A 144,179-nucleotide genomic window follows, 5' to 3' on the forward strand; every position below is an offset into this window, starting at 1 on the left:
CGCTCCAGGGTTGTCCACCTTTGAGTAGCACACGAGCAGCAGCTTATGGTTTTTTCAGTGAATATATATATATGCAAAAAAAGAGAGTTGCCCTCATGAAGATGCCACACACATCGGGGTTAAAACACAAATCACGGTAGGCAGCAGAGTAGTCAGAAGGCTGCAGGCGTTTCGTTGGCCATACGCGTTTCGAGCTGCATTCAGCTCTAAAGAGACATTATAGTTAGGAATTAGCATTTAAAAAACCTTTGAAATTCACTGCAAAACCTTATAGTTAGGAATTAGCATTTAAAAAACCATTGAAATTCACTGAAAAAACATAGGTTTCATGAGTGTTATAGTTAGCTGGACATTTCCCTCATACAAAACAAGAGAAATTCCTCATTACAGTTAGTTGTGCTAACTTTTAAGTGCACTAATAGTTATACCTATTTTTTTGTACTGAATTTCTACAGTTTTTTAACTGTTTATTTATAAATATTTTATTTATTAAACAACATTATATATTTTTCTGAAATTGCAAATAAAAAATTAAAATAAATGTAAAACTGTAATATTTTACTTTTAAAAAACATGTTATTATATTTATATAATTTTCTTTTAAAAAGTATTTTTTCAAATTTTTTTGGGGAGTTGTGCACCCAAAGCGTACGTACCGCAGTGGGTCCGTGTATTCTTGCTGCCATTTTGGAAAAGTAGTGAAGGATCCGCATATGGTGAGCGACGAGTGCGTGTTTTTTTTTCAGTTACATTAACTGAAGGGGTGGTTGAGGGTCTAAGGGATGGTTTTACGACCTTACAATGCTACTATCCCTAAGTACAGTGAAAACAACAACAGGTAGCAAGGGGTCAACAACTATTTTTCAGTTACGTCATATACGTACAATGTTACGTGGTGTGCGCGACCAGTATGCGACCAGTCCGTGACTCCTGCTCCTGTGCATTCGTGACACATGCGTTTTACGGTACGTGATGCTTGCGCGGTGGCGGGCCCCCCACGTGACATCATATACACGCTGGGGCGCGCTGGGTGCACGACTCCAGTGAAATTTTTTATGTTCTAAAATGATATGTACGTGTCTTTAATGTACATATTAGGGCAGAAGATTATCTAAGGTATTCATAAAAATAATATATTTCTACTTCTAGGTATATTATTTTTAAATACATATTCGCGAAGTCGCGTCTGGTGCGCGCTTCGTGAGCACACGGTGCGCGGATCCCATGTGACCTCATAAAAAAAGATTTGATTGGTTCATAACATTTCCCACTGTAACTATTGAAGGACCCCACCCGTTTTAATTAATCGAGCCACCGGCCATGAAACTAATCATGGGGCTACTGAATGCCTCTCTGCAAGAAGCAGTAATTCCCCCTGAGTGGAAACACGCCATGATTCTTCCCTTGTTGAAGAAAGCGAGTGCTGATCCAACACAGCCGTCGAACTTTTAGCCCCATTTCTCTGCTTCCTATTTTTTCAACAACTTTGGAAAAACACAGAATCAGAATCAGAATATTTTATTGTTGAATTAATAAAAATCCTTACAATTAAAAAAGGAACGATTAGCCAATATACAGGTGACAAATTACGTTAAAATACAGAAACAAGAATTATTGTCAAAATTAAAAAGAGTTAAAACTACGTCGGGTCCCCTCACTAACAACGTAGGAGAATGGCCTCAGACAATGTATTAAATGTTAATGCACGGACCTGTAGCTGCTTTCCAATCTCAATCATAAATTTGAGACCCCTACAAGTCAGGATTGGTGATGAACCTCCCAGCCAAATTATAACGGCCTGGCGACATGTTCTTATGTTCAATTTGATTAGTATGTCCTGTAAAAAATGTCTTCTAGCTACCATAAGGATTGGGCACACACAAAGTAAGTGAATTAATGATTCATTTTGATAACCGCAGAGTCTACATGTTGGGCAGTCATCTTGGGATTTCCAGGAGGGTCTTAAGTCCTTGGACTCATGAAGGCCAATGTGGAGGTCAATGAGGATCTTTTTTAAGTATTGGCTAAAATGTGTGGCCAAGTATGCCTGGGGTTGTTGGAATGAATAGGAAGAAATAACTGTCCAGGCGTGGCGTCGATGGGTCAATGTTTGTTTGTCTTCCAGTAATGACTTCAATTTTGCATTTGAGTTGGCGATTTTGCAAAAACATTCTTCAAGCAATCCGAGTTCCGAAAGGCAAATGTGCAGGTGAATGGCCCAGGGCTGGGTAGAGTCAATATTGATTGCTTGCAAACAGAGGTTATTTAGTGAGTGAGGATCAGCGGCACAAAGTTTGTGGCAAAATTTGACGAACCTTGATTTAGACCTAAAGATTTGATTCTGAAGGCCAAATTCTAATCGCACCTGTGCTGGCGAGGCGCATTTCAGTAGTTTAAAAACTACTTTGTAAATTTTGTTTTTAAGGTGTTTAGTAAACCGGCCTCCCCTCCAAGCCAGGTGACCAGACCGTACGATAGAGCTGCTAAGATCTGGGCGGCCATTACTTTCAGAGGATGAGTGTAATTTGGGCCGCCCAGTTTTTGTAGGAGTCGCCTGTATCCATAGATTAACGTCTGGGGTTTGGCTTTTAGCACCGCAGGATGTTCTTTTTTTGAATTGTTTTTGCCTAAGGTGATCCCCAGATACCGATTGTGAGGCTGTATCCCTATGGCAAGATGGTTAAATGTCCAACTATATTTAATGGGCTTTCGCTCTATGAGACGTATTACTTTTGTCTTTTCTCTATTTAGTTCAAGATGTTCTTCGTCCAGATAGAGATGTAGAGTGTTTATCAGCCTTTGCAGCCGAGTTGGGGATCCGCTTAAGAGCACAATGTCATCGGCAAACTGGATGGTTGGCATTGGGGTGTTACCGAGCTTCGGAGCATGGCTTACGATTTGACCAAGTCGTTTTCCTAGGTCGGCAAGGTAAAGATTGAATAAACATGGAGCCAGGACACAGCCCTGTTTTAGTCCGTCCTCAGTTGGAATTTTGGACGTGAGGCTTGAACCCTGTCCTTGTTTGACCCTAGCCCAAGTATTTGTATAGAGGAGCATGAGAGCGTTGAGGACATTTTTTGACAGCCCCCACTAGTTAAGTTTTTCCCAAAGTCTCCCCCTACTGACTCGGTCAAAAGCCGCTCTGATGTCAATGAAGCAGCCATATAACCGATTGTTGTTAATTTTGGCTCTTTTCATCACGAGTGCTAGGGCTGTGAGATTTGTTGTAGTCCCTGTCCCTTTTCTGAAGCCCGTCTGATAACTTGGCATTAGGTGGTTGGTGTCTGCCCATTCCTGGATCTCCTCCAAAATACAAGAAGCGTATAGTTTGGCTTCCACATCAATAAGAGATATTAGCCGATAGTTCTGTGGAGATCTCCTGTCTCCCTTCTTAAAAATTGGGTGGATGATGTTACCTTTCCATGAAGGGGGCTGCTGGTTACTGGCAAAGACTTGATTAAACAGGGCGGAGCGATGGAGAGCCCAAAAGTCAGCGTTGTGTTTATAAACTGCATTGGGGATGCCATTAGGCCCTGGTGCGCCTTCGGTTTTAAGATGGTTAATGAGCCTTTTGACTTTGTCACAGGAGAATAGGTCCGGCTGAGTCCCCTGATTATTGAGCCTTCTTATGTCAGGGTGGCTTAGTGAGTTATCTGACGGTCCTTTCGCGAAACTTGATATCGTTGTTGTGTTGGGACGATACTGATTTACGGGGTAACAAAGTTCCCTTTTAAGTAGAGGCTTTTTACTTGGTCTTCCCAGCTTTGTTTGCTAATGCCGGGATCATGAGATATTGTGTCTGCGTTGTTTAATATATTAATAATGCCCCAGAAGTCCCTCGTGTTTCGCTTTTTACTGGCTACTAACAGTTTTGCCCATGTCTCTTCCTTGTGATTTGTCTTGGCTTTCCACACCATTTTGCGATAATTATTTCTCATTTTCCTAACAAGAAGGTGATTTGACGTGGAGCCCTGGATGATGTTCCTTGATGCCTTCCGCTGCGCCTGGGCTATTTTTCTCTTTTCCTCCCTTAGTTTGTTGGTAAACCAGGGTTCCCGTAGAACTAGTGGGCCTCGGTGCGGTGCGGGGTGAACCGAGTTTTTAAGAGACAAATTTTCTAACAGATTTATCCAGGTTGAAACCAAATCTTCGTTTAGGTAATTTTCGTGTTGAGAAAAGAAGTTACTTGCGGTTTCGAAGATGGCTTTCGTTCCACTGCCACTCCATCGCAGTTTTCATAAATTAAACTTCTCTGGCTGCTCAGAAAGAACAGTTAACTGGCACCCCTATGTTGATCCGAATAATTTGATGAAAGTGATCGCTTTCAGTTCGTGTTGTAATTTCATAGCCTGTTACTGAGTCGAGCAAGTTGTTACTGATAAAAGTAAAGTCGATGGTTGACGATGACTTGCCACTCATGTACGTCGGTGGTGCTGAAGATGCGCCTGTTATTGTGGGATTTAGAATCGTTAATCCCAGCAATGACAGTTGCTTTAGGGTTGATGGCTTAGGCTCTACCCAAAATTTTTGTCTTAATGTAAGTGTGTTTAGGTCTTCATGAGTTAAGTTAAGATTAAAGTCGCCTGATAGTATCAGCAAACTTTGAGAGTTTGTTTTCTGAAGTGTTTTTATGAGTTTGATAAGGACGGCCAGTTTCCCTTTTTTTTTTGATTGCTCAGGGTGGATGTAAATGTTTATTAGCAGCAGTTGCAGTCCGGGTTTTATAGAGATCTTGGTTACCTGAACCCAGCGAAGTTCCACGTTCTGTGTTTCCGGCTCCCAATTAAGTCTCTGCGAGATGTATGTGGATAGCCCTCCACACTGGTGCCCGAACTTGGACGTTCTCTCGGCCAGGATATGGTATTCGGTGAAGCCGGGAATGGCAGGGGATACCAGGTTCCAGGTCTCTTGTGGTAAAAGAATGTCGTGTTTATGAAAGAACAGTTGTGTCTCACTGTCTTGATCCATACTACTAAACCCATGGATATTCCAACTGCAAATGCCTATATTAGACGTTTTAACCCTCTTCTTAAGAGCGAAGTTGGACCGTACACGCAGGGGTGGCTGTTCGTGTTTTTTAGGAATACTTTTGATTGAGAATTTGCGGGATCCTTGACCAGTCCTGTGTAGGGGACCCACCAGTACAAGATTGCATTAGATGTGTATCGAGTCCGCCGACCTCTAGGGCTACTGAAGCCGAACGAGCACCCTGAAGACATGAAATTTGCTTACAGTTGATTGAGTCCTCCATGTTTATGTTCTGTAAGCTTTTTGCAAGCGGAGAGGGATATCTCGGGCGCGTGTGTTGCGTGAGGGTAATACCCCAATGTTCGAATGGTCCTCTATTTTCAAAGATCTTTGCTACTGTCTCCATAGAAGCCCAGGTGGTGATGGAGACTTCGGTGTTGGTGTTCTCGGTTTTTGGACCGAACTCGACTGAAACTAGATCTTGTGTAGATATTCCTCTAAGCTCGGGAACAAGACTAAATAGTCTTAACAGGTTTCCTCTGTTTAGGATGTCGTGCAAGCCCTTTGTCTCATATTCCGGAGAAAATGTCAAAATTGGTTCTAATTCTGCGGTAGAAATTACTAATGGGTCTTGTGAGCGGGGGACTAAAGAGTTGAGCTTGTTTGCCGAGCAATTTTTTGTTGTTGTTTGGGTCATGTTCCCTGTAGTGCCCTTGACTCTAGTGCCCCTTACGGGAGAAGGAGTGATTCGTAACATATGGTTATCTTTAGATTGGATAACGGGTTTAGGCCGGACTGTGCAATTGCGGTTTTGCCCAGTTTTTGTAATTGTAATCGGGGAATTGGTCCTTTGTGAGTCATTGGTTCCTGTTTTGTGTTGAATTGTACCCACTGGGACCAATGGTATTTGTTTAATGCAATGTCGATCAATCCCAGTTTTAATTATTTTTATAGGGGTCAGGTCATGTACTGCCTGAACGTATATTTGGTCGCTAATTCGTTGCGTCCTGCGCAATGTTGTGGGTGCGCTTGTGCTCGTTAAAAGTTGTAAAGATGGGAGTTTTTTTCTGAGCAGGTCGTCCCAGATTGAAGTTGGATTTCCTTGTGGAGGTGACTGCCCTGCTTTTGGGGTAGAGCGAGGACTTTTCGTCGTTGATGTTGGTTTCTGGTGGGGAGATCGAGGCTGGTTTTGAATTTGTGCAAGGAACCAATGGCTTCTGGGACTTACTCGGACCTTCAGGTGATACCTGGTCTGAACCGCCGGGTTGTATCCACAGTTTTGAGTTTTCGGACGACGCTTTTGCCTGAGGGAGGTGATGACCTTCCACCCACTTGGTGGCAGTATTTAAGGGGATGTTTGCTGATCCTATGTCTTTTGACAGATCAATCAGGGGTTTTACGAAGAAGTTGTCGATGGTGATCTTTTGGTTACTTTTTGGTTTGGACCTAGCTTTCCTCGCTCTTTTCCTTTGCTTTTTCATCAGGTTGTCATGGAGCGGAGGATCGGGATATTCCATTCCTTTGAGTGGACGAACAGTCGAGTTTGGAGAAACTTTGTACTGGACCTTTGAGTGATGTAACAAGGCAGGATCCCTGTCCCCTTCTGGGCTCTTATGTACCGAGAGGTGAGTGATTGAAATGCTTGATTTTCCCATGTTATTATTAACTCCTGGTGGGTCTAATTTTGTTTTCTGGTTGTTGCCTTTTTTAACTGCTCCCAGAATATCTTTCAGTATTGCGGGGAGTGACGCCAGCTTCTCGATGATGCTCCCACATCCGCAGCTAGACACAGGGCTTGTCGAACCTATGTTGATTTGGGCCTGTTTTAGATGGGGAGTTTCCGTGGTTTCTTTGTTTGTCAGAAGAGTAATAATTGTGTCTGTTTTGGAGCTAAGTTGGGCGATGTGCTCTGCAATGACATTAATCAAGTCGATTTGGACCTCCATCTTATCTGATTGAAAGTTGAGAGCCTTTATGGCCTGGTCCAAGGTGCTAATCAGGGTGGACCCCCAGGAACCGGAGGGCGCTTGACTGCAGTAACTCTTTGTTTGCTCTACCTGTTGTGAGGTTGTGTTAGTTGAAGAGATTGATATATGCGACCGCGTTGATTTTTTGTTGTTGATTACTGTTGTTTCCGGAGCTGTCGTCAATTAAGATCCTATGGTTTGTGGTGGGAGCGACTGCTTTTTGGGGCGTGGACGCCACTGGGCTCCGGTTTTGCTCCACTACCATTTGGTCATAGTCCAGATTTAAATCTGGATTTAGTTCTTGCAAGGATACAACTTGGAACCGGGAGCAGTGACGCTGTGTCCGAAGTGGGTGGATGATGGCCGGACGGGGAGGCAAACTGGTCGTCCAGCCTCGTAAACCTCTTGATTGACTGCGCTTTTGGTTTACCTGGTCCCTGGTCAGTTTGGGAATTATTACGATCGGAAATATGAATATTTGCCCCCATGTTCGATTTGTTATTGGAGACATTGAAAAGTAATTCCAGTGAATCCTGACCAGGAGATATAGGTGAGGGTAGGACCAGGTTTTGCCTGGTCTTAATTGTTTTGATTTTTTCCAATGGGGAACTGGAGTTATGAATCTTGCCTAAACCAGTTCTGTTTTTTTTTTTTTGTGGGTTTGAGCGATTGCTCAGTTATTGACGCCGGTAGATGTTGAGTGAAAGATTCTAGAATTTGAATGTGATCCATCAGCAATTTGACGCAATATGAGGTTCCTGAGAGGCTATGATTTGTCGTCTTGTCTGGTTGAATGGGATTTGGAATGTTCCTTGATTCCCTTGTTGATGCCAACAGAGCTGAGACGGGGTCTTTTAAAAAGAAAAATGTGTTTTGTTGAGAGCCTGGTAAGCAGCCCGGGCTGTTGAGGGGCTGGAGGAGATTTTCTGCCTCGGTGGTCCCCTCACCGTCACCCCACCTTGCTGCCAGGCAACTAGGGACGTGATTACTTGCGCTTGCTTAGGGGCGTCTGACTTTTTAAGCTTTTTGCTGCGTGGTGCTCTATATGTTGACGCCTGACGTTTGGTTCCTGAGCGCATTTTTGTCCTGCACAGTGTGATGAAGTTGGGGCTGGCGTGAGAGCTGGGTGGTGGTGGGTAGATGGCTGCTAGGTTGCTAGGTTGAATGGGGGAGGCGAGAAGTGGAACTCCGGGGGGACAGTTCTTACAGTTCTTGCAGACGAGCGGAGCGCTCGGGAAGTGCCTCCAACCAAATCGGACCTAGTCGGATTGGCCTGGGCTGCCACCCGGGCTCTACCTTGGCAGCTGCCTCTAACGGCGGCCGCGCTCGTACTATGGTCCTGAGCCCCACCCTGTACTCGGCCTGCGTCTCTCCCTTAGGTCCCCCTGAATCCCGGGGCTGTGAGGCAGAGGCAACCAGAATGGAAGGGTGGGCTAAGGTCTCTGCTTGCTCGTTACTTGCCTGCCCACAGCTGGACACCGGACACCGGACGCCAGACACCGGACACGAGTCACAAAACGCAGTACTCCGCCCTCCACGTCCTCCTCGCTCCTCGGGCAAACCGCTCCTCACTGCTCCTTTGCGGCTCCAAGCAAGCAAGCGAGCAGGCAGGTCTGTACGTGATGAAGGTTGCGCTGGAGCTAATGCCAGCCTTTTACCGTACGGCCACTCGACTCGGCTTGCCGGCTTCTCGACCTCGGGGTAATGTTGAGGCTGTGGTCGATTGGCGGGTGGGCAGGGTCCCCCCAATTCTAGGGACCCGCTCGCTACTCACTGCACGCCGCCTCCGGCGCTGCTTCTGCTCTCTGCTCTACTGCTCTGCTGCCGCGAAGTGTCAAAAACACTTTGGAAAAACACATGAACCAACAACTGAATCAGTTCATTGAGTCCCATGAGCTTTTACATCCTTCTCAGGCAGGATTTTGGAAAGGTTTTTCGACTGAAACCACGCTCCTAGGAGTGACTGAGCTGCTGCGCAGTCAGTTGGATGCAGGCGACACTGTGGCACTCATATTATTGGATTTGAGTGCTGCTTTTGACACTGTCTCTCATACTGTATTACTGCAAGCATTACGATCTATTGGTGTGGCTGGGCCTGCCCTTGGATGGCTGGTGGACTTCCTGGATACCCACACATATCAGGTTTTTTCTTCGGCTGCAAAGTCTAAAATCCACATTTCCCCTTAAGGGGGTTCAACAGGGCTCTATTCTTAGCCCCCTATTATTTAATATATCTGTGAAACCTCTGGGTGACATTGCTACCGAATCAGGGTTGGCAATTTTTTTATATGCTGACGACACTCGAATAATATTTTCTCTTTCTGCTAAAGGAGTGTCTAAACCCTCATCCCTTCGTGCAGGGCTCTGGATGCAAGCCAATTTACTAAAACTCAACGGGGACAAGACCGAGGTGCTTATACTGGGGAAGAACAAAGAAGTTTGGGGCCCTCAACATTGGCCATCTGAACTTGGCCCCCTCCCTCAGCCCGTTCAACAAGCACGTAACTTTTGTTTTATGTTGGATGATTGACTCTCGATGAAACATCAAGCCGTTATGGTGGCTGCGACCTGCTTTGTCATCCTTAAATGGCTCAGGAAGATTTTATGGATGTTGCCAGTCTCCACCCAAAGAACTGTTGTCCGAGCTCTTGTCAACTCTCGCTTGGAATATGGCAACGTCCTTTTCCTGGGAGCCAATAAGTATGTCATACACAAGCTGCAGGTTGTACAAAATGCTGCAGCCCGCCTACTTTGCCATATTCTGAAATCTGACTCTATTGCTCTCCCTCTATGAGAACTTCATTGGCTTAAGGTTAAAAGCCGTATTAAATTGAAGGCCTTAACCTACATGTTTAAAATTAAAACCGGCAAGACCCCTGAATATTTAAATACCATTGTCCATCAATATGTTCTAGCTCGTTTTCTTCATTCATCCACTCAATCGCCGTTCACGGTGCCTAGGCATGGACTGTCTGCCTGGGTCCTACTTTGTGGAATTCTCTTCCCTTATCACTTAAACAAGAGACTACCTTTACTCATTTTCGTAGGGCATTGAAGACTTGGCTTTTTAATCAATAAAGTTGCCCCTTTTCGGTCCTTCAGGCGGCGCGGGAAACCCTTGGGTAGCTGTGCGCCTTATAAATTAAAAAATAATATTAATAATAATTTTAATTATTCTGTTTGGCGCCGTTGATGAGAGACATCTATTCTTCTTCCAGAGCTGGTTTTGGATATTTTCGGGGTGTTTTTAAAAAATTGCATTGGAGAAATGGCATCTGGTTCGCAAGCTCCTCATCATTCTTCAGATGAAGATATCTTGGAGGAAGATCCACCCAAGCAGAGGCTTGAATCAGTGGTATGGAAATGTTCACCTTTCCTGCCGGAGGAAAAAAAGGTAAACGTAAGAAAAGTCACATGCTTGCTGTGTGACAGGGTCCTGTCGCGAGGCAGTGACAACAAATGCTCCTGTGGAACAGCGAGTATGTATAAACATCTGCGAACCATTCACCCGAAGAATCTGGCACGAGAATAAATGAGAGGTGCAAGAAAAAATCCACCACCAGGCATTGCTAGCACCTCCGGAGTGTCCACTTCAGCACCAACAGTAGACATTTGCCAAAAAATGTGCTTTTCTGCAGCAGCACTGCACTAAGTGCAAAACCATCAAATGCTATGGTGAACAGTCAGTGGATGCTACTTGTGCAGCTCAATGGAACCACAAATGCAATTATTTTTTCTTTTTTTTTGGAATGATGTTGAATTCCAAAAGCTAACTGTTTACTTATTTCCTTTTTTTGTAAAAAAAACACCAAACATTACAAAATTGTTAAAAAAAGACAAAAAAATAGAAAACAAAAAACAGAAGAAAGAAACAGTTCAGAACTACCTTATCTGGTTTAAAAAAAACTATAATTGTATGGTAATGTCTGAAAGTTTGGTTGAATGTAAGTGTATAGCATGATTGACTGAAAGAATGCATTAGTACTGTATGGTGAATTTATAGGGGCAGATCTATGAGGATGTGCTGCAGCGTGACACTGCAAGCCCATTAGCTGCAACGCCACGCTTCAGCACTTCTGAAGCACAGGAATGTGACATATTAACATGAATATGTTGCAATTCTGTGCTCCCTCTGCACTAGCACACAAACTGCAGCCATGCAGTGACGCAGGCACCCTTGCACCATGGTGCAAGGATATCTGTGTCGTGGGGAGATTGTTTTTGGGCAGGAAGGGACTACTTTCTGCACAAAAACAATCACTAAAGGCATTTTGCGCCTTCAATGTGTGCTGTGGAATGCAGCATGCATTGAAAGAGGAAAAAACAAGGAGAAATTAAAATATTTCTCCTTGTTGTGCCTCGCTAGACCACCTCTAGGGTGGCACACTATTCACACGTATCTACAGATTTACACTTTCTCGTAGCTCTTGAGATGTTTTATTCCATGGGTGTTGTGTGGGAACAGACACAGTAACACCCATGGAACGGACCCTTCAACGCAAAGTGCTGCGTTTGAATGGGTCGTATTTTCAAGGAGAGGAAAAGCCACGCAGGGTGGCTTGTCCTCTCCTTGTAAATATGGAGGAGTCCCCAGCGCCATTTGTACGTTACAAAGAGTGACGTACTGGTGGCGCAGGGGACTTGTAAATCTGCCCCATAAGTGCTTAGGTATTGGCAGAGTGATACAATAAGAACATAGTGCTGGATGGCTGATTGAAGAACTGCATGAGACTGACAGGAGGTATCCTAGGCTGCAGGAGTACTACTTCAATATTTAGTGGAGTGTACCAATAGTATGTATCTGCTTAGAGGTTTGTAGGGATTGTGCACAGAATATTGTACATGTACTTGTGTTGGTGCCTAGGTCATTCTATAAGAACATCAACAGTAACTAGAATGATGACAGTGCTGCAAACAGAGTGCTCAGTTAATTTATAAGTGCTTAGGTATTGTCTCAATGCCTGAGCCATTCTGCAGGTGCATAGACAGTGACTGGGTTCCTAGAGTGCTAGTAGTTGACAACAGGATAAGTTTATAAAACCAGAGACCCAAGTCAGCAGAGTTACTCTAGAGCCAGAGAACCAGGTCAGCAGAGCTGCTGTAGAGCCAGAGAACCAGGTCAGCAGAGTTGCTTTGGAACCATAGAAGTAGGATCAGCAGAGCTGCTGTAAAGCCAGAGAAACCAGGTCAGCGGAGGAGCTTTAGAGCCAGATAACCAGGTCAGCAGAGCCGTTGTAGAGCCAGAGAACCAGGTCAGCAGAGCTGCTTTAGAGCCTAAGAAGCAGGTCAACAGAGCTGCTCTAAAACCAGAGACCCACGTTAGCAGAGCTGCTCTAAAGCCAGAGACCCAAGTCAGCAGAGTTACTCTAGAGCCAGAGAACCAGGTCAGCAGAGCTGCTGTAGAGCCAGAGAAACCAGGTCAGCAGAGCTGCTTTAGAGGGAGAGAACCAGGTCAGCAGAACTGCTTTAGAGCCGGAGAACCAGGTCATCAGAGCTCGTTAGAGGAAGAGAACCAGGTCAGCAGAGCTGATTTAGAGCCAGAGAACCAGGTCAGCAGAGCTGCTCTAGAGCCAGAGAACCAGGTCAGCAGAGCTGCTTTAGAGCCATAGAACCAGATCAGCAGAGCTACTTTAGAGCCAGAGAACCAGGTCAGCACAGCTCCTCTAGAGGCAGATAACCAGGTCAGCAGAGCTGCTCTAGAGCAAGAGAACCAGGTCAGCAGAGCTGCTGTAGAGCCAGAGAAACCAGGTCAGTAGAGCTGCTTTAGAGGGAGAGAACCAGGTCAGCAGAGCTGCTCTAGAGGGAGAGAACCAGGTCAGCAGAGCTGCTCTAGAGCCAGAGAACCATGTCAGCAGAACTGCTTTAGATCCATATAACCGGGTCGGCAGAGCTGCTTTAGAGCCAGAGAACCAGGTCAGCAGAGCTGTTGTAGAGCCAGAGAACCAGATCAGCAGAGCAGCTCTATAGCCTACGAACTAGGTCAGCAGAGCTGCTCTATAGCCAGAGACCAGGTCAGCAGACCTGCAGTAGAGCCAGAGAAACCAGGTCAGCAGAGCTGCTTTAGAGCCAGAGAACCAGGTCAGCAGAGCTGCTTTAGAGCCAGAGAACCAGGTCAGCAGAGCTGCTCTAGCTGACATTGACTGACTGACACTGACTAAAACTGATTGACTGACACTGACTGACTGACACTGATTGACTGACACTGACTGACTAACACTGACTGACTGACACTGACTGACTGACATTGACTGACTGACTGACACTGACTGATACTGATTGACTGACACTGACTGACTGACACTGACTGATACTGACTGACTGACACTGACTGACTAACACTGACTGACACTGATTGACTGACACTGACTGACAGACTGACACTGACTGACTGACACTGGTTGACTGACACTGACTGACTGACACTGATTAACTGATACTGACTGACTGACTGACACTGACTGATGCTGATTGACTGACACTGACTGACTGACACTGACTGACACTGATTGACTGAAACTGACTGACTGACAATGACTGACTACTCTCTGCTACTCACTCTCTACCACTCTCTACTACTCTCTCTCTACAACTCACTCTCCACTACTCACTCTCTACTACTTACTCTCTACTACTTTACTGCTCTCTACTACTCACTCTCTATGTATCTACTACTCTCTACTACTCACTCTCTACTACTACTCTCTACTACTATCTCTCTACTACTCACTCTCTACTACACTCTACTTTTCATTCTCTACTACTCACTCTCTACTGCTCACTCTCTACTACTCTCTCTCTACTACTCACTCTCTACTACTCACTCGCTCCTACTCTCTATTTCTCACTCTCTACTACTCACTCTCTACTACTCTCTACTACTCACTCTCTACTACTTTCTAACACTAACTCTCTACTACTATACTATTCACGCTCTACTACTCTCTACTACTCTCTCTCTACCACTCACTCTCTACTACTCACTCTACTACTCTCTACTACTCACTCTCTAAAACTCTCTCTTTACTACTCACTCTCTACGTTTCACTCTCTACGTTTCACTCTCTACTACTCACTCTCTACTACTCGCTCTCTACTACTCACTCTCCACTACTCACTCTCTACTACTCACTCTCTACTACTCTCAACTACTCATGCTCACTACTCACTCTCTACTACTCTACTACTCTCTACTACTCTCTCTACTAGTCACTCTCTACTACTCTCTACTACTCACTCTACTACTCTCTACTACTCACTCTCTACTACTCTACTACTCACTCTCTACTACTCTCCACTACACACTCTCAACTACTCACTTTACTACTCTCTACTACTCACACTCTACTACTCTCTCTTATACTCATTCTCTACTACTCTCTACTACTCACTCTCCACTACTCACTCTCTACTACTCTCTCTCTACTACTCTCTAATACTCACTCTACCACTCACTCTCAACTACTCTACAACTCTCTACTACTCACTCTACTACTCACTCTCTACTACTCTCTCTACTACTCACTCTCTACTACACACTCTCTACTACTTGCTCTCTACTACTCTCTACTACTCACTCTTTACTACTCTCTACTACTCCACTATTCTCTACTACTCACTCTCTACTACTCAATGCCTCTCTACTACTCTCCCTCTACCACTCACTCCCTACTACTCTCTACTACTTTCTCTCTACTACTCTCTACTACTCACTCTTTACTACTCTCTACTACTCCACTATTCTCTACTACTCACTCTCTACTACTCAATGCCTCTCTACTACTCTCCCTCTACCACTCACTCCCTACTACTCTCTACTACTTTCTCTCTACTACTCTCTACTACTCACTCTCTATTACTCTCTCTCTACTACTCCCGTGCTACAACTCACTCTCTACTACTCTCTACTACTCACTCTCTACTACTCTCTACTACTCACTCTCTACTACTCTCTCCCTACTACTATCTACTACTCACTCTACTACTCACTCTCTACTACTTTCTTTCTGCTATTCACTCTCTACTACTCACTCTACTACTCTCTACTACTCACTCTCTACTACTCTCTACTACTCAGTCAGTCAGTCAAAAATACTTTATTCGTTTCATAGCAAAAATCATAAAAGTATACTACATTATACATCAAAGTCAAGACATTTTTTAAAAATTACAATAGATTAATTTACAATCCATTCACAACAATTACATATAAAAAACATGCGTTATAAATATTGATAAAAAGAGTAATACAAACACGAAAGACAGTTTTAAAAAAGCAAAGCGCTTACTCATAGTATGTCGCTATGTACAATGTATCCAGTTAATTTTCCTCCTCAATCTCATTGCTATTGTCAAAAAGTTCGCTATGTTGAAAATCTCCCAGGTGTTAGACAACAGCTGTAGATACAAAAGGGCAGGTTTAACTTGTCTAAAGCCCTTATCCATAATGAGAGGAATAATGACCTTTTTACGAATGGGGCACAGATGTTTGCAGAAAAAAATAAAGTGCAGAGTGTCTTTTATAGAGAATCCGTCACACGAACAAATCTCCAGTTCCAACTCCTTAGTCCAACCTGGGCGTTCTGTAAGAAGGAGGTGAAATTTGTTCAGTCTAAACTTAATCAATAAGTATCGATGGTTCATATTGTTGATGATTTTCAAATAGGGTTCTATACCACTGGTGGTTATTAACAGCTGGTGAGCCCTCACTGTCGGTTTACATAATTTCTTTTCTTCTCTTGCTAGATATACCAACTGCTTATGTGTGTCTTTAGCCCATTTCAGATCCCCCTTCTGTAACTTATTTGGGTGGTCAAACAATTCTGGGCGACCCAGTTTAATTGCTGGCTTTTTAACATAGTTCAACCAGGGGATGGACTTACCATACTCAAGGGCTAAACAATCCCTGAGGATCTCATGATTCAACTCTAATAAAGGGTTCAACCAAATTGAAATCCATTTCAATAGCGGGGCTAAAGCTATGCGATCGTCTAAGTATTCTACCCCACACTCTTGGTGAACAATGTATCCAGGTGTTGACTGGGGGACGCATAACATAGATTTCAAAAACTTGTCCTCAGCCACCTGCAAGGCCTTTACGTTTTTGAACCCCCACAGGTCAGCTCCATACATAGCTATTGAAGTACATTTGGCGTCATAAGTTTTCAATACTGCCTCAGTTGGCTTCACCCCCAATTTCCGTGCGAAATCTAGGACAGCCAAGATAGACCTGGCAAAGGCATTACGTTTGGCAACTAATTGGGGCAACCAGGTAGACTTATCGTCGAAAATAACCCCCAGGTAAGGGAATCTTGTGACCCTAGATAAAACATTCCCTTCACAGTTCATAGTCTTAATTCTTTTAGGTTTACTGCCCACAATCATTACATGCGATTTTGGAAAGTTCACACTTTGAACCAGCGCTTTCATAAAATTGGCAAATAAATTTAAAAGAGATTGCAACCCCACTGCTGTGCGTGCTATTAAGGCGGCATCATCGGCATAAAGTAATGCCGGAATGGAAAACTTGCCAGCCTTTGGTATATCTTTACACGCCTCAGTTAAAACAGAACCTAGGTCGTTAATGTAGAAGGTAAAAAGTAGAGGGGCTAGGATACACCCCTGCCTAACCCCGTTAATGATCCCAATCTTGCCCGTACTATTACCCAAGCGATCATACCTAACTGTGGCCGTAAGGTCCCTATGTAGATCAGCAAGAAAATACACAATGTTTTTTTTATCAATGCCATACTTAAGAAGCAGTCCCCAGAGCTTGGACCTATTCACTCGGTCAAAAGCAGAGGAAAGGTCCATAAACGCTAAATACAGCGTGCCCCTTTTGGCAATGGTGTATTTTCCAATTAATAATTGAAGGTTGAGGCATTGGTCTATAGTGCCTCGACCTTTCCTGAACCCATATTGTAGGCATGAGAGGGTGTCTGTGTCCTCCAGCCAAGATGTTACTTTGCCTAGGACCACTCGCCCTAACACTTTCACTGCAGAATCAATGAGAGAGATAGGGTGATAGCAACTGGGATCCCCTCTGTTTCCTTTCTTAAAAATGGGTATGATAACAGATTTAGACCAGGTGTCAGGTATACCTGCCATACAGACCCTATTAAAAACATTAGTGAAGACTATGGACCAGGTCTTGACATTAGATTTAAAGAGGTCGGCAGGCAGGCCATCGGGACCCGGAGCCTTATTACTCGTCATCTTCCCGATGGCGTCTGCCACCTCTAACTCGGTAACCGTTAAAGTATAGGGGTCTAAAATAGGGGTAGGTATAATCACCTCCCCAAGATGTTCCCCTTCATAGACTGACTTAAAATGGGAACACCACGCCTGTTCCTGAATACCACAGTCTAATTGGTCATTACAGGGGTCATGGAAAAAGGGTTTGTTTACGACGGCCCAGAATTTAGCACTATTCCTGAGCACGTCTACGGGGGTTAATTCTTCCCAGGCCGCCTCCCTAATCTCCCGTCTTCTGGTATCCAGTGCTTTGTTGTAACTTTTCCTTAATAGGGCCACAATAGCCTTGTTCACTGGTTTACAATTCAGGGCGGCTTTTAATTTTTGATTGGCTGATGAACAGTTTCGATCAAACCACCCCAGCTCAGCATGGTCCTTTGCTTTCCCTGTACGTCTAAGGTCTGCTGAGACCTGGATACAAATTGTTGAATAGGCCTCTAAAACCTCCTCGTTCCCTGCTTCCAAATTCAAACACGTGTCCATCTCAGAACCTACTTTCGTTACTAAATTGGTATGAAAGTCTCCCGGTATGACTCTACTCCATCTAAGTCTACGGACCTGATCTGTCGGACGAATAGCTAATATGTCCATTCTGTTTTGAGCTATCATGGGCTTTATGATCAGATCCGAAACACTGAGGACAACTGGGTTGTGTGTCACTAAAGTGTGACCACACCAGCAAATATCCATGTATCTTATCCCCCAGTGTTGAACTAATGAAGATATAGTCAATAACTGAGTATAACAACCATTCCCCTTAAAAGTAGGTATCTCCTCATCCATCATGGTTTGAAATATCAGACCATTATCTGCCAAAATTGTTTCAAGGAGGCCTCCCTGTACGGAGTGTTCAAAATGAGTGTCCCCTTGCTCTTCAGGGCCTAATATGTCTATTGACTGACACTTATCCGGACAACCATGAATATTGAAATCTCCCATAACTATGATGATACATTGATTTTTATTGACCTCCTTGTATTCTGCCAAAAATAGATTTAGTGTGGCCAAGTGATCGGTCGTGGTGTCATATGAGTTATAAAAATTGACAATTAAAATTGCTCCCACCCCACTCAAAAAGATTTGTACTGCCAAGCTATATCGTGAGCCAGTATCTAGTTGGGTGTGAGTACCGGGAATGGTAGCCGAGATTAGGATGACCACGCCACCCTTCGCCCTCCCCATATTAGATTGAACAGCAGGAATAAAGTAGCACGAATAACCATCCAAGCTCAGAATGTTAGCCGTGTCCCAAGTTTCCTGTAGTCCTATAATATCACCCACACTAATAAGTTCTCTCCAAGCTGGGTCATCTATTTTAAGACCGGCAACATTCCAGGTTACCAACTTTATGGATGTTCCCCGGGGCGCTTGAGGTCTTGCCGTTGTGACTGCGCTAGGAGTACTGACTGGAATAACAGAGGTAATAATGGTTTTTGAGTGTCCAGTCACTCGTTTTCTCCCAGATTTGAACAAATATCAAATCTGTTAAAGACTGGAACAGAAAAGTCGTTAGGGCCACTCCCTTTACTCTCTACTACTCACTCTCTACTACTCTCTAATGCTCTCTACTACTCTCTACTACTCACTCTACTACTCACTCTCTACTACTATCTACTACTCTCTACTACACACTCTCTACTACTCACTCTCTATTACTCACTTTCTACTGCTCACTCTCTACTACTCATTCTCTGCTACTCTCTCTACTACTTTCTACTACTCTCTACTACCCACTCTCTACTCTCTATTACTCATTATTTACTCTCTACCTCTCTCTCTACTACTCTCTACCTCTCTACCTCTCTACCTCTACACCGCTAGCCTCTCTACCTCTCTCTACACGGACACATGTGCACATATATATGCATATATATATATATATACATTTATACATATGTATGTGAGTATATATATATATATATTTTAATATTTTTTCCGGAATGCAACCTGGATAATAAAATTGGATTTTGACAAAATAGGAGGCTACTAATGCCAAAAATAGTACGATGTCAAGCCAAGGTTGAAATTTGCATACTAGTGCATTCTGGGAATTGTGGTCTAAAGGACAGGCCACGTGACCACTGGGATCTGAAATACCTAAATCAACTCCCCTGTGATCAAGGCGCAAGGCGCTGAAACGCGTAAGGACTTAAAGAGTTGTAGTAGCTGCCACGTAATTCAAATGCAATAAAGCTGTCAGCCTGAAAGGACGTCGAAGCTGTGGGCTCTTTTTTGCTCGTCTTTAAATTCAACAGGATTCTCCATTCCTGCTTTGAGCCTGCCCTGCAGAGTTGGGGGCCCCGGTAAAGTGGAGATTTGTGTATGCTATTAATCAGAGGGGCATGACTCGCTCTTCAACACAGCAGTCGAAAATATGGACTTCCGTGACTATTTGCTGGGCTGAAGTGAAAGGGAGGAAGGAGGTTTTTCCTCTATCCAGCAGTCTTCGTGTCTCTGTGTCAGGCAACTATTCACTACGTGGCAGCTAAGTGCACTGTGCTTTTAATATTTTTTCCGGAATGCAACATGGATAATAAAATTGGACTTTGACAAAATTGGAGGCTACTAATGCCAAAAATAGTACGATGTCAAGCCAAGGTTGAAATTTGCATACTAGTACATTCTGGGAATTGTGGTCTAAAGGACAGGCCACGTGACCACTGGGATCTGAAATACCTAAATCAACTCACCTGTGATCAAGGCGCAAGGCGCTGAAACGCGTAAGGACTTAAAGAGTTGTAGTAGCTGCCACGTAATTCAAATGCAATGAAGCTGTCAGCCTGAAAGGACGTCGAAGCTGTGGGCTCTTTTTTGCTCGTCTTTAAATTCAACAGGATTCTCCATTCCTGCTTTGAGCCTGCCCTGCAGAGTTGGGGGCCCCGGTAAAGTGGAGATTTGTGTATGCGATATATATATACATACATATATAAACATATATATAATCTGCATATATATATAAATACAATTATTTTAAACCTTACAAAATAATAGACCCTTTTGGAAAATTTGCACAATGCACTTTATTTTTCTGCTATTTTGCACAGAAAGTTTTGTACAGTGATCTACTAAGATCTTTGTATATAGGTGTATTGTAATTTTGCACATGTATAAATATTTATTTTAAGTATTTATTGTATTTATTGCGAAATTTTGCACAATCCATGGGATAAACTATTATGACGATGAAATAAGGTTTTAAATTAACATAAATGAAATGTAAATGTTGGTTTGTCAAACAGTCCGGTCTAGGCTGAAGTATTTTCTTTATTTCTATAGGCTTGGAACCATGTGACTAATCCGGCACTACTGGTGTATTTTGACCATGTCATGTGATCAAGGGCTTCAGGGCCTGAAACGCGTCATGGCGATCGTGAGGGTGCACAGAAAAGAATAAAGAGCGTTTAAATCATCCTAAATGGGTCCGTTTTGTTATTTGGCCTGCAGTCGTGTTTGCTGAATTTCGGAGTTCCAGATATAATTTCCACACCGGCTGGCTTCTAGGTGTGACACGGATCCCTCCAGCGCTAAGGGTAAGCGGACAGGAAGCAAAGCTGACGGTGACCCGGAAGCATTCTACAGCCCCGTTAGGAGCAACCGCTTTTCACCCCCGGTGTTCCCGACTAAGCGAAAATAAGATTGGCGTCAATAACCCTCACGGCGGTGAAGGAGTTCCTGGCGTTAGAAATAATTCGCGGCTTGTGAGCGGATTCGCCGGTGCTGGGGAAGGAACACGTGAGAGAGCAGAACCATCGTGGTAAACGGACACAACTGCTCGAAAACGTGTATACGCAATATTTTTGAAATAGAACATTTATCTGTGCACTATCATGGACGCCGACGACGTGGTCAGAAAAAGAAACAGGGAAGAAGCGGCAGTAAGCTTGTTTGACGACAGCCCCGTAGCAGAGGTTCAACAGGCGGGGGAAAGCACAATATCTGGACCCGTGAACAGCCAAATCAAGGATCTGTTCAAACAATTGGAAAAGGCCATGAAAGTAGAACAAGCAAAGTGGTGGGAACAAAAATCGCTTACAAGATACTTGGAAGTAGGGAGAGTTCCTCGTGGCCTGAGGATTATGCTGGCCCCCAGCTTCGAAAACCCTGACCCAAAGATGCTTCATGACTGGGCACAGTGCAATTTGGATAATTCCAGTCGTCTAATGAGGATACTTGTGGGATACGCCGAGAGTGATGGTGCCAAACTTCAGATAAAAGTGAAAGAATTAAACAACCAAATAAAAGCACTGAATGAGGATGACTTGGAGAAAAAGTTAAGGGAGGCTATGATGACAAGACTCTCAAAAGAAGAAGATATCATCATGAAAAGGAAGGCCTTTAAATTTCAAAGGGACAAACTCGACTATCAAAATGGTTGAATTTATACTTTTTCGAGGAAATTTGATCCTCCAACGGTGAATAAAACGCCAAAACAACTTCTGGCAAATACAGGACAGAAAACGCCTTCGATTTCATTAACAGATGTGAGTACGATTCCCAGCAGTGATTCCGAGATTGAACAAGGATCGACTGCGGCGCAGGCGGGTTTTACAAAGCGGTCGTTGGGACAGGAGGTGGAGTGCCTTCAGAACGACCGCAAAAAAACATTAAGGTCCCATGTTTCCAAACCCAGCATAAACAAAGGAACAACGCCAAGCGCAACCGGCGAAGGAAACACAGGGCAGCCAAATCAAGGTGCAAAAAAGAAGTCCTACAGGAGATGGAATCGTCGGTAAATTCACAAGTAAGTGACAATATGACGATTGTGAATTTAACTAATACTCGTCTTAGTCCCAAAGAACAGCAAATCTTATCACTGGGGTTAACATTTTGTCCACCATGTATGTTTGATTATGCCAGAACCAGAATGGACTTTTTTAAGTTTGTAAGGAAGTTGAAACTTAGAAAACTATTTTTGATTAACAAACAAAAGGCACGCAAACGCCTAGAAATCAACATGGGGAAGGACAATAATTTATCAGTAAAGGAATATGAGCTGCAATGTGATCTACAAGATCTCCTTAATGAGGGAGACCTAGAGAACATCCAAGAAATAACAAGTACAGCGGTAACTAATACTCCAGGGAATACATTATTTAAACCTAAATCAACGTTTAACCCAGTGTTGGCACATGACAATATCGATGTGTTCAGTGACATGGTAACATCAGAGATGAAAAAATTAAACAAAAAAACTCTGTTGACGAATAAAGGTACGACAAAGCACAATAATTCTTTTGGTAGCCTGATGAAAAAACTCCAGGATGATGAAAAAACTGTGATTAGGCAATCGGACAAGGGGGGCAATATCGTCCTCTGGCCCCTGTCCCTGTATCTGGAGGAGGCACTAAAACAATTAGGCGATAGACTGTGCTACAACAGGTGTGATCGATCGGCATTTAAACATGCATGGGACAGGTTGAACTCAAAATTATACGCGTGGAGAGGACAAGGTCTTCTAAGTGGGGATGAGTTGAAATTTTTAAAGACTAATCATCCCATAACTCCAGTGTTTTACCTGATCCCCAAGATCCACAAGGACAGTGCCAAGCCACCTGGGAGGCCCATAATTTCAGCATGTGGGGGGACATTTGAAAAAGTGTCCAGGTACATTGATCACTTCCTCCAAGATTTTGTGAAATCCCTGCCATCATACATCAGAGACACCATGGACTTTTTGCAAAAAATCAAATCCGTGGTGTGGACTACAGAATATCTATTGGTCACACTGGATGTCACTGCCCTCTACACAAGTATCAACCATGTCGATGGAGTGAGGGCAGTGAAACATTTTCTCAGTAAAAGACCTATGTGTATGCTGGAACATAACATCATGTTGGTGGAGATGTTGGAAATGTGTCTCAATAACAACTATTTTCTCTTCCAAAACCAAATGTTCCAGCAATTGCTGGGAGTAGCAATGGGGGCCTGCTTCTCCCCCAGTTACTCATGTTTACACATGGGGCTGTGGGAGGAGCAGGTCCTAGGCAATGCCTTTAGTGAAATCATGTCTAGTAAAATAGTATCGTGGTACAGATTCATAGACGACTTGTTTATAATCTGGAAGGGGACAGTGGGTGAGGTGGAGCAGTTCATTAGCAATATCAATCAGAATGAATTGAATTTACACTTCACAGGTACCATCAGTGAAAGTAAAGTTAATTTTCTTGATGTAGAGGTTTATGTAGAGGAAGGGAGACTGCAGACGAAATTACACCGAAAAGAAACTGCAGGCAATACAATCCTCCATGCCTCTAGTCAGCACCCCAACCATCTAATCCGCAGCATCCCCTATGGGGAGATGCTGAGGATTAGAAGAATCTGTAGCACGGATACAGCCTGTTACACAGCACAGAAAGAAAGCAAGGCAAGGTTCCTACAGAGGGGCTACACAGAAAGTGTGGTGTCTAAAGCGATAGAAAGGGCTAACATGGCTGTAATATCCCCAATAACATCAATAGGGGTAGAACCCACAGTGTCAAAAAAAGCAGAGGGAGAACCAAGACTTATTTTTGGTTATAGTTGCCAGCATAGACAGATACAGAACATTGTTAAGAAAAACTGGCATATAATCACAGGGGATCCTGTGATTGGCAAAACAATGGCAGTCTTTCCGGCTATTACATACAGCCGTGCTAGATCCATGAATGATATGCTAGTCAGTAGTAGCCCGGAGATACCAACTAAAGGTAACTGGCTGGGCAAAAGCAGGGGTTTCCTCAAATGTGCAGTGTGCAAGGCGTGCACCATAGGAAAGAACAAAACATCATATAGTTCTCCGTTCAGTGAGACGGAAATTCCTATTTCCAAGAAAATAACCTGCAAGTCAGATTTTGTCATCTATGTCTTGGAATGCGTCTGTGGACTTTGCTACGTTGGTAGCACGAAATTGCAAGTCCACAAGCGCATATTGCAGCATATGAGGGCGGTAATCAATAAGGATGAAGCCTACCCTGTGGCTAGGCATGTCAATCTATGCCACAAGGGAGATGTAAACTGCCTGAGGTATTTTGCAATAGACATGGTGCTGCCGTTACGCCGGGGTGGAAATAGAGAAGCACGATTAAGAGTTTTGGAAACCCGGTACATCCTTGAACTTGACACCAAGACACCGTCTGGCCTTAATGCGACTGAAGATTTATATACTTGCTTACATCTGGAATAACAACATAAGCGAGATATATAAATCAGACAGTAGAATTGTATAAGTGAATCAGGGGCATTGGAACGTCAAAACATGCTATGTCATCAAGTACTGCCAGATTTTAAAATAACAGTATAAAACACATAATTAGGGAACAATCACACTATTTTATTATTTCCTTTTGTGGTGCGTGGATAAAACAAGATAAAAATCTTAGCAATGTAGAAGCAGTGGTCCGGAATTATATTGACAATGCCCACTTGGGCAGAATTATTTTAAACCTTACAAAATAATAGACCCTTTTGGAAAATTTGCACAATGCACTTTATTTTTCTGCTATTTTGCACAGAAAGTTTTGTACAGTGATCTACTAAGATCTTTGTATATAGGTGTATTGTAATTTTGCACATGTATAAATATTTATTTTAAGTATTTATTGTATTTATTGCGAAATTTTGCACAATCCATGGGATAAACTATTATGACGATGAAATAAGGTTTTAAATTAACATAAATGAAATGTAAATGTTGGTTTGTCAAACAGTCCGGTCTAGGCTGAAGTATTTTCTTTATTTCTATAGGCTTGGAACCATGTGACTAATCCGGCACTACAAATCACTGGGTGTATTTTGACCATGTCATGTGATCAAGGGCTTCAGGGCCCGAAACGCGTCATGGCGATCGTGAGGGTGCACAGAAAAGAATAAAGAGCGTTTAAATCATCCTAAATGGGTCCGTTTCGTTATTTGGCCTGCAGTCGTGTTTGCTGAATTTCGGAGTTCCAGATATATATAAATACAAATATAAATGCATGCATACATATACTTATACATATATGCACACATATGCATGTTATGAACATGAAAGTTTGAAAAACACTAATAAAAGCAAAGCTAAAAAGCCACCTAATTACAAACAGAATTGCTTTAACAAACTAGGGCGAGACCTATTGCATTTTCAGTGCTTGTTTACTTTGGTTCCATCAAGAGGGCATTCAGATGTGTCACACATTTGCCATAAATTCTGAATGTAAGCACGCTAGTTGCTCATTAGATCACTGTAGTAAAGCTACTGCTCATCAGGGAAGTCTGCTGCTGGTATTGAAAGTACATGTTTCAGTCTGCATGTCAGAATTTGATTTTAATAAAATAGAAGAGGAGTTGAGAAGTCACGCAAAATGTGCCCTAATATTTCTTTCTGTAGCACTAATCATACTTTCCATGGAAAATGAACCCCCTCATTTTGTTCCTTTTTAAATTAAATGTTTTAAGAGTTACCACTTTATTCCAATCAAGATGGCTTCAGGTGTGCAATACTTTTGTCATAAGTAAGGCTGTTAGCACTCTAGTTTTTCTTTAGAACACTCTGGGAAGCTGCAGTAGAACACAAAGGAATCAACTGACAGTCGCTGCCCTTGTTGGATGTACATGTTTTACTGAGAATGTCAGACTTCATTCTTACATGACTGAGAAAGATAATGTGAATTTACAGAAAATATGCTCTCAGTTTAGCTTATAGATCACCTTCCAAACCTCTGTGGGAAAAGCATAAGAAAATAGTTTCCTCTCAAACATGATTCATGACATCCCAGCAGAATGCTTTTTCACATGGTAAAATCACCTTAGAACACACCACAATTCCTAAAAAGAGTATGATACCATCAACAAATGATTTATAATGTAACTAAAGTCTTAAAACCTTCTATTAACTGCAATGCTTTTTAATGAGGTGCTATCATGTATATTGGTCCCAAGATGGCTGCCGACACTTCTTGGATGAAGTGCTGACAGCCAATCAGATCTCACGATGAGATGTGTTGTTAGGCTCCACCCAGATATATATGTATTTTTTTGCTTGAATGTCTAAAAAACTACTTAACAGATTTACACCATTTAACCAAAAGGCATGAGTGTGAACCAAGGACTACCTCTTTGGCAAATTTGGTGTACGTCTGTTCAGCAGTTTGGGCTGTAGCTGCGATTAAAGGTTCCTATGGAAAATTGCATTGGGAAAACACGTTTTGGGTCCCCCCTTTTTTCTTGGCCCCCGCTTGACGAATCACCTCGAGACTTTCAGGATAGGAGCGGACCAGAGCTGGCCATAAGTTTTGAAAATTTTGCAAAGATGCATCGACCGGCGCCAAAGTTATTCCAAATAGAATGTTGCGGATTTCCTATGGAAACTAGGTCCTAACTATAACTACCTACTGGCGACCGCCCGTAGGTAATATATATCCTGTATGTGCATAAAACTTTTGAAAAGTTTTCCACAGCACTAAGGCCAATAAATGGACATATTTGAAAAATGAATGTTTCTTGGCTCAGTTTCAGTGATGGTAAACAAAAGGCTGCTCGCAACAACCTAAGCAGCCTAACCAAATATTTCAGTCGCCGGCTGATACACCCAATGATAGGATAGCAGACACCCTTTGGCAAATCATCTCCATTATTATAATATAATATATACAATATAATATACATACTACTAGTAGGTGTCGGCCTAGATCTTTAAGGCAAAGACGCTGCATGGAGTACAGTACTCACTCATGTCAATCATGAATCTCAGCCGTGATCACCCTAGACAAGAAGTTGCCAATCAATCAATGATGAAGTAGTGCGCGAGAGGCCTGCAGGGCAACGAGGTCAGTCAGAGCTCTCCTGACTGAGTGCTCCCGACTCGGTTCCCAACTCTCTCTCTCCACGACCACTCCCTTCCTTGTTTGCAATCAGCAATTGCCTGAATGCACAAAGAGGGGAGAGGGAGGGAGAGAGAGGCTGAGCTAGGGCAGCAATGACCAATCACTGCATGGCTTCACAATAAAGCCTTGCAGTGGCTGGTACTGATGCTCCCCATGCTCCTGTTGGACATTCCCAGTCACAGGCTCTGCCTTCTCTGCCTAGAGACACAAGGTGCCAATCTAGGGGCTGTAAAGCAGCGATTGGCCTGGGCAAGACAACTTGCCGCTCCTTGGGAAAGCAGGGGGCTGCGCCTTCGATCCTGCCCCCGGCTCCTTAAATTTTACTGGCAAGACTATAGATTGCACATGTCGGGCTGGCAAGGAACAATCATCCGGCCAACCCAACATGCGTGTTTTACAAATCTGTCACTGCTCTAGTCGGGCTAAGTATGACTTCCCTAACTCCCCCCCCTAAGCCGGCCGTAGGCAGACTAATTAAAGTGAGGTCTCTGGTGGGAACCGACCAGCCACTGAGACAACTGACTGCTGCAGGCGGAGATTTTCTGTAAAGTAATACTTTAAGCTGCATGGCACCTGGGGCAAAATAATCAGTGGGGCAATACCCATACACCCACACAAAGTAACAGCCCCTGTGTTTAACACTCAATAATGGTGATATATGTAAATCCAATTGCACCCAGTAAAATTCGTATGACCAGGTTTGTGGTATTGACACATGTATGCAAGGGGCTTCTTTCAAGCAAGTGAGATTGTAAATATCTAAGTGTTGCTGTGTGTTCTGATGTCCAACAAAAAAATTAGGGTTTAATAATGCATAAGGAGGTTTTATGCGCTGAGCAATTTCAGTTTTGTATGTTATGCCAAAATTAAAAAACCCCAACAGAGACTGCAATTTTTTAAGTATGTTAAGAGGTTGCAATTAAGCACTTTTCTTTAGAAAATGAGGTGCAAGATTCTTTCCCTCATTGGGAAGTTCATCTCTTAAGAAAGGACACTGGGAAACGCTATATTAGACTTTTTAAAGTTGAATGTGGAGCCAAGTACAGCAAATCCCAATATTATGCAATCTACTCTGGCTAAATGGGGTTTAATTTCTCTTCTATGAGGTAGATATCATCTATGTAGAACAAAGCATCAGGGTCAACGTCATGAAGGATTGACACAATTTGAGCAGCAAAACCTCCCAGGCTATTCTTATAGCCCATAGGAAGTCATGCATAACGCATTTTAAAACTTAGGGCGCTAAAGGAGGAGCAGTCTCTACTCTCAGGGGTAACTGAAAAAGCTGTTGGAAATGTTCAAAGTGGTTTTGTATTTTTTATGCATTACATTGTGAATGAGTGCCGTACAAAGTGCATTTTTGTACTGGAAATATGCGTGTATGACTGTTTAAATGTCTATATTCTAAGACAATGCAATAGGAATGATCTGGTTTCAGAACAGGAAAAAGAGGATTACTCATTTGAGAGACACATGGTTCAATTACTCGCTGGTACTACAGTTGGAAAATAATTTCTTTAGCATCCCGTTTAATAGGATATTGTGGTTGTACCTGTGGGGTAGGCTACATAGGAATGATAGGATAAGGGGAATCTTTATCTCAACCAACATGATTAAGATAAAGTGCAAGGGCCAATGCAAGGGCCCATTCCGATGTATAAGCTTGTTTGACTTTGTCAAGGACACTGTGTTATAAAAAATGAAGGTAGAATTTCATCCACTCCTTAGGGGGATGCACTTACAAATGGTGGGGGCCAATCGGCCTCTTCCAGTAAAATGTCGCAAGACGCAGGTAGTTTGTCCCAGAATATTGCTTTAATGGTGCTTTTAACGTCACCTTCAAAGTGAATGTCTAAGCGATATATTCTATCTTGAGGGGCTACGTGGGTGTGTGTGGAGTCAACTGTAACAAATGTTTCAGTTGCTTTCGCTACCAGAAACTGGTGGAGTGTCAGGAGTACTATCGTGACTTCTGCCACGCTGTCAAGGAGAATCACCCCCAAACTGCTGTTCAGGAGGAGGGTTCTCATCGTCTGTGGCATATTTAGCAGTTAAGACTCCAACTTTCTTTTTCTGAAAAGGAGCTTTATATGGAGAAGGCCTGTCCTTCTTTATTTTCATGTCAGCGCTAGCATTGTGCCTAGCTTTTTGGTTTTACATGCTTTTCTTGTCTAGGTTCCGATCCTCCTCCTCTGTTGTACTGCTGGTCAGACGATTCCTGAAAGGAATGTGGAGAACGTGTATCAGGAACCTGGTAACTGTCTGGAGTTTTAATTTTAGTATGATCACGAAAATCGTACCATCTCTCAGAGGACTCCGGGGGTGGAGAACCTCCACGCGGGTTTCCTCTCTGTTGCTGTTTAGATTTATCTCATGGTGTTTTAGCATACTCACAGGTTGGTCTGCCATACTTGTGGACTAGGCTTGCCAAGAGGTGGTACTGAAGGTCTGGTTTCCAAACTAGGACATCCTAAAGACGTGTATACAATAGCAACACTGACAGGCAACTCATGTTTGTGGTTGGCTACTGCAATCACGGTAAGTCGCTGGTATACGGCCAAAGATACTGCTTCACCTTTTACATTAAAAATAATAATTTCTGAGACTACGTGAAAATGACCCATAAGTTTCATTCCTAAATCGAGTGGAGGACCTGTCCAATGTTCATTCTTTATATGTTGAGGGCGTTCAGGAGAATGGCCATCGAGGGAGTGCCATGACAAAGAGTGTAACTGTTAACATTAATAGTATGTGGGGGGTAGCACTCTCAATGTTGAGAAATGTCCTCCGGGCTCCTCAAATGTCCTTATAAGAAGGTTTCTTGCAAAGTTAAATACAAAATAAACTGGAAAGTTCAAACGGCAGTGGTGCTCTGATTTTTAATCAAATTTTCTTCATGCATCTCGTTGTATTCACAAGTATACATTTCATGATGTCATCACGGTTTAATAAATGCACTCATACTATCCCAATGCATTTCGGCATTTAAATCATGCCTTCTTCTGGGGACATGTTCTGTTAACAAAAAGAGAAAGTGTACTCTAAGTATTGACTGAATGAGCAGAAGACTAATCACATATATCAAACGTCATGGTGAAGTGGTCGTACAGTTTAAGTTAGAAGTCGGTAAACGTGGTTCAACGTGATTTAAAACGGTTACGACACACCACAGAAGAGCTCAACAAAATCATGGAAGATATTAACGTACAACTAGCCAGACACACTGCTGAAGTCAGTGAACGTAAAATCAGAAAACTAAGGAGAGACACTATAGATTACAAAATGGGAGAGGTGTACACTTGGGCAGACATCTATGCTAAACGACGGCGACAGAACAAACCTTATACCGCCAACACTGAGACCTCATCCTCAGAAGAGGATACAACCAACCAACAAGGGAGAAGACCCAGGTTCACAACACAGAAACCAACATCTAATTTTCAAGGCACCTCAACAAACACTGAAACCGCCTCAACATCGGCCGAGCCTTTTTTAGAATTAGGTCAGGACCCACACGAAGATCCAGGAGGGCCAAAAGAAAAAACCAAAGAACCCCCCCAAACAAGAACAGTAACGAGCAAGAAAGACAAATCCAAAGTGAAGTAACTGACAATTTGGTTATTAACATCTCTGATTTCAACTTCAGCAAAATTCAAACAAGGATTTTACAAAAAGGCACGTCATTTATTCCCACGGCTCAGACCAACAGACTTGAGTTGGAAATTGCATTTTACAAACTCATGAGGAAATTACGCCTGAAGCACTTTTTTCAAAACATAATACAAACATCTGTAGATCTTCAGCCTGATCAACTCAGAGGCTTACGCCCCAAAAGCAACTTTCTAGCACCTGTCTCACACAAGACCCTTGACACGTATGAAACTCTTGTCAGGAATGACTTATCCAAACTCAACTGCAACGGTCGATTCAAAAACAAGAACTATACCATCAAAGAGATTGAAACCCTTAAATCCATTTGAACAACAATGAGATAACCTGCGTCAAGGCAGATAAAGGTGGAGCTATCGTTATCCTCAACACATCATATTACGAACAACAGGCATCCCTTCACCTCTCAGACACCAACACATACCAGAAGTTACAAAACAATCCTACCGTTCAGTTCAAGGAAAGACTTGACAACATACTCAACTCAGCCCTTGAAAAAGAAGTAATTTCTGATAAAACTACCAATTACTTAGTCACGAAATATCCTAAAAGTCCCAAATTCTTTTTGGTTCCCAAAATACATAAGAATCTTCAAACACCTCCATGCAGACCTATAGTCTCTACATGTGGCAGCATCCACGATCCTGTGGGAAAATTTCTAGACAAATACTTACAGCCCATTGTCATCACCTTACCCACTTTCATCAGAGACACCACAGACTTTCTCAAAAAACTCAGTCAAGTGCAAATAGAGGACTTTAGCCAGCTGTTATTGTGTACAGTAGATGTATCATCGTTATTCACCTCCATCCCCCACTCTATGGGCATAGAAGCCATTGAATATTGCTTGTTGAGAACTGAATTGGACAACGATTTAAAACTTTTCTTAATGGAACTTCTACAATTTACACTGTTCCACAGTTATTTTACATGGAAAGACAATTGGTACCAACAAATGACCGGAACGTCCATGGGCAATTCAGCAGCACCAGCATATGCTAATATTTTCATGCATAGATTTGAAGAAGACCACATCCTCAACAAGACAGAATGGACTGACCATTTAAAAATGTTTGTAAGATTCATTGATGACATTTTTCTAGTCTGGCATGGTCCACGTAACATCCTGCAGCAACAACTTTCTAAACTCAACACCATTGATCAACGGATCCAATTTACCTATGAGATCCAAACTGAATCCATAACATTCCTGGATGTTAAAGTCACCAACACCACCACAGAATTTAAGACCAGTTTATTCCGCAAGTCAACCGACAGGAATAACACACTACATTACTCAAGCTTTCACCCACAACCTTTGAAAAACCACTTACCATACAGCCAACTTATTAGGGCAAAAAGGATTACCTCGGACATTGATCAATTCGAGAAGGAAGTCCAAACTACCATACAGAGGTTTAAATCTCGAGGGTACCCAGACCCAGTCCTCGAGCAGGCCAAACAACGATGTGAGACCAAATCTAGAAATGACCTACTATCCAGCACAAGCATACCCAAAAGCGATTCAATCACCGTCGTGTCTAAATATTCCACAACCAGTAACAAATTCAAGCAGATCGTCAAGAAACATTGGGAGATCCTCAGGATAGAACCTGACTTCAATAAGATTTTTGACAATCAACCGATCTTTGCCTATACCAGAGCCAAAAATTTAGGAGAACTCCTTAAGACGCCCAAATCTACCATCACCCAGTTCAAACGAACAATTCCATGCAGAAATTGCAATCACTGCAATAGTGTTATTCAAGGAACTACTATTAACTACCCTATGAAGGGCAACAAAATCAAGGTTAGAGCCACAGCAACTTGCGATACCTCCAACGCTATCTATATGTTAAAATGTCCCTGTGGGAAGATTTACGTTGGACAGACCGAGAGGAAACTAAAAACACGACTCAATGAACATAAGTCCAACATCAGAACCAGACAACTCAAATCCACTGTGGCACAACATTTCCTAGAAGCCGGACATGGAATCAGCCAACTACGATACTGTGCCTTGGAAACTGTCATAAAAAAAGAAGGCAGAGATAACCACATCGAACTGCTTAGAAGAGAGAATTACTGGATTTTTACATTGTGCAGCATGAAACCGCATGGTCTAAATGATCGTGTGGAATATTTATGTTATCTATAACAGACTGTTTTTTCAGCCCGTAGCTCCCACAATGCGCTATGTGATTAGCTCAGCCACCTTAATCACCACATCGTATTGTACTAGTATTGATCATCTCATTGTTGCAAGCAACTCTGTTTCTAATTCGTACATAGTTGTCAATAGCATTGAAAATGTGGTTACGACGCATGTAGTTGCCTTTGTTTTACGTTATGAGCAATTATTATCTGATTGAACGTCAGCCATTCGATTCCATAACACTGTGTGGTTACCCTCATACACACTCCTATTCTCTTTCATTTTAGTAAGTAATATCACCGTGAGTAAGCACGTCATTCATTTTTACTTATTTCTTTGAGTCCTGTTTTCACGTTACGCTCGATAATTCACACTCTGTACCTTTAAGAAACGTGCTTTACGCGTCACCACAACTTCCTCTTAATACACTTCCGGGGTCTAGACTTCCAAAAGCCCGGTCGAGAAGCTTTGCACCCGCGAGTCGGAACTTGTATGCACGTTCACGGTAAGCCACGCACTTACTTCTCTACTCTTAAAAGTGCACTTTAACCAAAAGCACTGTGGTTATAATACTTTTTTCACCTTACCTTTCACTTAATTGCGGACTGCCGCTGCGCACCGCACCATCCTTCTCCGAGTCAGCCACGTATTGCAGCGCGGTAATTGTCAGTAATGGTTTTTTGTTGAAGTCAAAGGCATGCTTGAGCACCCCCTCCAACCACTAATCCACTCGTAACCGTTTTAAATCACGTTGAACCACGTTTACCGACTTCTAACTTAAACTGCACGACCACTTCACCATGACGTTTGATATATGTGATTAGTCTTCTGCTCATTCAGTCAATACTTAGAGTACACTTTCTCTTTTTGTTAACAGAACATGTCCCCAGATGAAGGCATGATTTAAATGTCGAAATGCATTGGGATAGTATGAGTGCATTTATTAAACCGTGATGACATCATGAAATGTATACTTGTGAATACAACGAGATGCATGAAGAAAATTTGATTAAAAATCAGAGCACCACTGCCGTTTGAACTTTCCAGTTTATTTTGTATTTAACTTTGCAAGAAACCTTCTTATAAGGACATTTGAGGAGCCCGGAGGACATTTCCCAACATTGAGAGTGCTACCCCCCACATTTCCCACGCCTCCTGTCAGAAGGCGATACTCTGGAGCACCTTACAAACAAATAAAAAACTAATCTAAATAGCTGTGCGCCCAGTAACAACCCTTTTGTAAACATTAATAGTATCCCATGTGTTGCAATCAGCTAGAGTGGGAACCAGTCAGGTGGGTAAGCACATAGTCAACATTCTGTGCTTGTCTTGTAGTCCTGTAAGGGAAAACATAGCTTCAAGTTGATCAATTATTCTTGGAAATCCAAAATGGTATTTTTTCACAATTAGTTGGTCTTTTGCCCATAACTGAATGAACAATTACAGGACTTATAACAGGCACTGCAGGCTGTAATGGAGTTAATCAGGCTCGGGAAACATATATATTATAATTATAGTGAGTTTATTATTGGCTCACATAAACCATTTTCTTCCTATCCTAGAACGTTCTCCCTTTTACCATTCCATATGACATCATATCATCACACAGGCAACTGGGCTTGCGTATGCAGGCCAAGTCTATCTGGACCAGCTAATAATGTACGCAAAATAAATTGAGTTAGACATATACATAAGACAAGAAGAACATTGTATAAACCTTGTGTCTGCATAGGATTTAGATTGGCTAGATCAAGGTGTGGTGTATACCCAGCTAATTCTGGCCAAGTAGCTCCCTCATTACTGAGAGGGCTCATACGAACTGGCCCAGGAACATGGGGAAGGGCACTTTTAAACCAAGTCTGGGGCTCCCAGACTGTCAGAGGAATTTCAGTAAGTGCATATGGTCTATATGCAGTAGAGGCTGGTGGTGTAGTGTATGTACGAAAAGTATTAGTGTTACCAACCAAACCTGGAAATGTGACCCAAGAATAAAAGACTTCAAAGCGGAACGTTGCGTCCACTTCAACTACAAAAACTCATGGAGCTCCTGCATTAGGGACTCCATGCTGTCTTAAAGTGAATAGACGGCTGGTCAGTAGTTAGCTGCAATGGCAAAGAGGTTGAGCCATAATTAATTTAAAGAGATTTAAAGTGTAGCACAAACAGGTCATAACCTTTTAATAGTCAAGCTTGGAAAACCAGCAGAACTAGGTGTTACTAAAAACTGTGGAGGATTAATCCCTAACACTATATAAGACTCTGATAAAAGGTGTGAGGGTATGATGAACAAGCACAAATACTTCTCAAGAGTCCTGCAAGCAAGTACCTGACCAAAACGTTGGCAGCGCCTTGTTGCAGAGATTCTGACAAGAACAGAACTATGCTTGAGGCCACAGAATATCAGCATGTAGGGACGGAGACACCATACCATCTCAGTATATATGAGCCAGAGTCCAACTAGCTATAGTGCCTCACTTGCCCATCTAACCTTCAAGAGAGACAAGTGATTTGGCACCCAGAACACAACACTCTTGAAACTTTCAGGGAACACTGTAAGAGGAAACACCCTTTTGCTCTCTCACAAGTTCTTGTCCAAAATAAGATAAATATGAGACATGAAGGAAGTTTATAATAATTATTTAAACTATCATGCTGTAATATGCAGTATTTGGCCAACAAGTAGACACCAAATGCACACCAAAAATATTGTTAGCATGGTTAAATAACCATCTATCATAAAAATCTCTACCATATTATAAGACAGATCACCCTAAACCTAGGGGTGGGCGGAATTTGCGTAGTCGCATTACGCAAATTCCACAAAACGGCAACAAAATCTCAGCGAGAACGCGTAAATATGCGCGCTCACAGAATTTCTTGTTCTGCCCGTTGAGGTGACAGGAGCATCTTGCCAGAATGAATCCTGCCCTGCGTATTAATCAGTTGCGGCTGAAAAATACACGACTGACTGAAAGGCCATTATTTACTAAAATGTTAACGCGGACGTTTTCACAACACAATGTGACACAAAACACAGTGCAAATTTTACTAATCATTTGAAGCACTACAGTGCATCGAGTCTCGCGAGATGCACGCTCAACTTTCAGTAAATAAAGTCCAAAGTCGCCAGCATGGCACAGGCGCAGATCGTGGCTATGCCTCAAAGGCTTATTATGGCCCTGATCATGTCCGTGTTACACTTATACAGAGAACACCAGCAAAGCGCCACTTCGGAGATTTGCGCTAACTGGCTCTTCCTGCGTGATACAAAGCGAGCCCGTCTTGCCACATCGGGCACATTGCTCTGTTACTCCTCCTTACCTTTTCACAGATTTCCCTCAGTACTGATGGAGCGGCTGTTTGGTTTATTTTTAGTTTAGGTGACACGTGTAAGACTGTTTTCCAGAAGCTTCATCCAAAGTTTTACTGACCTTGTCTTAGGGACAACCTAGTGGCCCTGCCTGTGCCACGCTGTTTCAAAGGGCCCTACGCGCCTGCACAGACACGGCTTAGACAGAAAGGGAGAGAGAGAAGAGTGAGGAGGAGAGAAAGAGAGCATGAGAGGAGGGAAACACTGTGTGTGTGTGAGAGAGAGAGGGTGAGAGAGTGAGGAGGAGAGAAAGAAAGCACGAGAGGAGGGAAACTGTGTGTGCGTGTGTGAGAGAGAGAGGGAACGAGAAGGAGAGAATGAGAGCACAAGAGAAGAGAGAAATACTGCGTGCGAGTGTGTGTTTGTGCATGTGAGAGAGGGGGATAGAGTGAGGAGGAGAGAAAGAGAGCATGTGAGAGGAGAAACACTGTGTGTGTGAGAGCGAGAGAGAGTGAGGAGGAGAAAAAGAGCAGAGAGAGGAGGGAAACTGTGTGTGTGTGTGTGTGTGTGTGAGAGAGAGGGAGGGAGAGTGTCAGTGAGGGGGCCCTAGCGTGACAGCATGTAAGTCTGAGCACACCATCAACGTCTTTTGAGTTGCTTCAGTGTTTTAAGTGCGCCTCTCTGAGGGCATCAATGTGCCTGTGTTCACATGCCCATGCACTGGATGATCGGGCCTATATGCATGTGTGAGTGCCCTACTGAGCGTCAGGGTACAGTCCTTAGAGATTCAGTGTGAAAGACTGAGTGTTCCAGTGTAAATGAGTCAGTGTGTTGGTGTGCGTGTTCCGGTGTGTCATTGTGCAGGTTTGGCTGTATGACTGTCCTTTTCTGAGAGTGCCAGGATGGTGTCCTGCATCATTTGTGTCCACGTCTGTCAGTGTACGCGTAAGAGGTCGGCTCATGTAGAACGTGAACTTTGGTGATATCTACTCCGGAAGCGCCTACCCCTTGTCACCACTCAGTGTCAATGTAAAACTTACAGATATAAATAAAGCAGGTGCCCAAGTTGAAACTCAAATTTAGTGTAAGTGCTTCCTGTTGAGGTTTCATTTTTGTGACAGGAGCATCGTGCCAGAATGAATTCCTGCCCTGCGTATAAATCCAAGAAGATGCCACCGTTTTGTGCAATACATCTACTGAGGAATTCCGTTTAACCACGGATAGCGGAATTCTCGGTAATTCCGTATTCCGCACGGAACGTGGAATTACCACAATTTCGCAAATTCTGCAAGGGGAACGGAATTTCTGCCCACCCCTACCTAAACCCCATCCCTCTGTCTACTGAAGCTAAATGATTAGACATCAAAGATATCTGGGATGAGTGGCAGACCCTGTACCTTAGCATGCATAGATGGATGTTCTACATTTCAGTTGATGCAGTAATCTTGTTTCAAGAATCGAGCTCAGTGTGTGTTTTTTTGACTCCTGTCCTCAGCTATATGACAGGACATGTGTGCTCACAAACAGCAGCTGCATTTTCTTTTTATGTCTAGGTACTGGTGTCTGACCAGACACAATAGCAAGGGCCATTGTTGTTTGACCTGTCTATGGTGTTCAGACTAAATCCCAGGAAAAGAACAGACCACAAAAACATATGCAGGTTCTGTGTGAAAGCAGGATTTGGCTCAAAAGCAAGTGTTTTTATGTAGTAACAAGTGCAAAAGAAGTGCGGCCTACAACATGCACAGGTAGGTTAACATAGGAACAACAGCAATGGGCCATGCAGGAAACGTATGATAGTGAGGGCATTAATTGATCAAAGCAATGTATAAGGGGAGACAGGCAACTTTGTTGGGATAGGATGTTATAGATATCTCCCAGTGCAAGTGAAATGATAAAGCCACAGAACACTCCTGGAATGTATATTTCAGGATGATAAAAAAAGATGCTATCTTTAGCAGGAGTAGTTGTTGCCAGAGCTCCCCATCAAGGCAAACCAGCTTTGGTGAGGACTCTAGATACTGATTTCCTACACACTTCCAAATGTGCCACATGTGTTTTTCAATGGGAAGTTACGTGAAATGTTCACATCCACAAAGACAATATGGAAGTCAATCTCCATCTTTGATGTACAATATCTAAGTCCTCACAGAGGACATCAGCCCCACATTGAGTTTCCTGTTGAATTTTATCGGACCTATTCATCTTACACTTGTTGGTAAATTATACATGTAATTCCACTCACACTTTTGAGTAACTTTACTGTTTTGGCCAATTAAGATGGTCCCAGTGTAAAGTTACACAAAAGTGTAGACTTACATGTTTCCAAGCTTTGAAACAGGGGTGAAGTAACATTTACAAGTGTAAGTTACTACTGCAAAAAAGAAAGAGTTGTAAGTGTAGCACCACACAATGCCAGCCACTGATACTGCAACACATTCCCATGGAAAATAATGGAGGTATGGGCTAAAAATAAAACCCCTAATGTTAAATCAATTTAGCATATTTAAAATAGCTAAAAATACAAATGCATTTACTATATTACATTTATGTAAATAAAACATCTTTATGATTTAAATATAAAGAAAGTACAACAAACTTTTTAAAAGTAAAAATGTATGTAACTTTAAATTTCAATAAATCATAATTAAATTCGTTTTAATTAATTCTACTTGCCATTTAAATATACATTAATGCTTTTGGTAACTTTAGGTGGGAATTGATATTTTACAACTAAGTTAACATTTCTGTAGCATTTTTCATTATTTCTAGATTTTAAATAAATGTATCTTTCTTTTAACAATTATATTTAACGTAAAATATTTTACTAACTTTTTCCAATTTAGTTAACTTTTTAACTTTTCTTTATACCTCACCATATGAAAATCTCTTCCCAGACTGCAGAGTTTCTCATTGGTAAAGTGTAGGGAAAAATAAAAACTTTATTTAACTTGAATGAATTTGTAAAATGTTTCATGTTAATCAATAATGTAAAATAATTGTATATATTTACTTTAAGTATAGCAGCTCACAGGACAAACAAAAGCTACAGCAATTAATTTTGAACTAAATCTTTCATTGATTTAAATATATTTAATTAAATTAAAATTAATTTACTGAAGTTTGAAACATAAAATACATTTCCACCTAATGTGAAAATGCTTTTTGATGCATTAATAATTATTGAAAGGGATGTATAGCAATAACAGTAATTTAATTATATTTTGATAAAAATAATGTTACATTAATTTATTGAAGTAAAAAAGAGCTCTTAAAATATTTTATAATTATATAATAACTAGGTATTATTTTTTGATTTTTTTACACATTCAAATATATTTATTTATATGTTTAACTATTTTAAATAAAGTAATTTCGCAATATTTCCTAAGGAGTTTTATAACCTTTATTAGCTATGCAGTCTGTGAATAGCAATGGGCTTACTCTTTTGTGGGGCTCTGCACATACCTCCTTAAACCCCTCCCTAACCTTGCTTAAATATCTTCTTGCTTGGGGCGTGGCTTTGCCGAGCTGCAGTATGGCCGCCTCCTAGAAGGGCTCTGCAGGCCAGGCTCATATATCCTAAGATATCGCCATCCTTAGTTCGGAATCCACCACTACAAAACAGAGGCAGTAACTCCAGAATGCTGTCTGCTAAATTTGAGAAACTTTGCCGGGGAGAAAGTGAGGCTGAGGTTGATTTATCGGACCCGACGTCCTGCGTCCTGGTACGAGTGGCAAGATGGCTGCCAAGTATCACCAAGCAGAGTAAAGCAGCTGGGCTTACCTGGGCCCCCCTCTGCTTCATAGCAGTTTAATGTGGTCCAGTGGGTGGCTTGTGGGAGCTAGAACACCAGCGGCTGCTAGCCTCTGGTCCCGTGGGGCGACTGAGCTGCTGTGTGCGGAGCGGTTGTACCTGCCCAGCCGCCTGGACCCAGAGGCTCAGAGGCTCCAGCGAGGACAGAGCGTGACGCCGGAGCTCCGGTGAAGGGGCCCCTGCCAGTCTGATTCCAGTAGGCAGTAACGGGAGCACTCAAGTCAACGATGTGAACTGGCTGTCGATCGACGGGACTCCAGACTGGACTGTAGCAGTGTGCATCAGTGTGGTGAGTATAGATGTGGGTCGGGGGCCTGCAGCCATGCACACTTTCTGCCGACTGGGCCTTGCCCCACTCGGTGCCTTGTTAGGGCTTTGTTTGGGCTGGTGGGGTGTGTGCTTGGGCTGGTGCTCTACCAGACACCAACCGGGCTCCCAGGCTGTGGTAGAGATGTGCGCAGAGGTCTTCCCATGAGAGTGTTGGGGCGGCAGGATGGCCTACGTTCCCCCCCAGTGCTGTGCAAATAAGGCAGGGACCTGGGGTTTGTGACCCATGGGCTGGTCCTTCTGCACCTGCTCGGGGACTCACCCGCGTATAAACTACCCTAGATGTGCTGGTGCTGGGTACTCTTCAACAGTAGGCCTTGAGCTATTTGACACTTCCGGCTGTGGAGTACCATCCACTGGGACATCGTGCTAGCACACCAACGACAAACGCCGTGGCTTCCTGGTCAAAGCAGTGACAGATTGAAACATACAGGACCACTGTGTGCCACAGAAGTGGCAATATCGGCAAGCCCACGTTGCCCTGCACTGCTTGTGCACCACCTGGCACTATGGGGAAGACTGACCCTAGACAATCTAAACTCCCATTCGAAAATAAGAGCCAAACCAGCATGCCTTACGCGGGCTCAGAGCCGGACACTGACCATGGCTCAAAGTCTCTGGGGAAAATCGAGAGGAAGACCTCTGCACAGTATTGCTTGATGTGTGCTCATGCTTTCAAACCAGAGACAATAAGAGTGATGTCCAACAAGCCTAAACAAGGTTGAAAAACGAGTTGACACTCATGAAGTCCGCCAAAATACCCTAAAGAACAGAATTTTAGACACCCAAGACTTCCAAGCTGAATCTAGGGAACAACTACTTATTAAGGAGAAGGTACTGCCCGTCATTAAAACAAATAACGAGGACTTAGAGGCGCGTTCGATGGGCAACAATCTCAGAATTATTGGTCTGCCAGAATCCACCGCCATCCCAAAAATGGAACCATACATAGAAAAACTACTACTAGAACTGTTTGGACCGGCACTTTTAACAGTCATGATACTTGAACGTGCCACCGCCCACTTGACCCCAGACCACCGGTGGGTATTGCACCACATCCCATAATTGCATGCCTTCTGAGACAGAGATGCGATTCTCAGAGCCGCCAGAGACCAAAGCCCAATAAAACACCAGGGAAACTCCCTCTCCTTTCCAGATTTCACCCCAATGGATGCAGAGAACCTGCACCGGCGAAACACATCCTACAAAACATCTGCATCCCGTATGTCATGCTTTACCTGGTCAAGCTAAAAATAACGCACAAAGGAAAATCGCATTTCTTCACCGACGTCAAGGCACCCCTGAAGTACACAAAGCATATCTGCACAAAAAAGTCACCTCATCGTCCCTCACAGCAAACTGAAGCAGAACAGAACCTGAGCAAAAATGACTGATTTGAATATTCTGTTTTCGTGAGTTGAATTGTTAAGCCGCGTGTGCAATTTTACATGGTATAACATTCCTGGTTGCTAGGACCGCTAAGTCAGGGGTTAGCCAATTCTTCGGGCTCCACATTGACACAACTTTCACATTTGGCAAATTCCTGGCAAACTTTCATTGCCTGGCCACCCTGCAATTAGGTGGGATCTATCCCGGCATCCCAAGCCCTACTGAGAGATCTCCCATGTGTTTTATTTTTTGTTTAATGGGGGGACTACAGGGTGGGGAGGGGAGACAGCCATTACAACGTGGGCATTACACCGCGCAACCATTAAGGCGCAGCCATCACAATGCAAGTCGACTTGCGATGGATGGCGCTATATACTAAGAAATAGTATGATTTACTATTCCAACACCTTCCCTAGTGTTACGTAGGCGGGAGTTGGAATAGTAAATCATACTATTCCTAAAGCCAGCGCCTACAGCGCAAGTAGTTGAACGATTCGCCTACAGAAAAACAATGGTCATTCTGTTGCTCCCAGCTTAGACACCTCTCCCCAAACTAAAAGTTGAGACTTATTCATTTTGAATTTATACACAGGGTGTATCGCACCCTCTTGCAATTACACAAATTAGGGCTATCCCCAGAGGCGAGATGCTGGAAGTGCAAGCAAGATAATGCAACCTTCCTGCATGTTGCGTGGGACTGCCCATTTATAGCCAGATTCTGAGAAGGGGCATATGCAACTATTCATGCGGTCACGGGGATATCACTGGAATTCACGCCGCTGATAGCTCTGCTGGGTTACGTAGAAGAGGCCCTGCCCAAGCAACGTCTAGTGATAGCTATGATGCTGCTACTTGCAAAATGAAGACTGGCCATACACTTGGGTGCCCCTTGAAACCCCACAATAGATACCTGGGTGAAGGACATCGCTTATTGTCAAGAACAACTGGCGCCATCCTGGGACCTTATGCTCATGTCATCACGCCCGAAAGACATTTGGAAACCATTCACGACCTGGCTCAGAGAGAAAGACGGGAAATCTCAGATAATTACCCGCCAGCCACAGATAAATAACCACCATTCAACCCGTTACATACCATCTTATGCACACAGCTCTCCTATGTGCTGGTTAACAAACTCTGTCATATTTCTGTGCCAAAAGTCCTAGACAATTGTTTGACTGTGTTACATGCAATGCCCGACAAAATACAGGATTTAAAGGTCAATCTCTAGTCATTGTATCCTACGTATTTGTTTTTTAGAAAAATATAATACACACTAAATTGAAGCTATAATAGTTTAGGTGATGTCTAGGTGAGTCTACCACTAATCTATGTAGAGTTACACTCCTGTAATGGAAACGTATGGTTCCATACTGCATATCTTTCTGTAACATTTATATGTCTGAATAAAAAATATTAATCTCTTCTTGCTTCTCGCTAGTCCCCTCCTCTTTAGTCATAAGTATTCCCAATTTGCCATCCACTCCCCTCTGTCGCTTCAATATATATATGTAAGTGTGTGAAGTCTCAGCAGTCGTGAATAGCTCTAAGCACAGAAGAAGATAGGAGTGATGGACCCTTCGCACATACGTTTGCGAATAGCATTTTGTGGTAGGTTAGTAGTATTATTAGAGTACTACAACATTTATTTTAAAATGCAGTACGTGACTAGGCCCCTATTTTTTTCATTAATACTATTTACTCTTGTACTTCTAGGTATGCAGGAATGTAGACATCCACATTTTTAAGCATATAATGTTGCGGGTTTTTCTCTACAACAGTTAACTAAATCGCTGGAAAGAAATGGGAAGACAATTACTGGAATTTTTTTCTCTCAGCTAAATGTAGGCTGTGATCATGCACACACGATTATTGTATATTCAGGGATGTTGATAAAACATATTGTTTTTAAGATATGCAACTTTCCTGTTCAGGACACCCACAGAGATAAGCAAAAGTCTATAGAACCCCCAGCAACGTCAGTAATGAAAGCTGGCTCCAGGGCTTTAAACACACCAAATCAGCATGGTCAGCGACTGGCTGCCGCCCCCCCCCCCCCCAATCCGGCATCCCAAACCCAGAAACGTGGACATGAGACTTCTTTACTTTTTGGAAGGCGGGGGCTAGTCCCCCGGCCGTATTTATTAAGATATGAAATTAAAAAAGGTTTTAATTGCATGGTCAACAATTATACAAAAATCAGCAGGACATTAGATACAAATATCGTCAACAAGTTTGAGAGGCTAACCTTAACAAAAATCTAATACATGTTGTTTCCTAACCGAATCTAACATCCTCATCTTGATTTCTGTACATTTCTGGCCATATGGCAAGGTCGCTAACCGGTGTCAGGTCCTACAAGCTGCGCCTCACCTAGAGCTGTGCGCATGCGCAGTCGTGCCCCGGGAATTGCCCGGTCTACGCCGTGAACTCCATTTACCCACTAAAGGAGGGCCCTTACTCTGCGCCATCCGGTGACGTCATGAGTATACGCGCGCGGGGTGGCTACCAGCCTAAGGAAAGCGTGACTACTCCGACCCGCGCCCCTTTGAAGCATCAATTACCTTGCCCCTGGAGTTCTAGGAGTGGCCCAAAGGCCCCTCCCCCTGGGCGGGAACCTCCATAGGATGATGCCCGCCCCCTCAGACCTTAAATATGTGCTCACCGGTCATGACCTTACCGCATGCCCCATACCTAATAAATACGACGACCTATGGGAAAAAATTCTAAAGGACAGCTACACTGGCTAATAAATAACAGCATCAACGTAAAGCTACAAAGGGAAAAAAGGCCTAAACACACTTGGCATCAAAGCAAAAGCACTTCACACACAGTTCGCTAAAAAGGGGAAAAATTCCTAAACCAAATCACATCATCAAAATATACCGACCCGATCAAGTTCAATTACGCATGTAAGACATGTTAACAGTATACTAGCAAAATTACACTCAAACCAGACATAGTGAAGCCACAAGTCTTTTGTTCCAGGGATGGTGGGTGGGAAAACAAAGAAGCCCCGAGCGCGGGGCACACCGTGCTGTGAGGGAGCGTCCAGGGACAAGGGGGTCTCCTGGGCGCTCCCCGCCTCTTTATTCCCAAGGGGCCAGGCGGGGGGGCAGCGCCCCCCGCCCCACCCCTCCAGTAGCCCGTCCCCCCTGACCCGGACCTTCTACACTGGTATCCGGGTCAGGGAGGTCGCCGGCCAATCGGTGGTGGGTCGCGCCCAAGGGCCCGCCCCCACCACCGAGAGGCACAAAAGGGGGAAACGGGGGGAAGCGGTCGCCGCGCCGCCATGCGGGCGGGGGGGCCGAGGGCCCCCCCTTTTCATTAGTTGCCTTAGAAATCGAACAACTTTGCTATTGTCATACACAGGCAGTACAAATGCTCTGCCAAGCTCATAATATAACATGCATTTGTGAAGCTCAAGTTCACTGCATCGTTGAGCTGAACAGCAGATGTTCATAGTTACCCAAACACCTGTGACGACACCCAGGGGTCCATGCTACTCTCTGTTTTCTTCAACCTCTACATGGTAAACAATGGTGTTCTACTCACAAATAACGGTACAAAAAAAGAGGGGTCCCAGCAAACACCTATTTAAAATCAGGACAAATTTCAAATTGCATATATACACGAATACACATAAGAGAATGTATAATCAACACAATGTTATTTAATCACATTGTGTTATGCATAGCTCATTAGATACACATTCAAATTCTCATCAAATGACAATAGTGCCCCTTGAAGTGAAAGGGATAACGTGCACTTGAAAGGTAAGGTTTGTGTAGAATTCTCGTGACTGGAACACAAGAAATTTCTTTAACATCACAACACTAATTTTTCTGGCGTCAAAAGAGCCAAATGTTGGAGGAACAACCAATGTTCTATGACCATTCTAGGCGAACCATGCCCACTTTCCTACAATCAATGTCCACAGTTTTAGTAGCACAGGCTGGTTATAACACAGAAAAAAGTCGATGTTTCGACCCCAATTAGTAGTAGGTATCGATGGGACCTTAGGGCGGGGTCTTCCTCAGGACGGTGTAGGTGAAGTGGGGGTGGTGGGAGGGGCCAGTTAACCTATGACAATTGAGAATCATGATCAATACCGGATTAGCGACAAATTAAATTGGATTATCAAGGAAAAAGACCAAGCGAAATTACCTTGGTGAGTTGGTAGTGTATTGGGCATAGTGGCTCCGAAAAAAGGCGGGGGGCGAAGTAATCTGTAAGACATCACAAAGGAGGGGGCATGGTGAACTCAGACATCTGTATCCTAACAAATCTCAGTACTCAAGAATGGGTAAGTATATCCCAAAGGGCCATCTGCTAATTTACAACTACTGTTGCATGCTCTGGATTGGCAAAGTCCAATGCATCTGACCGCTAGATCCGGGCTGCCCGTAGGTCAGTATCACTCTGCAGAAAAATTAAAAACATACACAGGAGGTGAACGAACACAAAATGAGCAAACCCATCTGTACTCACATTAAAAAGATTTCCGTTCAATCATGGGCATCGTAATACAGCCGCATCCGCAGTCCGTGATGTCTGAAAATACAAATAATTGTCATAAGGTAATGAACGTCCCGTCAATGTGGGTGAAGACACTCCCGCATTGTACTAATCTACTCTGTTGCCATTGCAGTCCCTAACCTGAAAGCGAAGATACATCCGACGTATAGAAAGGTTCTGTGTTAAGCTGCATGAGTCGGCAAAACGCAGTGAGGCGGTGATGTGAGATTAATAAGGACGCACTGTCTGCACGTGCGCGTATACTCCTGCGAGATGCGTGGGTGTGTCCACAGTAGAAAGACTTTGGCGGGTCCCGGGCACATACATGGTAACAGTAATGTGTTGTGGACTGCGACCATCATTAAAAGACTGAAAGACTAAAATGGGCCATAACTGGTTGTTTTACACCACACCCACACATGACAATCAGTTAACTTATGACGCGCATCTCTTCCTCAGGAGGATGAAGGTGTCATCTCGCACATTATTAAAAAACACGGTTCGTATAGATGGAAAATTGTTCCTGTCAGATTACATAAACTAGAGGGGTGTGCACAATAAAAAGACTTTAACGAGCCCCGGGCATAAGTATGGTAACAGAAGTGAGTGTGACCATCATTGAAAGATTAAAATGGGCCTTGACTGGCTAGTTTGCAAAACATGAGAGTCAATTTCCTCATGACGCGCATCTCTCCCACAGGAGGATGAAAGTGCCATCTTGCACATTATTCCAAGAATAGAGAATCATTCATGTGGGAGTTTAAAAACTAGGTAGAAAGTGTGCCCACCTTTCAAACATGAGGGTGAGGCATCCACTCTTGAGTTGTATAGCATCTAAAAAATTCTCATCAATAGGTACTATCTTAAAGTAAAGGTCTCACACATCATTACCTGAAACGGTTCATACTGATGGAAATAATTTGTATTGGATTACAACAACATGGAGGATGAAAGCACCATCTTGCACATTAGAGAATCATTCGTGTGGGTGTTCAAAAACTAGGTAGAAAGGGCACGCACCTCTCGAACATGAGGGTGAGGTGTCCACTCTTGAGTAGTATAGCATCAAAAATTCTCATCAATAGGTCATATCTTAAAGTAAAGGTCTCAAACATCATGAAACGGTTCCTACTGATGGAAAAACATGGTAGAAAGGGAGTGCACCTCTCGAACATGAGGGTGAGACGTCCACTCTCAACCTTGGTAAGGGACCCTAAAAAAGTAGTAACAGTTCTAGGGACAGAACCAGTATCATTATCTAAATAGTGCAGCGAGTTGCGCATGGCTGCTACCCATTTCATTGAGGCCATTTTTTATGGAGTCAAAAAAGGACATCCATTTTGCTTCTCGCATGTTCAAGATCATTTTTAAATCTCCACCTCTGGGTCCCTAGGACACTTTCTCAAGCACAGTCCATTTCAAGGTGTCTGGGATGTGGCCTGTTTTTATGCAATGTTCCACCAAAGGGGAGCCAGTTACTTCACACTGAATCCAGCTGCCATGATGTAAGATTCTAGCTTTTATTTTTTGCTGAGTCTGGCCTATATATAACAAATTGCACGGACATTGGATCACATAAATGACACTTGTGGTGTTACAATTTGTATAGGATTTCAACACAATTTTACGCTGGTTGTGTTCAAATTCCTTACATTGTATTTTAGTCGCGCAGGCTTTACAAGATCCACATCTGTGATGTCCTAGAATGGGTGGCATGTTCCACATGGAAAGCACAGTGGCGGTTTTGGGAGAGTCAAGGAAGGAATGGACTACCTGGTCTCTAATGTTCTTTGCTCTCCTGAATGAGTGTAAGGGAAGATCCTTCTGCTCAATGTCATCTGCTATGAGCGTCCAATGTTTATTAACAATCGTTTTGATGGCATTGCTCTTCGTAGAGAAGGTTGTCACACAGATCATCCTTTGACACACAGAGTCATTTCTGTTTTGTGGTTGTAGCAGATCTTCCCTAGGGCTATACCATGCCCGTTTGCGTGCCTGTTTGATCAATCTCGCAGGGTATCCTCTTTCCCGAAGGCGGTCCGCTACCACTTCCGACTCGTTCATATAGTTTGTTTTCGTGGAACAATTCCTGCGGATCCGCAAGAATTGTCCAAAGGGCAGATTGTCCCTCAACCCCCTTGGGTGGTGGCTGTCGTATTTCAGAAGAGAGTTTCGTTCAGCTGGTTTCCTGAACAAAGTTGTTTGTAATGCGCTGTTTTCATTGAAGATGGTTATATCTAGAAAGTCTATACGATTGGCATTAGATTGCACAGTAAATTGGATGTCTAGGTCTTGGTCATTCAGCCAGGTATGGAAATTGGTTAAATGGGCTTGAGTCCCCATCCAAATCAAAGGGACATCATCTATATAGCGGACCCATAAATTGACATTATTACTGAATGGGTTCTGATTGCTGAAGATGTGTTTACTCTCATAGTCATCCATACATATAATAGCCAGATCTGGGGCAAAAGAAGCCCCCATCGCGACTCCCTTTGTCTGCAGGAAGAAGTCATTTTGAAACACAAAAAAGTTTTTCATCATGGCTAGTCTGAGGAGGTCGATAATGAAATCCGTGGGGACAGGTACTGGTGCTGATCTCTGATTCAAGACCCGCTCTGCTACCTCCAATGCGCTTAGTTGCGGGATACTTGTGTACAGGGACACAATGTCCATGGTCACTAGAAGTTGGTTTTCAGGGTCAAAAGGGCGGGTATCCACTATATTGATAGTTTGCATAGTTTCCCGTAGGTATGCCTTGGTGTTCTCGGCAGTGGGCTTTAAAAAATGGTCGATATATTTACACAGGGGCTCCAATATAGACCCACAGCCAGATATAATCGGCCTGACGGGTGGATTGGTCATGCTTTTGTGAATCTTGGGTAGAGTATAGATGGTGGGAAGTCTAGGATGTTTTTGGTTCAAGAATTGAAATTCCTGATCTGTAAGGAAACCTTCATCTCTTCCTCTTTGGGTTATATGGAGAATCTCTTGGGCCAATGTCTTTGTGGGGTCCGTGGGTAATTTCTTGTAACTGACCCCATTTTGTATGTTTCAACATCCTGCACAACAATGGCTCCACCCATGTCCGCTGGCTTGATTACCAATTTCTTGTTGTTTTTGAGGGTAGTTAAGGCGGTCTTTTTTGTATTGCTGATATTGAATTTCGTATATTTGAATTCGCTCAATATTTTATCCACATCATGGGCTACCACGTTTTCAAATGCTAGTATCTTGCTAGTCATGGCATAGGATGATGGACAAAATATGTAGAGGGTACCCGCAAACCCGTTTCAAATGTTCTTTGCTGTGTTGTGGAGTTCTTGAAAAAATGTCATAGACGAATTTTTCTAAAAAAGCTGTAGAGTTCTGTTTTCAGAGCAAATTTGTTACGGGGAGCAGTGGGGAAATAGGATAGGCCTCTGCTCAGGACTTTCATCTCCTCCTCCTTCAGGGTATGTGTTGATATATTCACCACCGGGTTGGTTACCACTGGTAGACCTTCCGTCGGGTTGATATTTCCCCATGGCTTCCTGGTGAGAAGATGACCTGTTTCAAAACGCGACCTTGTCCTCCGTCCCAGTTCATGTTGGTCACTTGTTGACCACGTGGGGGTCCCCTCTGCCAATTGTTGCTGCGGCATCTCGGGGGTCTCCATTGGCCCTGACCTAAAAAAGGAGGAGGTTGCTGTGCTGGATATCCAAAATCTTCGTAATTGTAAGCAATTCTGGGACCTGGTTGATCGGTCTCACTCCCAGAGCTATATGAGGAATCCGAAAATGTTGGGAAATTCCTGCGTCCTCTGTAGCCTCCTCTATTTCGGTTGGTGAAGCAGCCCTGGTTGTCCTGCTTGCAATAGTCTACATGCAGGTGTGGATAAACCTGTTTTTTGTCAAATAGGCGCACGTCTCGTGCCAGCTTTTCTAGTTTCCTCGTCTGTATAGTTGTTTCGAAATCCTTCAATGTGGCTTCTAGGTTTGCAAGAGCGTCTTTCTCATTAGTGAGTGTGCTATCGCCTGCGATTTCAGCTTTAAGGGCAGCAATCTCCCGGGTAAGGACCTGGATCTGTTCGGCTGCAGTTTCTACTCCCAGCAACATCCAGTGCCGGGAGCAGTTGTTCGCAATGAAGCTAAAGCCTTCTTTAAACTTGGGGACATCCACAAAAATGGCTAGTTCAATCTTAATTTGTAGCCCCACAGGTATGATGTTCTCCTGTAGATATTTCATTAATAAATGACCATGCAAGCAAGTGCGGATAAGTTTCTTTTCTAAGCGTTCAAGCCAAGCAATCTTGTCATTTAGAGTAAAATCAATATTGGGTGTAGTTGCCGATAGAAAAGTATTGGATGAACTGGATCAGAGGCAAGATGGCGTCGGTGTGAGCGGTCACAAGAGCATCACCTCGCGAGCTCCGACCTGTGTCCGGTATCTTATATCTACACCCTGCCCCATCCTGGTATGGAATAAAGCAGAACAAAGCTGACTACTGACTGCCGAACAACGGGTGAGATGTACTATTATGTACGGAGGAAAAGAAAAGAAAAAACTCTTATAGACTTCTGCTGATACTCCACCAGTTGCGGTCTAATCTATCTCTCGTGGCATGGCAGAGTAAAGTAGACAAAGTTGATATATGCGAGTGCTAGTGCTAGTGTGCCTGTGTGCTAGGATTGCAAGACTCTCAAGCTGATAAAATGTCATAATTGCCATAATCTAACAGCTACACCGTACAGCTACATCTAACACCTACAAGTCTACAAATTACGAATCATAAAAGAAACGTCTCTGCCGAACTCTGCCAAAACTCTGTCAAAACTTTGCTGATATCTAATACCGACCCTCTCCCAATCTCATGTTTACCTGGTTATTGCCTGATGGTCGCACGATGGTCTAGCACTTGTCGATCTGTGCTGCAGGCATCCCGGTGTAGGTATCCACGAGGCACAGTGGGGGAAAAGTGGTGCACATATTTTTCTGGTATCTACCGGCAGCCAGTTATCAATGCCCGGCTCCCTGGCTCCCGGCTTCTCGTGCTCCGGCTGTCAGTCCCCAGCTCATCATCCTAGCGCCTCGCGCCACAATCGGGCTACAATCGGGTTTCGATCCGTGTTTGTATCTGTCTTTTTCATCCGTGTCACATCAGTGTCTGCGCCTATTGTCCTGGCTGCACTGCACCACGGCACGGCTCTGATTGCAGTCTTCTTGTCTCCACGTCCTTTGCATCGTGGGCGGCCTCCCTACCTGCCGCTCGCTCACAGCTCTCGCTCACAGCCCTGCCTGCCTGCTGCTCGGCCTCGGCTATTCGCCGCCCTCCGATCTCTGCTGTCGGCTCCATTGTTAGCCACGCTACTCTGTTGTCAAGGGAGACACAGAGGAAAGGCGGGCAGCCCTCAAGACTCGCAGCTCGCAGCTCGCAGCTCGCAGCTTGAAGCAGGGTGCACTAACGGAGAACCCGCTCAGTACAGCCTGCAGCATCCATGTCGTAGTATCCCAGAGAGGGCTCAAAGGAGGAACCAAAGCGGCCAAAAAGTGCAGGGTCAAGCTGCTTGTGGAAGATTATCAAGATACAGTGGGGAGAAAAGGACCCAGACTAGGAATGGCTAAACTAAAGATATTGACGGTCAATATTTCTTGCCTTAATGACCTGAAAAAAGACAGAGGATGGCAGTTTGTCTCAGGGCAATGGGTCCTAACATCATATGTATCCAAGAGACACATGTGGAAGGGTCGCAACAACAACTTTTAAAAAACATGGGACACAGGCTGATTATATCCACAACGCAGGCGACCAAGACAAGGGGGGTAGCCATTTTGGCAAGTGGAGGGGGGGCTTCAATTCACCAAGTCTACAGCCGATAAGTTAGGATGATGGGAAATCACAGAGTGTCAGTATGGTCAGGTAAAGAAAGCCACAATATGCTCCATATATGGTACAGTAACAAACGAACTGGAGTTACTGGGATTTATATCAAATGAATTGGTACACTCGCCACCCCCCTTTATTGTGTGTGGCGATTTTAACCTGAACTTACCCTCTGACTGGCAAATGGGGTCTTACGTCACATATAAAGGAAGGAAACCGAGAGTATTTAGAATACTCCAAGAATTATGCGCCACACATGGGCTAGGGGACTGCTGGCAAGCAAAACACCCCAACGATCCAGGCTATAAATTTTGTTCCCACCCACACGCTAAATTGGCTAGGCTAGACTATATGTTCGTCTCTCACACTATTATATCAAAATGCCTAATAGATAGACTACCCCGGGTCTTATCTGATCACAACCCACTGATGTTAACCATTGACATTGAAGGGCCGCAACATAGTCAGAGTTATTGGACATTTGAGAGAGCTTTACTCTTAAATAAAGAATATTGTCAATGTATAAATAAATGGATACCGGAGTTCCTTGAGGATAACATGGGTAGCGCACCTATCGAAATAATCTGGGATACTCTAAAGGCAGGAATAAGGGGCGAGACCCTAAGATTCTCACTTAATCTTAACTGCGAGACAAAACAAAAAATGAATACACTACAGGGAAAGCTGGTAGAAGCAGAGGAAGATCTTATGAGGGCAGTACAAGAGGGGCGGAACATCGAAGAGGCGTTGGGAATAGTGGCCATCACAAGAAACAAAGTAGCAGATATAATTACAAAAAAGGCAGTCGATAAAGCTACAGTGAATAGGGAAAGAATATATTAACTTAGTGAACGAGTGGGGCACCATCTGGCAGTATGAGTGAGACAACAAAATATGGCAAACACAATCAAAGAAATTAACGATCCCAAAAAAGGACTCATACAAGACCCTATAGAGATAAGAGCAGCGTTTCAAGATTACTACCAGGACCTATACAAGGAAACAAATAAAAATCAAAATAAGATCGAAGAGTACATAGAACAGTCTATTGTACCTCGAATTTTAGAGGAAGATCAAGAAAGTTTAGCTATAAATCCGCAATGGGGGGAAATTTTGTTATCAATTAATAGCTTAGCCACTGGAAAAGCAGCCGGGTTGGATGGGATACCAGCTAAATTTTACGCTAAATTCCATAAACCTCTGAAGGGAATCATAACATCCCTAATAACACATATATTTTTGGGTGGATAGCCACCAGGTTCATGGGCTAGTGCAAAAATTATAGTTTTTCCCCAAAAAAACAAAGACCCGGCAGAGCTTGGATCTTACCGCCCGATCACTTTAATAAATTGTGATTACAAAATCTATTCAAAGCTATTGGCAACTAGATTGGCGCAACTTATACACAAAATAGTCTCGCCACGCCAACATGGCTTCATTCCAGGACAAACCACCACTGACCATGTTCAGAGGGTCATCACGCTTTTTGATATAACGGAAGTGGCAGGAGACCCTATGGCCCTGATACTATTAGACGCTGAGAAGGCTTTCGATAGGGTCTCCTGGCAATACCTATGGACGGCTATGTCGGAGAGTGGGATCGGTGAACGATTTATTAAAGCCACCCGCATGTTATATACAAACACCGAAGCGGTGGTTATGATAAATGGAGAGATGTCTGGGAAAATCAGAGTAACCAGAGGGACAAGACAGGGATGCCCTTGCTCCCCCTTATTATTTGCAATCTTTATTAACCCTTTTATTCTTAGATTAGAATCCAATCCGGCAATTAAACCAATTAAAACCGTAAATGGTGATACTAAGACCTTAGCCACAGGAGATCCCAAGGAAGCAGTGAAAGCCATGGAAGAAGAAGCCAGACAATTTGGGGAGATATCAGGATACAAGCTAAACCAGGGCAAAACCCAGTTAGTTGTCAATAGCAAGGTCATATATCAAGAAAAACGGATAGTTGAAAATGCCACATACCTAGGAGTTAATATAACCTCCGACCTAGATAACGTGGTTAAAATTAACTTGGAACCTCTTATGAAACAATCAGAAAAAAACCTCCGTAGAATAGATAATTTGCACTTGACTCTAGTGGGCCGTTGCAACGCCATAAAAATTTTATATTTTCCCAAATTGTTATACTTTTTTAGGACCATATGTTTAGATTTCGTCGCACAAATATTCAAGGACATAGATGATTTATTTTCTCGGTTTATATGGAGCTACAATAGGCCACGTAGAGCACTTAGATACATTACACTTCCAAAAGATAGAGGTGGCCTTGCACTACCCAACCTCAAAGTTTACTGGTGGGGCACAATACTAAAGTATAGCAATGTATTGCTTAGCCCAAATAGGGACACCGAGCTAGAGGGGGTGATCCCAACACCACAGGAACTTATCTTAAGCAACAAAGCTAGTGAACATCTTAGGCGATTAACATATAATTGTTATTTTAAAAAGGTGCGGTTTAAAACTCTTAAGGGTGTATATTTGGCATGAAATAACGTACGAAAGCTCCTGGGTATCGGGAGATTCTCCTATTATACTGCTCTATCCGGGAATTACAACCTCCTAGAGACTTTCAACGATACATGCATGAAAAGGTGGCAAAGGGCAGGGATTACCTGGTGTGGCAATTTCGGTGTGGCAATTTCTACTCAAACACAGGATTTAATTCATTCGAGGAAATAAAGAGGGAATTTGGGCTAGACCAAAGAGACTTCTTTAAATTCTTACAAATCAGAGACTTCTTAATGAAAAAAGGGGTAGGCCCATCCAAATTGAAAAAAATCAGACAATTAAGATAATCAGCCAAAGCTTGACTGTTAAGATTGGAGTAATTTATTACAACCTGACGTCTGTACTACCAGACGTATATGGAAAAATTCACGGCAAAATGGCAAGACAAACTGGATGTGGCGGAGGAGACAAGTGAGAGATCCTTCAAAGCATCCCAATCATGGCTAATGTCGGCTAACTTACAAGCCCAATATTACAAAACCTATTTCCAGCTATATTATACCCCAAATAAAATTGCCAAGTGGGGCACGGGCAGAGGCACAGAATGCCCACGTTGTCGGCAGCATGAGGCAGACATCGTACACATATTTGCTACATGTGATTCTTTGGGTATAGTCCGTAGGGAAATATCCACCTTTCTGTTTGGAATCTTTAAATCAAGAATTGAAATTACAACAGCAGAATTAATATTTATTTCCACGGCAGTCTTTAGAATATGTTTGGCCGCATCTTGGCTAGATCACAATCCTCCCGCCTACCAACAATGGCGGACAAGACTCCTGGCCACATATAACCTAGAAATGGCTATCTATCGTAGGAAGGGCAGAAGGAAACAACTGATGGAGCTGTAAATCTGGGACCCCCTCACACGTTGGATACAGAATCTTGCTTCATATTTCAACTATGTCAAATCTGGTGAACATATATAGGAAATGTATAATATTTGTGTCAAAGTGTTCTAACAAAAATGTCATATCACTAACCATGTACAAACTTTTATGAGTTCATGCCTGGGGAGGAGGGGAATGGGGGGGAGACTATTTTATTGGGATCATATGTAAAACGTGGTTAAAAATATCTCAATAAAGACTTGTTTAAAAAAAAAAAGAAAAGTATTGGATGGGTTTTGTATCAGTTGGTTGATGTATTCATCCATGTATGAAAGAAGTTCGCTAGTTTATTTAATCCGACATGAACAATTTTCCATCTACACGAACCGTGTTTTGTAATACTGTGCAAGATGACACCTTCATCCTCCTGTGGGAGGGATGCGCGTCATAAGTTAACTGATTGTCATGTATGGGTGTGGGTTAAAACAACCAGTTATGGCCCGTTTTAGTCTTTCAGTCTTTTAATGATGGTCGCACTCCACAACACATTACTCTTACCATGTATGTTCCCGGGACCCGCCAAAGTCTTTCTACTGTGGACACACCCACGCATCTCGCGGGAGTATACGTGCACGCGTAGACAGTGCGTCCTTAATAATCTCACGTCACCACCTCACTGCATTTTGCCGACTCATGCAGCTTAACACAGAACCCTTCTATACGTCGGAGGTATCTTTGCTTTCAGGTAAGGGACTGCAACAGAGTAGATTAGTAAGATGTAGGAGTGCCTTTACCCACATTGACGGGACGTTCATTACTTTATGACAATTATTTGTATTTTCAGGCATCACGGACAGCTTACGCGGCGGTATTACGATGCCGATGATTGAACGGAAATCTTTTTAATGTGAGTACAGATGGGTTTGCTCATTTTGTGTTCGTTCAGCAGCAGTCCGTAATCGGATTGTAAAGTTGCCACCTCCTGTGTATGTTTTTAATTTTTCTGCAGAGTGATACTGAACTACGGGCAGCCCGTATCTAGCGGTCAGATGCATTCGACTTTGCCGATCCAGAGCATGCACCAGTAGTTGTAAGTTAGCAGATGGCCCTTTGGGGCATACTTACCCAATTCTTGAGTACTGAGATTTGTTAGGATACAGATGTCTGAGTTCTCCATGCACCCCCCTTTATGATGTCTTACAGATTACTTTGCCCTCCGCCTTTTTTTCAGAGCCACTTAGCCCAATACACTACCAACTTGCCAAGGTAATTTAGCTCGGTCTTTTTCCTTGATAATCCAATTTAATTTGTCGCTAATCCGGTATTGATCATGATTCTCAATTGTCTTAGGTTGACTGGCCCCTCCCACCACCCCCACTTCACCTACACCATCCTGAGGAAGACCCCGCCCTAAGGTCCCATTGATACCTACTACTAATTGGGGTCAAAAAGTCGACTTTTTCTTGTGTTATAACCAGCCTGTGCTTCTAAAACTGTGGACATTGATTGCAGGACAGTGGGCATGGTTCGCCTAGAATGGTCATAGAACATTGGTTGTTCCTCCAACATTTGGCTCTTTTGATGCCAGAAAAATTTGTGTTGTGATGTTAAAGAAATTTCTTTTGTTCCAGTCACGAGAATTCTGCAGAAACCTTACCTTTCACTTGCACGTTATCCCTTTCACTTCAAGGGGCACTATTGTCATTTGATGATAATTTGAATGTGTATCTAATGAGCTATGCATAACACAGTGTGATTAAATAACATTGTGTTGATTATACATTCTCTTATGTGTATTCGTGTATATATGCAATTTGAAATTTGTCCTGTTTTTAAATAAGTGTTTGCTGGTACCCCTCTTTTTTGTACCAAATTACACCCAGGTCCCAGTGACTGCCATGGGTATACCCTCTTACTGTAACATAACACACCTACTCACAAATAACAGCATCAGAATTCAGCAATGAGCCGACAATACACAACTCTACCTGATAGGCACCTCTACTTAAGGCGGCCAATGCCTCAAATACTGCCAGCACGTCACCCAGACCTGAATGTCCAGTGCTTACCTGCAGCTCAACCTACCTAATACACAATTCTTATTAGTTGACAAGAACAACAAGGAAGAAACAGTGCAAACCTGTCTCAATGGCATAATCCTTGGTTGGTTCCCAACCCAACTTTGACTGACTGACTAGTCACCAGAATTCACCCTGGACACCAAACTCACCATCAAGTAGCACACTGTAAAAAGAGCAAACCTGGCTTGGTGCCAGCACTCGCTTTTAAAGAGAGTGAAACCATTTCTTCCAGAAAGCGACATCAGAACTGGTACTCTATTATCTGGATGGAGGTAACACCCAGATCCATGGCCTTCCAGACTCCGCACTGGCATCCCTTAAGTGCACCCTACACACTGCAGCACCATCTCATGTAGGGCCTGTAGAAATGTCATCACATCACCCCCATCTGCATTGAACTCCATTGGCTCCAATTGTTGGTACATACCATCTTCAAAACTAGCTGCACCATTTACAATGCCATCATGACCAACACATATGCTTATCTTGAAAAAAAGCTAGTGTTCTCTAGTGGTTCTCTGTACATCCGCAGGCAGACACCTCAAGAACGAAGACTTAGAAGAGTAAAAAAAAGAAAAAAACAAGGCAGCCAGCCTTTTCCACCTATGAAGCCATAATCTGGAATAGTATCCCCATCTCCATCAGGGCCGCAATACTGCTTCTCCAATTTAGGAAATAGTTGAAATGCACCTCTTTAAAGAACACTCAATCACAAAGCATTAACATCCCACAAACCGGCTACCTCTCCCATTGACTTTATGCTTGACTTTGACCCTGAACAGCTTTCCACCGCCTTTCGACTAGGGGTTCATGTTCTGAAAATACCATATAGTTATATAAATAGATACATTCATATTTGATCAATTGCAGGTGGATGAAAGTATCGTTAATATTCAACCAGTGACCCCCAGTTTCTGAAAGGGATCAAAGAGCTGCCGCAGTTTCCACCTGTGCTCGACCGTGGCAGGCGTGAAATCAGGATGGGTGAAAAAAGTTATACCTTCAAATAATCGTTTGTTAGTGAGTCTAGCCAGATCGTATCGTGCTTGCCGGAGCAAAACGTTGCCAAAGAATAACAGCATGGCCTGAGGATGTTGCTGTGATACCTGGGTGCACTTATTAGGGATAAAGGAAACCTGTGAGATCTCTAAACTTTTTTGTCCCAGTCCCAGTCCTGTAGCTCTGGAAATGCCCCTTTGAGAAGCGTTATCATAAACTTTCTAGGCTTATCCTTTCCGACTCCTTCTGGAATCCCCAGGAAGTGCAGATTTTTACGCCTCTGCCGGTTTTCCTGTTCTTCTACCTTCCACATCAGGTCCTTGATGATTCCCTCGTGCTCATCATTTCATTTTTTTAGCATAGTGACATTCTCTTCAAGTAGTTCAGTTCTTACTTCCACTGAAGCCATGCGGTCAGCAATTTCTACACATGTCTTTCCTACCTTCCTGACTACTCCCTGCAGTTTCTTTGCAGCTAGGCGAGATCTATTGTTATCCGCGTTAGCTTCAGCTTGGAAGCTCCTGCTAGACTGTAGGATATCAGTTAGAGCTGGCTCATTGCTGTGTTCATAGTGTTCCTAGTGCTCGCCCTTTTTGGTGCTTTCCGTGATTGTTTGGTTGCCACCAGAAGTTGACGCAGGATTAGAGAACACAGTAAGAGGGGTTTCTTCATAATTCCACTTCAGATCTGTATTATCTTCTTTATCAGAAGAATCATAGTCTTTTTTATGTTGGCCCCTGCTCTGCTTTTTGTGTGCCTTTTTGGAGCGATGCCTATGTTTCAGAGGATCAGTGTTTGAGATACTGAACCACTTAGCTCCCTCCTCCTCGCTTGAAACCGAAATGTAAAATGTCAGAGATTTAAGACTCTTTGGTGAGGGAGAAGAATTTATCCTGATTGTCAGGAGTTTTCAACATGAATTCTTGTTGATCATAGCCACTGGCTTGCCCATTACTGGAAGAATTCAAAGGCTCATCTCGGGGGATTGCGCTGAGAGTTGTCTTGCTGGTATTGTTACTGGGGTTCCCAGTGTGCTCTGTCAAGCTCCCTTCTATCCGGCTTGAAGGAGCAGTGGCTACTGTAGACATTGCGCTATTAGGGGTTTGTGATTCACTTATGGCTTCTTGTGAAGTGGACTGCCGAGTTTCGCTCTGCCCCTTTTCACTCTGCTCCTTTTTCTCCTCAGACCCTCCAGGACATTTTGCAGTTGTAGTGGAGCCATTCATTGCCCTTATTGTGGAGCCAAAATTTGAGGTGATTAATGGTTGTAGGTTTCCAATATCTTTGGTAAGGCGTGAAGTGTTTTTTTTGTCGCCGATTTTGCAATGTTAATATCAGTACTTTTTTTATCCATGCTCTTGATCCTCTCGCCCTTCTCCTCCCTGCCTTTTGACTTACCTCTGGGGGCGTCTGGCTTTTTTTGCCATGTCAGTGCGAGCGCCGCGCTCACCTGAGAGGATGTGGGAGCATTCTTCACTTCGCCTCCACGCGCCCCCTTCCCGGTCATACTGCCTTGTCTGCTGCCAACGTTGAGACAAAGTAGCACTACGAGAGTGCTCTCTATAGCCGTTACTGCCTGCAAAAGTCTGTCGGTTTCTTCTGTAAGGCATGAAAAAGCGGTCGCTTCCCCCTGCGTCACTCTGGCTCCGCTGCGTTGGTGTGTCTGAAGGTGTCAGGCAAGGCGCACGCAGGGCAGTAAGGATCCAGGATGCCAGAGTCGTGCGAGCATCCTCTCGGCGATGGAGACGCTGCAGCTCAAGTCTCAAGGTACTGGTAAGAGAAACATATGGGGCACTGTGGGGGTCTGTCCGGAGCATTCTTTGCCATCCTTTTCCTCCGTGAGGTGCACACAGCCTGGTGCGTATGATCCGAGGGGTTTCTTTCTGCTCTCCACTTCAAAACCACAAGTATTTTTCACTCACAGGGGGATGCTCAGCGGAGCATCACAGCGGTGCTGTCAGTTAGAAGCCATCTTGCCTCCCCCTACCAACAGAATCCGGCTAGACTTAAAATTGTTTTTCAAGGGGCTACGTGAAGCTTTATCTCTGACATACAGGCCAAAAACTATCTAGAGGAAATTGCAGGAAACAAACAATGATAGCATTGGTTACTATGATAGTTGGGTCAGGGAAGGTGCACTGCGCTAAGAAATCAGATGTTATGTCTTTTTAGGGTGGGTGCTCTCAATCCTGTGCTCCTGCTACCCTGTTCTAGCCTTCTTTTTTTTTCTTTTTTTTCTCTTTCTTCTCCTTAATTCTCTCTTATGTCATTGTGTGCTGCATATGATTGTTGGTATTATGATTCATATTGCACGGGGGTTTGATATGTATATGCATATGTATATTTATAGCTACATTCACTACAAGCTCTTCAAGCAGATTAAATCACACGGAGGGGCTCAGCGGGCTCATGGGGTATAGGATGACAGATGTCAAACCCCTGGCCCAGCGGCGGCCAGGTAACCTTCAAGAAAGGTGGTGGGTGGGGGGGAAGAGGGAAGGGGAGCGGAAGGGTCAAACAGGTTACTAAAACAAGAGAGAGAAAGTACTTCAGGTAGTACAATAGGGCAAAGGGAAAATGGCAAGGGGAGTCTCTGTAAACTAAGCAAACTAGGTACACGAGGTGCTATTTCTAGGCCACCTATCTCAAAATTATGGGGGGTTAAAAGTGTTATCCCTAAACATCTGTGGATTAAACAACATTAAAAAAAGACAAATGGTAGCAATAGGATTACAAGCTTGGGAGCGAATATTGTGTGCCTCCAAGAAACGCACATAGAGGGATCTCAAAGCCATATGTTAAACAGATTAGGGTATAGGTTGGTGTGCGCTACTTCACAGGGGGCTCGGGTGCAGGGTGTTGCAATTTTAGCAAAGGGCAGTGGGTATGTTTTTAACCACTCTAAAACCGATAAATTTGGCCGATGGGCTATTACAGAATGCCAATATGGAAAGGGTCAGAAGCTAAAACTGTGCGCTATATATGGGAATAATAGTGATGACCCAGCCGTCTTTGACGAAATCTCCAATGAGCTTGCACATTGGCCTCTACCAGTAATGGTCTGTGGGGAATTTAACATTAATCTTCCGTCTGATTGGTCTTTGAAAAAGGACTGGCTGTACAAAGGCCGTAAACCAAAAGTATTTAAGTCTCTGAAAAATATGTGCTTCGTACACAGACCAGTGGATGGTTGGCAAACATCTAAAGCTAATGACCCTGGGTATACTTTTTTTTCTAACCCACACTCTACACACGTAAGAATAGATTATGTTTTAATGTCAAACTCACTCAAAACTAATTGTCAAATTGAGAAATTGCCTCGAATATTATCAGACCACAGTCCTCTATCTGCACCCTGGTCGTGGCACCCATAAATTCAGAACCAACACCCTGAACCTTTGAAAAGTCCCTGTTGATAGATGATAAATTCTGTACTCATATGAGAGAATGGATCCCCAACTTTTTTAGCCGACAATATCGGCAGTGCCTCAATTGATATAGTTTGGGACACCATGAAGGCATGGATACGTGGAGAGACGATGCACTACTCATTCCGGGCTAACAGGCTAGAGAGGGAGTTTATGCGGGGCTTAGAAGGCAATCTTAGGTTGGCAGAAGAAGAGCTGATTAGAGTTACAAGCGGGGGTAATGCGGCTGAAGAAATCACTGGATCCCAAAGTCAGGTAGCAATCGCTAAGGCGGCAATCACCAATATCTTTCCCGACAAATCAGTCAGAATAGCAACAGCACGAAAAGAACTGGTGTATGAAGTCAACGAACAATTGGGCCATCAGTTAGCCGTGGGAATGCGACAACAAACAACTTCCAATCTGATTAGGAAAATAAATGATCCAGCTGAGGGTCAACTAACCAATCCAGAACTTATTAGAGAGGCGTTTTGATGGTTCTATAGAGATCTGTAGACGGAAGAAGGAAGGGGGGGCTTAGCCGAAACTAAAAGATACTTTGACTGTGGCATTTTGGATAGGCTTGAAGAGGAAGATCAGACCATGTTGGAGGAACCAGATGAAATCCTAACCACCGTCAAAATCTTCTGAAGGGGAAAGCTACCGGATTGGATAGCATCCCTTCCGAGTTTTACTTAACATTCTTGAAGCAAATCAAAAACATACCCTATTGCCCCTATTATACACAAAGTGATTGCTAAAAACCAACATGGTTTTGTGCCAGGGAGATCAACCATTAATCACATTAAGAGAGTGATCACGCTTTTTGACTGTACGGAGGCTGCAGGTGACCCTATGGCATTGATCCTTCTGAATGCCAAGAAGGCTTTCAATAGGGTCTCCTGGCAGTTTGCTATGGAATTCTGGGGCATATTATCAACAAATAGCGATATTTATCGCTAAGTAAGGTTAGCGGCAATTTTTTTATTGCCGCACATCACAGGATTTTATTGCTGAGATAACGTGCTATTAGCAACATTTATCTCAAAAGCGATAAAATTCACGGCGATAGCGGCGAAATCCGTGAATATCGCTGAGAATACAGCGATATTCACGCATTATCGCTAACAGGGTCTTAGCCATTATATCCACCTCCCATTGAATATAATGGCTAAGAACTGATCTGAGCAGGTGTTAGTTTTTGGAGATATTAGCGCTTTGCGTGAATATTTCCATCGCTACATATGTGTTGGTAATAGGCGATAGCGATGTTAGCGACTGCCTTCAGTCGCTAACAGGTTTCGTACGCCCATTTTGCATGTCATTAGCGATAAATATCGCTGACATGCAAAGCGGGCCCCAAACCGCTCGCTATAGCCTACAAGCTGCCGCTAACTGCTATTAGCGACAGCTTGCTAATAGGGCGATAGTATTATTGCCGCTTAGCGGCCGTAAACAGCCGCGAAGGCGGCAAAAACTGTCCATCACCCCCCTTGAGAATATGCCCCCTATATCTAAGGTTGGATTCAAGGAAGGCTTCATTTGGGCAGTACAAAAACTGTATATTAACTCCAAAGCAGCCCATGCTCACCATTGCTATTTGCAATATACATTGACCCCTTCATCAGTAGTTTAGAAAGGAATCGAGAAATTACAGCTATTGTGTTACCAGAATATTTAACAAAAACACTGGCATACGCCGACAACATAGCTGTAGTATCTGCTGATCCTACTACAGCCATGTCCTCTATTGAGAGAGAAGCCAGCAATTTTGGTCTAGTCTCTGGCTACTCTCTCAACCAAGGGAAAACACAGATTTTTTTTAACAAAAAAAGCAGGATGAACGATCATCGGGTGGTGGACAAAGCTACGTACCTGGGAGTCGCCATCTCCTCTGATCTCGAGAATTTGGTAGACATTAACCTAAAACCAATTTTGTGCTCAATACAGAAAGATCTACGCCGTTTAGACAATCTTCATCTATCTATTTTAGGAAGCGCAAATGCAGTTAAAATGGTGTATTTCCCTAAAATGTTATATTTGTTCAGAGCAATCTGTCTCGAATTCACAAGTCACTGGTTTAAGTCAATTGAACGCACGTTCTCTAGCTTAATATGGGCATATTCGCAACCCCAGCGGGCCTATAAATTTCTCACTCTCCCCAAGAACAAAAGAAGTCTAGCTCTCCCTAATCTAAAAGCGTATTATTGGGCATCAGTGTTACTCTATAGCAGTGAGCTATTACAACATATGGGGAGGGAGGAAACGTGCAGGGGTGATACACCATCCATATTCCAACTCATTCTTGGCAATAAAAGCAGAGGGTATTTATAGAGACATCTGCATGACAGTTATCATAAAAACGTCAAGTTCAAAACACTCTATAGTGGGTTTAAGGTTTGAAAGGTGGTAAGGAAAATGTAAGGCTTAGGGCAAATCTCACACTATACCCCCCTAACGGATAACCCAATTCTCCCGGGAACCATCTTTAATGATAATTGCATAAGCAAATGGAACAAGGCAGGAATAACACAGCTAGGATGCCTCTTCACCCCATCCGGGATCAACTCTTTTGAAGATCTGAAAAGCGAATACCACTTGGATCGGCAGGACTTTTTTAAATATCTGCAAATCAGGGATTTTCTTATACACAAGCCAGGGGGAGGGTATTAGGTGGAAAAATAGCTTTAGTGGAGACAATCACTCACATTAGGAACCACACTATAGGTGGAGTCTATGTCTCTCTTATCACAATGTTCCCTGATGATTTAGAGAAAATCTCACAGAAGTGGCAGGACAAATTAGTAATATCAACTGAGGGATTTAAGTATGCTTATCAGCTATCTCAAACTATCCTAATCTCTACTAAACTCCAGGCCCAATTTTATAAAACCTGCTTCTTCTTATACTACACGCCAGATAAAATTGCCAAGTGAGGGAGTAGCAAGGGGGCGTGGTTTCGGCGCCGACCGGGATGGCTGCGTGAGCGAGTTGCTCCGCGCCGAGTCCCGCTTCTTATCCTGCTAGACTTGGCCCCGAAACCCCTGGCAGCATAAATCGAGCTCCGGAGGGGTCGCTGACCCAGAGGGGAGAGTCTGAAGCCCGTCGGGATCCTGGGTGACGCGCACGACCGGACCTGGCGGCCTGGCCGGACCGACTGGCGAGCAGAATCAAGATGGCGGCGCCGTCGGAACGGGAGCGCTAGAGGCCGAACACCGAGGAGCCACGAACGCGCTGGAGGCTCCTGGGAGGCGCTAGCAGGGCAGTGCACCGGGGCGAGGATCGTTGGAGCTGATCCGGAACGGCGGGGGTGAGCGGCGGCAGAGAATCGGTAGGAGCGGTGCCCCTCCCCCCTGCTCCCCGGTCCCTGGCTGGAGGGCCGGGCCTTGAACTAGGCGAGTGACGGCGCTGTTGGCCTGTGAAGCCAGCCCCTCGTTGGGACTGCTGCTGCTGGAGCTGGGCTGCCAGGGTTGGCACTGTTTGGAGGCCCGAGTGCCTGGCTGAGGACCGCTGCTGAGTGGAGGTGTGTAGCGGGCTGGCAGCGTGTTGGGGGTTCAGCCGCCCATGGTTCTTGAGTGCCCCGAGGTGCGGCCGGACCGAGCAGTGGACGGCAGATCTAACACCGGAGGCGGTCTGGCCCGGTGGGGGACAGTGGTGCACTGGGCTGATGGAACAGTGAATGGAGGCTGGCGAGTGCTGGGGCCCAAGTGATGTGATACTACTGAGAGCGGGAAGCTCAGTTTGCCCGGACATACAGACTCACAGAACTATTTCTGCCGGTCTTTGTAAGGGAGGCGCACTGGGCTTGCTCCCTCGACCGTTGCAGAATCTGGAGGCGCCGTGGACGTGGTGGAGGAGCTGCGCAGGGCACACCTGTGAAAAGGCGGTAGGCAGCTACACGTGGGAGGGGGCCTAATGGTACTGCGTGGATAAGCTGGATCTGGGGCGAGGTGAGCTGCCAATATCGTAATCTGCCATTGGGCGGTATCGGGTGGGGCCGGGGACAGAAACGGCTGGAGGAATTGCCACGGCAATCTGTATTCGGTGGAGGCTGCTCGAGTGGCGTGTTTCCCACAATCAACATGGCCGCGCTGGGAGCTGGCCTCGCCGCACCTCCTGTGCAGGGGGACGGGAATGCCATGGCCAAAGATGGCGGTGCCCCGGCCCCAGTGGAGGCCTCGCCACAGGAACAGCGGCTGAACCTACGCCTCGACGCTATTTTGGACGCGATTACTGCTACGAAAGAAGAGTTGCACCAGGACATTGTGCAGGTGGCGACGGGACTGGGCCTGCTGAGAGCGGACCACGCTAAGCTCTCTGATAGAGTGAAATCGAACGACCAACTGCTTCAGGAGCTGAAACCGGCGGTGGTCACCGTGGAACATAAACTGACTGACATTATTGGGCGACTGGCGCTCCTGGAGCGTCGAGCGGAGGATGCGGAAGGACGTAATCGGAGGAACAACGTGAGGGTGGTGGGGCTTCCAGAGAAAATTGAGAAAGGTGATACGGTGTCCTATATGGAGGACTGGTTCCGAACGGTAGTGGCGCCGGAGGGCCTGTCCCCCTTCTTCTCTCTGGAACGAGCACACAGGGTGCCTGCTAAGCCGCCACTAGAGGGCCGACCGCCTCGACCGATGGTGGTCAAATTGTTGCACTTTAAAGACCGGGATCTGCTGATACAAAGGGCAAGATCCCAAGGTCCCTTCCAGGTGGACAATAGTAGGGTCACGATTTTCCCGGACTACACGCAGGAAGTGCAGCGGAGCAGAACCTCCTTCTTGTCAGTGAAGAAGGAACTGAGAGAGGAGGGGATCCAATACTCTTTGCTTTTTCCCGCCAAGCTGCGGGTGATCGTTGATGATAGGACCCACTTTTTCCAAACGCCCGACGAGGCATGGTCCTGGCTGGAACTGTATCGTGCGGGGACGGATCGTACACACAGAGCCAACGGAGATCGGCAACAACCAGTCAAGATCAGGAAATCCCAGCGCATCCGCTCTCGGAATAAGCGCCAACGGGCTGAGCGAGAGGCACAAATGCTGGCCGACAGGAAGAGTGCGTTGGCGGCTACGGCATCCATCACGGGATCGCAGCAGGAGACCACATCTAGTGTCTCGGCATCGGAAGAGGAAGGGGAGAAGACTGGAGAAGACGACTCGGATGTGGGGGGCGCCCAGGGGCCGGAGGTCACCCCACAGACATCGGATGGCATGTTTAACGAGTGAGGTTCGAGGCTACTGAACAATTCCGGGAAGCCTGGCGGTATGGACTTTCCAAACTTATCCTGGACTGCCAGGTATGGGGCTGCGTAAGCAGTGTGGGACTACGGGCGCGGGGTGGTAGCTCTGCCTATCTGGTTCGGGGCTCCACTGCCCTCTTCAGACCCTTAACCGCATGCGTGCGGGCGGAATTCCGCCCGTACGCTGGGTTTTGCGAAACCGCACTTTACGTGACGAGCTGGGCTCGTCATGAGCGTGCGAGGAGGCTACGCCATGACGAGCCCAGCTCGTCATGAGCGTCGAAGGGGTTAAGGTCTTCTGTGGTGACGACCACAGGTTAGTGTGATGTGTGGGGTGTTTAAGGTTTGGAACGGGGCTGAAGCTGGGTTATTAGGTCCTGTCCTGGGGAGGGGGTTAGAGGGAGTTTTGGGAAATGTTTTGCAGGGGCTGTACGATTGCTGCAATGCGGGAATCATTTACTGGCTTGCACCACTGAGTGAAACGATGCTTTATGGGGACGTTACCTAAATTGAAATGTGTCACATGGAATGTCCGGGGTATTCGAACGATGGCGAAACGCCACAAGATACATGCCTACTTGGTGAGACGGGGCGTTCAGATTGCAATGCTTCAGGAGACTCACCTGACACAGAAGGAGTGCGGGGCTTTACAGAAGAGGTGGCGAGGTCAGGTGTTTGGCACGACATACTCGGCATTCGCCAGAGGGGTGTTGATATGGGTACGGGCGGGCATGCCATTTCAAGTCACGAGTCAGAAAATAGATCCGGAGGGTCGATATGTAGCGGTTGAGGGACGGCTGTATGGTAGGGAGGTGGTGCTGTGTAACATTTATGCCCCCAACTCTGATCAAGCTCATTTCTTTGAGGATTTATCGCGCTCACTGGCGTATTATTTAGCGGGTCCTATCTTACTGGCGGGGGATTTTAACTCCATCTCTGATGTGCTGTTGGATCGATCACACCCACCTCTAGTAGACTCCCCGGTGCGCCGCCTAGCGACTCACAGGCGGGAATGGCAGGACAGGTGGGGTTTGGTGGATGTGTGGAGGGCACAACATCCTGAGGTCAGGGATTACTCTTATTTCTCCGCGCTGCACGACCTACACGTTAGACTAGATTCAGTGCTGTGTAGCAGCTCATTGGCGACCGTGGTGACTCATTCTGAGTATCTGTCCAGGACCATTTCGGACCATAATCCCCTGTTGCTTTCCATGCAGTGGCAGCTGACGAGATCGGCAGTTCCATCATGGCGACTGCGTCCGGATACGCTGGAAGATCCGGCGTTCAGCGACACGGTCCGCCAGGGCATAGACAGCTATTTTACAGACAATGCGGGCTCAGCAGCGACTAGATAGATCGAATGGGATGCAATGAAAGTGGTGGTGAGAGTGGTGTGCATGGGAAGGTTTCTGACTGTGAGAGGGACGGTGTTGAATGACCTTACGAAAGCAGAGGAAGCGTTGAGAGGGCTGGAACAACGGAGACCCGAGAGGCCAGAGTTGCAGGAACGACTGCTGCAAGCGAAAGAGGTGGTGGCGACTGAGACGGAACGACTGCGGTGTTATGACTATAAGTTGTATGCTATTAAGGTGCATAAGGAACGGGATAAAGTGGGCACGCTCCTTGCCAAGCTGGCTGATCCAGACCCTAGAGGGTGCCCGATCATGAGTATTAGACGCGAGGATGGGGAAGTGATCTACTCTCAATCAGCGGTCCTGGGGCGCTTCATGTCCTACTATATGGGACTGTACGCAAGCCACCTCGAGGCAGAATCTTCGGAGATAGGTGACTACCTAGATCGGATCCCCTTACCGTCAATGGATAAAGAGGAGGCGAAGGACCTGGGGGGTCCCATCACCCTAGCAGAAATAAGAGGGGCAATTAAACATATGGCACGAAACAAAACGCCAGGGGTAGATGGGTTGTCGATTGAGTTCTACGCTAAATTCATGGATATCTTGGCGCCCAGACTGCTGATAGTGTATGCGGAGGCGAAACAGGTGGGGTGGTTACCTGACTCTATGAGGGAGGCGCTGGTGGTGCCGCTGTTGAAGCCGGGCAGGGACGCGTTGGACGTATCCTCTTACCGCCCCTTGTCGATGTTAACGGTAGATTATAAGATCTTAAGTCGTATCCTGGCTACCAGGCTCCTACCGCAGATGACCACCTTGGTACATAGGGATCAAGCGGGATTCATCCCGACCAGGAGCACCTCGATGAACATCCGTCGATTGGTCAGGGTCATTGATGATGCCGCCACGACGGAGCAGGACCCTGTGGTACTGGCAGTTGATATCGAAAAGGCGTTCGATAGTTTAGAGTGGGATTATCTAGATAGAGTGCTGCTGAAGTTTGGAGTTGGAGAAGAGTTTCGGAGTTGGACGAGAGTGCTTTATTCCTCGGCTAAGGCGCGGGTGCGGCTGGGACCCATGGTCTCTCCGGTTTACCCGGTTTGTAGGGGCACACGGCAGGGCTGTTCGCTGTCTCCTCTGCTATTTGCCTTGGCAATGGAGCCGTTGGCAGCGCAGGCGAGATCAGGCACCGTATATGACGGGATAGCGCAGGGACCGGAATCGCACTATATATCGCTATACGCTGATGATCTGTTACTGTACCTGGCTGATCCTGGGAGGGCTCTAGAAGGCGCGGTGGACATGCTGGGCAGGTTCGGGAGGCTATCAGGCCTCAGGGTGAATTGGACCAAGACCTGTGTATTTCCTTTGCGGAAGACTACGCTCTGCCCACAGCTCACAAGACCGGTGGTGTGGGAACCCTCCTGTTTCGTTTATCTGGGGGTGCGCATCTACCACGACGCGGCGGACCTCCTAGAGGGGAACGTGGAGCGCTGTGTTCGTGCGCTGAAGGGCTGCATGGATTTCTGGGCCTCTCTCCCACTGTCCGTATTGGGTCGGGTAGCACTGTTGAAGATGGTGGCACTCCCGCGGCTACTCTATTATTTCCGGACGCTGCCGGTGTGGATCCCGCAGAGGATCTTTAGGGAGTTGAAGACGCTGGTGACTGGCTTCCTCTGGGGCCATGGACGGCGAAGGGTGGCACTGACTACCTTGACCCGGCCCAAGAGCGAGGGGGGGATGGCCGTCCCCGACTTCGAGTTATATTATTTAGCAGCTCAACTCCAGGTTTTGATGCAGAACGTAGCTAGAGAATTCAGGGGGCCAGATAGCGACCGAGGGGTCGGCATCCAGAGACATGTATTGTCATCTATCGTAATGCAACAGAAACTGGATGGGAGAGATCTTACGATAGAGGAAAAGACGCTTAGATTGTGTTGGAATAGGAGCTTGAAAAGAGCAAAGACACACCGGCCGTATGCACCAGAGATACCGCTGGGAATGCTAACCGTACTACCGCACGGGGGCGATTGGTCCCGATTATTAACGTGGGAGGAACTAGGCTTGCAGATGGTGGGAGACCTCTATATGGACGGGACGCTAGTTCCGTACCGGATGCTACAGGAACAATTTGGCTTGCCAGATGGAACCTTCTTGCTACATGCGGCGGTGGTGACGGCGATGCAGCGGCATTGGGGAGGAGGGCTGGTGGAGCCGGAGGTGACCATGGCATGCCAGTATGTGGTAATGGCCGCGGGCACCGTCAAGGCTGTGACCTGCCTCCACACCAGAATGCTAAATGAGGGACTAGCGCCCCTGGTGGCGCTGAAGTCGCGATGGGAGGTCAGCATAGGTAAGCAGATACCGGACACCACCTGGGGCCAAGTGCTGCATAGGACCTGGAAGGGTTCGAGGAATGCGCGGTTTCAGCATGTGCATTTCTTCGTTGTCCATAGGGCATACTTAACCCCGGAGAGATTACGACGGCACTTCCAGGTGCTTGACGCCATGTGCCGGAGATGTTTGGAGCCAGAGGTAGATCTAGACCACATGCTGTGGGGATGCCCGAAGTTAGGGGAATACTGGCCGGAAGTGGGTGAACTCCTGAACGCTATCACGGACAGGGAGATAGACTTTGATATGGCTGCATGTTTGCTCCTCTGGTTCCCGCATACCAGGAAGACTAAAATAACGAGCAAATTCATTGATTTGGGAATCATACTGGCACAGCGTGAAATTACTTGGCATTGGAAATCTAAGGAAGGCCCGTCAGTGAGGAGATGGAAGAATGAGCTGTTGAAGTGGTCGGGATGTGAGAGTGTGCTTAGGATGCGTCAGGCAACTAGAACTGGCAACGAGAAATGTATGGAACTGGCGCGGTCCTGGGAGCTGGTAGTACAGGCGTTACGGGACTATATGACAGATGGCGCGGAGGAAGATCAGTGATAGGAAGGGATTCCGTGTGGATTATATGTTTGTCTGAATATCCTGGTAGATGACATGCCTCAGAGCAGGGAAAGTTTTTTTTTGGAGCCCGCATTAGCAGCAGTTGTGGGGAGGGGGGGAGGGTGGGGGGAATTAGTGTAGTGGAGTGGGTGGTCTGACACCGCGAGGCAGTTTACCGGACCCGGATGGCCCAGTGAGGACATAGAGTAGATTGTAGGGAGCGACAGTGGGTGCAGTCTGGGCCTTGGCGGTGTGGGGGGGGGGGTTGGTTGTTGTGGGGTAAAAGCGGATACTATACGACATGATGGCCCTGCGGCCCGAACAGGGCATGCACTGAGGAATCTCCCGAAGAATGGTACATTGAAGCGCCGCCCAGCCTCCGGGATGTGGGCCAAATTGCTGTGTATTGCATTTATATCATACTGAATGTTGGGAGCCTTAAGTGTGCAGGTTGGCCTATTGAATGGTTTTATTTCTGATTCTGCAATAAAAATATATTTTCAAAAAAAAAGTGAGGGAGTAGCAAGGGAACCTGCTGCCCTAGATGCATGAAGGTTAATGCTGACTCTATTCATATCTTCGCCATCTGCACCGGATTAATAATCCTAAAACAAGATGTAGAGAAATGTTTTACATCTGTTCTTCGTAGAGAAATTGCTCTATCGAGCGAACTAATCCTATTAGGGGCCAATGATCCTGATAGCCGTGGTAGTGGCCACGAGCTTCTCTTTGTTGCGATTGCGGTCTTGAGATTATGCATCGCTTCGGCATGGTTAGATCCTATAGCACCTTCTTTCCAACAGTGGTTAACCAGATTATTAGCCATGTGCAATATTAAGGTTGCCATCTACAAACGGAAGGGTAAACAACGGCGTAAAAGGGGGCTTAGGATTTGGACTCCTCTTATACAATGGAGCGCCACGCAAAGCTAACTGTATTATATTGTTTTGTACTTTTTTCAGGTTTTTTTCTCTCTTATTGATTTATGTTTTTTCTCATGTAAAATATTCAAATGTATAATGAAGAAGAATGCTTTTGCAAGTTATATTGTAATGTTCATAATTTAATGTGTATTATGAAATCAGTGGTACACCTGTCTGTCTCCTGGGGTGGGGGGTGGGGCGCTAAGTGTTGGAAAAATCTGAATAAAGATATTTTAAAAAAAAAAGATTCAACCAGTGACTAAATGGTCCAACACAGTTTCTTGTTGTGATTGATTACTCCACTAGTCTACCACACTCAAACATATCGATTCAGTTGAGGGAGTGTTATGTGCTAAAAATAAATGTTTTAAAAAGAGAAACATTCTCTAATATTTAATAAAATAGTAAGGCTCACAATTCCCATTCTTTTTTTTTTTTTTTTTTTTTTTTTAAGCTTTTATTCGATATGCAAGATATCTTATAAGCACATTTACAGTATAATCATTACAGTGTACAAAAAAAAAACATTGCTTTAAGAAGTCAGTATAAAATAAATTTAAAAGGGATAAAAGGACATGAAGTGCCCATTAATAAATTAGCTAAAAAAGAGAATTAAACCGCTACTGACAGTCTCTTGCTACGAATAAGCCAAAACTGTTTTAAAAATTTAGCTGTTCCACACACAATAGGGGGGGAAGTGTCCGTAGTTAGGATGCGCAGGGCTACTAGGTGGCTACGTGTACCCATATTTCGGAAGAGAGGTTTCAACCAGAAGCTCCTGGGCCTTGCATAGTCCGGGCATTCAAATAGGACATGAGCAATGGATTCAACCTTGTGCGGACAACAAGCACAGTTAGGGGAAGATCGGGCCGCTGATGTCCACTTCGATACCACAGCACCTAGCGGGAGAGATCCAACTCTAAATTTAAAATAAAGAGCTCGGTCAAGGGGGAGGGTGATCAGATCCAGGTAGGGTTCAAAGGCCACAAAGTCTTTAATTTGTAGGAAGGAGACAGTGGAGTTACAGTGGTTCGAGTTTGTAATTAGGCGCTCCGCCGTCCATTTCCAGTAAAGCGTCTTGACCACTTCTTTTGGTGGGGCTGAACGCGATGACCAACAGTCCCCTAGACCAATCTTCTCCAAGAGCTTTTTAGTTTCCCTTAACCATCTGATCTTAGCCCAACCCCCCAGACTCATTATTTCCCCCAGACCCTCAGCGTAGGATTTTAATTCTTCACCCCTCCAGATTCTTGTCCATAGCAGGAGCGGGCGAAGCTGAGCCTGATCTTTAATGTTTTTACAGCCCGTATCCAACAACACTGGTACAGTTGGTGTGCTCAATGGGATAGAGATAATGGACTTTAGAAGTTTGCTCTCCGCTATCGCTAGGGCATCCAAACGGCAGTGGCCCCACAGCTCTGCCCCATACAAGGCTGATGTCACTACTTTGGCCTTGTAGATGTTGATTACTGGGGTAAGCGATCTCCTAGGTGAGGCCCGGAACTCCCTTATGAGGGCTCCTCCAACTCTCCTATGGTTTAGGACCATTTTATTAATGTGATTTGCCCAAGACAACTTATCCGTAATCCGAATACCGAGGTAATCGAATTCGGATACTTTCTCTAATGCAACCGAGTTAAGTGTAGGTGGGCGGCCCAGTTTCCTAGGTGGATTTAAAACTAGATATTTTGTTTTGTCCACATTTATTATTAAACCTTTTGCAGCACAAAACTCCTGAAAACGTGTTAGCAATTTCTGCAGGCCTTGAGGGGTCTTCGAGATCAGAAGCGTGTCGTCCGCAAAAAGCAAGGTGGGGATGCGGACTCCACCGAGACAGGGGGCGTCGGCTGGTTCTTGTTGAAGGTGTTTTACCACCCCATTCACATATAGTGAAAATAGGGTGGGCGCCAAGACGCAGCCCTGTCTTACGCCCCTGGACACTGGTATCTTCTCAGTGAGCTCTCCGTTTTTACCCCAACGGACCTGTGCAAAAGTATGTGCATGGAGACTAATGAGGAGGGACAAGATGTAAGGAGGTAATCCCAACTCATTAAGCACCCTCCACAGCTCTTCCCGGGGGACTAGGTCAAAGGCAGTCTTCAGGTCTATAAAGGCCAAATAAAGACTACCCTTGCCCAGTTCCACCACCTTCCACCCCAGTAGTGCCAACCTAAACACCTGCTCTAATGTCCCCATACCAGCCCGAAAACCTGCCTGAAAATCTGATAGGATTTTATTCTCCTCCACCCAATGTAGGATCCTTCCAAGAATAGCTTTACCAGCTATCTTTTGGGTGGAGTCTATCAGACTTATGGGGCGGTAGTTCCCCGGGGTTTCCCTACACCCTTTTTTGTAGATCGGGACCACCACCGCCCCTTTCCAGGATTCTGGCACTGCCCCTCCCATCATGATGTCGTTTAAGAGAGCGGCAATGACCCTTCCCCATTCCGCTGGGTATGCCTTCATAAGATCCCCTGGAAGGCCGTCTGGGCCCGCTGGCTTGCGAGGCGCTACCCATCCTATAACCCCCTCAATCTCTAGGGGAGTGAAGAGATCATAGGCATGGGGTTCAATTACTAATGTAAGCTCCCTCCCGGCATTTAGTTCCCCATCTGGAGGGAGGTATAGAGTCCCGAAGTGTTTTATCCAGTTTTGAGGAGGGATGTTGCAGGGTCTCATAGATCCATCGGGTTTATTCCGTGTGGCTATGAGATTCCAAAAGGCCCTTGAGTCCCTAACTTTACTAGCCTGGAGCAGGTCTTCCCAGAATTTGTCTTCCCACTCCCCCCTAGCAAATTTAAGGGACTTGTTATAGGCCTTCCTTGCTTCCTGTATCTCACCTCGGGATTTGTGTTTAACTGCCTCAACTAACTTCGTCTTGTGATCCCTACATGTTTGGGTATACCAACCATCAACAGGTTTTCTAAAATCTTTGTTGCCTAACTTTTTGGGATGTGAGGTAAACACGCTAGATAAGTCTTCTACCAAGGAAACAAAAAACCCACTCTCTCTGCCCACCCTTCTAGGGAGGTTCCGAGGTTTGTTACCGCATGATTTAAGAGGGTTTGAATTTCCCTTACCTTACCCTCGGAAAGAACCAATTTCGCCCATTTTATTCGTCTTCCACAGGGGGAGACTTCAGAATCATCCGGGGGTGCAGCTACCGGGTAAATATTATCCTTTCTTAAGGGGCACCACCACTGGTCCATACTTAAAGAGAGTGAGTTGTGGTCACTCTCAGTCGTAGGGACAACCTGCATGTCCCTTACGTAAGACCATAGACACACATCTATCAGTATATAATCTAACCTAGAGGTGTGTCCTGGCCTGTTGTACGTGTGGACACCCCCCCTATCCGAGGTTGTCCTCCCGTTTGCTGCCCTTAAATTAAATTCCAGGCTCAGGGAGTGTATCTGGAGAGCCACTTCTGTCCACCTTCTGATCGGTGGGATTTCCAGTACCGGAATCCCCAACCTAATATCATCCTCATCTTGGTCGCGGGAAACATCCGAGCCCAGGGGCTCGAAAGTACAGTTCATATCACCCGCAACCAATGTACGCGTCTTGTGAGGGGAGTTTTTTAGCAGGGTCTCGAGGAGTGATATTACGGGAGACTTCCTCCCTCCCTTAGTTCCCCGGGCGTAAATATTGAAAACATTTAAGACAATTCTTCCCCTTTGATCTATTAGGGTAATGTTTTGTATGTCCGGGCAGCCTGTGGGAGACTCCACTACTCTGCAGTCTAAGGAGGCTGAGACCCATATGAGTAGCCCACCCGAAGGTCGCCCTCTCCCTGATACCGAGACTTGTGCCGGGGAGGAATAGGAAGTAAAACCCACCCTATGAACCGGCACCAAACTCCATGTCTCTTGGAAAAGGCACAGAGAGTGCTCATCAGCCCATGCAGTGAATTCAGGTATACCCAATTTTCTTGCAATCCCTGCGACATTCCAGCTGCAAACCTTAAAAGCTAGGTCCGTCAAAGCTGAAGTGTCGTTGGGCGCCGGAATGTCCCTGTCTATGGTCCTCCTCAAAGGTATTTGAGGGGAGCAGCGATCTTGGGGGATGACTAAAGAGGCTGCTGTCCCACTTACAAGGTTTACATGGGTAGATGATACTCCTGATGGCTCTACTCTCCTCTCGATCTCCAGTCAATGTGGCCCTGGTGCCCACAATTGATTCTCCCTTGGACCTCCCGTGACCCCAGCCCAATTTTGACCAGAAACAGGAGGACTTGAGCTTCCTCCAATTAGGACAACACTTTGCCTGGGGTAAAAATAAGAAAGATCTACCAGTTTAACCCCTGGAACCCCCATATTTTTAATAGGAGTACAAATCGCGGGCACTACTCTTGGGTCTTGAAAATTTATAATTATACAATCCCCCTCCTGAGTCTTTTTCCCCTGCCCCACCCACCCCACTCTGCGGACACCCAGAATGATTCCATCCACATCCAACGGGATTGGCCTATTTGCCTTCAGCCAGTGGATATACTTATTCTTAAGTGATTGGTGGTTTTCCAACTGGCCCTCTTTTAATGGAGGCACATTAACCATAACAACAACAAAAGGTTGACAGTCTGGTGGGAGGTTTACTGGAGGGATTCGTCGTACTAGATTTCTAGGGACCGGTAAGGTGGTGGTTGGGGCAGCAGGTTGGGCTACAGGTCTAGGGGCTTTCCCTGGCGCTAACCCATTAATTTTGTTACATGCGCCCAGCTTTTGGGAGCCTTCCATTTTGCCACTGGCTAACTGTGGCTGCTTTTGTGGAAAAGGGTTAGGCTTACTTTTATCTGGCTCTAAATATGATAGTGGCCCCTTCTGTTTTGGTCCTGTTTTCAGACGAGGAGGAGATTTAGGAGCTGGGATTAATGGACTATTAGAGACAACTTTATTTGGACATATTGGGGGCTTAGGGTCTCTCTGTGATGGTAGCTCGTTCCCCTTTGCGCCCATGACCTTATTTTCACTCACTCTGGTTATTTGTTTAAATATGGTTTTGAGTGAGTGGAACCCGTCAAGGGTTGATTGCTCTAATTTATCTAACAATTCCCATTCATAACACAGTTGTTTATATTGAAACCCTTTATAAAGGATATGGCCAAAGAACATGTTTTGGCCCTTATGCAGCACGTAGACCTGGGGCTTTATCAAGGCTGCACAATTATGTGTTTTCAAGAATGAGTTATATTAAGTAATTAACAAACAAAGCCTGTAGTATGGATGGTGGGCTCATTGTCGACAGTGCTAAGTTAGCATAAGCTTTGCTGCCATGGTATTTTCACCTAGAAGACCCGTACAGCGCACCATACCTTCATTTAAATGCACGCAATAAAAACAAAGAGATGCTAGAATCTGTACGAGTAGACTTTTAAGAAAACATACATACTAACCGAGTTGGTTCATGTAATTACTACTCGATTCTCTTCATCCCTGGCAACATAACATGCATAACAATGGACTGTATTTTAACCTCTGTCTGCAAGACTTGTGTCTATGTTCTTCTCCTTTTAGTGTAGCATTGTAAATAACAGTATTGTGGAACAATAATTTGAGCATCACTAATTTGGGGTTTCTGAACAATATTTATATATGCAATGACGGAAAGTAGACTGCTGCATTCTTTCTCTTTAATTACAGATACTGGTACTATTGACCTGAACTAACACAACTAGATTGGTAAGTCCATGACTCACTTACCGCAGTTGCCGCAACATGCATCTACTCTTTTCTGGTCCTGAAGAAAGCCCCTAGAAACTACTGGACAACAAGGCTGAAACATGTCAACCATCGATGAACCTAAGAGTGCGCAAGATTGGTAACTTGATCTATACATGAACCTACATAGTTTTTACATTTTTCACACCACCATACCATTAAATAATCCTCTTAAATGGTGGCGTAGAGAATTTTAACTCACCTCACACGAGCACTACACCCACTTTTTTTCATTCCTGGACACTACTGTAATACCAGTTGGTCTTCCTGCAGGTGGAGGTCAGCATACCTATGATAAAAACCCAATGATGATGCTGCCACGTCACTGACAGGTGGAGAACAAAGATATACCGCCAACAACTTGTGTATGTGTTTGAGTGTTTTTTTAGGAACATTCGCAAACCAATTGACCCTGGTTACATAGGTAAAAGTGGTCCATTCTCCCTCTTGATTTTGATACATATATATATGCACATATATGTATGAATATATATATCACACAAAGTATCCCAATAAAGCTCACACTCAGGAGATGCTGCTCAGAAATGTATATATATATATATTCACTGAAAAAACCATAGGTTTCACATTTGTTATAGTTAGGAATTAGCATTTAAAAAACCTTTGAAATTCACTGAAAAAACCATAGGTTTCACACCAGTTATAGTTAGCTAAACATTTTACTCATACAAAACCATTCAAATTCCCACGTTATAGTTAGTTGGACTCACTATAACTCGCGCGCCCGCAATCCACTGCTGAAGATGTCACATATTACATCATTCATGACATGGTCAGTGACATCACTGATGACATCACTGATGACATCTCAAATGACATAACTGATGACTATAACTTTTAATTGTTTTTTTTTTTCAAACTTTTTTTACAATGTATTTTTCATGTAGTTTTTTTTTATCATTTTGTCTTGGAGCACTCAGGGTGCGCGCACCGGTAAGCTCACCCGAGAGTGCAGCGAGAGCGCTATTTCCGTGTGCGAAAAAAAAAAAAGTAAACGTCATTTAGGCGTGCCGCGTAAGCGCCCCCGGAAGCGCCTATGTTCGTGCTGCGTAAGCACTCCCGGAAGCGCTCCGGTGCGCGCAGCATAAGCGCGTCGAGTCATGTGACCTTAAAATAACTATTTTCATTGGTTGTTAACAGTTTTTTTTACAACTAATGAAAACCCCACCCATTTACTTCACTTCTTCTTTCACTTTGGAGACAGCAAGACCTGTTCCTTTCTGTTCTTCTATTTAGTGAAAAAAATGGCTGCCAGACCACCCAGCAGCAGTGAGGACTCAGATGACTTCATCCAGGAAGAGCCTCCTCAGCCCAAGATCAAGGAGCACTTTAAATGGAAGTTTTTTTCCATACCTGCTGGATTTAAAAAGGTTAATGCTCCAAAGGTGGAGTGCAAAATCTGCAAAACTGTACTTTCACGGGGAGACCCTAGAAGAAAGTACAGTTTTGGCAACTCCACAATGATACGCCATGTCCAACGGAGGCACCCCTAGAACTATGCCCGGGAGAGTATCAGAGACCTGGCACGTAATCCCCCAAGGGATGGTGCCTCAACATCCACTGGAGGAGCCACAACATCAGGGAGAGGACGTGCAGTGGAATTGGAGATGATACCGAACATTCAGCCGGTTTTCAGTGACATCACTATCAAGTGTAAGCAATGCGATGAACTGCTTTGCTACGGTGAGCAGAGCATCAAGCTCATTGCACGCAGAAGGGAAGAACACCGCTGCCCTCCCCAGCCCTAATTTTTCCCCTTTTTTTTGCTCCTGTTGAGCAGTTTGGCATTCCCTGTTTTTTTACTTGTTCAGAAAAAAACCTGAAAAAAACAGTTATTTTTAGAACTACCTCCAATTCTCAAAAAAGAGCTGTATTCTTTACAAATTCAAAAGGAGTAAATGAAGTGGAGTGTAGTGAGAGAGGAAAGGAAAATGAGTGAGGAAGCAAAGAAAGGGACGAGAGGGGAAGGGAAGTGAAGGAGGGGGACTGAAAGAAGGTGAGTGGGGGAGGTGAGTGAGGAGAAGGGGAGTGAACAAGGGGAATGAGGATAAGTGAAGAAAATGGAGTAAAGGAACGGGGGTGGAAGGATAAGAAAAGAGCAGTGATGTTGAGGAAAGAGTGGTGATAGAGACTGGATAAAGGCAAGTGAGCCTGAGACAAGGGGAGTAAGGGAGTGAGGAGACAGAGAAAGTGAAGGAAAAAGTGAGAGTAGAGGACTGAGTGAGGGAATAAAGAAAGATAAGTGAGGGAGTGTGGCTGAGTTATAGGGAGTAAGCGTAACAGAAGAGGAGTGAGAGACTTAGAGGACGGACAGTATAGGGGTAACAGAGAGAGAGTGAGGGAAGGGGAGTGAGTAAGTTAGAGGACAGAGGGATTGAGAGAAGAAGTTACTGAAGTGGAGTAAGAAGAGTAAGGGAAGAGAAAAAATTGAAGGAGTGAACGATGGGAAGAGAGAGGAATAAAGTAAAGGAGAAGGTCTGAAAGTAGGTGAGTGTGGGAGTATGGCTGAGTTATAGGGAGTGAGCGTGACAGAAGAGGAATGAGAGACTAAGGGGACGGAGAGAATGAGGCTAACAGAGAGAGAATGAGGGAAGGCGAGTGTAGAAGTCAGAGGACAGAGGGAGTAAGAGAAGGAGTTAGTGAAGTGGAGTAAGGAGAGTAAGGGAAGGGAAAAGAGTGAATGAACGAAAGAAGGGAAGAGACAGGAAGGAAAGTAAAGGAAAAGGTTTGAAAGAAGGTGAGTGTGGGAGTATGCCTAAGTTATAGGGAGTGAGCGTGACAGAAGAGGAGTGACAGAATAAGGGGACGGAGAGAATGGGGGTAACAGAGAGAGAATGAGGGAAGGGGAGTGTAGAAGTAAGAGGACAGAGGGAAGGAGTTAGTGAAGTGGAGTAAGGAGAGTAAGTGAAAGGAAAAGAGTAAAGAATTAAGTAAGTGAAGAGAGAGGAAGTTAAGTAAAGGAGAAGGTTTGAAAGAGGTGAGTGTGGGAGTATGGCTGAGTTATAGGGAGTGAGTGTGATAGAAGAGGAGTGAGAGACTAAGGGAATGGAGAGAATGAGGCTAACAGAGAGAGAATGAGGGAAGAGGAGTGTAGAGGTAAGAGGACAGAGGGAGTAAAAGAAGGAGGTAGTGAAGTGGACTAAGGAGTGTAGGGTAAGGGAAAAGAGTAAAGGAATGAAGTAAAGGAAGAGAGAGGAAGGAAAGTAAAGGAGAAGGTTTGAAAAAAGGTGAGTGTGGGAGTATGGCTGACTTATACGGAGTGAGCGTGATAGAAGAGGAGTGAGAGACTAAGGGGATGGAGAGAATGAGGCTAACAGAGAGAGAATGAGGGAAGGGGAGTGTAGAAGTAAGAGGACAGACGGAGTAAGAGAAGGAGTTAATGAAGTGGAGTAAGGAGAGTAAGGGAAGGGAAAAGAGTGAAGGAGCGAAAGAAGAGAAGAGACAGGAAGGAAAGTAAAGGAGAAGGTTTGGAAGAAGGGGAGTGTGGGAGTATGGCTATGTTATAGGGAGTGAGCGTGATAGAGGAGGAGTGAGAGACTAAAGGGACGGAGAGAATAAGGCTAACAGAGAGAGAATGAGGGAAGGGAAGTGTAGAAGTAAGAGGACAGAGGGAGTAAAAGAAGGAGTTAGTGAAGTGCACTATGGAGAGTAGGTTAAGGGAAAAGAGTAAAGGAATGAAGTAAGGGAAGAGAAAGGAAGGAAAGTAAAGGAGAAGGTTTGAAAAAAGGTGAGTGTGGGAGTATGGCTGACTTATACGGAGTGAGCGTGATAGAAGAGGAGTTAGAGACTAAGGGAACGGAGAGAATGAGGCTAACAGAGAGAGAATGAGGGAAGAGGAGTGTAGAAGTAAGAGGACAGAGGGAGTAAAAGAAGGAGTTAGTGAAGTGCACTATGGAGAGTAGGGTAAGGGAAAAGAGTAAAGGAATGAAGTAAGGGAAGAGAAAGGAAGTAAAGTAAAGGAGAAGGTTTGAAAAAAGGTGAGTGTGGGAGTATGGCTGAGTTATACGGAGTGAGCCTGATAGAAGAGGAGTGAGAGACTAAGGGGAAGGAGAGAATGAGGCTAACCGAGAGAGAATGAGGGAAGGAACGTGTAGAACTAACAGGACAGAGGGAGTAAGAGAAGGAGTTAGTGAAGTGGAGTAAAGAGAGTAAGGGAAGGGAAAAGTGTGAGGGAGCAAAAGCAGGGAAGAGAGAGGAAGGAAAGTAAAGGATAAGGTCTGAAAGTAGGTGAGTGTGGGAGTGTAGCTGAGTTATAGGGAGTGAGTGTGATAGAAGAGGAGTGAGAGAATAAGGGAATGGAGAAAATGAGGCTAACAGAGAGAGAATGAGGGAAGGAAAGTGTAGAACTAACAGGACAGAGGGAGTAAGAGAAGGAGTTAATGAAGTGGAGTAAGGAGAGTAAGGGAAGGGAAAAGAGTGAAGGAGCGAAAGTAGGGAAGAGACAGGAAGGAAAGTAAAGGAGAAGGTTTGAAAGAAGGTGAGTGTGGGAGTATGGCTATGTTATAGGGAGTGAGCGTGATAGAAGAGGAGTGAGAGACTAAAGGGACGAGAGAATGAGGCTAACCGAGAGAGAATGAGGGAAGGAAAGTGTAGAACTAATAGGACAGAGGGAGTAAGAGAAGGAGTTAGTGAAGTGGAGTAAAGAGAGTAAGGGAAGGGAAAAGTGTGAGGGAGCGAAAGAAGGGAAGAGAGAGGAAGTAAAGTAAAGGATAAGGTCTGAAAGAAGGTGAGTGTGGGAGTGTAGCTGAGTTATAGGGAGTGAGTGTGATAGAAGAGGAGTGAGAGACTAAGGGAATGGAGAAAATGAGGCTAACAGAGAGAGAATGAGGGAAGGAAAGTGTATAACTAACAGGACAGAGGGAGTAAGAGAAGGAGTTAGTGAAGTGGAGTAAAGAGAGTAAGGGAAGGGAAAAGTGTGAAGGAGTGAAAGAAGGGAAGAGAGAGGAAGTAAAGTAAAGGAGAAGGTCTGAAAGAAGGTGAGTGTGGGAGTATGGCTGAGTTATAGGGAGTGAGCGTGATAGAAGAGGAGTGAGAGACTAAGGGAAAGGGAGAGAATGAGGCTAACAGAGAGAGAATGAGGGAAGGGGAGTGTAGAAGTAAGAGGACAAAGGGAGTAAGACAAGGAGTTAGTGAAGTGGAGTAAGGAGAGTAAGGGAAGGGAAAAGAGTAAAGGAGTGAAGAAAGGGAAGAGAGAGGAAGGAAAGTAAAGGAGAAGGTCTGAAAGAAGGTGAGTGTGAGAGAGCAGTGAGGAAAAGGGAAGTAAACGTGGGGATTCAGAATAAGTGAGGCAAGTGCAATAAGGGAACAGGGGTGTGGGAGCATCAGAGAAGAGTAGTGAGTTTACGGAAAAGAGTATAGGGAAAGTACATTTTGTACATCAAACTTACCTTATAAGTAATGTAAACGTAATGACATATTTTCATTAAATTTAATATCTGTGAAAGAGAAAAAAAAATAAGTTAGAATATTTCTAATATATATTTTACAATACAAGAGACAAAGTAGGAGATTAAAAGTCATAAAAAGTTAGTAAGAGATAAAGTAGAAGTGAAGGACTCAGAAAGGAAAACAAAGGAATGGTGAAGGTCAGAGAGAGTTAAAAAGAAATAGAGAGAGAGCAAATTACTAAAAGTATAATGACATGGATACATTCAGTGACAGTGAACAAGAGCAGGAGAGAGAAATGAACTGAAGGTGAGTAAGATACTAAAGGAATATGCATTAGGAAAACTAAAGAAAGAAAGGGGAGTAAAGAAAGGGGAGTGAGTGACAGAGAAGCAGGAGTGAATAACGGTGGATTAATGACAATGAGGCATGGAAGGTGAGTGAGGGTGAATGTAGGGTTGTAAGACGGTGAGGAGACAATGGGACTGAGGGTAACAGAAAGGGAGTGAGGGAAGACAAGTGAGAATATATGAGAACAGAGGGAATGAGAGAAAGAGTGAGTAAACGGCAGTAAGGTGAGTAAAGGAAGGAGAATGACTGACAGAGCAAAGGAAGGGAAGAAAGGGAAGAAAAGTGAAAAAAAAGGGACTGGGAAAAGGTGAGTGCGTGAGGAGAGAAAGAGGAAGGGTAGTTAAAGATGATGAATGAGGATAACTGAAGGAACTGGAGTAAGGGAACAAGGGTGAGGGAGGGTGAGTGAAGGGCAGTGAGGTTGATGAAAAAGGCAAAATAAAGAGAGGATAAAAGCAAGTGAGCTTGTGACAAGGGAAGTGAAGGAGTGAGAACATAGAGGTAGTGAAGGAAAGAGTGGCAGAAAGGAACTGAGTGAGAGAGCAAAGAAAGGTAAGTAAGGGAGTGTGGGTGAGTTTTACGGAATGAGCGTGATAGAAGAGGAGTGATAGACTAAGAGGACGGAGAGAATGAGGCTAACAGAGAGAGAATGAGGGAAGGGGAGTGTAGAAGTAAGAGGACAAAGGGAATAAGACAAGGAGTTAGTGAAGTGGAGTAAGGAGAGTAAGGGAAGGGAAAAGAGTAAAGGAGTGAAGAAAGGGAAGAGAGAGGAAGGAAAGTACAGGAGAAGGTCTGAAAGAAGGTGAGTGTGAGAGAGCAGTGAGGAAAAGGGAAGTAAACGTGGGGATTCAGAATAAGTGAGGCAAGTGCAATAAGGGAACAGAGGTGTGGGAGCATCAGAGAAGAGTAGTAAGTTTAAGGAAAAGAGTATAGGGAAAGTAAATTTTGTACATCAAACTTACCTTATAAGTAATGTAAACGTAATGACATATTTTCATTAAATTTAATATCTGTGAAAGAGAAGAAAAAATAAGTTAGAATATTTATATTATATATTTTACAATACAAGAGACAAAGTAGGAGATTAAAAGTCATAAAAAGTTAGTAAGAGATAAAGTAGAAGTGAAGGACTCAGAAAGGAAAACAAAGGAATGGTGAAGGTCAGAGAGAGTTAAAAAGAAATAGAGAGAGAGCAAATTACTAAAAGGATAATGACATGGATACATTCAGTGACAGTGAACAAGAGCAGGCGAGAGAAATGAACTGAAGGTGAGTAAGATACTAAAGGAATATGCATTAGGAAAACTAAAGGAAGAAAGGGGAGTAAAGAAAGGGGAGTGAGTGACAGAGAAGCAGGAGTGAATAACGGTGGATTATTGACAATGAGGCATGGAAGGTGATTGAGGGTGAATGTAGGGTTGTAAGACGGTGAGGAGACAATGGGACTGAGGGTAACAGAGAGGGAGTGAGGGAAGACAAGTGAGAATATAAGAGAACAGAGGGAGTGAGAGAAAGAGTAAGTAAACGGCAGTAGGGTGAGTAAAGGAAGGAGAATGTCTGACGGAGCAAAGGAAGGGAAGAAAGGGAAGAAAAGTGAAAAAAAGGGACTGGGAAAAGGTGAGTGCGTGAGGAGAGAAAGAGGAAGGGTAGTTAAAGATGATGAATGAGGATAACTGAAGGAACTGGACTAAGGGAACAAGGGTGAGGGAGGGTGAGTGAAGGGCAGTGAGGTTGATGAAAAAGGGAAAATAAAGAGAGGATAAAAGCAAGTGAGCTTGTGACAAGGGAAGTGAAGGAGTGAGAACATAGAGGTAGTGAAGGAAAGAGTGGCAGAAAGGAACTGAGTGAGAGAGCAAAGAAAGGTAAGTAAGGGAGTGTGGGTGAGTTTTACGGAGTAAGCGTGACAGAAGAGGAGTAAGAGCGTGAGAGGATCGAGAGACTGAGGCTAAGAGAGAGGGAGTGAGGTGAAGGGGAGTGAGGATGTGAGAGGACAGAGGAGGTGAGAGAAGGAGTGAGTGAAGTGTAACAAGGTGAGTGGGAGAAGGGGAATTATTGAGGGAACAAAGAAAGGAAACAAAGGAAAGGGGAGTGAAGTAGAGTGACTGACAGCTGGAAAGTGGTGGATGGCAGAGAGGGAAAGGGCCGTGAAGGAGTGGAGAATGAGAATAAGGGCCAGATGTAGGTGTCCAAATACCGGTCGGAAACGGCTGAAAATACAGATTTTCGGCCGTTTCCGACCGGTATTTGGACATTGGTATGTAGGGGCATGTAAAATTACAGAATCGATAATTTTACCGAATCTGTAATTTTACCGATTTGGTAAAATACCGAATTGGTAAAATTACCGATTCTGTAATTTCAGATGTAGGTAGCACTGTTTTCAGTGCTACAAGGGTTTAAGAATTCTTAATTTACCACCAACTAGTAGTTGGTGGTAAATTAAGAAAACCATTTAAAAAGCATTTTTTTTGCTTTTTAAACAGTGCCATGTGGCACACATACATGCCCTAAGGGCATGTATGTGTGTCACATTGCACACAAGGCAAAAACTGGGGTGCTACAGGGTGTCAAAGTGACACCATGTTCCACGTTGGCAATTCGGTATTTTTACCGATTCTGTAATTACAGAATCGGTATTTGCCAGTGATTCCTATGGGCTTCAAGGCCCATAGGAATCAATGGCAAATACCGATTCTGTAATTACAGAATCGGTAAATACCGACTCTTACAGATTCGGTAATTATTTACCTACATCTGCCTCCTTCCTATTTACCTACTCTTAAATACTGATTCGGTATGAGTCGGTATTTAAGAGTCGGTAAATAGGAATTACCTACATCTGGCCCTAAGTGAGGAAAGTGGAATAAGAGAAGGGAGGTGAGGGAGAGTGAAAAAAGGCCAGTGAGGGTGAGTTAAGAGGAGTGATAGAGGGTGGAAATAGGTGAGTGAGCATAAGAGAAGGGGAGAATAATATATATTTAATAATAGAAAATACAAAATAATTTGTACAACATGTTATATGGTGTATTTTTGCTGTTCTCAGAATATATTGAATTTCACTTAAAACAGTGACTTCAATACTATTCATCATATAACAGCGGGCAAAAAAAACACAATCAAAATGATTGTGTTTAAAAAACCCATACAATCTTTTAATGAATAATGTAAAATTTAGAAAAAACATATCTAAACTCACTTTTGATCCATCTACTTTTCAATTCAAAATTCCTTTATTCCGTTTTTAGGAATACAAAAACCATAAAAGTTAATTGTTAAAAAGACAGTTAAAATATAACGCCAATTTCGTTTTCTTCATTTACCCGAGTTTCTGAAAGAAAAGCTCCTACATCTTTTACATTATGCAACAATAGTTTTATTTCCACCTCTAGGTTACTTTTTATAAATATTTTCTATAATACTCGCAGCACACACTATGTGATATACATACACTATCTCTATGAGAACTACATGTTTTTAATTATCTTCATCACTCTCACTCAGAAAGTAATTTTGAACAGCAAACTAAGCTATATTAACTGCTGCAATCTTCATAGGCCAATTACCTTCTCTAAAATTTCGGTTGTAAGAACACTAGGTAAGAATTTTGTAAGTCAGAAGGCAAACGTTGTTTGAAAGTCAATTGAGTATCATTACAGTGTTTCCAGCCTTTATGACATTTTAAATAAGTTGTGTAATGTCCTGATGTTGTTGAAGGACCATCATGGTAAATAATTGCTGCAGTTGTAAAGGTTCTTCCTGAAATTGATAATTGAGAAGCCACAAAATTTGTAATTAATGTTGTCAATTTAGTTCCATCAGGTCTACATCATTGGAACATTAAAATAACATACTGTCCATATCTTTGTATAAATAATGTTGATAGCATTGCTGATTTACATTGAGTACAGACCATGCTTTGATTTGCTTGTCTAACTAGATTATTAAATGACACTGATTTGCAGTTTGGTAAAGTCAAATATATAAATCTTTCAGTGTCTATTGTAGTACTACTTGAAAAGGAGCAATTGTCGCAGTCATGTTGCCATTTATAAGAAAGGCCAAAAAGATTTTCTACATCTACACCTTCATCTTGCAAAACAACAAGCATATACATTAGAAATTCCTGACAATCTTGCTGAATATTCTTTGAAAATTGATTTAGACCAGAACATATGTCTAAAACATTTCGAATTTCAGAAACACTTTGTATTTTTGTTCTCTCACTGCTACATTTCTCTAATACAGAATTTAATAAACAACAAAATGTTTGATCACGATTTTCAGCAATATGTTCTTGTACAGTTTGGAGAAAAAAAACAACATTAACCACTACATTAGCATAGCAGTTGACACCAGAACTATTTTCAAACTGAAATCCAACAACATCTTTAACTGAATCCATTTTGTTTCTGCTTACAATTACTGGTTTATCTACCTTTTTTCTTTTTGCTACAACTTCACTACAATTGTTCTCATTTCTTCTTTTTCGGCCTCCCACACGCTTTTCAAATAGAGGATATTGAGGTAAATTTGGAGCATACTCTCTTCCTAACCTATTATATTCTTTTACACAATTTAGATCTGCATTAATCTTTGTCTCATCAAAATCAATCAAGTACAATCCTGATAAAGTTCTGACTCGAGATAAAGCAACATATGCCATACCCTCCTTGAACACAGAACTTCCAATATTCACCAAAGCACTATCTACACTTAAACCTTGAGATTTATGAATAGTCACTGCATATGCCAAAGAAACAGGAAACTGTTTTCGGCGGACATATAAATCTTTCACAAGCAATAATCATGCAGAACAACGACTGATTTGTTGTACTTCTTCAATACCATCAAATTTAATTTTTATAAATTCAATTCCATCTCTATTTCGGTAATTCACAAAATCAACAACATGACCCATTGCTCCATTTACTAAACCTCTTTCCACATGTAAATTACGTCGTAAAATTATACGACAATTTAAAGATGCTTACAGAGTCTTTTCCAAACCAGCAGTTTTAGATATTGTCTTCTCTAAAGAATCCAATTTTGATTTCAACTTTTCAGACAAAATAATAGTTGCTCCTTCATGTTCTATTTTATCAATTGCTTCCAGTTTCAGAATCTCTTGATTTTCCAACTTTAACATTTTGTTGTTGAAGATTGAACATTCTTTCAGAGTTAGCATCAAGCATATAACAGATTTGTTTTCAGGAATTTTCATAAAAAAATTCTCTGTGAGAATATTTTCATTTGGAAACAAATTTGAAATTAATCGTCCATGTAAAGCTTCTTTGCCATGCTCAGTTAGTTTTCCAATTCTTATATCTTGTAGAATATTTTTGTAATCTTCATCGTTTGCCTGTCGCATATTTTGAAGCAGTTCTGCATATTTGAAATTTAACCATATGTTAACATTTCCAATGCTTCCTAGGCACTTCCTGGTATCTTCATTTATAAGCATTTTAAACACTGGCTGTCCTTTCACTGGAGTTAGTTGCAGTAGATCTCCAAAAACGATAATGTGTTTGCCTCCAAATAACACATCATACTCTGTTTTAAGAATGTCTTGCATTCTTAAATGCACAAAAGCAAGCATTACATTTGATACCATGCTTACTTCATCAATGATAAGAAGTGTCATTATCTTTAGGACTCTTGAAACTTCCCAACAAGCTTCTCCAGATAGCTTGTGGTATTGTAATTTATTATCATGCTCTACTGGCAGCAACAATAAGTGATGTAAAGTAATCCCTTTAATGTTGTGTGCTGCCAACCCAGTTGTAGCGGTAACAACACAAGACAACGATGACTCCGTTCTTTTCTGCAGATACGTTGCAATTGCTTTAATCAGGAAACTTTTTCCAGTTCCTGCTTCTCCACTCACGTACAGTCGAACAGGTATAAATGATGTACATGAGCACTCTTTTTTCTCATGAGATAAATCATGCTCAATGTGTTCTGTGACTTTGTCATATATTTGCCTCTGCTCAACGTTTAGTTCTTTTTCCAAATCTTCTAAGTTAACTACATCCTCCTGAACTTGTTCCATGGCTCTTTCCACTTCATCCATGGCAGTGGCAGCTTCATTTTGTATAATTGGTCCACCAAGTGGATCATGACTCAATGAAACAGAACTCTGACTGTCTTGAGAACTGTCTCTAGCAATCTCTGCTGCAATTGTAGCTTCTTGCTGTATTTCCTCGTTCAACATTTGCAGATAATTTGAAAAAACAGGACATTCTATGGTATCCTTGGTTGCATTGAACGAATCTTCATAAATAAGAAAATCTCCAAGTAGTTTCTCTTCTCTTCGCCAAGGCTTAAAGAGTTGTAAAAGAGCTAAGTAATAAAATTCCCTTTTGTCTGGAGATTCACAACTCAATTTTCGATGATTAATCAAATGGCCTTTTCTTTGTTTCACTAGACAGTCTTCACTTCCAATTACAGCATATACGCCTTCATTGATGTCTTCTGTGACGTTCCTCTTAAAAGTATAGGTTTGCAGAACTTCATAGAGACAAACATTCTCAAGATGACTACTTCTATTTGGATAGTATGTATCCAACATGTTTGTCTTCAAAATATCTGTACTGTCTGGTTCTTTCTCTGCCAAATACTCAATTTCTTGTACAGATTTCAATACTCGGTTTCGTGTTGCAGCAAGACCTAGACTCACCCAAATGATGGTTCTAGATTTGGCATATGGACTTGCTGATTATAATCGATCAGAACATTCGTATGCTCCAATTTCTCGATGCGACAACATCTTCAGACTGTAACTGTATAATTTCTTGCTTAGACTCTTTTCATGTGAAATTTCTTCCCACATTTCCTTCAGTTCCGTCTTTTCTGATTTTGTGATATAAGACGTCACATATCGAGCCACAGCAATAGAGTTATCAGCAACATATTGAATATCCATGTTAGCAGATTATTTTTTATCAGATACAACGTTGCCTTTTTGACTTTCCTAACATCCACTAATTCTTGCCATATTTTCTTACTCTTTGTCGGAACACCATTAACTAGAATAACCAGAGGTTCCTCTTCTACTTTTTTGACACCAATTGTATCAATATTTTTCTTAAAACCTAGAGGCAAATAAACAACTCTTCCCTTTAATCCTCTCTGTAAATCTGAAGGAGGCAATTTCCCTGTCTTAGGCTCCATGCGAACAATAGCCTGAAAAGGATGCACACATTGAATCAGAATAGACTCATATGTATTTAAATCCATCAATTCAGAAGGAATGTTTACCAACTCCAGATTATTATGAACAGCTCTAGCAGGCATTCTGTTTTCATTTAATTTATTATAACAATATTTACTAAGATCACACTATGAGTGAAGCTTGATTCACCCATCAGTGTGATCTTAGGCACATGACCAGGATGTAACATGTAATCTACCATGTCTTCAAAAAACATGTACTTCCATATATTTAAAGACATCAACTAATCACATTATTCACCCAGATCCATTTAAAATCAAACTTGACTCACAGTGTAATCTTAGGCACATGACCAGGATGTTACATATAATCTACCATGTCTGTCTCTGCAAGCAGTATGTGTGTTTCTGCTCATATTATTTCACTGTCTCTACAGGCCAAAAACAGGCCACCTATATATAAGCAAGACATAACATTAATTTCTCGTTACATGTAACATCCTGGTCATGTGCCTAAGATCACACTGTGAGTGAAGCTTGATTCACCCATCAGTGTGATCTTAGGCACAACGACCAGGATGCTACATGTAATCTACCATGTCTTTAAAAAACATGTACTTCCATATTTTTAAAGACATCAACTAAGCATATTATTTACCCCGATCCATTTAAAATCAAGCTTGACTCACAGTGTAATCTTAGGCACATGACCAGGATGTTACATATAATCTACCATGTCTGTCTCTGCAAGCAGTATGTGTGTCGCTGCTCATATTATTTCACTGTCTCTACAGGCCACCTATATATAAGCAAGACATAACATGAATTTCTCATTACATGTAACATCCTGGTCATGTGCCTAAGATCACACTGTGAGTGAAGCTTGATTCAACCATCAGTGTAATCATAGGCAGATGACCAGGATGTTACATGTAATCTACCATGTCTTTAAAAAACATGTACTTTCATATTTTTATAGACATCAACTGAGCATGTTATTCACCTAGATCCATTAAAAATCAAGCTTCACTCACAGTGTGATCTTAGGCACATGATCTGGATGTTGCATGTAATCAACCATGTCTCTAAAAAACATGTACTTCCATATTTTTTAAGACATCAAGTAAGCATACTATTCACCCACCTACATTTAAAATCAAGCTTGAGTCACAGTGTGATCTTAGGCACATGAAGAGGATGTTACATATAATCTACGATGTCTGTCTCTGCAAACAGTATGTGTGTTTCTGCTCCTATAATGTCACTGTCTCTACAGGCCAAAAACAGGCCACCTATATATAAGCAAGACATAACATTAATTTCTCATTACATGTAACATCCTGGTCATGTGCCTAAGATCACACTGTGACTGAAGCTTGATTCACCCATCAGTGTGATCTAAGGCACATGACCAGGATGTAACATGTAATCTACCATGTCTTCAAAAAACACGTACTTCCATATTTTTAAAGACATCAACTAATCACATTATTTACCCAGATCCATTTAAAATCAAGCTTGACTCACAGTGTGATCTTAGGCACAAGACCAGCATGTTACATATAATCTACCATGTCTTTCTCTTCAAGCAGTATGTGTGTTTCTGCTCATATTATTTCACTGTCTCTACAGGCCAAAAACAGGCCACCTATATATAAGCAAGACTTTTCATTAATTTCTCATTACATGTAACATCCTGGTCATGTGCCTAAGATCACACTGTGACTGAAGCTTGATTCACCCATCAGTGTGATCTTGTGGAAAAGTCAGCCCATAACGCACCTGATGCCCAGGCTGCTGGCGCAGGACGCCTCTTAGTTCCCATCTTGAACAATTACCAAATAAAGAGACGGGCGCTGGAAGCAGGAAAACAAGAATAGAGTTTTATTTCTCATGAGGAGAGCCTGTCATTTCGGACACTCGCATAGTGTCTTCAGGAGGTGCTCTGCTAAGTTTCTCTGAGGCTTCGTCTTTTATACACATGTTTATGATGCACAAACATTCCTTATTGCAATAAAGACGCATTGAAAATAGGAGAAAGCATGCTTGGAATCCAGGCTTCAGGCCTATTCCCATACCAGTTGCTCAGATGTCATCCTCCCCTCCTGAATGTAACAAGGGATTGTGATCTCTCAGCCGGACATTCCTACCGGACACGAGGGCAGGAGGGGATGATCAGATCAAAGGTTGGGCAGGCGATAAGATCGGACACTTCGGTTGGTGTATCACGGTTTTGTTATGCTGGGCAGGGAAAAGGGGGATGTACATCCACGAGGCTTGGTCTTAGGACTTGGGACCGGGTCGAGAGGCCAAGTGCAGCCGGGGGGGGGGGGGTTGTCAGCTGAGGGGAAGGGTGTTCTTGGGAGGAAATGGGGGGTGTGGGTCAAGCAAGCAGGAGTGCCATTTCTAGAGCAGGATCACGCAGAGGGAGAGGGTCTTATGGCCGATGCATGAGCAATGCGCGCGGGGAGGGGTGCTGGGGGTTTAACAAACGGGCAGAGAGGCCATGGTGCCTAAGATGGCTGTCGTGTCATGGGTCTATGCTGGCGGGATAACACAGTCAGTGTTTAGCGATATCCATTCTGCTTACAACAAGGGGTACAGTGAACACAAATGAACGCCGCTTATGTACATATACATTGCCATTTTCAACAATCTAAGGCACATGACCAGGATGTAACATGTAATCTACCATGTCTTCAAAAAACATGTACTTTCATATTTTTAAAGACATCAACTAATCACATTATTTACCCAAATCCATTTAAAATCAAACTTGACTCACGGTGTGATCTTAAACACATGACCAGAATGTTACATATAATCTACCATGTCTGTCTCTGCAAGCAGTATGTGTGTCTCTGCTCATATTATTTCACTGTCTCTACAGGCCAAAAACAGGCCACCTATATATAAGCAAGACATAACATTAATTTCTCATTACATGTAACATCCTGGTCATGTGCCTAAGATCACACTGTGAGTAAAGCTTGATTCATCCATCAGTGTAATCTTAGGCAGATGACCAGGATTTTACATGTAATCTACCATGTCTTCAAAAAACATGTACTTCCATCTTTTTAAAGACAACAACTAATCACATTATTTACCCAGATCCATTTAAAATCAAGCTTGACTCACCGTGTGATCTTAGGCACATGACCAGCATGTTACATATAATCTACCATGTCTGTCTCTTCAAGCAGTATGTGTGTTTCTGCTCATATTATTTCACTGTCTCTACAGGCCAAAACCAGGCAACCTATATATAAGCAAGACAACATGAATTTCTCATTACATGTAACATCCTGGTCATTTGCCTAAGATCACACTGTGAGTGAAGCTTGATTCACCAATCAGTGTGATCTTAGGCACAACGACCAGGATGTTACATGTAATCTACCATGTCTTCAAAAAACATGTACTTTCATATTTTTAAAGACATCAACTAATCACATTATTTACCCAAATCCATTTAAAATCAAACTTGACTCACGGTGTGATCTTAAACACATGACCAGAATGTTACATATAATCTACCATGTCTGTCTCTGCAAGCAGTATGTGTGTCTCTGCTCATATTATTTCACTGTCTCTACAGGCCAAAAACAGGCCACCTATATATAAGCAAGACATAACATTAATTTCTCATTACATGTAACATCCTGGTCATGTGCCTAAGATCACACTGTGAGTAAAGCTTGATTCATCCATCAGTGTAATCTTAGGCAGATGACCAGGATGTTACATGTAATCTACCATGTCTTTAAAAAACATGTACTTTCATATTTTAAAGACATCAACTGAGCGTGTTATTCACCCAGATCCATTAAAAATCAAGCTTCACTCACAGTGTGATCTTAGGCACATGATCTGGATATTGCACGTAATCAACCATGTCTCTAAAAAACATGTACTTCCATATTTTTAAAGACATCAAGTAAGCATATTATTCACCCATATCCATTTAAATCAAGCTTGACTCACAGTGTGATCTTAGGCACATGACCAGGATGTTACATATAATCTACCATGTCTGTCTCTGCAAGCAGTATGTGTGTTTCTGCTCATATAATTTCACTGTCTCTACAGACCAAAAACAGGCCACCTATATATAAGCAAGACATAACATTAATTTCTCGTTACATGTAACATCCTGGTCATGTGCCTAAGATCACACTGTGAGTGAAGCTTGATTCACCCATCAGTGTGATCTTAGGCACAACGACCAGGATGCTACATGTAATCTACCATGTCTTTAAAAAACATGTACTTCCATATTTTTAAAGTCATCAACTAAGCATATTATTTACCCAGATCCATTTAAAATCAAGCTTGACTCACAGTGTAATCTTAGGCACATGACCAGGATGTTACATATAATCTACCATGTCTGTCTCTGCAAGCAGTATGTGTGTCTCTGCTCATATTATTTCACTGTCTCTACAGGCCACCTATATATAAGCAAGACATAACATGAATTTCTCATTACATGTAACATCCTGGTCATGTGCCTAAGATCACACTGTGAGTGAAGCTTGATTCATCCATCAGTGTAATCATAGGCAGATGACCAGGATGTTACATGTAATCTACCATGTCTTTAAAAAACATGTACTTTCATATTTTTAAAGACATCAACTGAGCATGTTATTCACCCAGATCCATTAAAAATCAAGCTTCACTCACAGTGTGATCTTAGGCACATGATCTGGATGTTGCATGTAATCAACCATGTCTCTAAAAAACATGTACTTCCATATTTATAAAGACATCAAGTAAGCATATTATTCACCCACCTACATTTAAAATCAAGCTTGAGTCACAGTGTGATCTTAGGCACATGAAGAGGATGTTACATATAATCTACGATGTCTGTCTCTGCAAACAGTATGTGTGTTTCTGCTCCTATAATGTCACTGTCTCTACAGGCCAAAAACAGGCCACCTATATATAAGCAAGACATAAAATTAATTTCTCAGTACATGTAACATCCTGGTCATGTGCCTAAGATCACACTGTGACTGAAGCTTGATTCGCCCATCAGTGTGATCTAAGGCACATGCCCAGGATGTAACATGTAATCTACCATGTCTTCAAAAAACATGTACTTCCATATTTTTAAAGACAACAACTAATCACATTATTTACCCAGATCCATTTAAAATCAAGCTTGACTCACCGTGTGATCTTAGGCACATGACCAGCATGTTACATATAATCTACCATTTCTGTGTCTTCAAGCAGTGTGTGTGTTTCTGCTCATATTATTTCACTGTCTCTACAGGCCAAAAACAGGCCACCTATATATAAGCAAGACAACATGAATTTCTCATTACATGTAACATCCTGGCCATGTGCCTAAGATCACACTGTGAGTGAAGCTTGATTCACCAATCAGTGTGATCTTAGGCACAACGACCAGGATGTTACATGTAATCTACCATGTCTTCAAAAAACATGTACTTTCATATTTTTAAAGACATCAACTAATCACATTATTTACCCAAATCCATTTAAAATCAAACTTGACTCACGGTGTGATCTTAAACACATGACCAGAATGTTACATATAATCTACCATGTCTGTCTCTGCAAGCAGTATGTGTGTCTCTGCTCATATTATTTCACTGTCTCTACAGGCCAAAAACAGGCCACCTATATATAAGCAAGACATAACATTAATTTCTCATTACATGTAACATCCTGGTCATGTGCCTAAGATCACACTGTGAGTAAAGCTTGATTCATCCATCAGAGTAATCTTAGGCAGATGACCAGGATGTTACATGTAATCTACCATGTCTTCAAAAAACATGTACTTCCATATTTTTAAAGACAACAACTAATCACATTATTTACCCAGATCCATTTAAAATCAAGCTTGACTCACCGCGTGATCTCAGGCACATGACCAGCATGTTACATATAATCTACCATGTCTTTCTCTTCAAGCAGTATGTGTGTTTCTGCTCATATTATTTCACTGTCTCTACAGGCCAAAAACAGGCGACCTATATATAAGCAAGACAACATGAATTTCTCATTACATGTAACATCCTGGTCATGTGCCTAAGATCACACTGTGAGTGAAGCTTGATTCACCAATCAGTGTGATCTTAGGCACAACGACCAGGATGTTACATGTAATCTACCATGTCTTCAAAAACATGTACTTTCATATTTTTAAAGACATCAACTAATCACATTATTTACCCAAATCCATTTAAAATCAAACTTGACTCACGGTGTGATCTTAAACACATGACCAGAATGTTACATATAATCTACCATGTCTGTCTCTGCAAGCAGTATGTGTGTCTCTGCTCATATTATTTCACTGTCTCTACAGGCCAAAAACAGGCCACCTATATATAAGCAAGACATAACATTAATTTCTCCTTACATGTAACATCCTGGTCATGTGCCTAAGATCACACTGTGAGTAAAGCTTGATTCATCCATCAGTGTAATCTTAGGCAGATGACCAGGATGTTACATGTAATCTACCATGTCTTTAAAAAACATGTACTTTCATATTTTAAAGACATCAACTGAGCATGTTATTCACCCAGATCCATTAAAAATCAAGCTTCACTCACTGTGTGATCTTAGGCACATGATCTGGATATTGCATGTAATCTACCATGTCTTTAGAAAACATATACTTCCATATTTTTAAAGACATCAACTAAGCATATTATTCCAATTTAATCATTCCATCTTAGGTAGATTATCAATATGCTTCCTAATCTTCCCTATACTGCATACAGCAGTGTATCTTCATTAAATGAATCATACATCAGATTCCACACAGGCACAGAGTAAAGTGAGACACAAGCAAAGAATACTCTTTAAGCTAATTGAGGCAAACTGTTACAATGCACAGGTGACATTATTGAAAATTGAGAAAATGTTTTCTCTTATTTCAAACAGAAAGTCAGTGTAATGCTTCTCCAAAATTTAAAAAGCAGACTTTTTTCCAGAAAATACTTTGCATACTAAATCGTTTTTGACACAAAGCAAAGCTCATTTAAATGACCACTACAAAAACAAAGCAGAAACGTAACTCATTTTCAAAATACATTTCCAATATGCACCATTAAATTTTTTAACAGCATTATAAAAAAACATGAAACAAAATGTAAGAATAAAGAAGCACAATATGCTTCTTAATCTTCCCTATAGTGCATACAGCACTCTATCTTTATTAAAAGAATCATTACTCACCTTTAAAAATGCTTTGAAAGATGTAGAACAGTGTCAGTCACACACAACAGATTTTCTTAAGCAGAATCTCTGAATAATGCTTCTTTCACTGGAGCCTCAGGATAATGGCACAGATTCTTTCTCATTTCAGACCCATATTCTTGTACATAACCAATCAAAATTCTTCCCACACAAATTCAAAACGAAACTGCACATTTTAATTGGTTGTACATTTGAAGACTTTGAAACTCACATAACATTCACCCATCCCCCCCAGTGCTCATTCACCCTGTTACCGTGGTAACTCCCTCCTAACCCAGCACACAGTTCAGAAGTTCATCATACTATGTTGCAAAAGAATCCAGCAAGGGTGTTTGACCTCTCAATATACTAACTAATCAAGTGCAATGTTTCTTTAAATGACTTTTTCTCAACCATTGAAATTACTTTTTTTATTTTTAAAGCATGCACCCTAATTTTCAGTGGAGATTTTTAAGAAAGCACCAATCATTTCTGGGTTTGCAAGTGCACTGAATCTCAACCACTTTTTTAAATAATTCCTACTTTCAAACTGCCATTTCATTTCCACAACTCATCTGACTAGAAGCACATCTACCTTCAAGATGCCAAAAGTCTGGTTTGTGGGTCATAGCTATGTCTTCTGGAGTGAAAAATTTGCAAGCAACAGAGGTATTTACAACCTTGATTTACCAAATGTGGACATTGTGTGGATTGGACAGAGAGGATTAAGAAGTCACCAATTGATACCATTGATAAAATCCTTTATGCATCTTCCACACCCTGACCTTATAACTGTGCACTGTGGTGGAAATGACCTAGGCACTTTGACTGGGGTAGGTCTGGAAATGCTTTTAAAGGATGTCTTTGGGCAATTCATGTCACTTTTTCCAAATATTGCCTTGGTATTTTCTAATATATGCCAAAGGCAAAAATGGAACTGGTCCAACCAATTTTGTCCACAGATTGAGAAAGCAAGGAAACATGTACATAAATCTGTTTCTGCTTTCCTCAGAGACTATGGTATGGGTTCCATTTACCACAACATCTTGCGTTACAACATGCAAGGCATCTATAGGAGAGATGGTGTACATTTTACAGATGAGGGGAATAGAGTCTTCCTCTTGAATTTGAGACTCTGCATTGGTACCTACTTGCAGGTACAAAAAACACTCACATAACACAACAGCTCTTTTCAGAGCTACCCTACCTCTAAGCACTCTAAATTATTTTTTTACTGTCATTTTTTTACACTGTTTTTCCCCGTGGTGCGCTCAGGGTGCGCGTACAGGAGAGCGCACCTGGGACCGCACCCATCGCTTACCCCGCGAAAAAAAAAAAAAAAAAGGTTTTTTGCCCTTCAGAGTCCTTCTAGGCCCCCCTCCAAAAACCTAGGGGGTCAGGGCGTGTCTACCCTGCCCCCTTTTAATCATTTCCCCCCTTTTTTTTAACCTCTTGTGTCTCAATTCTACCAAGACACAAGATGGCGGACTCTCCGGACTGTTTAGAATGTTGACAGACATCCGACAGCCAATCAGCTTTCCGCTCGCGCACTCCTGTAGCACGCCAGGTGTGCTCCCCGGTACGCGTACCGGTGAGCGCTCGGAACGCGCCTATAGATATATATGTGTTTTTGAAGTTAATTTTCAAAAAAACCACTGGAGCAATTTTCACCAAATATAGCAAAGGCACATCTGCGTACCAGTCCCTACAATTTTGCAAAGTTTGACGTAATTCTGTTCAGCGGTTCGGGCTGTAGGCGTGTCAGAACGTCCTATGGAAATTAACATGAGGAAAACACGTTTTGGGACCCCCCTTTTTTCTCAGCCCCCACTTCACGAATCCCCCCAAAACTTTCAGGGAAGGAGTGGAGCGGAGCTGGCCAAAATTTTGGAAAATTACACGCAAATTCCACAATCGGCGCCAGAATTGTTCCCAATAGAATGTTGCGGATTTCCTATGGTAGCTAGGTCCTAACTATAACTAACTACTGGCGAAATATATATATGTATATATATATATATATATATATATATATATATATATATATATATATATATATATATATATATATTACCTACTGGCGGTCGCCAGTAGGTATATATAGTTAGGATTTTTTCTCTATGGGATTTTTGAAAATTCTATGTCTAATAACTTTGGCGTTTGTGGACGGAATTGGCTGAAATTTTCAGGAAAATGGAACATTTTGTTTCTGAGCAGCCCCCAAAAATTTGGGGGGGTTTCGTCAAGGGGGGGCCGAGAAAAAAGGGGGGTCCCAAAACGTGTTTTTAACATTGAGTTTTCCATAGGGCGGTTGGCCTCACTTTTAGCCCGAACGGCTGAATGGATTTCCACGAAACTTGGCAAAATTGTAGATATTGTTTGCCCGATGTGCCTTTGCTAGGTCTCAAGATATGTGGTCCTGTGAATTTTGAGTAAATTAGGTTTAAAAAAAGATATATATCTAGAGCCGCGCCCGGTACGCGTACCGGGGAGCGCTTCAGGCGCGCCACGCGACTTGCGCACGGCAAGCTGATTGGTTCTCGGGTGTCTGTAAACATTCGAAACAGTCCGCAGCGGCCGCCATCTTGTGTCTCGGTGGGATTGAGACACAAAAGGTGGCAAGAATCAAAGGGGGGAAATGAGCAAAAGGGGGCAGGGTACACCCCCCTGACCCCCTACTTTTGATGTGGGGGCCATAAAAGGCTCCCGCGGGTGAAAAAAAAATAAAAAAAATAATCGATTTTCGCGGGGGGAGCGCCCGGTACGCGCACCGGGGAGCTTACGGGGGAGCGTACCATGGAGATTAAAAATGACAGACTTTTTTTTTAAAAAAAAAGCTTCTTTTTATAAATTGGAGGTAGTTCTGAAAAGAACTTTTTTTTTGATTTTGTTGCTTTATATATATTTTTTTGTTTTTGTTGTTTTATATTTTTTTTAGACTTTTTAAAACAATTTTATATTTTTTTGGGATTTTTGTCAAGGGAAAAACAAAAACAGGAATTGCAAAACTGCTCAACAGGAGCAAAAAAATCTGAAAATTTAGGGACTGGCAGAGCAGCGGTGTTGCTGTTTCTTTAGGGCAATGAGTTCAACACTCTGCTCCCCATAGCAGAGCAGTTCGTCACACTCCGTGCACAAAAATTTGATGCCTGCAAACACCGGCTGAATGTTAGGGACCATTCTTCCACGGGGTGGTCCCGAAGGTGTTGCTCCACCAGTGGAGGTGCTGCCGCCATCTGTTGGTACATTCCGTGCCAGCTCTCTGACACTCTCCCTGGCAAAGTTGTTAGGGTGTCTTCTTTTCACATGCCTGATCAAATTAGCATTCCCAAAACTATATTTTTTCAGAGGATTGCCTCTGGATAAACTACTCCCACATATTTTGCAGGTTACTTTGGGAGCGTTTACTTTTTTCTGTCCTTCAGGGATGTCGTAAAATTTCCAGATGAAATAGGTTTTTTTCTTTTGCTGAGGAGGGTCCTCATCTAAAAATCCATCTGAATCACTGATGGATGACTCTCTTGCAGCCATTGCTGGAGATCAGAAAAGTAGGAGATAGAGTAGACAGAACAGCTCTTGCTCTCTCCAAGTACAAAGCAATAGTGAGAGAAATGGGTGGGTTTCACACAATTTGAAAAAAAAAAAGTTCTGAACCAATGAAAAGTGTTATTTTAAAGTCACATGGTTTGACGCGCTTACGCTACGCGCCCCGGGGCGCGCCCCGGCGTGTATCGTAAGCGCATCGGGGCGCTTACGTTGCGCGATCGTATGCGCTTCCGGGTGCGCTTACGCGGTGCATCATAAGACGCATCTCGCGGCTACGCGATACGTGTCTTATGACGCAAGGCGTGGCGGCTACGCGATACGTCACGATGTTGTTTTCGTTCGCGGCAATAGCGCTTCGGGACGCGTATTAGTACGCGCCCCGGGGCGCGCCGCAAGATTGCGCTTACCCGTGCGTTCACCTGTCCGCGCCCCGGGAGCTTACAAAAAAAAAGTATTAAAAAAATGTATTAATAAACATATAAAATATATGTTTGGATTTAAAGAAGAATACATTTTACAGCTACAGATATTAGCTTTTAAAAAACCAATGAAATTCACTGAAAAAACCATAGGTTATAGACCATATATAGTTAGGAATTAGCATTTACAAAACCTTGAAAATTCACTGAAAAAACCATAGGTTATAGACCATATATAGTTAGGAATTAGCATTTAAAAAACCTTATTTTACTCACACAAAACCATTGAAATTCCATATATAGTTAGTTGTACTAACTATATATATCGCGCACCCGCAATCCACTGCTGATGATGTCACATATTACATCATTCATGACATGGTCAGTGACATCACTGATGACATCACTGATGACATCTCAAATGACATCACTGATGACATCACTGATGACATCTCATTTGACATTACTCATGACATCATTCATGTGATGATACGATGAACCTCTTCAGACTCTAATATAAACTTAGATACACTCAGTGTAAACAGACACTCACAGTCTTGCAAAGAATCAATCACACCTCCATTTCCTCAACTATATAGTTAAACACACCTTACTTATTGAAACATATAATAACACATATTTACTCTGTTATACAATCCCTGATACAAGTTCACAATAATCCATACAGCCACTCACACATTCACTGGCTCTTATGCACAGTTATTTATATATGTCAAGTCTCACATGTACTGTGTTTTACATATGTACTTACTTTGACATGTAGCACTGAGATATCCATTCACTCACCAATACACTCATGCACACAGTAAACCGCCCATACAGCTGTTTCCACATGCACTTTTGAAGCCATACATCTAGTGAATCAACTGCTCACACATCTATGCACAGAGTCATTCACCTCCCAGACACCCACACACACACTCAGTCTCCCATACAAATACTTGGCCAACTAATCAATAACCCATATAGTTAGTTATATAGCTAATGATCAACAATTGCATCAGATTAAAAAACAACAGACACAATGGTGCACAATTTAAAACAGTTTAGTCACTAACCCATGCACTCAGTGAGACACATTTAATCCCTCACTTATACAGTCAGTCATGCACCTACTAAATCCTTCATCCAGACACTTATACATCCACTCATTCTTCAATATGTAAGACATATTTTAATTTTACAGAAAAATACAGTCACTGGATGTAGTCATCAGTGATGTCATCAGTGATGTCATTTGAGATGTCATCAGTGATGTCATCAGTGATGTCACTGACCATGTCATGAATGATGTAATATGTGACATGATCAGCAGTGGATTGCTGGTGCGCGATATATAGTTATTACAACTAACTATATATGGAATTTCAATGGTTTTGTGTGAGTAAAATAAGGTTTTTTAAATGCTAATTCCTAACTATATATGGTCTATAACCTATGGTTTTTTCAGTGAATTTTCAAGGTTTTGTAAATGCTAATTCCTAACTATATATGGTCTATAACCTATGGTTTTTTCAGTGAATTTCATTGGTTTTTTAAAAGCTAATATCTGTAGCTGTAAAATGTATTCTTCTTTAAATCCCAAAATATATTTTATATGTTTATTAATAATTTTTTTTTTAATATATTTTTTTGTTCGCTCCCGGTTCGCGAACCGGGAAGCTTCCCGTTAGCTTAATTTGATGCCGCGACCCGGTCCGCGAACCGGTAAACGTTCGGTTTGCGCAACTGCCGCGTTAGAAATCAACATCGTGACGCGTCGCGGAAGCGCGACATATCACGTTGTCGCGTAATGCGTCTTATGACGCGCCGCATTAGCGCACCCGGAAGTGCTCCGGTACACGAACTGAGATGCGAAGCGCAGCTCCCCGGAAGCGATCCGGGGCGCGTCGCGAAAGCGCGACGTATCGCGTTGCCGCGTAATGCGTCTTATGACGCGCCGCGTTAGCGCACCCGGAAGTGCTCCGGAGCGCGAACCGAGGCGCGAAGCGCAGCGACCCGGAAGCGATCCGGGGCGCGTTCCGCGGCACGTAACATAAGCGTAACAGGTCATGTGACTTGTTAATAAAACTTTTCATTGGTTCATTTCACTTTTGGTTTCATAATGATGTAAGGCTAGGTCAGGTGACCTAAAAATAACACTTTTCATTGGTTTAGAACTATTGTTTTTCCCAAATGATGAAAACCCCTCCTTCTTTCCTCACTCTGACTTTCATCTTTGTGAGAGGAAGACCTTTTTTGATATTTGAGCAATGGCTTCATTGGTAGCTTCAGCTGGTGGAACCCCACCACCACCACCACCTCCTCATGGGAAGAGAGGACCACCTCCACAGTTCATCAGCAACACAGAGGAGGAAGAGGATGAACAAGAGGAAGAGGAGACAGAAGGATCACAGTTTTTACAAGAGGAGCCCCGGGTTTCTCATCGTAAAACCAGTTTTATTTGGCAGTTTTTTTCAATCCCTGAAGGGCAGAAGAAAGTTAATGCTAGATATGTGACGTGCCTCATATGTAAAGAGGCCTTATCTAGAGGCACCTTAAAAAAGTATAGCTTCGGCAACTACACCATGCATCGTCACATGAGCAGGTGGCATCCATTAAACTACAGCCGGGCAGAGATGCGTGACCTGCAGGACAACCCACCAACTCCTGTGGCCACGACATCAACACAGGTATATTTGACAGGACCAGAGGCACGGGAAACCGTGCCAAACATTCAGGACAATTTTGTCCATATGAAGTTTACCTGTTTGTATTGCGGTGCATTACTCTCATGTGGCAATATGAGCATTACCTTAATCAACCGAGCTTATGAAAATCACAAGTGCTCTAAATGCCCCAGAAAGTAAATTTTTTTTTTGCTCCTGTTGAGCCCTTTCCAATGCCTGTTTTTTGTTGTTTCCCCTCCCAAAAAAACAAAAAAAACATAAAACTGTTCAAAAAATACAAAAAAAACAAAAAATGTTCAGAAAAATAAAAAAAAATATAAAACAACAAAAACATTAAAAAAAAAGTTCTTTTCAGAACTACCTCCCCTTTCAAAAAAAATTGCTAGAATATTTAGCACTCTGGCAAGCTGTATTTCTTTTGGTTCGCTTCCTGGTTCGCTCACCGGTACGCGAACCGGGAGAGAACCAAAAAAAATGTTTTTTTAAAAAAGAAGAGTAAGTATAAGGGAAGTAAACAGAGAGTAATGTTAAAACAAAGACAGCTATAGGGTCTAAACCAGAGATACTGTTTAATAGATTTATTTACCGAAGAAAAGAGGGATTTTTGGGTCACTTTTAACATGGCTATGTAACTCAAAGACTCAAAATCTAATTTTGCCAAGCACAGGTGCGAGCATATTTACAAAGAATTTGCCCCACGGAGAAAGGTCTTAAATTAAAATGGGAAAAATAACATCAGAGACACTCAAATGCCTTATAAAGAAGCAGACACCATTATTTCCTTGTCATAAATTTTAAAAGCATTCCTTTTCCTCAAAAACGATTTTCAAGTCATAATTTGAAAACACTGCACAGCTCCTATGCACAAAAACACCCTGTCAGTACTAATACTTCACATTTTCTCTAATTACAATTTCTCAAAGAAACATAATCTATTTGTAAAACACTTGAAACAAAGCAACATTTTAAAAACTCAACTTTCTTCATAATTTTCTCCTTAAAACACACTATTCTCTATCTAAATTAAATAAATCTGTTCTCACCTTAGCAAATACTTTATGAGTTTCAAAACAGTCTCAGAAATACACCAATTTGTCTTCAGCAGAACAAAGGGTATGCACTCCAGAGGCTGCAGCTATAGAAAGCACAGAAATGCTGTAATTCATCACACATATCTCTCATGTCACCCAATCAAAACTCTTCCCTCACTTTTTTCAAATCAAAACCCTTCCCCCCTCTGCCCTCTCTGCCTTTTTTGCATAGCAACCACCTCCTGGAAGACCTCTGGTGTTTGCAAGTTCACACAACAATGTTTCAATTGAACTCTGAACTCTCAGTGCACCTGCGTATCCAGTGCAATCATTCATTTAATGATTTTTTATTGACCATTTAAAATACATCTTTCAAAGAACTCATCCATGCACCCTAACTTTCTGTTTTCAGCAATCAAAATCCACCAATCACTGTTACTGCTTCATTAACACAGAAACTCCACAGTTTTTTTTTCATTTTAAACTCTTATTTTTTCAACTGCCATTTCATTGCCACACTTCATCTGACTGCAGCAGAACCTTCTCTCACCATGTTTTCTGTCTGGATTGTTGGACATAGTTACATCTATTGGGCTCAGAGGTATGCTGAGAACAGAAATTTACCTAACCTCAATTTACAAGATGTGGAAATTAAGTGGTTTGGCCACAGAGGATTAAAATGTCACCAATTGATATCATTGGTGAAAACCTTTATGCATTTGCCAAAACCTGACCTGTTAATTGTGCACTGTGGAGGTAATGATTTGGGCACTTTGACTGGGGTAGGTCTGGAAATGCTTTTAAAGGACACCTTTGAACAATTAATGGCACTTTTTCCTCAAACTGCCTTGGTATATTCAAATATATGCCAAAGACAGAATTGGAGGTGGTCGAACCAATTTTGTCCACAAATTGAGAAGTCGAGGAAGCATGTAAACAAATCTGTTTCAGCTTACATGAGAGACCATGGAATGGGCTCCATGTACAACAATAACTTGCGTTACTACATGCAAGATATCTACAGAGGAGATGGAGTTCACTTCTCAGATGAAGGGAACAGAGTTTTCATTCTGAATTTAAGACTGTGCATTGGTACCTACTTATAAGTACCTAAATGTACCATAAACCCAAAAGCTCTTCTCAGAGCTACCCTACATCTGATCACTCACAATTATTATTTTACTCTAACTTTTTTCACTAATTTTCAACAAAGTACGCTCCCCGGAGCGCTACCCGGTACGCGAACCGGAAGCTAACCGCGCAAATTTTTTTAAAAAAATGTTGTTTTTTTCGCACATATGGGCCTCCTCAGCCATCCTCAGAAAACCTAGGGGGTCAAAATACGTCTACCGTGTCCCCTTCTACCCATTCTGAACATTATGTGCCCTCCATCTTGTATCTTAATTCGACCGAAACACAAAATGGTGGACTCCCGTAACGCTTCAGGTTCGCGTACCGGGGCGCTCGCCAGTTCGCGTACTGGGGCGCTCCCCGGGAAGCGCTCCATCAAAAAAGGTGGGAAAGTAATTTACAGAAAAACGACTGGAGACACTTTCACCAAATATAGATTAGCTCATACTACATACCAATCCCTACCATTTTCACAAATTTGATTGAAATTCCATTTAGCCATTTAGCCTGTAGACCTTTCTAAATACCGTGAGGTAAATTACTTCACAGAACACATCTGAAGTGTTGGAATTGACAACCAATGAAAATGTTACTTTCATTTTCTACTTTTTTTACCTGACATTTGATTCGTTATATACCTGAATATATTTAAAGGAAGAGAAGGGAACACAGCCATTTTGACTACTACTTCCTGGTATACATTTCAATTGGATTTTCACTAATCACTTCAACTTCTTTGTAAAGGTAAGTTGTTATTTTAAAAACTGAAGTATATTGTGCACTATAAGTTAATATGGTAAACTTTTTCTGATAGTTATATACTATCCCTCTGTAGTAGTTATAGATTTAGATAGACTTCTCTGTTATAGTTATGGATGGAGTTAGGTTTCTCTTGTATAATTATGAATTTACTTACGTTAAATCACATACACTTTTTTATATTCCTACTTCCACTCTGATACTATACACTGCCCAAAGATAAATTCACTGATAAAAACTGCCTATCTAAAATTAATCCCAACAGTGCCCTATCTGTACTAATATATTTTTTTTATCCAAATTTCAGGCAAAATGGAAGGCGAACAGAAAGTTTAATTTCAAATTGTCCTGCAAGAGAGCAACCAAGAAATAATTGATCCAAATTATATAGAATTTATGGATAAAACTTGGGACCAAGAACTACTGCAATGTGTGCAAGCAGTAGATGTCCTCCTTCAAAATGAGGACATTTTACACACTCAAACATTACAAGCTATGTTCAATGAAAATAACGACATTTCAGACAGTGAAATGTTAGACATTTTATTAAATTTTGAAACACAATCACAATAATAAATAATTGCTTAAAAATAAAGAAATTAAAAAATAATCAACAAAACAAACAATCAATTAACATACAATATTAGAAAAGTCTATCATTCTTTTTTCCTTTTAGTACGCTTCCCAGAACGCTTCCCGGTTCGCGGACCGGGCGCTCCCCACGCAAAAAAACAAAAAATTTGTTTTTTTTTTTTTTTGCCCTGCGGGGCCCTTTTAAAGCCTCTGCATCAAACCTAGGGGGTCAGGGAGGATCTAATATGCCCCCTTATGGTCATTTGCCCCTTCGCTTTGGCCTCCTCTTGTCTCTCGATCCTACCGAGAGACAAGATGGCGGCCGCTACGGACTGTTTGGAATGTTTACAGACACCGGAGAGCCAATCAGCTTCGCTACGCGAAGTTCCGTTACGCGTCAAGTACGCGAACCGGAGCGCTGCCCAGAGCGCGCTTACAGATATATATCTTTTTTTGAACGTTAATTTCTCAAAATCCACTGGAGCACATATATTGAGACCTAGCAAAGGCACATCGGGCTACCAGTCCCTACAATTTTGCCAAGTTTCGTGCAAATCCATTCAGCCGTTCGGGCTAAAAGTGAGGCCAACCGCCCTATGGAAATTAACATGGGAAAAACGCGTTTTGGGACCCCCCTTTTTTCTCGGCCCCCCTGGACGAACCCCCCCCCAAATTTTCAGGGGCTGCTCAGAAACAAAATGTTCAATTTTCCTGAAAAGTTCAACCAATTCCGTCCACAAACGCCAAAGTTATTAGACATAGAATGTTCAAAAATCCCATAGAGAAAAAATCCTAACTATATAACTATTCACTGAAAAAACCATAGGTTATAGACCATATATAGTTAGGAATTAGCATTTACAAAACCTTGAAAATTCACTGAAAAAACCATAGGTTATAGACCATATATAGTTAGGAATTAGCATTTAGAAAACCTTATTTTACTCACACAAAACCATTGAAATTCCATATATAGTTAGTTGCACTAACTATATATCGCGCACCCGCAATCCACTGCTGATGATGTCACATATTACATCATTCATGACATGGTCAGTGACATCACTGATGACATCACTGATGACATCTCAAATGACATCACTGATGACATCATCTAGTGTCTGTGTGTTTTTGTAAAGTTTAAATACGTTTTACATATTGAAGAATGACTGGATGTATGGAAGACTGAGTGTGTGTGTGGCTGGCTGGGAGGTGTGTGACTCTGTGCATATCAATGTGTACTTGTATCAGTGATTGTATAAGAGAGTAAGTATGTGTTAGTATATGTGTGAAAAGTATGGTGTTCTGTGTTTAACTATAGATGAGGAAATCGAAGTGTGATTGATTCTTCACAGGACTGACTAGGTGTATGAGTGCATATGATAGTGTTCTAATAATAACTGACTGTATGTATGAGTAATTGTATGGGTGAATGAGTGAATGTGTGTGTAGACGTACGAATCAGTGAGTGCGTATGTAGTAACTGGTATTGGTGTGTCATGATGTCATCAGTGATGTCATTTGAGATGTCATCAGTGATGTCATTTCAGATGTCATTAGTGATGTCATCAGTGATGTCACTGAAGTATGGTGTTCTGTGTTTAACTGTATAGATGAAGAAATGGAAGTGTGATTGATTCTTTACAGGACTGACTTGGTGTGTGAGTAACTCCATGGATGAGTGGCAGTGTGTGACTGTCTGCATAGGTGTATGAGTGCATATGATAGTGTTGTAATAATAAGTGACTGTATGTATGAGTTATTGTATGGGTGAATGAGTGAATGTGTGTGTAGACGTAGGAATCAGTGAGTGCGTATGTAGTAACTGGTATTGGTGTGTCATGATGTCATCAGTGATGTCATTTGAGATGTCATCAGTGATGTCATCAGTGATGTCATTTGAGATGTCATCAGTGATGTCATCAGTGATGTCACTGACCATGTCATGAATGATGTAATATGTGACATCATCAGCAGTGGATTGCGGGTGCGCGATATATAGTTAGTGCAACTAACTATATATGGAATTTCAATGGTTTTGTGTGAGTAAAATAAGGTTTTCTAAATGCTAATTCCTAACTATATATGGTCTATAACCTATGGTTTTTTCAGTGAATTTTCAAGGTTTTGTAAATGCTAATTCCTAACTATATATGGTCTATAACCTATGGTTTTTTCAGTGAATTTCATTGGTTTTTTAACAGCTAATATCTGTAGCTGTAAAATGTATTCTTCTTTAAATCCAAAAATATATTTTATATGTTTATGAATAATTTTTTTTTAAAATATTTTTTTTTCTTCGTTCCCGCTTCGCGAATCGGGAAGCTTCCCGTTAGCTGACCTTGATGCCGCGAAATAGACCGCGAGCCGGTAAACGTTTCTTTACCGCAAGTGCCGCGTTAGAAAACAACATCGTGACGCCTCCCGTCCGCATGACGTTTCACGTTGTCGCGTGATACGTCATATGACGTGCTACGTTAGCGAACTGGTACGCGAAGCGAGTCGCAAAGCGCAGGTTTCTGGAAGCAAACCGGGAGGCCCTGCAAAGCGCTTAACGTAAACACAGCAAGTCATGTGACTTGGTAATAACCCTTTTCATTGGTTCATTTCACTTTTGGTTTCCTAATGATGTAAGACTAGGTCATATAATCTAAAATGAACACTTTTGATTGGTTGAGAACTCTTGTTTTTCCCAAATGATGAAAATCCCTCCTTCTTTCCTCACTCTGACTTTCATCATTGTGAGAGAAAGACCCTTTGTGATCACTGAGCAATGGCTTCTTTAGTAGCTTCAGCTGGTGCTTCCCCACCACCTCCACCACATCCAAGGAAGAGTGGACCACCTGCTCAAGTTATAATTCAGCAAGAAGAGGAAGAAGAGGAAGACGAGGAAGAGCAGGAAGAGAGGCAGTTTTTGCCTGAGGAACCCAGGACGTCTCACCGGAAAGAAAACTTCATTTGGCAATTTTTTAAAATTCCCAAAGGTCAGAAAAAAGTAAATGCAAGATACGTAACTTGCCTTATATGTCAAGATAGACTGTCCAGAGGAACCGAGAAAAAATACAGTTTCGGAAACTACACAATGCATCGCCATATGACTAGGTGGCATCCTAACAACTACAGTGCTGCACAGTTTCGGAACGACCTAGATAATCTCCCTATTATGGCCAGAAGATCTGTTGTACCGGAAGTAACGGGACCAGAGGGCAGGGAGATGGTGCCAAATATACAAATGAGATTTGGTGAAGTAAATCACATCTGCGTATTTTGCGATGGATTCATTTGCTACGGAGAAAGAAGCATCACTCTGATCAACAGAGCTATTGACTATCATATGCAAGTTTGTACGAAACGCCCAAAATAATAAATACTTTTTTTTTGTTTTGTTGCTCCTGTTGAGCCCTTTACAATGAATCGTTTTCATTGCCCCCTCCAAGAAAAACCCCAAAAAATATAAAACTGTTCAGAAAAATTCAAAAAAAGTAAAAAAATGTTCTGAAAAATAATAAAAAAAATATAAAACAACAAAAACAATAAAAAAAAGTTCTTTTCAGAACTACCTCCCCGTTATTAAAAAATTGGTACAATATTTGGAACTGTGCCAACCTCTATTTCTCTTAGTTCGCTTCCCAGTTCGCTCGCCGGTACGCGAACCGGAAGCGAACCAAAAACAGTAAGTATAAGGGAAGGAAACAGACACTTATGTTAAAAGAAAGACAGCTATAGGGGAGTAAACTAGAGATACTATTACCCGTAATCCACTGCTGATGATGTCACATATTACATCATTCATGACATGCTCAGTGACATCATCAGCAGAGGATTGCGGGTTTTTTGGCAACGTGCCTTATCCACGGTTTAATAACGCTGCCTTTTGCTTTATATAAGTTTTCAAATTGTATGAAATATATACCAATAGGTCGTTATGAACCTTTAGGTAGTGCTTTTCTTCATGAGGTCTGGTCGCTTCCATACACATACAGATGTTTCAAAGATGATCAAGAAGTTTATCTGAATGGAGAGGAATGCACTGAGACGCCAGATCATTCACTAATGTGTAGGCACATACAGTTACACGGTTCATGCAACAAACACCGACCAAATATGGCTTGCGTGTTGCAAGGCACGCCAGTTCCTGCTATCATCCCCACGTTCAAGTTGTTGGAAAATGGTAGTTATTTGATGCTCAATAATGAAGATTGTTCTGAGTTAATTAAAAGTATTCCTTTTATCGTAACAGTAAGTGAACGGGTTATTTGCTGCAGAAATGTTCTATTTTCTCCCACACATGAACATAGGGAGTTTTCAATCTGGCCACAAATACCAACCTTGGGAGAGATTTCAACGGCATGGCAAGAATAAGAGCTCTTTTGTCTCAGAGAGAGGTGGCCTTGAGTTCGGCCCATGAAACTTTCGTGCTTCACATAGCGAACACCCGTACAGAGGTGCAGACCCTTTTCAATTCAGATTTGCCTTTCAATTTCAGCAAGATGGTTCGGACTATCTTTAACGCATCCTCCACAAAGGCCCTGGCGCACTTTTTTAAAGTTGTTACCAGTGGTCTCGTGACTTCATTTGAGAAAATCTTTGGAGTCATCCCTGCTTTCTTTCATTCTATTTTCTCCACTCTGCTTCGTGGATTGGCATTTTTACTTGCATTACCAGCGGACGCTCTTGTGCTTTTTTACATTTTTAAATATGGATGTCCCTCCTATGCAACCTCCCACCCTGCAGCTGCTGACACTGTTCCGCAATTGCATGCTAGAATATTATGGCACAATGCCGTTGGCGATATTAAGCACGGCATATGGATTATCTTTTCGATTCTCCTACTTCACCTGTGTCCAGCCTGTATTTCACTGCCTGACCTGTGATTTCGATTGGGCCATTGATTTGTGTCTCTGCGGACCGGTTTCTCCTGACGTCGACTTTAATCAGCTGATGACTCCTATCATTACTCACGAGTTGGTTTGTCCTGGCGAAAGGATTATGGCTGTGGCATTGATGCATGGACTAATTGGTCCCTGGAATTTATTGGCGGCAGCACAGTCTTTCTTGGAACAGAGCTTTCTTGAAAACCCACCGAGCTGTCCTCTGATGGTGATAGAGGATCCGGTGCTGGGAGAGCACGTATGTTCTTTTCCGCTTTTAAATTGGATGGCTGAACTGTTTTCGGATGAAGACGGTGACTTCCTATTGGAGGCTGTTGCAGCTTATTTTGCATACACAGTTATGTCATAGACCTTTTTCATGTTTGATATGCTGAGTACTAGCATTTCATTGACAATTCATTGACTTATCTGTCAAGTTTTTATTATTTACCTTGCCTATTGGCTTAAGACTCGATAAAGTACTTGGCTGTTTTATTTTTCTTTAGCATTAAATTTTCCTAGTTTTTAATGCTTTACCTTGCGGACCGTCCACATATAAACTTGCAATCTGCTCTCATGAGATGGCACTTCTATTATCTTATTCAGGTCTTTTCCGGATCATGGGGAGGTGTCATCTAGGTCCTGGATATCTTTACACCGTGTTAAGTTAGCATGGGCTCATTACCGGTTTAAACGCCATTTTTCCTTTTTTGCAACTTCTGCACACGACACTTAGTTGTTGCTTTAGCTTTCCACCTAGTAGTTCATCGTGGTTTACATGAGAATAATATGTTATTGCTCTACTATCTGCTTTGCTTGTTAAACTATATCTGTACAGCGAGTGCTAAAGTTTCAAGAACAACACGATACAGAATTGTTATGAGGTCTGATCTCCACGACTTCATACTCATAACATAAGAGCAACTTCTGCCAATTCTGGGCATGAGGCGGGTTTTATATTGCTTTGCCGAACACACATACACAACAGTTGATGCGGTTCACATGAAGAGAGAGCTGGTGTATGCTGATGTGATTCCTTCAAATCTAAGACACTAAAGTATGGGCACGCCCTAAACCAACACAAAGAGACCTTCTTAGCAAATAATATAATATGTGTATTAGGGAGGGTGAGATATAAGCAGCCGCGGGCCGTGGAGGGAGTTACGGTGAGGCAGGGAGGCGGGGAGGGGGAGAAGCAGGGTGGAGCCCTCTCTACCCTGCCCCTCCCCCTCCCCGCCTCCCTGCCCCACCGTAACTCCCTCCACGGCCCGCGGCTGCTTATAAGTGTTGCTAACTCTTATTCATTTACAGCATGTTAACATACTGTCACCATTCGCTTTTTATGTACTAGTAACTATGCTGGTAATTTTGCTACTGATAATATGTGTACTTGTATTCTCCACCCTGCTTCTCCCCCTCCCCGCCTCCCTGCCTCACCGTAACTCCCTCCACGGCCCGCGGCTGCTTATAAGTGTTGCTAACTCTTATTCATTTAAAGCATGTTAACATACTATCACCATTCGCTTTTTATGTACTAGTAACTATGCTGGTAATTTTGCTACTGATAATATGTGTACTTGTATTATCTAAGATACTACGCCTGAGAAGACGGCATTAGTAAATAAACATTTCAAATACACATGTGTTCTTCTTAACTCCATGTTCTGGTTTCTAAGAAATATATAACGACCGACTGTTCATGAGTTCCACGTATCCTGAGGTACTATAAGTTCATATTCTGGATTGTCTAAACATTGAGAGTTTGTTATATCCAATGTGACACTGTACCTAGCTTGCTAAGGAGTTTTTGATTACTAACGTGAGTTTTGGGACACCCTAATTCGCCGAGGTTCCAATCCTCTGTCCACAGTTCTGTGTGAGAACAGAAACCCTGCGACAGGGGCACCCCCGACCCTTGCTGGAGCTTCATCACACTTGCGATACAACTCCAGCAATGCGCCACCTTTACGGCACAGATACATCACGCATCTGTGCTGTTTTTGCCCCATGATGCGCCGCATTGTAAATGCAGCACACCATAGGTGACGGAACAGCGGCACAGAATGACTAACACATCCCTGGTGATGCGCCAGTCATCATAAATGTATCCCTATGCTTCTTATCTTGTTAGAGATGAACCGCCATATGTATCATCAAAGTTTTTTGCATTTCCTAAATAGCGAACTTTAAGGAATAAATAGCGATTCTTTACCATTCCTAGTTTGCGATTAGCTATTTGCTAATTACAAATTACCCATTCATTTCCTTCATTTCCATAGGGCGGTTGGACTCACTTTTAGCTCGAACGGCTGAATGGATTTCCACGAAACTTGGCAAAATTGTAGGGACTGGTAGCCCGATGTGCCTTTGCTATGTCTCAAGATATATGCTCCAGTGGTTTTTACGAAAATTAACTTTGAAAAATATATATTGGGCTACATTGGCCTATATATATGTTGGAGCCCAAATGTAGCCCAATGTAGCCCAATGAAGCCCAATGTAGCCCAATGTAGCCCAAAGATGGCCGCCAGACACACAAAAAAACAAATGTAGCCCAAATATCAGCCAGATGTAGCCCAACTATAGCCCAGTGACAGAATGACCAATCAGCTTCGCAAACCTCCGTTACGCGAAGCGGAGCGCTGTTACAGATATATATCTTTTTTTGAACGTTAATTTCTCAAAATCCACTGGAGCACATATATTGAGACCTAGCAAAGGCACATCGGGCTACCAGTCCCTAATATTTTGCCAAGTTTCGTGCAAATCCATTCAGCCGTTCGATTATTATTATTATTATTTTTTTTGCCCCGCGGGGCCCTTTTAAAACCTCCACATCAAACCTAGGGGGTCAGCGAGGATCTACTATGCCCCCTTATGGTTATTTCCCCCTTTGTTTTGGCCTCCTCTTGTCTCTCGATCCTACCGAGAGACAAGATGGCGGCCGCTACGGACTTTTTGGAATGTTGACAGACGCCAGAGAACCAATCAGCTTCGCTTCACAAAGCTCCGTTGCGCGAAAAGTACGCGTCCTGGGACGCTGCCCGGTCCGCTGTTACAGATATATATATATTTTTAAACGTTAATTTCTCAAAATCCACTGGAGCACATATATTGAGACCTACAAAAGGCACATCGGGCTACCAGTCCCTACAATTTTGCCAAGTTTCGTGCAAATCCATTCAGCCGTTCGGGCTAAAAGTGAGGCCAACCGCCCTATGGAAAACTCAATGTTAAAAACACGTTTTGGGACCCCCCTTTTTTCTCGGCCCCCCCTTGACGAACCCCCCCCAAATTTTCAAGGGCTGCTCAGAAACAAAATGTGCCATTTTCCTGAAAATTTCAGCCAATTCCGTCCACAAACGCCAAAGTTATTAGACATAGAATTTTCAAAAATCCCATAGAGAAAAAATCCTAACTATATATACCTACTGGCGACCGCCAGTAGGTAATATATACCTACTGGCGACCGCCAGTAGGTAATATATATATATATATATATATATATATATATATATATATATATATATATATATATATATATATATATATGTATGTATGTGTATATATATATATATATATATATATATATATATATATATATATATATATATATATATATATATATATATATATTAGTATATAGATCTATCTATCTATCTGTGTGTGTGTATGAGTAGCAAGGGCTCTTACTTAAAAATCAACAGGATCGGGGAGGAGCCTAGCTCGCGACCGAGATGGCCGCGCTTTAGCTCGGCTCCGTTCGCCCGCCTGTATTTTCACATTTATCCTGCTGTTATCCTGCCCCGGGAAGCCCTCTTTGCTGTGTGATAGTGCTACGACGCCCTGCAGGCACTTACCTCTTGTTCCGGTTGTCCTGGCTGCTGTAAATCCGGAGCGGTGCCCCCCGATCGTTTTGTGGCGTCGGAGGCGGACTGGCCTGGATCTTCTTGCTGGCTCCCGGGCCGGACGGAGCCTGCGGTGCTGCCCTTCGGGGCGCGGTGGAGGTGGTCGGAAGGCCGTTGTTCGTGTGGGCCGGAGGTCCTTCCTGGCTGATTCTCGTGGGGAGGAGGCCTTTGGTGGAGGCGCTGCCTTCCATTGCCGGAGCTCCTCGTGTATCCGGCTTGCTCCCCCTTTGTTCTCCGGTCCGGCCATTTTGATTTTGCCGCCCGGACTCGAGGAACGGAACCGGCGGCGTTGGGTGGCCGGTGAGGTCCCTTTCTTCTGGTGGCCCCCCTTTCTGCCCGGGGTGCTCTGCCGCTGGTCGGCGCGACTATCCTTGCCTTTCCGTCGCCCCGGCGGAGGTTGGCGGCCGCGCGGCCTCGTTGGGCTCTCAAATGGCGACCGACCCCAATTGTCTCGGCCGGGCCTGGACGAGCGCTGGAGGCCCGCCGCATGGCCCGGGTCTTGAATACTGTAAAGGTTTTCCTACGCTTAAGGAGGTCCTGGATGCCCTGCTCTCCTGGCGGCTCTTGGTGGCCGCGCCTGTCATTACTTCGGAGATGGTTCCTCGCTACGGGCCTCCCGGGCCCCCACGACCGGATGTGGCTTTGCCGTTGTGGGGTACGGCTGGAATTATCCTGGCAGAATTGGCCCCGGCTACGACCGCGTCCGTGGGTGTGCGGAACTTGATGATGCCTCCTCCTCCGGCTCTGCCTCCTTTGCCTCTGGCCCGGGAGCTGGATTTTGCTCGGCCTGACTTTCATGACTCTCCCGGTTCCTTTTTGCCGCCGCTGCCCGGCGATCTCTCCTGTGCTGGCCCAGATGGGTCGGTTTCTTTGGACATATCCTTGGACCTGTGCCTGCATCGTTAGCTACACTTCGTGTCTTTCCTGGATCTTCCGTGTTGTACTTCCCGTGTATTTTCTGGACTGCCGTTGTATTTTCCTGCTGTCTGCCTTCTGTTCTTCGTGGCCTGGTCCTCGCTGGACCGGACTGTTCTTACTTTGGACAAACAGGGACAGGGCTGATGTGCACTGGCATCTGCGTGCGGTAGTCTTGTACTGATTTGGATGGTCAATGTGTCCTGGTATGGTTATGTGTGATTGTTTGGTGCTCTTGGACTTTAACCTGATAATCTTTGGCTTCCCGGGGTCTGGGACCTTCGACTCAGGCGGGTGGCCGGGTGCGTTTCCTCCTGTTTTCCGGCCCTCCCCCGTGTATGTGTATGTATGTGTCTCCCATCCCATGTTCCCTTCCCCTGCCCTTCCCCGTTTTTGTCTTCTGTTTCCGACTTAACTTTACTCCGCTATATTTCGGGTTCTAATTAGGGCGACAGGCACGCTGCGGGGGGGTAGGCCGTAGCCTTCTGCAGGGGTGCAGGGTGGGCTTAGGGGTGGGTGGGTGGGGTCTGTCTCTATTGGGGGGTCATTTTCCCCCCTCATTTCTTCCTTTTTTTTGTTCTATGGCTCTTGTGTATTCACCTTTTCGGGACTCTGTCTCCTCATGTGTCCCCCTGGGGAGTTTCTGTGGCGTTCGTATTCCGGTGTGTGTCTGATTGTGGCCCGCTGGTTCTTTTGGTGTCGACTTTTTGGTATATCACATGCCGGGTCATGTTGTTCTGTCTTGTCTCCTGGGGGCGCGTGATTTGGTGGGAGTCCCTTCTTTTGTCCCCTTTTTCCCTCTTCCCCTTCCTCCTTTATGGGGGTCTCTTTATTTCCGTTGGGGTGCATATCGTATTGTATTTTGCAATGGGGGCCTTTTTGGTTCAGTCTCTACAATTTGGGTGGGGGCGGTGAAGGGTGAGCGCGGTTTGACTGATGCCATTGTAGCTTCTTTGTACTCTGATTATGTGTATATTCTTTGGTAGCTATGTTTGTATGGCTTTTTGTTTCATCCTGTGTTCATAAAATGGCGGCTTGCCGCGGCCCCTCCCCTGTTGTTCCTTCCACGGCCCGTTATTCTTCTGTTCCCCCGCCCCGTATTAGAAAATTAACCTTTTGTTATCCTGTTTTTGCTGATTGCTCGATGGCCTTTGTTGTTTCTCCTGTGCTCCTGGTGTCATATCCTGTGAAGAAATTATTCTCCTTTGCTACGTTTCTTACCGTGTGGTGGCCAGCCCGTGGGGTTGTAGGCCCGTATTTGTGAGCTTTCTTTGTACAATAAAGGTTTAAAAAAAAAAAAAAATCAACAGGATCAATTCACTGATTATTGTGATTCAACGTAGTATCAGGGAGAGTCTGGGCTCCTAGTGGTCAAGAGGAAGCACATGTTACTGAAAGCAGATTCAATACTACATCTAGAGAAATTAGATGAAGGCAGTAGAGTATTTGCCTGGCTAGTGCAACAGTCTGAAACGTTCAAAAAATGGTCAGTAATTAGAGGTAAAATTGTAGAAAATATGGTTTCTTAAGGTGGCGCAAGGACCCTTTAGTCTTAAAAAAGACAAAGACATAGATGATGAGAAATTGTCCAGGGTTGTGACAGTTATATGCGTTTGCCAGTACTTTTGACAGATAAGTTTGCCTCAAGTGTAGGTGTAGTCTGGGATAATTCAAGAACGTGAAAAGTCTTGATAAAGAGAACAGGGAGGGAAAACATAAACTGAGCAGTTCAGTGCAAATCATTAACAAGAGCCCATATAAGGTTTATTAATGAGAAATAGTAACCGAGTTGATTCAGTTTCGTTTACCTCATGTAAAGTTTTAGGGATTGGGTAAGGTAGAGTCAGGAGATGGAAAAAGTCTGTAAACTCCAAAGCTGGAAGTCAGGAGAAAATGAGTGCGTGGTTCATTTGAGACATCATTTAACTAGAACCTTGGTCATCTAGGGGGTTACCTTATGTTTTAGTTGGCAGAGAACAGTCACTGCCATCTGTTTCATCAGGGTTACTCAGTATTTGCGGTCCGATTTTACAAAGTAAGGAGCAGTCATTATAAAGGAAGTTAGGAGTCGGTCAAAGGTAAAGTGCTTGTGGAAACATTTTAAAATGTGGTGAAATATGCCTGCCATACTAGAGTGGTGGTTTCTACCCCCCTCCTATGTCCAAATCATGCCAAATATAGAGAGCTAGCCTAGATGGGGACCTACTCTGCACTGGCATTGTGTGTATAATTCCATATCTTTAAAGTGGAGTGGGGTGATTGAGTGCTTGTTAGACTTGACATCCTTGGTGTGGTATTTGCCCAAACATTTTGCAGTCATTCCTCTTGTTTTACTAAATTTGTTTTTGTTGGCATTAGTTCTCTGTGCACTTTACCACTACTAACCTGTGCTAAAGTGACTGTTTTCTCTCTTTCAAAACCTGGTGAAATTGGATTACACCTAATTGCACCATTTAATCTACTTCTAAGTCTCTAGTAAATGTGATAACATGTAGCCAGTAATTCAGTAGCCAATATATTCAAATTGAGGGGTTGGAACCAGGAATGCGATTCAGAGGTTCCGATAGGTACACAGATGCATATACGCCTAACTTGAGGTACCATAGGAATATAGGGGTCATCTTCGCTAATTCATATTTTTTAATAATTTTTGCACATCACGATCCTGAAGAAGAACATGGATCCTTTAGGGACCAATATTTAGCGCGAAACATGTCGACCAAAGTTCACTGTCACCCACACTCACGGATAAGAGAGCAGCAGGACAATACTCATCCCTCTACCACATTTGTTTAACAGAGGTTCTCCTTATCCTGTTTTTTAATCTCACCAACCACACCTCTGAATAAAACTCTGGTTCTGGGTACCGTGGAAGTAATTTTAACTCACTCACATATTTTTCTAGGCCCACACACCCACATGCACAACAGCGGCGTCACCCCCAGGAGGAGCAAATGTCGATGATGAAGCATGACACCGGCAAGGGTGTATGAGGGCACTTTTTCCAAGAGGAGAAATTCCCCCACTTTCATCTAGATCCATCCACGAAAACAACACGAGACTGCGCTCAAGTATTTCTAACTATACAACCAGGATAGGTTGTCCTCTGTCTTATAGGAACAGTTACCCCTTAGTGATTATCTCAGTAGGCTGATCTCCTGTCTGAGCTACATGGACACAAAAGGCTCCAGTAGCCTCCCTGCAATTGCCCTGTTTAACTGCAGCACTGGACCTGCCAGGCCTGCAACTGGACCCACCTGAGTCCTGCTGGCCTCTGCTATAGTGAGTTCCTGATCCACAAGAGGTACCTCTCTAGGTGCTGTATCCTTGGCTAGCATTAGATAACCTCCTTCTGTGAAGAATGGTGAAATCCTGATTTTAGGGCTCTTCACAACTACAAACTTCATGCTGAAACTATGTCACCCATGCTATCCACGAACAAGAATCAGATCCTCTTTGCTACAATAGAGGTGGAGCCGAGTAACATTGACAGTCTCAGCAAGTTGGAGTTGCAGAGGTTCTGCAGGGAAAGAAGGTTGAATGTGGGAGAGAAGGCCACCAAAGTGGACCTCCAAATAACAGACAGCGCGTTTTCGGAAGTCAGGAGGATACAGACCACACTAGAGAAGCAAAAGGAGGATGACCCTGACGATGGGAAGATTGACTTGGTATTTGAGGAGGAGAAAGAGAATGTTCTGGCCGCAAGGACTGAGATGTAGCAGCAGGAGGAGGAAGGCCCCATGCCCAAGGAGTGAGGCCCCCTGTCAGGAGAGGGAGCAGTTTGTCCTCCCTAAGCCTGCGTCCCAACAAGTTGGAGGGCCAAAAAGAGAGTTTGGATTGCAGGTGACCAAACTCGGAATGAAGGAGGAAGTAACAGAAAGGGAGGCTGCCAAGGGGGTGGCAGCTGCTGAGAGAGCAATGGAGGAAAAGTAACAGTGAAAGCCATTCTCATGAAGGAAATATCCAAGATGTTAGAACTAAGGTAACAGCCTTTGGTCCAGTCCAGTGATGCTGGTACTACAGGCAGCTTCACAGGGTATCACACCAGAACTCTGGTTCTGTGTGGATTATAGAGGGCTCAACGCAGTCTCCAAGACTGATTAGAAAATTCTGGTGGCTCATGAGATGGGTGAGAAAGAGCTGGACCTCAAGCTCAAACAGCACACTGTGATCACGTCCCCAAGGATCTGGTGGCTAACGTTTTGGGAAATGACATGAACAAGTGTTTGAGGCTTATGGGATAAACCTAGAGATGCACAGGGTCCCTGATGATAATTGGAGAGCCAGACTCTGGAGGTAAATTCCCAATGAAGGAGGTATCTCCTACTGGCCCTAAGAGGAAGTTTCCCCTTCAAACATTAATGAAAACTATAGAATGAAATTTAGAGACAGCCAGAAGTTGTGTGGATGTTATGGATTGCTCCAAGAAGGTACTGTTAGGTTGGATCAAGGACAGCAATGTTGGCAATTATGATGAGCTGCTCAATCTAATTCTCAGAGTTCACATGTTCAGTCAATGCTTTGCAGAGTTGCACTAACACCTTGTTGATTCTGAGTATAGTGAGCTTTTTAAGGAAGTGGATCGATGGCGAAGCACCAGGGTCCAGAAAAAGGACAGGGTCCCCACCAAAAGATAGAAGGGGGGGAAAAAAAGTAAAAAGAAGGAGTTCTTTAAAGGCTTCCAAAATAGTTCCTATGGAAAGGATAGTTCCCAGTCCCAACCTGACAGAAGAACAGTTGTTTCCCTGATAAACAATCCATAGGGAATTTTCCCAAAATTCTATGAGTGTCACAAGAAAGGGCACATAGAGGGTTACACCAATGCCCTAAGAGGGCAAACCCTGTCCCATGCTATACCAGGGTTCGTGGGCAGAATGTGAAGGTTCTGAGAGACACAGGAGCCAGTATGAGTACTGTTAGGTGTCATCTGATTTCCTCAGAGCAGGTAATCCCTATTTTATTCCACCAGTTTATAGTAGCATGCAATTGTGAGAGTCGATATCAAGAGGCTCTTGTTCCCTACTAATAGGGGTGGGTGGGTCTTAGGATCCCTAAGGGTGGGCCCAACCAGGTATGTTGGTTGTCTGCTTGATAACAACATGGAGCACACAATCTGGAAGGAGATGGAGGTCTGCTCCCACCTGGAGATGCAAGGGTTACCCAAATGAGTTTGGCTGACCAGATCAGCCCGAGAGGAGCCTGGAGGAATGGCCTATATACCTGATAAAAAGATGAAGGGCAGGCGGCATGGATATTCCATTCCTGAAACTCACATGGTACGGGAGGTTGTTTAGCCTGTGGGTGATGCCCTGGAGCATACAGGGCAGGACATTGCCTCCCTGGAGGGCCTACCTGAGGTGGCAGGCTGGCAAGTGAAATGGGAACCTTCCAGGAAGAAATTCTGCAAAGCCCGATAGAGTGGCCTACTCTAGAGGGTCTACTGTGGCAGGCCATGCCCCAGGCAGCTGAGGAACCTCTGGAAGTCACTTGATTTGCTGGGAGAACGATCTCTGGTAAAGTGAGCCTAAGGTTCCTGAGCCTGGTGCAACCCATGTATTGATGGTTCCCCAGTGCTGCAGGGCCTTCCTACTGGGGATGGGTAATGATGTATCCCTGGTAGGACATCTGTGACTTGAAAAGACCTTTACCATGCTTGTCACCCAATTATACTGGTCCCAGATGAGAGTGACCTCAGATGCATTTTGCAGGGTATTGTCCTACCTTCCAGGGCATTGGGAAGTTGTGAAAGTGGAAGGCTCCCTTTATTTACTTCCCTGACATTGGCGCCCCTTGGGTGGCATCAACTTTGTTGAACCCCTTGACTTCAAGACTGCTCTGGGCAGCAGTTTCATCCTGATCTTGGTGGACCACACCATCCGGTACCCGAAAGTTAGACCCCTGAGGGCAGTGACTGCACTCGAAGTGGCCAGGGCGCTTAGGGGATAATTACCCTAGTTGGTTTCCTGAAGAAGGTAGTATCTGACCCGGGTACCAATTTCATGTCAGCGCACATAAAGTCCATATGGAACCAAGTGTGGAGTAACATTTAAGTTTTCCAAACACTATCATCCCCAGACCAACAGGCTTGTTGATTCAACAAGACCCATAAAGCCATGATTATGGGCCTATCAGAACCCTTGAGTTGATAGTGTGATGTTCTCTTACCATGCTTTTCATTAATCTGCGAGGTATGTATCAATGGTGTGACCCGATAGACCAATAGACTCGGGTAAATAGTGGTACAAAAGAGCAAGTCACAGTGGACATTTAATCACAATCCATCAACAACCAAGACATGGTCTATGGAATAAGAAATATGACAACACCAAATAGCTCATACAATGAATGGTTATGATTTAATAAATATCACATGGATTGTCAGTAGATCAAGGGCTATAAAGAAAGACTGTATATCACATTTGGCATTTAATAAAACTAGGTGCATACAACGTGAAGTGACGAGTGCATGGTTGGGATAAGTGCAGGTGGTGTGCAGAGGGAAGGTGATGCATATATATACATCAACATTCAGTGGTGACGGGGGGAGGAGCCTAGCTCGCGACCGAGATGGCCGCGTTTTAGCTCGGCTCCGTTCAATCGCCTGTTTTCTTTGATTATCCTGTATTTCTCCTGCCCCGGGAAGCCCTCCTTGCTGTGTCTCGGTATTGCGGACACTTTGCGGACACTTACCCGTTGCTCCGGTGCTCCTGGGTGCTGTCGATCCTGTGTGGAGGTCCCGCTCGGAGCCTTCGGGGCGGACTGGCCTGGACCTCCTTGCAGCGGCGGGACGTGACGGAGCGCGATGGTCGGCCCTTGCTGGCGCTGTGGATCTGGTTGTGGAGGCTGATGTGCGAATAGACCGGCTGTGCCCGCTGGCGGACCCGACTGGCCTGGGCCTTGGGGTGCGGCCGCTGCCTCCTACGGGAGAGCCTCCTCATTTATCCGGCTTGGTCCCCCCCTTTGTTCCCCGGCCCGGCCATTTTGGATTTTCCGCCCGGGCTCGGAGAACGGGGCCGGCGGCACGAGGGGGCCGACGGACATCCTTCTTCTGGTGGGTCTCCTTCCTGCCTTGGGGCGCCCTGCCGCGGTTTGGCTGACCTCCTTTTGCTTTGGTGTTGCTCCGGCCGGGGCCCCCGACGACCGAGGGCTTGCTGGGCTCCTAAGATGGCGGCCGACCCTGGGAGTCTCTGCCGGGCCTGGGCGAGCACTGGGGGCCCGCCACACGGCCCGGATGTCGGATCCTATGAAGGGTTTCCTGCACTTCAAGTTGTCCTGGAAGCACTATACTCCTGGCGGACTTCCGTTGCTGTGCCTGTTTCCCCTGTGAAGGCGGACCCACTTTTCGAATTATGCGGGGCCCCGTCGTTGGATTTGGCTTCCTCGTCGCAGGGTACGGCTGGTGTGCTCCTGGTCTCTGTGCCTCCGGCGGAGGCCACATCCTTGGGTTGGAGACTCTCCGACGCCCTTCGTCGTCCTGCTTTGTTGCCTCGGCCGCTGGTCTGCGGTCCGTTTGCATCCTGTCCAGGCCTCGATGATCCTTTCTGTTTCTCATCGCGTCGGCTCCCCGGCCGGGGCGCCTGTGCCGCCCTAGATGGGCTTGCCTCGTGGGACCTGTCCTTGGAACTGTGCCTGCGGTGCGAAGGTTGTACCGTAACTTTTTTGTGTCCTCCGTATTTTCTTTCACGTTTCTTCTCAGGACTGCCGCTGGATTTACTCCTGAACCCTGTGTCCCTCGTCGTTTGGACTTTGTTTGTTTGGATGATTACAACCTTGGACAAAAGCGGACAGGGCTGAAATGACTTATTATATGCGGTAGTCTTGTTTTTGATCTAAGACCGACATGTGCTGTTGTTATGTTGCGTAATTTCATGGGACTCCTGAAACTTATCCTGATATCGTTCACTTCCCGTGGGCTCTGCCTCTCCCCTTTTCACAGGTGGTGGGATGGTTGCAGATAATACTGTTTTTTCGCCCTCTCCCGTGTGTAACGTTCCCCCCTTTCCCTGGCCCTTTCTTTTGTCTTTGTTACTACCTTGTTTCTTTCTTCTATATTTCGGGTTCTATTTAGGGCGACAGACACGCTGCTGGGGGGTTGGCCGTAGCCTTCTGCAGGGGTGTAGGGTGGGCTTGTGGGGTGGGTGGGGGGGTCTGTTCCTGTTTTTGGGGGGTCTTTTCCTCCCTTTTTCTCCCTTTTTGGTTCTATGGCCCTTGTGTATCCCCTCTTTCGGGGCTCTGTCTCGTCGTCTGTCCCCCTGGTGTCTTTCTGGGGTGTTTTTCCGATATCACGATGATTGTGATTTGCTGGGTGTGTTTTCTTTATTTTTAATGTCTATTCTGTATCGGGTTATTATTTTCCTGTTTTGTCGCCCGGGAGCGGGTGTTTGGGTAAGAGTCCCTTCCTTTTCCTTCTTCCCCTTTTCCTTCCCCTCCCCCCTTATGTGGGGTTCTCTTCCTTTATTGGGGGTACGTTTCGTATTGTTTTTTGTATTTGGGTCCTTTTCTGTACTGTTCGGTGGTACGGGTGGTGGCTGCGGTGGGCGGGCATTGGACGACGTGTGCAGTGGCCTTTCCTCATGTTTGTTGTTTTGACCGGTGCTTATTGGTATGCCCGTTCCGTATTTGTTTCTCCTGTTTTTTACGATCGTTGTGTTGCTGCCCGCCGCGGCCCCACCCCTCTGGTTTGTGTCATGACCCGCCATACTCCTGAACTCCCGAACCCGTCCTTTAAAAAATAAGAAAACTACCTTTCTAATTTTTTTCTCCTGTGACTGCTCTAAGATGCTTTTTATTTCTCCTGTTTCTTTGCCTTTGTATACTGTGATACTCTGTGCATTGCTCCTGACTTTCGGCTCTGTGGTGGCCAGCCCGGTGGGTTGTAGGCCCGTATTTGTGAGCTCTCTCTGTACAATAAAGGTTTTCGAAAAAAAAAAAAAACATTCAGTGGTGACAACCTATCTTGCCAGATTTCTGGCAAACACAAAAATGCAAAATCATAAACGGAAAATGCAGATATAAATTCTCTGTCATCCAAGTTTGATATACACGAAAGGAAAAGGTTGTTATTTCGGCCCCTATGAGGGACCAGCAGATTTAATGTTTTGGAAGTGGGGTCTTCAACAGAATCTAAGAGGGGGGAGAAGAGCACCGGTGAGAGCAAGAAATCTTCGGGCTGGGATGTGGTGATGTGGGCCTGAGAGGCTCTCACGGTTGACAGAATAGTTTGTGTTGAGCAAGCCAAGGTTTCATAGTAACCTATGGTCAGAGGTAGCAGATGTATCCGTAATAAAGGAGCAAAGGTTCATTAGTAACCTGTAGCTGTCTTGACTTCTGACAGCCCAGCTGTTGTTGATGCATTGTGAATACATGTCCACTGTGACTAGCTCTTTTGTACCACATTTCATTCATCTGCAGCAGTGGTCTTCAGTCTTTTTAATGTCATGCCCCCTAGTATTAAAAAAAGAAATGCCCCCTCCAGAATTTTTCGCAACTATTCTATTTGATTTGCAAAGATTTAATATGTCTAGACTTATTTAAGCATTACAGTTATGTTAAACCTTTTAAATATGCAATCAAATACATGATTGCCAAACATACTTTTCTAGTTAGCTAGGCCTTACTAACGTGTTAAAGTATCCATAGTGTGATTATCCGCAATGGGGGTTGGGGAAGTTTAAACTGCTACCCAGTACTCTCGCCTTCAAACATGGTAAAGTCAGCTTAGACCTTTCTGGCACATTTAATCTACTTGTAAGTCTCTAGTAAATGGTATTACATGTACCTAGGGCCAGTAAATCAAATGCTACTAGTGGGCCTGTTGTGTTCAGGGAACACCCTACTCACAAGGAACCAGGGTTTCTATTATATATGAAAAGGACAGTGGTTCCTGCGCACAATGTATGGGCTATTTAATAATAGTTAAGCACAATGGCAATAATCTTGGGTAAATGTATGATAAAAAGAGATTAAGAATAAAGAAAGTGATTGGTGTCCCAAGTGAGCTCAGGAACTAAATATCAAACCTGACAATGTGTGACATATAGTAAGATTTCATAATGCACAAAATCAACCCTATTTTATTTCAGGTGTCCCCCATTGTTAGGTCTTGATGAGACCCCCTACTGAATGCTGTTGACACACACTTAGAACTAACCGCATTTCAGCCCCTACTAATGTGGGAAGGCTGCTAATAATTATTATATACTTACTATAGGGTCGATTTTGTACATTATGACACCTTACTGTATGTCACACATTGTACATTTTTGATATGTAGGTTCTAAGATCACTTGGGACACTAAGCACTTTCTTCATTCTTATTCTCTTTTAGACATACCTTTACCCATGATTCTTGCCATTGTTCATAACTATGTATCATGTTTAATTGGGGGTAGATAGAAATATGGTGTTTACACTCAAATAAATTGTATCCTCGCTAATGGTAAAGTCGTATTTTAAGTTACAATTCTGAAAATGTCACTTTTAGAAAGTTGTCATTTTTGTGTCCTATTTGTGCCTTCTGTCAGTATCCTGGGCCAAATGACTTTAAATAGCTCTGCTATTGGGGTTTTTATATTCCTTTAAGATAGTGAGCCAAAAGGGGACTATGTGGGCAGGATGGGTCATTCTGCCAGGATGGCTGCAGGTGGAGCTGTGCCTTGCCCCATCACACTTCAAAGGGATTGCCTCCAGCCCACACACAGGAATCTAACACTAGTATTTTGTCACCTCAGACATCTTGCAGCCTTGACAGGGGAAGGGAAGAACTTTCCAGATCCAGATGTGGGGGTAGTAAAGGAAATCCTATCACATCAAAGTCATAAATATGTGACCTCCAGAGTCTCTCTTCAGTACACTCATAGGGCTTTAGACATTACAGGAGAAGGGCTGCCTCGCTCCACAGAGGATGTCTCTGCTGCTTGAGCCCTGCCTTGCTCCGCAAAGGAATGCCTTCTGCTACCAGAGGACTGCCCTGCTGCTTGAAGACTACTGTGTACTCTGAAAAGAAAGTCTGGACCTGCTCCCTTCATCCCAGGTTAACCAGAGTGACTCCAAGGGTAATTTGGGTGACTGCTTGTTGGGCCAAGACTAGGCCACCCTCAATGACCTCCAGCACAAAGCTCAGGTGAACCCGACTTCTCCACAGAAACAGTCAGTGACGATCTGCAAAACGAGATCTGAGCTTTGAGTTACAGCAACGAGAGCCCACAATGACAGCCAAATCGAAGCTCCAGCAACGACCTTCTGCGATGCCCAACTGGATCTTCATGCTTCAGTGACAACAGTCTGTGACGTCAGACCTGCTTTTTGCGCTATAGTGATGATGATCCATGACGCTCTCCCTGCTCCTCGCAGTGTCCTCCACCTATAACCGAACTTTTCTCAATGGACTTAGAGAAGGTAACTTTTTCATCTGGACTGACTTCGTCCAAACACTCGACCCATGCTTGATGGGCCTGAACTTGTGACTTTCTCACAACCAGATGACTGCGAGCAGCGTTTTGTGCTTTTAAGTGCTACAACTGCCTAAAATTTTGACATTGCATAACTCCATTTCTAGTGACTTGATTTTTTTCTTTATGGTATCATTTTATTTATTAAAATGTATTCTGTTTTTCTAAATTGGTATGGTTTCTTGTGTTGTGTTTTCACTTTATTACTGCTTGTGTGCTGCATAAATACTTTACGCTTTACCTCTAAATTAATTGTGACTGGTTTGTGCCATGCTAGCTGAGGGTTAAGCACAGGTTAATTTAGTGACTCTGTGGTTCACCCTTACAGGGATTGTGGTTAATGCCAGAGACGGGTTACCACCCCTCAATCAATGAACTTGATTTCTTACAGTGTTGTTCGAATTTCAGACCAGAAAGAAGCAGCAGGGAAGTTCCTGGTGGATGATGGGCCCTTCCTTTCTGAGTCTCACCTTACCTGCATTGCAACACACTTTGTAATACCAACAACAACTATAATGCCTACTAGGAGCTCGGTCAGCCAATGCACCTAGGGGGCATATTCTCAAGGATTTATCGCTGAGTTATTGGCACTTTATCGCAGCCAAAGTGGCGATAAATGTATCGACCCATTCACAAGCTGATGCTAACAGCCGATATCACCAGTTTACCTGCGATGGCAGCTGCAAAAAACATCACCACAGATGACCCCGGCAACTATCGCTAATGAGATGCAGAGTAGGCGTTCCCGTGCAAAAAGCTGCAACAACACCCCTCCGCAACATTCACAATGACCAGCCAGATCGGTAATAAGAACCCAAAACAGGCGATAAGGTATGTTAGCAGTAGTACATTAACACCTGCTCTGACCTGGTGTAAAGTCGGACGACAGCCTGCACCAGAAATGAGAGCCCAGGCCAGAGTCACACCTGAAGGGCAACAGATGCCATGGAGCCACTGATCATGCAGCTGGGAGCCCCAATAGGGCCACAACACCCACCGCCTTCACCCCCAGGACCCCAGCCCCCGGGATCCCCCTTCTCCCCCGGGCAAAGACATGTCACATCAACTTTACGAAATCATGAACAAAACAATTTGCCTGATGTCGCACAATCACAAGTAACATGCATGTGTCGTCACAAAAAGGGTATTACACGCTCACCTTCGAATTACAAAATGAAACATTTTATTCAAAAAAACTGTAAACAACAATTTTGAATACTCATGGCAGGTCTCCTCAGGACAGTCTTTAGGTCACAGCCTGCAAGACAAAATTCCAGCTGCAAAGGTGTGTCATGCGCTCATCAAAGGACAGAGAGAGAGCGAAAGAGAGAGAGAGATACAGAGAGAGAGAGGGAGAGAGAAATACCGAAAAAGAGGGAGAGGGAGAGAATGACAGAAAGAGAGGGAAAGAGAGAGAAAGATGGAAAGAGAGGGAGAGAGTGAGAGAGAGGAAGACAGAAAGAGAGGGAGAGAGGGAGAGAGAGAGAAAGACAGAAAGAGAGGGAGAGAGGGAGAGGGAGAGAAAGACGGAAAGAGAGGGTGAGAGAGAGAGAGAGAGAGAAAGAAAGAAAGAGAGGGAGAGAGAGGGAGAAAGACAGAAGGAGAGGGAGAGAGAGACACGGTGAAAAGAAGAGAGGGCTAGGGAAAGAGAGTGCCGACACTGTGCACCCAGGCCTCAATGCTCACCTGCTGGCACCGGTGTGTCTCCAACCAAGTGCCGGTATGCACTGCAGTTCAACAGGTCCCTCATCTGAAACAGAGTCCAGATACATGACTGGCAGAGTACATACTATTGCACACGCCATCATCACTTGTCCGCCCCTGTGCACCCAGGAAGCTACAACCCAGCCCCTTCTGCCGCCTGCCCTGCCGTACCCAGGCAGCTGCACCCAGCCCCTCTCGCCACTGCACACCCAGACAGCTGCCCCCAGCCCATCCCGCCACCCAGTGGGGCATGCCCACCCCTGCGCACCCAGGAAGCTTCACCCCAACCCCTCCCAATGCCCAGCGGTGCATGCCTGCCCCTGCGTATCCAGGCAGCTTCACCCCAGCCCCTCTCGCTGCCCAGCGGTGTATGCCCGCTCCTTTGCACCCAGGCAGCTGCACCCCAGCCCCTCCCGCCACTCAGAGGGCCATGCCCAACCCTGCGCACCCACGCCTCACTGCTCACCTTCCGCCACCGGCGTGTCTCCAAGAGGGCCCACCACGTGCCTTTGCAAGCCCCACGCCCGCGAACATGGCACCCTTCACATCATGCAGCCCCGCTCCGCGGGCCACCAGGTCTCACACTTGATTCTGGGTCTTGATTTCGGTATGGCAGAGGACATATCAGTGCACACTGCATCATCACAGGCCGCACACCTGCTCAGCCCTTTAGGTGCCACTAACTCTGTGACCCAAAAGGGTAGTGCCATCTGGCGGTAGGCCAGCACTGCCCACTGGCTCAGGCCTACACTGCGGTTCAGCAGGGCTCACAATGATCCTCACCAGTCCGGACCGCAAGGATGGGGCATCATCGCAGGCGGCTTACCCACCCAGCAATTATGGTGCTCCTACCTAAGTGCACCGAAAGTCACCGTCTGGTGGCGGTGTGCCTGTGCCGGCCGCAGTGTATCCGGTGCCCCGCAAGTCATGGACCCTCTATGATTGAGTATCGTAGTACAGACGCCATCATGTCACCTCCGGCCCTGAGGAATGGGATGTTGCAGGGCCCTAGGCCCTCATGCATAAATAATAACCACACGGATATACACAGAGAGACAGTGGAAATGGTGTCCTGGCCCTCTTTATTGGCAGGGTCACATGCCTTGTGATGCCTGTGCGGGATGGGTGAGGTGTGGGTGTAAACCAGCCATGAGGGAGTAGCTGTGGCATGCTGATAACTAGACCTGTGATCAGCAGATCACTACAGGGAAGTCCTGGGACATGTAGCGTTGTCATCCCCCCCGTGAGCGTGAGCGTAGTGGGCTGGCCTGGCGTATGCCAGTCCAGCGTAAGGGTTTGAACAATAACCTCGGGGCTCTGGACGTAGTTCCGTACTGGGCTGGACAAGGAAGTAACTAATGCGTGTGTCCCTGTTGTTGTGTTGCGCCACCCGGACCGCATTAGGCAATATGTCACCCTGTGACCCAAGTCCAACGACATAAGCAACATGGACGTAAGGGGGAATCAATGACTCTACATTCATCCATACTGCCACATTTGAAAGATCGTAGACATGATACATCTGTGTAATTATGAATGTTGAATGCACATTCAGTGGAGTGTTGCAGCTGGAGCAGTACAGGGCCATGCAAACCCCACTTTACAATGTTGGCCTGTAGAGGGCCAGCCAGAGTCCTTCAGGGAATGACAAGTCGAAAGGAAGAGGAAGAGTTCAGTCCGCAGTCTGATTGCTGTGTCATTGGCGATCAAACAGAATATGGCAGTCCATTTCAAGGTCCACGATGAGTGTCACAGAGTGTATCGGGGGACAGTGGAAGGTGATGATGCAGAGGGCAGAACCAAGCAGAAACCAGCCATATGGGGGAGATGAATGCTACTGCGTCCTACAACGAAGGCAGATTTATCCACATCTTTGTCCACTGCTGTTTCATGTGCCTCACGTGTGGGTGGTGGTTTACTGTCTCCAGCACTGTGTGGCAGTGACACCTCAGGAGCCAGAGGTGGAATTTCTGCCACACTGTGTGGCACTGACACTTCAGGGGGCGGAGATGTGGGTGTAGTGGTAGCAGCAGCATGCATCAGCACCAGACCTTGAAGCAGCAATGCCATGAGGATGGTCTTGAGGTCATTGAGGAACCCAGCTACCTCTCGCTGGCGTGCAGCCATGGCAGCCGCTCTTTCCGCCTGTGTCCGCTCCATGGTCTCCATTAACCTCTGCATGTGTCCCAACTCCCATGTGACATCGCTAGAGCCACTCTGACTGGACTGTTGTTCTTGTCTCTGAGTCAGGACTCCAGCTATATTACCTCATGTCCATTGAAGAGCATGGAGCGGGCTGTGGGTGTCCGTTAGAGACTGTGAGTGGTCCCTGATGGGACTTAGACACCCATGTATGGCATCTAGTTTGGCTGCCATGCAGTCGGACCCCACCCGCACCTGTTCAGCCAGATTCTCCTAGCACCCCAACACATGGCCTTGGAAGGCCATGTGTTCTCTGTTGGGATCCTCGGAGGCAGCCGTGGTGGTGGGTGCTGCCTGCTGTGTGTTCTGTGCAGGGGGTGGGGTCTCCTTGTAGCAGCTGGGCTGCCCTGCTCCTGGAAGTGGGCTGCGGAGGCTTTCCATGAGCTGTTGGAGGGCGTCAGAGTTGAAGGTGTGGTGGTCCTCTTCGTCATCAGCGAAGAGAGGTTCGGGCTGCTTTGCAGGAGGTGTTGGATTTCCCTCTGCAATGTAAAGGAGAGATGCAGTTTAACATTGTGTTCACATGTATGTTGTTGCATTGTACATGTTTACATACGGACTGCATGACAGTGTACATTAAGGCTGTTTGGGAGGAACAGCCTATTTGATGTGGAAGAGTGGACAATTCGACAACATCATGGATGTGTGTTTGTACTTGTACATTATAAACTCACATTTCCCTGCAATGCCAAATGTGATTTTCCAGTTTCTATACATAAGCGGCAGCAGTTGTCATAGTCATAGGCTCTTGTATAGCGCACGATTCACCAAAAAGGTCTCAAGGCGCTTGGCAGGAAGGGACGACAACCACAAATGAGAGGGTGGTGACAAGAAATTAATTGGGAAAAGGCCACATTTTCAGGCCCCTGCGAAAGGCCAAATGATTGGATAGGGACGACAGATGGGGAGGCAGCTTGTTCCAGAGTAGGGGGGCTATATAGGAAAAAGCCCGACATCCATTTCGCGAGGTCCTGGCCCGCGGCTGGACCAGGAGGGATTTGGAACAGGATCTTAGAACTCTGGAGGGTTTGTACCAGACCAGTTTCTCCACTAAGTAGGAGGGTCCTGCGCCATGGAGAAGTTTATGGACGATACTAAGTATCTTAAATTGACTTCTTTGGTGCACAGGCAGCCAGTGTAGCTCCTTGAGACTAGGCAGGGCGGGTGACCTGGGGGACAACCCTAGCACCAAACGTGCAGCGGCATTCTGGAGAGTTTGCAGCTTAGTCAACAGACACTCATTAATGGTGGCGAACAAGGCATTACTGTAATCTAAACGGCTGATAATGAGCCCTTGAATCAGGGGCTTCCTAGATTCAAGAGGGAGCCATTTAAATATTTTTCGCAGTTTACATAGGATTCCATAGCAAATGCCTGATACTTGGTTGACATGGGCTTTCATTGAGAGGGTGCATTCAATCATAATTCCCAGGTCACGTACCACTTCTTTGGGCTCGGGGCAGAGTCCAAATTCTTGGGGCCACCAGTCTTGTGACCAGATCGTCTTTGCTTTGCCAAACAGCATAGTTTCTGTTTTGCTGTAATTAAGTTGGAGTTTGTTTCCATTCATCCATTCACTAATCATGACCATACACTTCTGGAATCTGGTACGGGTATCAAGAACATCTAAGCTACATGTGATCAGCACCTGAGTATCGTCCGCGTAGGACACTGTGGAGAAGCCGTGGGATTTTATAATGTTGGCCAGAGGGGTGAGATACAGATTGAATAACAAGGGACTAAGGATAGATCCCTGTGAAACCCCTACAGAGAGGGGGGTCTTGCTGTATTCCAAGGTGTTAACCTTTATATATGTGTGCCGGTCCGCGAGGTAACTCTCGAACCAGGCAAGGGCTTTGCCTCTGACACCAATCTCCCACAACCGTTGGTGAAGAATGCTGTGGGAAATGGTGTCAAAGGCTGCCGAAAGATCTAATAGAATAAGGATGGCAGACTCGCCTCTGTCTAAGGTTAGACGGATATTGTCCACAACCTCCAACACTGCAGTTTCCGTCCCATGGGCAGCACGAAACCCTGACGGCGAGGGGTCTAGCAGCGCATGGGCTTCAATAAAGGTGGAAACGCGCTTGTTAACGAGGTGTTCCAGTACTTTTCCGAAGTAGGGCAAAAGCGAAATTGGACTGTAGTTAGACATAACAGTGGGATCACTAGTAGGTTTTTTAAGAATGGGTTTAACCTGTGCCACCTTCCAGCAACTGGGGATTGATGCCAGATCCAACGAGGTGTAGAAAATGTTGGTGAGAGAGCTGGCCAGAAGCAGGAATAACATACTACACTTGCACAGGGCCAAAGAGTCTATGGGGGAGCCCGATTTCACCTTCCCGAGGGCTTCTAACACTTCGGCTGACGTGGTGGGCTTAAATTCCGAAAAAGAAGGGCACTCAGTATGAACTAGGGACGCCTCTCTGACTTGGATGACATCTGGTCTTGAGGAAACAAACGTGGAATAAATTGACTTAATTTTTTTGTCTTAGTGGGCTGCCAGTGAGTTGACCCACTTCAAGGTGGGAATAAATGCTGACTGCTCCACCTGCGGAGAGGTGAACTCATTCAATATTTTATACAGTTCTTTACTAGAATGAGCTGCTTTACTGATCCTAAGGGTGAGATAGCCGGATTTAGCTGCCTTTATGTTTTTTAGGTACTTGGAGTGAACCGGTTTGTAGTTCTTACGATTTTCCAGCGTTCTGGTTTTCCTCCACAACCTTTCCGCTGATGTGCTGGCGATTTTCTCTACTTTCAGCTCCTCCGTAAACCACGGGGAAGCAATTATTTTTATCTTGACTATTGATTCAGGAATAGTTTTATCCAAAGTGCTCTTTATGGATGCTTCCAACTGGGCTGCCATTAAGTCGATATTAACGGTAGTATCATTAAGGGGTATAAAAAGGGTCGAGAAGGCCTCCGGGGTCAGCTTGTGCCAAGGCCGTATTGACATAGTTTCTGTCCGATTAATAGTCCTAGACTCCGGAAATTTGCGAAAGCTAAACTTCACAAGATAGTGATCGGACCAGGTCATGGGCAGAGGTGGTTCGCAGGTTAGGCTGGGCATGTTAGTGAAAATTAAGTCAAGGGTGTGCCCTGCCTGATGAGTGGGGCCTACCACCCTCTGCGTTAACGACAGAGTTTCCAGAGTGGTGATTAAATGGTTGGAGTCGCCATCATGAGTAAGTTCCGCATGGTAATTAAAATCTCCTACCAAAATAAAGTTGTCAGTGACTAGCACGTGTGAGGCTATAGTGTCAAGTAGGACGTTGACAAACTTGGATTTATCGCCCGGGGGTCTGTAAACCAGAGCAGCTCTCCCAAGTGACGTTTTGTTGTGCATTATGTTAACTATCATGATTTCAAACAAGGAATTCGAGGAGGATTCGAGCAGGGTAATATAGATAGAGGCCCTGGCCGCCACAGCGACACCACCCCCTCTCCTCCCCTCTCGGTACTGCATAATAAGATGATATTCCTGGGGGAAGGCTATGGCAACGTCAGACGAGGCTTGGCTGTGGAGCCACGTTTCGGTAAGGAAACAGATGTCAGGTTGTTCATTATCTATTAGGCTCCATAGCTCCAGGGCATGCTTGGGAATAGATCTGGTGTTTAAATAAAGAGCAGATAGGGAATTGGTGCCTGCAGTCGTGCTGGAACCAAATCTTACTGCAGGATTCACCGGTGTAAGATGTTCGTGGCCAAACGCGGGCGCTTGAGTGGCGGCAGCGTAAAAGGGCTTATTCCTTGACAGACGTGGCAAGGTGTGGGGACTGTGGGTTTTAGCCCAATTGTTAGGGTTTAGGGCAAAAAGTTCCTGCCGTGAGTAACAAATCATGACAACAAGCAGTAATACCCTCACCGTAAATAAAACTGTAAATATAGCCAGGGATCTGGGCGGCAGGCGGTTTCCAGGCGCGGACGGGTGCAGACGGGCGTGCCTTTGGCGCGCTGCTGGGGAGGGGAATATGTAGGCAGAGGGGCAGGGCACCTCCGATGACTCTGCCTTGGCCGCTCACAGACTGCTTCTGTTGCCCAAAATTGGATTTGACCGCACTTTTGCACGTTGCCTTGGGGAATAGCACGCCTCCCCGTCCAAGCGTTTCAGCTGGTATGAGCGCGTTCTGCAATCGGCAGAACTTGACATCGCTCCCAGCTTGAAGCCGTGGGTTGAGGTCTTCGGGGAGTTAAAGAGAAGGATACCGACCGGGGGACTGCGAGGACCAGCATTCCTCAGTTAGCGCAGCTGGTGCCTCTTCCCCCGGCGGCCACGCCCACCGCCTCCCGCTTCTTAACCTTTCGCGACACCCGCTTCGCGGGTGCCGCTCACAGACTGCTTCTGTTGCCCAAAATTGGATTTGACCGCACTTTTGCACTGTTGCCTTGGGGAATAGCACGCCTCCCCGTCCAAGCGTTTCAGCTGGTGTGAGGGCGTTCTGCAATCAGCAGAACTTGACATCGCTCCCAGCTTGAAGCCGTGGGTTGGGGTCTTCGGGGAGTTAAAGAGAAGGATACCGACCGGGGGACTGCGAGGACCAGCATTCCTCAGTTAGCGCAGCTGGTGCCTCTTCCCCCGGCGGCCACGCCCACCGCCTCCCGCTTCTTAACCTTTCGCGACACCCGCTTCGCGGTGCCGCTCACAGACTGCTTCTGTTGCCCAAAATTGGATTTGACCGCACTTTTGCACTGTTGCCTTGGGGAATAGCACGCCTCCCCGTCCAAGCGTTTCAGCTGGTGTGAGCGCGTTCTGCAATCGGCAGAACTTGACATCGCTCCCAGTTTGAAGCCGTGGGTTGAGGTCTGCGGGGAGTTAAAGAGAAGGATACCGACCGGGGGACTGCGAGGACCAGCATTCCTCAGTTAGCGCAGCTGGTGCCTCTTCCCCCGGCGGCCACGCCCATCGCCTCCACGTACATTACATTATAGACGCAACCTTCACCGCGACGCGGGACGGAGATCGGGGCGAAGACCGGGCAAAGAGCGGGCCGTTTGAGGCCGTTCGAGTACGGTAGAGTCCGGTCCGGGCTATACCCCCTGGCTTCATTCTTGTTGCTGTAAACACACCTGTTAGCCGTGCTTGCTGAGGATAAGGCGCAATGTCCACACGTGAGTACAGAAGCAGGGCAGCCAAGGGGAAGTTGCAAAATGGAACACTTGATGACTTCATTACTAGAACTAACACCGCCATAGATATGGAGATCGGTAAGATGCAGCATAGGGTCTCCATTGAACTTGATGCAGCTAGAAGGTTATCACAGGAGATGGCCATGACAAAAAAATCCTCTCTGGGTCATTTTGCCTTTGCGAAAACACCAGACCGACCAATGGGCCCAACACCGATTCTAACACAGGCAGTTATTCATCCTCCACTAGTCGCACCTCTTCCAGCCCCAGCATCGAAGGTGGGGTCTCCATGTGTAGCCCCCCCATCATTAGTCCATCAGTGTGTGGGGTGGGAGTGGTGGAGGGGCCCCCTTTGGAGACGATACCAATTGCTAAGTGTAAGGTGACGAGCACGAGGATTTCCCCTACCTCCCTAAAGGGTTCCAATCAGAAGCGGAAGCGTAACAACATCAGCGCCTATTCTAGGAAAAAGGCTAAGGTTGCAAAGGCTCAGTTGTCCTCCCAAGTACTAGCTCAACCATCCCACTCACTCCTTTCCCTGGCAAAAAGTTGCCCCTCAGTACCAGAACCTAGTCCTGTAAAGTCAATGGGGGAATATGAGAATCTTGTAATTGAAAGTGAGAATGGTGGGGTACCATTTTGTACGATTAAAGGAAAGGATGTGGAATTTTTAACGATTGTTGGGAAACGTTAAAAAAACTCCTAACCCCCTTGGAATTAAGACTCTCTTGAATAGAAACCCAGCTTCTCGAGACAGAAAAAAGTATTCTAAACCTTGCCACCCTGACCATACCTGGCAACAAACCAACTAGCCCACCAGTTGCGACACACACTCCATCAGTAGTGGTCGCCATTCCACCAGCTCCACCAGTGACCAAACCCATTCCGAAACCTCGGCATAAGGTTCCTGCAAGTACCACTGCCATTAGTGTAGCGGGAAATGCAAATAAGTTGCCGGCTCCATCTGCACCAGCCCCAATAGCAACGGCTGTCCCGAGGGCTAAAGATCGTAATACTTACCATTCCACCCCACAGAGACAAAAACATTTTAAAAATCACTACAGGGGCTATGTTGATCTTCCCCCAGATGTAAGACCATATGTAGTAGTGCTCACGGGGGTGCCAGAAATTTCATACCAACAGCAGGAGGACTTTGGGTCATTAAAGAACAAGGTAATCCACTGGCTCAATGTAAACAGCCCATTACCCAATCACCTGAGAAGTACAATTCTCATGGTGCGACGTGTCCCTTGGATAGGCGCCTCGCACAAGTCCATCACAGGTGATTGTGTCATTGTCTCATTCGAAGACCCTAACACCGCGCACTTCATACATTCATGGAGCAGCCATGGAGCTAATTCACCCATAACAACTAGACCACTAACTTATTTTTATCCCCCGCGCTTTCATCCCAATACGGGGGGAAATTGGAATATAATCCCGGTAAGAAACCGTGCACAGGGTGGGACATCCAACTACTGGCAAGACACAAATGGGGGTGGAATGGGGCACCCATCCACAACAGATATGGATGTCTCGAGGATGTGGATTGATTTTCCCACAGGGCCACTGATACACCGTCCTTGGTAGACTCACACTTACACTTTTTTCTGCCTTACGCTTCACTGTGCTCTGCTCCACCAATAAAACACAGGGCTACTGACATACTGTCCCTGGTATATTCATACTGTTCCCCGTCCCACTCCTTTCCGCGTTCTGCCCTACCATCACCACAATATCTCCCTGGAGATTGTAACCAAACCACGGGTGAGATCAGGCATATAGAGGAGCAGGCTGTTGTTTATTCCGCGGGGGGCACATTCACTGAGCTCATAAAAGATGATACTACCAACTTAGGTATAGCTGGTCAAATCAACAAAGATAATCCCCTTCCTGAGGTGTCATATGTAACATGCTTAATGGGAACAGAGGGATTGTCCTGCTCCAACTACAGCCAGTCTAGGACAAGCATGTGTCCCTTGGTTTCTAACTCTAGTGACAAGGCGGGGGCTCCCGGAATAGTTTCGATACTTTCCTGGAACGTTGCCGGGTTGGCTAATAAATTAGATTCCTCAGAGTGGGTGGAATTCATTGAGGAATATGACATATGTCTGTTCTAAGAAACGTGGGCTAGAGGACAACAGTCCCGCGCAGGGTACGCTACCTTTGAGATTGCAGCAAAATGGGAGGAAAGGGCAGACCGTCTGGTGGTTTGTCGATTTGGGTAGGATCCCATCTTGGATGCAGGGCGAGAAATCTCGAAACCAACTCACCGGATTTTCAGTGTGTTGTTTTGGAGTGGGCATCTGGTGCGAGAGTAGCATTAATAAATGTTTACTCTAGACCGGCTGGAATTACGGGCACCTCGCGGACAATTGAGGACTTAGCTGTGTTCCTCGACTCTGTCCCCCTCTGCCCATCTCTTATAGTCGGGGGGGATTTTAACATCCAGTATGAGCCCCTCCCGGACCATTTGGGTGGGGTAATTAGCGAAGAGGATGATCTCTGGGAGATATCCTCCTTGCCGGGCCCACCAGTAAAATCATGGTCGCCCATAGCCACTCAAATAACATCTTTCACTTTATCCCATTCATTGAGGGCCTGTAACGGGCGACTCAAGGGAGACATTCCACCCCAGCCCACCTTCAATAGACCAGGGCACGAATCACGGATAGATTATATCCTGGTTTCAATGAAGGATTGGGCCAAAGTGAGGGACTTTACGATAGTCAAAAGGACTGACAGTGACCATAATGTATTGTCATTGAGGTTCGCTGTCCAGGGAATGCCCACGGTTATCACAGATGGAAATCTAGCATTTCCTGTCGGTCTAGTTGCATCTAGAAACAGACGCAGAATTAGATGGCCAAGACTAGTGGAGAACCCCAAAAATATCCAGAGGCTATATGCGGCAGTGGTCCCTGCCCTTGAAAAAGTTGTGGACCTCATTCCTCAGTCACTCACCCCGGACAAGTTCACCGCGCTTGGGGATATTCACTCCGAGCTTTGTTCCAACTTAGCAGAAGTATTGAACCCAGTGGCTAGGACGAAAAAGAATAAGGGGAGAAGAGCCTCATGGTTCAATGCTTCTTGCAGGAAAGCAAAGGCCGACCTTTTGGGGTCTCTTAAAAACCGGGAAACTCCTAGTAAGATCAGGGATAAGCGGATGGTCTATAAGTCTATTACCCGCAATGCTAAAATAGATTGGGACCAGAATAACTGGTCTGAAATGTCGGCTGCCCTTGCATTTCGAGATGCCCGTAAATTCTGGCAGATCGTTAAGCACGGTTCAGCCGAACCAACAGCGGCAGTAGATGCAAATATTGCAGCCGCCGTGTGGGAGGACCATTTTAAATTTCTGTACAGCACGCCCGATCAGGATCAATCGGGGAACCCACTTGAACCAGCAATGGCTCTACCCCTCGAAAGCGTATCCCAGATGGATGGGTTCACTCTGGAAGAACTCAACATGGCAATCCTGGGCCTCGCTGCTGAAAAGGCGCCAGGCCTGGACAAGCTTCCAGGCGACCTTTACAAGCATGAAGTTAAGATCTGGGCACCGTATTTGAGGGTGCTGTTCAATGCTATTGTGAACGGCATGATGATCCCCCCAACTTGGCTGGGGGCAGAGATAGTCCCCATATTTAAGAAGGGCTCGCCTCTGCTCCCAGCCAACTACAGGCCAATAAGCCTGATAGACGTTTCCCAGAAACTCTTCACTAGGCTACTTCTGGATCGTCTGACGGAATGGATGTTGGAACATGACATTCTGAGTCCATTCCAAGCGGGATTCAGAAGGAAGATCTCCACCACAGACCAGGTCTTTTGGCTCGCCCTCATTTTCTGGAAAACGGTACAGTTGGGGGGTGGCAGCCTCTATACTGTATTCGTGGACCTGAGGGCGGCCTTTGACCTGGTTCCCCGTAGAAAATTCTGGGAGGTGTTGGCCAAATTGGGGGTCCCCGGGGGCTTGCTGGAGATGATTATTCGTCCCCATACTTCCAACTTTGCCCAGGTGAGGTGTGGTAAGGAGGGGGCGTTGTCGAACCGGTTCCCCGTTGACAGGGGGGTAAGGCAGGGTTGTGTGCTCGCACCAACCCTGTTCTGCCTCTACATCAACGGGGTAATCCCCCACCTCAATGGGGTTGCCAACTCTGACGCTCCCAAGTTGGCAGGCAGCAGGGTGCCGGCGATTATGTTCGCTGATGACACCCTGCTGCTATCAAAGTCCCCAATGGGGATACAGTGCGTTTTAAATGGCTTTGTGGATTTTTGTGGGGATCATGGGATAGAAATCAACACTCTAAAGACCAAATCTATGGTTTTCAATCCCCCGCCAAAACTACGATTTAACCCTACCATTGGCCAGACCAGACTTGAAAGGGTGCGCACTTTTGAGTACCTCGGACTCATGTTAAATGAGAATATGACTTGGTGCACACAACAAGAGAAAGCACTACTTACATTGGCCCAGTACTCGGGAGGGGTTATGAGTTTTATAGGGCACAGGTAAGGGGGGCCGCTATGTATGGTTGTGAGTTATGGGGTCATGTAGCTTCACCAGAACTGGCGAGAGAGGAGAACAAGTTTATTAGGCGGGTGGTACGACTTCCGCCCAGCACGCCCCTTGTTCCACTAAGGTTAGACTTAGGGCTGCGTCCTTTAAGTGAAGAACTGGCACTGCGTCCCTTGGTTTATTGGCGTAGGTTGTGGGCAGTCCCAGAACTGATCAGTTATAGGCAGGGTCTACAGGAGGTGCTAGCTATGCCTAATGCTGGGAAAATTAAATGGCTTAAATTTATTCAAACTGAGCTGGAGGGTCTAGGTCTATCGACACTCTGGTCTGATCCATTATCCATATGCCCGTTAATTCCCAAAAAGAGACTGGCAAAGGTCTACTATGACAGTAAACTAGCGGCACTCTGTCGTCGGCAAAATTTGGGGACACTCACGGAGTCATTCCTACGCTTTAAGGACACCTACAGTTTTGAACCAGCCTTGGACAAACTATACCCTGCTTTACTCAGGAACTCTACTTGCAATGGAGGCATGGGACCCTTCCACTCCGAGTTCTAACTGGCAAGTGGAGCGAATCAACAGTTAGTTTATGCCCGGCTTGTAGAGTGGCCAACGAATCTGAGCTCCACATAATCTTTTTCTGCCCGGCCTACAACGACTCCCGCAAGAAATGGATCGTCCCTGTATGCAGGAATTTGGGGTTTGTGGAGTGTCTGGCCGCGTTTAGAGTGCTGAAAACAGTCTTGTCCGAACCCATTGTTTTTGCTGTGGCCAAATATCTAGGTGCAATGTGGTTTCTCAGAAGTCAATGCCTAAGGCTGGCTATTGATTTTCACTGTAGCAAAAACGTGAAACTCTGCACTATCGAAAATTTTTATGGACTCTGATGGACTTGAAATGTTTTTAAATGTTTTATTGTTTTAATAATTATGAAATGGATTTTTGTATATCTTTTATGGTGGTAAACTTACCGAAATAAAGTTTTATGAATGAATGATGAATGAATGACTCTGCCTTGAGTACCGCTGCTTCCTGTCCCTCCGCACAACCGGCACAAGCCATGGCGGAACGGG

The sequence above is a fragment of the Lissotriton helveticus genome, chromosome 7 (assembly GCF_964261635.1).
Source record: "Lissotriton helveticus chromosome 7, aLisHel1.1, whole genome shotgun sequence".
Taxonomy (NCBI): domain Eukaryota; kingdom Metazoa; phylum Chordata; class Amphibia; order Caudata; family Salamandridae; genus Lissotriton; species Lissotriton helveticus.